Below are 117,197 nucleotides of genomic sequence, written 5' to 3'. Positions count from 1 at the left end.
GCGACGTTCTAAGTATATATTAACCGTACGCTAGTAGGGCTAGTCGATATAAGCTATATAGTATACCTAGACGACATCCTAATCTATAGTAGAATACGCGAGGAATACGTACGAGACGTATACGCTATACTTAAGAGGCTCCGCAAGTTTAGACTCTACGTATAGCGTTCTAAGTATAAGTTCTTCTAGAAAAAGATCGACTTCCTTAGATTCGTAGTAACTACTAGTAGCGTTGCGATAGATCTAAGTAGGGTAGCCGCAATCGCCTTATAGCTAACTCTAACTACGCTAATAGAGGTTTAATCCTTCCTTAGATTCGCGAACTTCTACCGTCGATTTATCTTCGGATATTCGAGGGTTATAGCACTTTTAATAGCGCTATTAAAGGGTATAAAGGATAGAAAGAAGCTAGAGCTAATTAAGTAGGAAGTAGCTAAGGAGCAGGTATTCTATAAGCTAAAGAATCGATTTTAGACTATACTGCTACTAAGATACTTTAACTCTACGCTATACCTACGAGTCGAAACCGACGCTTCTAACTTCGTAGTAGCCGGTATCCTAAGCTAACTATTCGAAGCGGAATAGTATCTAATTGCCTTCTTCTTACGGAAGATAATTAACGCTAAATATAACTATAAGGTTTACGATAAGGAGCTACTCGCGGTAGTTAAAGCATTTAAGGCGTAGCGACTATACCTCGAAGGCGCTACGTATAAGGTTAAGGTACTTATTAATTACGCTAACTTTAAGAGATTTATAGGCGTTAAGTAGTTAACGGGTAGATAAGTAAAGTAGGCGACATTCCTTACCCTCTTTAATTTTACTATTAGCTATCGAGCTAGTAAGCTTAACCTAGCTAATACGCTATCTAGACGTAGCGACTACGTACGAGAGGCGAAGGAGATAAGTAACCTCCTACTATTACTATAGTAGAAACTCTAGGTATAGAGTACTATACCCGTAAGCGGCCTAGTTATTGCCCGTATAAAAGCTACTTACTAGGCTTAGTTAGATACCCTAAAGGTAGTTACGGCGGTAGCTAAGAGCGGTAGGGTAGCGCTACCCGATAGTAGGTATATTATAGAGGCGGCTAACCGTTCGGTTCGTCCGTTTAGCTTTACTCTACCTCTGCGAGTCGCTAGCGCTATTACTACGTAAGAGCAGCCGTATACTAACGTCTCGGATATAATTGTTAGGTATACTACTATATTAGTATAGCTCGATCCGAAAGTAAAAGTACTATACGAGCAGGCCGAATACGAAGGTATAGTAAGCGAGAAATATACTATTAAGGACGGCTATATATACCGGGAAGAGGCCCTATACCTGCCGAACGACCTAGTATTGCGGACGTAGGTAATCCGTATATACTACGACGATATCCTAGCGAGCTATTTTAGTAAGGATAAGACGGTAGAGTTAGTTAAGCGGAAGTACTAGTAGCCGGAGGTTAGTAACGACGTAAGGCAGTACGTCGAGTAGTATAGTAGCTATTAGAAGGCAAAAGCGAGGCGCTATCGCCCCTATAGCGAGATAGCTACGCTCTCGCTACCTAACTATCCTTAGAAGAATTTATCTATAGACTTTATTATAGATCTTCTACCTAGTAAGTAGAACGGCCGTATCTTCGACGCGATCCTCGTAATCGTAGATCGTTACTCGAAGATAGTAACTTTCGTCCGAACGATAAAGCGCTATACTAGCGTAGAGCTTATAGATATCCTAATTAACGAGGTAATACGACTATATAGCGTACTAGCTAGTATTATAAGCGATAGAGGCTTAGTCTTTACTAGCTAGTTCTAGTTAGACTTCTACTACGAGATATATATTAAACGTAGGCTAAGTACTATATTCTACTCGTAGACTAACGGTTAAACCGAGCGCGTAAACTAGACGCTTAAGTAGTACCTACGTATCTATTATAGCGAGCGATAGGACGACTAGGCGTCTATCCTATCGTTAGCGGAATTCGCGTATAATAATAGCACGAATACTACGCTTAAGATATCGCCGTTTCGAGTAGTATACGGGTTTAATCTAGACCTTTCTATAGAAACGCGCAAGAGGGACGTAGGCGAAGCTTAGAACGCGCTTCTTTAGGGAGAGGTACCGGTAGCAAAGGATACTATAGAGAGGCTAAAGTAGAACTACGAAGAGCTAACTAAGCGCTAGTAATAAGTAAGCGAATCTTAGGCTAAGTACTTTAATTAGAAGTACTAGCCGATAGAATTTAAGGTTAGCGACTTAGTTCTATTATTTATAAAGAACCTCCGGTTAAAGGTACTATCGAAGAAGCTAGCGGACAAATTCGCTAGACTATTTAAAGTTATTAACGTAGTCGGAAAGTAGGCGTACCGCCTAGCTCTACTAACCGGCTCGCGGATTTATAATATCTTCTACGTATCCCTCTTAGAACTCTAGCGAGGCGGCGATACGTAGGATACTAGCCTACTACTCGTAGACGAGCAAAGCGAATAGGAGGTCGAGAGGATACTAGAAAGCTACGTAGAGAAAGGCGTAAGGAAGTACCTAGTTCGATAGCGTAGGTAGCTAGAGGAATATAATACCTAGGAGCCGGTAGAATATATCGGGGATTACGAGGCACTTAATATATTCGAGGCGTAACGCGAAACTAAGTAGCCCGTACGTAAGGCGAAACCGCGGAAGAAATAGTAATACTAGTAGTTAGTAGAATAGTAGAAAATTCTAAGAATTCTAAACGCTAAGTATCGCTAAGATACGAGAACCGCTAAGATACGAGAATTTGGAAAACTAAGACGTTACGAGAGGAGAGAAAGTATTTATTTATAGCATCCGTAGGTATAGCGTATACTATACGTAATAGAAGTATATAGCCTAGAGCCGGCGAGACGTAAGAGTACCGTAAGAGCCTAGCAGAAGAAGAGCGCGAAGCCTATAGGCTACTCGCCGCCTACGCCTAAGTCTATATTATTATCCTCCTCCTTACTCTCCTTCTTATTATCTACCTCGAGCTTAGAGAGCTCTCCTTCGTCCTAAATAGACTAGCCGGGGTAGGCGGAGGCGATAGTAAGGTCTAGAGCCTCGCTAGAGGCGCTAAGTAGGCAGAGCTTCTATTATACGAATTAGTACTATACGGTATAAGTAAGCGACTAGTAGGACATAAGATATACCTCGTACTCTAGCTCGAATATACCGCGCTAGATAGCGAGGCCTATACTCGTCGCCGCGAGCTCGTTAGCGGAGGGCATACTAGTAGCTAGCGCCTCGCTAGCTTTCTTCGGCGTAGAGAAGATACCGGCGGACTTGCCCGAGTTGCTCTATAGGCGCTTAAGGGTAGCAGCGATAGCCTCGCCTACGTTATCGAGGCGTTAGCGGAGCTACTAGAGGCGTGCGGCGCGCGTACTCGTACGTAGTAGGCGGCGGTAGTAGCGCGCGCGCTACGCCTACTTTATAAGGTCGGGATAGGTAATATAGATATACTTATAGTTAGACCTACTATAGCGAATATAGTTTAGCTACTAGCCGAGCTTTATGTCGCTATTATAGCGCGGCTCGACGGCTAGGTATAAGAAGTTAGTAGACTCGAAGCATACGATACGTATACGAACCGCGCGACTTACGGTCTACGAGGTATAGGAGGTAGCGCTAGTAGTTATCGTCCTCTGCCTTCGGTAGGTCTTCTACTATACGAGAGAGACGGTTAGCGGCCGGGGCGGTAGGAGCGGCGGCAGCTCTTCTTAGAGGTATATTGCTTATAGGTCGTATACGAGAGTAGTACTAGATAGTTAAGTATATAGTACGAGTCGGATACGGAAAGCTTACTAAATATAGATAGTTAATAGAGAAAACACGCGAAGAGTATACGACGAATTTATAGTACGCCGGCGCCTTATAGCGCGAGCGCCGATAGTACGTACCGTTAATAAGCCTATTACTATAGAGAGTTGCTATATAGTAACTAGCTATAAACTAAGGCTCGACTTAACATTTACGTACGTAAGAAGTAGTACGAACGCACTATATACTATACTAAGACGACGGAATTATATAGTCTCCTCTACGAGCTAAGGCAGCTCTATTAGAGAGAGGAGATAGTTATAAGAGCTAGAGGTATATAGCTCGAGAGGCGTAGCTTATTAGGCGTTAAGGTATAACGGCTAGTACCGCTTATACTTAGCGCAGAATAAGAGTATATAGAACGTATACAAACTAACGAGGTAAGAATTATTCTTAATATCTCTAGATAGGGAGTCTAGAGGCGCTTAATATATTGCTATATTCTACTCCTTATAAATACTCCTACTTAGGCTAGATAGTCTTCTACCTATATTCCTATATTTAAATCTATCCTTAAATTATAATAAGTTATTAGGTACTATAGTTATATAGTTAGAGCTATATACCTAATCTATCTTAGTTTAACTCCTTAGCCTAGTATCGTATGTCCTATAGTAACGTTATTACTAGAGTATATACCTTTTGTTTCTCCTCTAGGCTCTTCTCTTTTAGACTATATATAGATTCCTAGATCCTAATTACTTATTATATATAGCAAGCTACTTCTCCTATAGTATAACTCCTAGGCTTAGTTTTATATGTCCTATAATATCTCTAATACTATAGTATATATCTTTTGTTAATTATCCTAAGGTCTAGAGTTTAATCTATAGTTAGAGTATAAATCTTTTGCCTTTCCCTATATAAGCTAGAGTTGTCTTATAAACTCCTAAAACTATAGCCTATTCTTTAGTTTAGTTAGGCTATTAGTAACTATCTCTTTTATTAGAATATATTCTACTATAACCTTCCTCTACTACTAGAGATATCTAATATAGTTATATATAATATTAATATATTTAGATCTCTTATAGGTATATATATCCTTAATAAGAGTTAAAGCTGCCTAATTGTCTCCTATAATTTATACTAGCCTTAGTTCTCTTACTATATTAGGATATGCTTTTATAGTTAGTTAGAATAGATATTCTTCTACTAACTCTATATAGTCTATTTCCTTTAAGAGTACTACTAGGAACTAAGATTGCTTTATATATATATTTATAGCTATATACTTAGCTTCTATTATTAATATTATAATAGACTTTTGCTTCCTACTTATCTAAGAAACTAGAGCTCTATAAAGGAAGAAGATACTCCTAAGGATTAAGACTCTATCTGCTTTGTCTATTATATAGTTAGAGTCTAAATATTCTATTAGGCTTCCTCTATTTCTCCTAAATATTAGTTCTAAGTCTTAGGATAACTTTAGATATCTTGCTAGTTTCTTTAGAGCTTATATATACCTTAGTTAGATCTAAGATATATAAGCTTAACTTTCTAAGAGAGAAAGCAATATCTAGTCTTATTATAACTATAGGCTATATCTAGGTACTAGTTTAGCTTTAGTACTCTATCTTATTCTCTTTCTTATTATACTAGCTTATTAGTTTTAGGCTATTATAACTATCTATTAGTAAGAGAGTTAGGTTAGCTATCTCCTTAGTTATTCTTAGCTTTATAAGGTTCTCCTAGATAAAGTATTTATAATTAAGCTTTAAAGTTCTAGCTTATCTATCTTTTATTAACCTTATCCTAAGGATTTTCTCTAGTTCTCTAAGATCTTTAATTTTAAATACTTTGTCTAGCTATTCCTTAAACTAAAGTATATCTTCTAGCTTTAGTACTATAATTAGAATATTATCTATATAGGTTAGGATTAGAATATTCCTTTCCTAGTAGATAAGAAGGTATAGGTCTACTTCTAATTATATAAACCTAATCTATTTTAACTTTAAGATATAGAGTTTGTTCTAGTCTCTTACTACTTACTTTAGTCTATATAAGCTTCTTAGGATTTATAGGACTATATTAGGTAGAATCTTAACTCCTAGTAGTAGAATTATAAAGATTTCTTCTTAAAGTTTGCTTTTAGTAAATATATTATTTATATCTACTTAGTAGAGTTCTAGATCCTTCTTATAAACTATAGCTATAAATACTTTTAAGGTATTATACCTAACTATTAGTATAAAGGTCTCTTAGAAATTAACTCTAAACTTCTAAGAGAAACTTCTTATAACTAGTCTTACTTTAAACTTCTTAATAGCTCTACTAATTAATCTCTTTATATTAAATACCTACTTAGATATAATAAGATTTGCTCCTTTAGATAGAATAACTTTTATCTAGGTATTATTACTTCTTAATATAGTTAGTTCCTTTTAGACTATATCCTTCTATATATATCTCTATTTAGGATCCTAAATTGCCTCTTTATAGGACTTTAGAATAGGCACTTCTTGTCTCTATATAGAGACTTAAGGAGTAATTGCTATAAATATAGACTTCTAAACCTCTAATAGAGCTTCCTAAATCTACTTCTATTCTTAGCTTTAGACTTAGCTTAGGAATGCCTTATAATACTTAGTACTAGGCTCCTCCTCCTATCTATATTCTCTCTATCTTTTCTAAAGTACTTATCTTATTACTATACTATAAGCTTTTAGCTCTAGGCCTAGTCCTTTATTTAAAATAGATCTCCTTCTTTTTTAGCTATAGGTTTAGTTTTAGTTCCTTTTCTAATTCCTATTTCCTTATAGGTCCTACTATATAATATTTAATCCTTTTACTTTAGAATATAGTCTCCTACTAGTACTAGGACTAGCTTATCTATTAACTTCCTAGCTTAGCTTAGGTAGTTTAGTAGTTCTACTTTTCTCCTACTAGAGTTATAGTTCCCTAGAGTTTTCTTCTTCTAGATTCTCTATCCTCTAGTACTCCTCCTTATCCTTTAGTAGAAGTAGTAACTATATAAAGAGTATTTAGCTAGGACCTATATATTTAGTTACTATAGCTATAGGTATAGTAGCTATAGAAGATATAACTACTATTAGCTTCTTTAGAGGTCTACTAACTAGGTTTCTAATAGGTATACTACTTACTTAATTAAGCTTAGGAATATTTAGCTCTATATCTCCTCCTTTCTTATACTTAAACTAAGTAGTAGTATTATAGGCTTTAATAGCTTTTATATTAGGCTCCTAGAAGAGCTATATTTTAGTAGTATTAGAAATATACTTAATAAATATAGTATCTTTGCTTTTATTTATTAGTTTATTTAATCTTATCTCTACTAGCTAGGACTTAGGATCTATATAGACTACTACTTTGTAACTCTAAACTCTAAAGTATAATACTAAGAGTTAAATACCTAAAAAGGCTTCCTTAGGTAATACTTTAAATCTATTAATTTCTAGGCTATTAGAAAGGGAATTTCTAATAACTATATAGGCTACTAAGGCTTCTAGCTAGAATTTAATAGGTATATAGGCATCTTCTAGTATTGCTTTTATATAGTCTTTAGAGGTTTAGATTAACTTTTTAACTACTCTATTCTAGATAGAGTTATATACTTTAGTTATATAGAAGGAAATTCTATATTCCTTCTTCTATTACTTTAGTATAGTAAGAAGCTCTCTTGCTCTATTACTCCTTATAATCTAGAGGAGATTTCCTAATTATAGCTTAGCTTTTACTTTCTAGTCTCTAAGGATACTTAGTATATCTTCTCTAGACTTTATTAGGAAAGTCTATTTCTTTCTTAAGAAGTTATTAATAATCTTAAGCTACTATTTATATCCTAATCTTAAAATAGATAAAGGACTATAGATATTAATAGAAACTAGAGACAACTTTTAGAGTTTTCTTTTAGTTTCTTTCTCTCTATATTTCTTTATCTTTACTAAGGAATATACTCTATAAGGTTAGTATTCCTTTAGAATAGGAATCTAAGCTTTTAAGTTAGATACTTTATATAGGTTTCTAAGAAGACTCTCTCTAAAATATATAAGTCTCCTATACTAAAGCTTCTACTATTCTTAGGTCTTTTCTTAGGCTTTAAAGGTATAGGCTTTATTCTCTTATTTTTAATTAAAGTATAATATTATAAGCTCCTATAATATATTATTAATCTCTTTAATAAATAGTACTCCTTCTAATAGTTTTATCTAGATAACTAGTTTCCTAGATAATAAAACAAGTATAAATTTTAGTAGTTAAATACTATACTACTAGCTAAATTAGCTCTAAGAAACAAGATTTACTCCTAGACTAGATATAAAGAGAATATTCTTAAGAATAATCTATTTTCCTCTTTTCCTACTTATTACTATATTCTCTATATATATAGCTATTAGATAGCTACTCCTAACCTTAATCTACTTTTTCCTCTAAAGAGGTTTTAGTTCTCTAAAAAGTAATTCTTAGTTAGTTATATATAATAAAGTATAGGAGTTAAGTAGCTATTTTAATAGTATATACTTGCCTTTTACTTCTATAGTTAAGTATATAACTTTATTAATATTATTATCCTCTAATAGAGATTAAGATACTTTAGATACTATAGAAGGCTCTATATCTTCTTAGATAGTATATACCTTCTTAGAAAACTTCCTTAAGGTTTGTCTCTTCTTAAGAGATTAGACTTTTAAGTTAAGTTTCTTTACTATTTCTTTTAATACTTCTCTATCTAGTAAAGATCTCCTTCTAAATATACTCTCTCTAAGTAGTATTCTTCTTTTCTCTACTCTACTAGTCTATCTTAAGTTAATAGTTCTCTTAGCTTTATTAAAGTATAGATACTTAGTAATACTTCTAAAATACTCCTTTTTATAAAGGTAGTATTTTAGCTTTATACTTTAGATCCCTCTTCTCTTAGTAAATATTACTATTTCTTATAATTAGTACTTATACTATATTAACTCCTCTACTTTAAGAAGTTAGAGGATTTCTTTAGAGTCTAAGTTCTTCTAAGCTTAGATAGTCTACTTTATACTCTTATACTTAGCTAGGAGTATAAAGAGTAGATACTTAATCCTTATATTAGAAGTCTTATAGTATAACTCCTTCTAGTTAATCTCTATAATCCTCCTTCTAAGATTACTAAGGTAGATCTATAATTTTCTAATTATATCCTCTAGTTCTATTTTAAAGGTTATAAATTCTTAGATAATAGCTATTATATATACCTATTAGACTTTGCTATATTTCCTATATAGCTTTATCTAGATATTATATACTCTTATTACCTACGAAGTCCTATTATATACCTCTACGCGGTCGTAGGTAGAAACAGATAGCTTCGGCTATACTAGCAAAGTGCAGGGCGGCTAGACACCTATAGAGGTAGGAAGAAAGCGACAAAAAAGAAGAAAGTCTAGAAATCTATAGAAGCGTATACCGGGCGAACTCTAACGAATACTACAAACTAGAGCTAGCGCGGCTAGAACTAATATAAGACCTAGTACTAAGAGACTAGACTAGAATCTCTAGATAGTAAATTCTATCCTAGGCTTAGGAGCTAGAGTAGTAACCTAGCACTAAAATAAGCTAAAGAGGAGGAAGGAGTATACTATAATCAAAGCTTTAAAGTAAAGTAGAAAGAGCAGAGAGGAGTATAAGACAAAATAGCCAAAACTATAAGGAAAACGTCCTAGTCTAGGTAGAAGGCAGGACAACAAGCTAAATAAGAGGCCTAGAAACCTCTTAGGAAGTACCCTAGAGAGAAAGGAGGATATACCTCTATATACTAGTATATACCTCTAGTACTGCTAGGTTTAACTACTTATTCTAAGGGATTAGGAACCCCGTCTATAGGGCCTATTTGCTTGCTAGGTCCTATAGCAGAATTATATAACAACTAGCAGAACTATAGGAACAGAGATGTTTATCTAAAGTCTAGCCCTCCTAGATACCTTATAACTAACTCTAAAGGCAGAGTATCTAACAAAAGTAACTCTTATTCTACACTTAAGGCTACCTATAACGGAAGGGCTAGTTTAGAGTGCTGCTGCTTAATATAATTTCTATAAATATAGGTTACGTAACTTAGATACTAAGTAAGGCAGAAAGTTTAGGGTAGGATCTTAATATTAGAGAGGGCTCCTACTATAGACTAGTAAGAAAGAGTTAGATATAAGATTAATACAGATACTAGCGTAGGGACTAAGACTATATATATAGGCTTAAGTCCCTAGGCTAGTAGGCAAGAGGATCGGGCTCCTAAGTACTAATAATATAAGAAACAACTAAGGAGAACTATATTATAAAGGAACTAAACTATTAAGATAATACAAATTGTCCTAAGGAGAATAGAGAACTGCGGAAGCGGCAGGCTATATAGAGCTTACTATAAAATATAAGGATATAAGGAGGTTTTTATACCGGAGTGCTAGTACGAGGGCTTTTCTACCTACGAAAAATATAGGGCGTGCTGCTTACTCTAGTTAAAAGAGGTAGACTAGCGTATAAGATTTATCTATCTATCTATCTATATACTCTTATTTTATCTATTATCTTATCTTAGTTATCTATATAAAGACTTTCTATTAGGATATAGATTGCCTTTATATTATCCTTCTACTATTTTAGGCTAAACTCTAAAAATATAGTACCTTTCCTTTTACTTAATAAAGCTTTAGATGCTTTAGATTTAGCTAGAGTAGGTACTAATAATCCTTTTAAGTCTAAGATTATCTAGAAGATTTCTTTTCCTCTAAGTATATTCTCCTATAGCTTAAACTATAGTCTCTAGTTCTCTCTTATTAGGATTAGTATTCTCCTTCTATCTAATTTACTTATTAAATCTATTTCTACAAAATTAAATAAATAAATCTAAACTCTAGAAATATAAGCTCTTTTAATCTAATTAGTAGCTTCTAGATTTCTGCCTTTTCTAGTTACTAAGACTCTTCTCTCTTAGCTAAAGTATCTAAGAACTCTTCTTTTTTATAGGAGTTAGTTAGGTTCTTAGGTAGAGAACTTCTAAAAGATCTACTTTCTTAGAAAAGTACTACTAGCTAGTTCTAAAGTATTAGTAGTACTTAGTACTTAGGCCTAGTCTTATCTACTTAGGTACTATAGTCTAAAGCTAATCCTTTCTTCTTTATACTCCTTTAGTATACCTTTCTTTTAAAGTAGAGTATACCTTACTAGGCTTTTCTCTACTTTACTTACTCTTTAGAGACTTCTAGCTTATAACTAGGATCTTCTAAAGCTTTAAAGTAGTATAGATAGGATATGCCTCTAGTTTCTCTTATACTCTTTTCCTACTTCTCTATTTAGTTAATACTATAAGTCCTATAAGAGGTAATATATATTACTTTAAGGATAAGAAGGCTAACTCTTTCTACTTAGAGCCTCTCTATAAACCTAGGCTTATAACTTGTTAATTTATATCGTCGTAGGCATTCGTCGGATAGGTATAATATAGTAGAAGTAGAGATAATAAGTAGGAACTAACCGAGTTAATTATATTAGTTAGTTATAGGTTATATTTTACTCCTAAGATAGGCATTAGCTAGGTTATATAACCTAGTATTATATAAGCTATATTACCTAACCCTAATCTCTAAAGTGTCTCTTAGAATATCTAACTAGACTATACTTTCTAACAAAAAATAGTAAAACTATAGATTATATAGTCTTTTTAGTAATAAATAAACTAATAGATCGTTAAATCTAGTAGATATACTATATTAGTATATATAGTAATACTAATTAAGATATATTTTTAGTAGGCTATTAATATAAAGAAGTAATAAAACTAATTCTAATTTTTATAAATTTATTATTTCTACGTTTAATAGCTTAGAGTATAATTTACTTATTACTTATTTACTTTCTTTTAGACTACTTAGTACTTTAGAGAAACTAATAATAGTATAATAAATATAACTAATAGAAAAATATAGAAAAGTTTCTAATAATAATAAATTTTATAAAAATATTATAAATATATACTTAGCTCTTTACTATATTATTATATTAGTTTATAGAGATAAAATATAGTAAGTCTAGTTTTATATACGCTTATAAAATATAAATATTTAACTATAAATAGTAGCCTACTAATAATTTTAAGTATTTCTTATTTTCTAATATACTAGTTATATAACTTAGTACTATCTTATAAAATAAGTCTAAATAGGTGTTTTAGTCTTCTAATAATCTATATATAGGAGTATTTACTCTGTAGCTAGTCTAGTACTTAGAGAGCTTAAGTTTTAAAAATAAATAATAGTTATACTTTAGAAATACTATTTATAGAGAATATAAGTTATATTACGGTATATATACTATATAAGTAGAGCAAATAGTCTATAAACCCTCTATATAAGCTATTAAAGTATTAAATATAGCTTGTTTAAGTATACTATTATCTAATTCTTAGAAATTAGCTTAAAAACTTTATTACTAGATATTAATCTATATAGTCGTGTATTTATATATATTAAGACCTAAAGTACGTAGATATAGTATAGAGAGGCTATATATCAAATTTCAGGTTTATAGCTCTTATAGTCGGCGAGATATTATGCCCTCGATTCCGGCTAAAACTGTAGGTTCACGCGGGTCTGTGGGTCACGTGGGGCGCACTTCTACCGCAACCCAATTGTGGAGGCGCTCTAGTCGTACCATAGGTTCTGAGCTGAGCTACCTGCATCTCCGGTGCGGGACCAGTCAGATATGGAAGTTACTGGAGTGGGACACTCGAATTGCAGGTGACCAGTCGCGAATTTCTATACCATTCGATGAGGGCTGCGTGGTGCATGTGTCGAAAGGATCCAGATAGGGAAGTTACTGAAGCAGGACACCTGGCTTACAGGTGACCAGTCCCAAGTCCTGTATCCTTTGTTGAGTGCTTCGCGATATATGCACGCTCGTAGAGCTGGATACATAAACCTGCGTTGCCGGCTTCCGTTGCTCGGCTCGAACAATCTCTAAGAGCTCCGCCAATGTCGTTGCGACTACTTCCGACCCCAAGCACGCTTAGCTACAAGCGGTGTCAGACATCTTACTATGGCCCCGCTACGCAACCGGGCACCGAAAGTGAGAGCACTTCCTACTCACAGTTACCTCGAGCGAGTGAATCTCGGCTACATGAGGGTTCCAATCAGCGGCCACGGCTTCCTAGTCTCAACGACCTCTTCGCATCCAAGCTTCTTATCAATCCCGACAAAGTAGAGACGCTGTCTTCTGTAGGTGGCCTGCACGTTCCGGTCGCCAGTCAACCGACTTGTAAGGTTACCGTCTACGGCTTGCGTCGAGGTTCCTACCACATATACAAGGACGGCTACCCGTTGCCCGCGCACATCTTTCTGGATGCTTTGAACCTCTCTCAAAGAAAATATCCCCGCAAGAGGCTACTTGTGGCGTGTGTCGCCTGTCGGAAGAAGAAGATCAAGTGCGAGCCAGGTCCAAATGCCTGTCTGCAGTGCAAAAAGGGCCGGAGGGAGTGCAAAATGTGAGTGTCGCAAAATTCGATCATGTTTCCTGTGTTGCTGATATTATATCAACGTAGAGAACCCACGAAGCGTCGAACTAATAAGACACTCGACTCCACGTCCCGGGCTGCGGAAAACCCGGTGGAATGTCCTTCTTCTTACGACTCTCTATTTCCCGTCTCTGATGAGCAAGGGAGCAACTTCCGCGATGGACTTCGAGCACATGGCTCTAGTTGCGAGATCGCAACCGACACGACACGATCCAGTTTGCGACTGCTGCTAGATTCTACCTCATGCTCCGACGTGAGGCCGGAAATCTACGAGCCATGGCTCCCGAAAATGGCTTCAATTGCTGCAAACCCATAGCTTGTTCGCAGGATCGACTCAGCACACGGTGGTACCATTCCAGCTAGGAACACTCACCTGCTGCTTCCCAGTGTGCCATGCCGGTGAATTCATCTCCCCTCCGCCAAGTATGCATGTTGCTTCAACCGCTTTAAGGAAGCATGAAAGAGTGCAATGTATGAAGATGCACTCTTTGCAAATCGCCAGTGCAGTCCAGAGTTCGTCAGATTGGGACTCTGTATCACTTTGAAGATACAGGCGAATGCGATCGATGTTATCGGGTGGTACAAAGCCCAGAGAAGTTTCCGAAAGTCACCAATCTCAAAGTCGCACGTCGGCAAGATCGGCAAAGGCTGCTGGAAGGGCTGCAGTGCAATTCGTACAGCCATTTCAGAGCGCGTGTCGGAAGGCCCGGAAGTAAAGAAGCAAGACTGGAGACTGTGATACCCAGATGTGCAACTGATTACGCAAGCGCATCAGAACACCGACCAGCAGCAGATATTCACCAGCCACACCATTGAGGCGAAGATAAAAAAGCGCTTGCAGGCGGGCTTCGCTGCGCTAGCGTTATAATTGTACCGACGTGATCGCATGGGGCTGCAGTGTCTGGTTTGTCGAATTGAAGCAGTCCAGAGATGTCCACACAGAGCAGTCTCATAGCTGAACCATTCGATATCGCCCATAGCTCTCCGCCTGCCTGCGAATATTCATTGAAGTCCGATTGTAGTCGCCGGCGTTTGATACGCTGTCGAAAGTCGCAAATCGCATCGAGGACCAATACATGTTGAGGCGACCGCTCAAACGATGTGGCTTGTGATGTAGAATTCGGTACTGCGAATTCCGCTATCGGAGAAAACCGATGCACTGTGCAAATGGTCGAGCTTTAGGCCATGGTGTCCATTGTTGTGGTCTCGGAAAACTAACTTGCTCGGAGCTGGCCCATTGGTCTTTGATTCACGAGTAATGCATTTCGGTATACTAAGCCAGCTCTGCTATTTCCAACTCCAAGGCGTGGAAGTGGACGGTGTATGCGGAATTGTAGACATCCACATTGAGACATGTTTCAGCCAGATAGCTTGCGTTTTTGATACTAACGATAGTGGCATCGATGACCACAACAAAGGCGAAGAGAAGGTAGCGTGGAGGCATGCCAGAGTCCCAACTGACCAGATTCTTGTACCCAAGCGAGGAAGCATTTGTCGATCTGCCTATGACTCAGCGTTGTATGATCGTTCCCGCAAGCATCTTGGCTCTGTGTCCGACTATCCGAACGAGAACGCTTACGAGTCCTTCGCAACTGCATGTAGACTGCCATTGTCGTACTCGATCTTGCATCATCGATGCTCGGGCTTGCATTGTTAGAGCATTACGCCTGCTTTCTCTCGAAGGGACTTTTCCGCTCGGGAGCGCAGACTTGCCAATTCAGGGGGCAGAGTGCCCAACGAATATCTGGTGATGCTCGGTTTCCACCTTCGATCACAGCACTTGCAGCTCCTCGAATACAGGTCTTGCAGCATATTTCGGACATACCTGCTGCTTCGCTGCAGGCCGCCTTCTCGCTCGATAGTCCAGCCTGCCAACGTCAGTATGTTCTTACCCAGCGTGCGCGCTGCGAATCCAACATTTAAGATGTCTGGGCTGCTCTGTTCTTCTGCTTCCTCAACTCTCCACTTTGCACCTCTTCTCTGAACCACCCTCCAACACCCTTCAACACCCAACCGACCTTGTCTTTGCTGTCTCTCCCGTGACACATGCAACCTTCAATCAACACTGCACCTCGCATCAACGTCCTCCAACTTCCTGCCTTCGCCAATCGCATCGTGGCCTCAGACTTTCGACGAGTGGACGGACCGCACCTGTCGCCAGATACCATCCGCCCTTCGTTCTTTCATCTCATCACAGGCCACGATACGAGCAACTCCGGCAGCGAGCCTTGCCGAGCACCCACAAGCCCCATGCCTGGAGTCACTCTCAGGTAGGCTCCGCTCCCAGTATACCCACAACATTGTTGTTGTCGATGATCCATTTGTTACGATCTGAGGGGGGAGGGGTGAAACCCTTTGATCCCCAGTGATGAAAGTTTCGAATGCTGAGGCGCTTCGAGACCCCCCAATCTTCCGCAAGGTTGACATGGGTAGACTTTAGCAATCCACCCTCTGCCATCTCCGCCCGCCGCCCGCCGCCTACCAGCTTGCAGACGACACCATCGCCGAAAACCACAATCTCCGCCCTTGTTGCGTCCTGCACGCCGACTATCACCCTCGACGCATGTCCGCCTTTCAGGCGCCTCGGTGAAGTGGATGAGACAGCGTTGGAGCGAGCAGAGGAGAGACAGGTTGACTGGTGAATGGTGTCGAATGCGACGTCGGTTTACTTGAATGACAATCGTTGGATAGACCTCAGTCAATGTTACAGTCGTTGCAAAAACCGCTTGCGCTTGATTCTGCTTGCCATTTTCTGTTTGTCTTCAGTGGTGTTTTCAACGTTTGTCTTCCAAAGTGGCTGCTGCACGCGTTGCTCATAGCAAGCTGGTGTACAGTCGAGGGCAGAGATTTTGTGAAAAGTAAGAGGAAAGAGACGGAAAATGCTGCTGCCTTTCTAGTAGTACTTGTGAGATTGGGTATGCCAAGATTTCGACCCATGGTCGCGGGTGCCAAATGTGAGAAAGAAAAAAAGGTAAGACTGAAGCAGCAGACTCTTGATACTTTGGAGCGAGGAAGAATTGGAATAGCAGACCATGCTTGCTCAGGTCCACGGTATCGTGATCGTGATTTGGGCGAAGACGACTCGTTCTGCGTATTTGTGGCGGTGTATCCCATATCCATGCACTTTATAGCTTACGCTGTTGTGTGCACCTTCGGTGTACGTTGTCAATCAAAGAGCATAAGCTTCAGAATTGGGAGGTAGCTTCATCAACGCATCCTTCGTTCCGACGTGGTCCTGACCTCTTTCCAGCCGGATGGCTAATACAAGACGACGTGGCTCCGGCAGGTGGACCATCTCCTCTGGAGCTCTTAGGTCCACTGAAGACACTCGAATGCGGAGCATGCGTCGGTGCGTGACTGCACATGAGGATGGAGAAAGCCAAAGATGGAGCGCGAGTTTACTGCCTGGCAATAGACGAACTTGTATGGCCTCAGGCTGCAACTTCGACCTATCGATCAGAACATCTCAACTCACGCTTACCATCTCCTCGCACACGGCCTACGCCTCAAAAGATCTCTGTCGTCTGCCACACGGCTCAATGGCATCGTGTCCAGTACCAAGACGGAACAATTTGAAGTCGTGCAAATCTGTCGGCCATCAAAAAGTCTTGGCATTTTCATCAATCCGGTCCCGTCTCCGGTCCGTCTCACAAATTGAAGAGGGTTCTTTGCTGACCGCCTTCCGGCCTACCGAAATTTCGTAAGCAGACGATCGCGCAACGGGTCGGTACTTGCTCTCTTTATGTCTTAGACATTTGAGATGGCGTGGATGTGCTAGGTTCTGCTATCAGCGCGGACTAGTACAGAGTGAGTAGTTGCATAGTACGGTAGTGGGGCTAGTGCGAAGGATGTATGGAAGTGCGGTGAGGTGAGATTTCGTGGAGGTATGTGTGGGCGTAGGTAAGATGGGAGAAGTGAGGTCAGGTGTGCGGTTGGCGGGAGAGGGACAAATTCAGAAGTGAGGTCTTCTTGTCTGTCCGAATGGGGAAATGAACGATGTGTTGTTCCTGCATTGGCGCGGAAAGTGACATGCAGCTGTCAGGGCGGATTTGCGGATTGGGTTGGGTGGGTGGCGTGCACGAGCAGACTTCTCAACTGCATGTGCAGCTGTCTGTCGTGTGTGGTGTGAAGAGCATGTACGGACGTATGCATGCCTGCATGATCAATAATCAGCTCCTTCATGCTGGTTTGCACCTCGCGGAGTTGCAGCTGTCATCTCGCGATACTTCCGACAGCGACAACGGCGGCAATGCGCTCACGCGAACAATGTCGCTATCGAGTTGTAAGCATCATCTGCGCAAGACGTCAGAAAGATGAGCACGCCTCGGACGTCTATCCATCTGCTGTTGATCATGCGCACACTTTGTGGGGCAGCGGTTCTCCACATCAAAGATAGCCGATGTCAAGAAGGGTTGGCGAACGTGCAGTCTTGAGTCGGCCATGTGAGGGTGTGCAGCAAGATGCAAGTCTCAGGGGCTCGAGCGCCTGCAAGCCTGCAATACTGCAGTTGTGGCGGAGCCTTGTTCCAACCTTGCTGCCACACTTCCAACACCATGGGCGTCTGCGGGCGATAGTCCAGAGGTCCCAGACCAATGCGAGTGGGTAGAGACCTCAAATAGGTACATCTAAGCTTGCCAAGTTGGGAAGTGGGGTTCGTTACTATCGAAATACAGATAAACGAGGTAAGCGCTGGATGTCGACTAGGTGACGTCGTATATTTCAGACCGAAGGACGGCTCCGTTGTCGACGGATGAAACTCAGCCAGCAATAGAACCGGTTGGTATGACCAATGACTCTGTTTCCGAGGGCAAACACGTGCAGGAGGAAGAGTTTGGGGTGAACCGGCAGTCGAACTAAGTCCATGTCTTTCGGAAGAGCGCAAAGCATATTGGTCCATAACTGCCGTATCATGACAATAACGCAGCAGAGTTCTTCGGGCGTTCTTTGAGTTTGATGGACGACGACCAAACACGAGTTCGCGTGAACGATGTGTCGAAATGCAGCTGAGCCAAGTCTCGTACGCATGGAAGTCGTCCGTCGCCCCCAGAGGCGAACGAACGCCCAACTCCACCACCACGAGCAAAAGCGGCAGGCATAAGGCAGAAAGAAGCAACACGCGCAATCCAGTAGGGCGACGTGCATGATGCCGAGATGTGCCTGAGTCGCAGGATTGATCGGCGGCCAGGGTCAAGCGACGGACGACAAGAAAAGTACGCGGGAGAGGCTTGATGGGCCACGCTCGGACCGCAGCCGGCGATGGGTCGGTCGGGAGAGAGACAGCAGGCAGAGATTGGTTTTGGCGCTCTGGGCCTGTCGCCAGTCGCACAGAAGGCGTCGTTCATCACAGCGTTCGCTTGCGAAGTTGTGACCACTCGCGGCGCCACGTTTGGTGGGAACATCGCAATGCGCTGTCTCAGGTGCCCCGGACGCAGGCCAATTGTGGGAGGCTGTTGCTGTTGCGGTATGGGGGGTGTCAGTATGCAGAGGAGAGGTGAGATTGGATGAGCCAGACTAGTCTCGTACACTACTGCTGTCGACATGCCCATCAGCACGAGAGCCGTGTGGGTTCCGGGTGAGGCGATGGCTGATGAAACGGTGCTCCGTTGCGCGAGGAGCAGCCGGATGATCGTGATGTGAGTAGCAGTGGGATGACGGACGTGTTGCGCAGACACGGTGGGTGGAGAGGGCAGACTGTGCTGTATCAATTTCTCGTTCCGCGGTGATGACGGACGTTTGATGCTTCACACGGCTCCAGCAGTGCTGATTGCAGGGAAGCGGGCGCTGGGGGCCAGCAAGGTCAAGGTTTTGGGTTATGCAGCATCCCCGTCGTGCCCGTGGGCTACTGCTGCACGAGTCTTTGGGCGTGTGGTCTGCTGCTGCGCGGAGAGCAACCAGCGAGGCATCATCTCACTGCCGTCGTCACCATTCACCACCACCACCTCCTCCTCCTCCTCCGCGCCGACTGCTGTAGTCCGCTGACAGCAGCGTCCCAGCACATGCGACCGCGAGACCCGCCACGTCGCTCATGCCACTCGTGGGCGTCCACGTCTTGGAATTAAGCGCTGCGCATGATCTCCAAACGCTAACTGGCTGGTGGCTCGCGCTGCCATCCCGGTCACAACCTCTCCCTCGCAGCGCCAGCGGCCAGCACGGCGGTCGGCGTTGGCCACGCTATGGCCGCATCCTTGCACTCGTCCTCGCCGTCGTCTCTGCCACCAGCAGACTCGTTGCAAGCTTCTCGTCCGACGACCTCTCACCCCTCGCAGCCGCAACCGCCAACGCGACGAGAAGTGGCTGCCGACGGCTCGGCCAGTGTGACTTCTGCCGCTGCATACACCTCAGCACAACCACCACCACCACGCACTCCACGTGCCCCCGACCCAGCCAAAAAGGTGCGTAGGGGAAACGATGCCCTGCACGAGGCCATCACTCGCGAGGCTGTAACCGAAGAGCAACGCGCTGCCGGCCAATTGCACCAGCGCCAGCAGAATCAGCAGCAGCTCCCACGAGAGCGAGGCCAGCGTCAGCAGCACGCGCATGCTCAGCCTTCCTCGCCGACTCTGCCCGCTGCACCTCATTCGTCTCCTCCCAGCTCGCCTACCACCATGGCTACAACCACGCCCGCCGCGCGCATTCTTCCAAACGATCGCATGCCCATCATGGCCCACCGCACGGCCTCAATCGACTCGACAGTGTCGTCCGTGTCTTCCGCTTCGAACAACAGACCTGCCAATGCCGGAGGCACCAATGTCTACAGGGTCTCGCAGGAAACACAAGGGCCACAGGACGCAGCTGCTTTGATTGCCGCCGCGGGATCAACAGAGGCAGCGTTGCAAAAGGTGCTGCAGGAAAAGCAGCAGGCGGCTTCACACAATGCTCAGCTATGGCGGCTAGTGGAGAAGCAACGGGCGATGATTCTGGGGCTGAATAAAGATCTGGAAAAGTCGCTGAAAGAAAAGGAGCGGTACAGGCGCAAACTCAAAGAACATCTCTCGCAGTCCAGCTCGGCACCAGTCTTGATGAATGGCGCGGGGGCTGTACAGTCGTCCTCGAGGGAGGAGAGCGAGTCACCCTCACATATTGCGCCTGTCCATGCCATGGGCCGGGACATCAGCGTAGACACCCTCAAGAGAAGTGACACCTCTACAAGTGTTGGAAGATCTGACACTCCACAGGATGCGATACATCCGCAGCAGGTAGCACAGGCAGCGATTATTGACCAGCGAACAGCTCAGCATGAGGTGAAGCCGATCACGATTGACACGCGAGGGGCTGCACTGGCCAACGTACAGCGAGCAGCTGCAGGATCCCCGCAAATGTCATCGCCTGGACTCGTGGATTCGGCTCGGAGCCCCAGAGACGGCGTCGGTCATACCAAAAGTCCTTCTACCTCCTCGTACCACACCAGTCCTCCGCCTTCGGTAACGGGGAACCTCAGTCCAAAGACCCGAAAGGCACCCCCTGCGCCACTCCAGCTCAACCAGCCCGTGCACCGACGGGAACCCAGCATTGTCGGTGATGTGGTAGACGCTTCCGACTCCGAGTATGAAGATGACCCTGAAAGTGCAAGGTCAGAGTTCGCAGACCGCGGTCGTAGGAAGACGCGTGAAGACGACGACCGCGAGCGGGAGATGCTTGCGCAGAAGGAGGCTGAACAGCGAAGCAGATCGAAGAAGGAGAAGAAGAGCAAGAGCCGGCCAGCAGAGGAACCTAGCGTGACAGTGTCTGCTGCCGCAGAGCCCATTGTGAGCGAGGCTGCCAGACTGAATGGACCGTGGTCAGATCCGAATCCTTATGAGGTTGCCGGAGAACGCGTTGAAATTGGGACAGCGAGCGCTATACCAGCACGCACATTGACAGCACCCAATGCTATGCTCAGTCCAGGCCTCCCCATGAGCCCCCGACCAGGTGACCGACCGCCCAATTCGCCTATGCCACGTGCACCTCTGGGTCAGATTGCCAACTCAATGCCCATGTCGCCACGGGCAGGTGTAGCAGGACTGCCATTGTCACCTCGCGCACCACGTTCCGCGATTCCACTTCCACCTCAAACGCCCATGGCATTGATGTCTCCACACTTGGACCGCGCCAAGGCATACGCTGCTCAGGCACCACAGCCGATGGGCAGCCTCGCAGATCGTCTGAAGTCTTCTAATGACCCCAATGAGGGGCGACCCTCGATGTCAAGTGACCAGTCTTCCTTGCACACTCCGGGCGAGGTGTACAGAGGTCTTCAGACGGAGCAGTATCCTGATCTACTTCTCCCACCGAATGCGCTACCCTCAATCTTCGTCAAGATTGCTTCATCACGCATGGTTCGCTCCCGAGCGAGCATGATGATGCCGAGAAATGCGGATGAGAACCCAGTCTTCACGTTGGCCGTGCACGAGCGGTCTCAGCAAGCGGAGCTCTGGCGCGTGGAGAAGACGTACCAAGCACTCGTCAATCTGGACAACGAGATCAGAAGCCTGTGCCGTGTGAACGATCGCATACCAGAGAAGGCTTTGTTCACTGGACACGCACCTGCACGTATTGATGCTCGACGCATGGCGCTAAACGCATACTTTGAGCGCATGCTAGACTCTATCGTGGAGGAAAAGGCCGCGCGCATTGTGTGCAAATTTCTGTCAACCGATGCATATGGTGGCGATGGCAATGAGCCATTGGCAGTCGAGCCGAGTCGAGCTGATTCTCCAGCAACCGCGCAGCATAGGCTCCGGCCCAATATGGCAGGCTACTTGACGAAGCGTGGCAAGAACTTCGGAGGCTGGAAGGCACGCTATTTCGTGCTGGATGGTCCCCTGTTCAAGTACTACGAAGGTCCTGGCGGCGCTCATCTTGGCTCAATCAAATTGCAAAATGCACAGATTGGCAAGCAGTCGGTGAATCACAACCACAACAACGAGGACGAGGACAACCAGTTCCGACACGCATTCCTTATCCTGGAACCCAAAAAGAAGGACTCGTCAGCACTTGTTCGCCATGTACTGTGCGCCGAAAGCGATGCCGAGCGCGATCAATGGGTCGATGCGCTTCTCCATTATGTCGACTGGAAGGAAGAGGACGAGCGCCTGCCGCTGGGAAGGCAAGCGCAAGTTGCCAAGACTGATGCCCATGCACCTCGCAGTCCACGCGCGCAAAAGTCTTCCACCGATCTGCGCAGTGGCAGCGGCGGCAGTCATGACTCTGCAACACAAGCCAGGCGGGATTTGCAAGCCGTGGGCTACAATGACACCATTGCCGGGAGTGCGCCTGTCATGGGTCCAGATGGCAGCGAAAGCCCATCACCAACCCACGACAAGCTCCCCGGCGGTGGTGAGCAGCAGGCATCCTCGCATCCCACCATTTCTGGTCCGACGAACTTGCACGTCATCCAGGACGCAGGTAATTGGGGAATGAAGGTGCCGCCCACGCCTGGCCGGGACAAGAAGCGCAGCGTTTTCCAACTTCCCTTCACACGTGGCCGCGCCTCGTCTGATCAGGACTCGAAGGACGCCGGACATGGCGGCAATGATCACCCGGCGCCCACGCCACGCGCTGTCTTCGGAGTACCATTGGCGGAAGCTGTCGAGTTTTCCCAGCCCGCCGGCGTTGACACTGAGCTACCGTCGGTGGTCTATCGTTGCATCGAGTATTTGACAGCCAAGCAAGCCATTGCTGAGGAGGGCATATTTCGACTTTCGGGATCGAATACACTAATCAAGGCGCTGAGGGAACGCTTCAATACTGAGGGAGACGTGAATTTGCTGGAAGAAGAGCAGTACTACGATGTGCATGCTGTTGCGAGTTTGCTGAAGCTCTACTTGCGAGAACTGCCGGCCAGTATTCTCACTCGAGACTTGCATCTCGACTTCCTGCACTGCTTGGAGATTGTCGGCGAGGAGAAGATTGTCGCTCTGAATGCGCTCGTCAACAAGCTGCCACGACAGAACCGCGCGCTTCTCGAGGCCCTCTCCGCGTTTATGCTGCTAATTGTGAATAATGTGCTCGTCAACAAGATGAACGTCAGAAATCGTAAGTTGGAGTCTCCACTGCTAAAAAAAGTATTCCTGCTAACATATCACAGTTGGCGTCGTCTTCTCCCCTACGCTGAACCTTCCTGGCCCTCTCATCTCGCTGTTCGTGGAAGAGCAACACCGAATCTTCGGCGCACCGGCTGAGCTCGAGGCGTCTAATGTTCCCGCCACTGCACAGGCTGTCCAGGCTCCTTCGTCTGACGATTTGCGCTCGCCTCGTCGACAGATGTTCCAGGATCTCCCCACACCTGCTTACAACCAGATGCAATTCCAGACCACGGGTAACAGCACACACGATGACACCGGCATGATCCCTATGCAACCGAGCTACGCCACATACCAGTACCAAATGGCGCCACAAGGTGACGGTGACTACGGAAGCCTCAACGACGCGCTTCGCTCTCCTACGGTGTACAGCACTACTGCTACCGGAGCTCCGACACCACGCGATTTGAAGCAAAAACGACGTGAAAGCACCATGCTCGGCGTGAGCAGCAGCAATCGTGAAGGCGGAAATTGGCCGACCAAGAAGCCGAGCCAGTCACGCTTACGAGAGGAGCATGGCACGAGTTTCTAGCAGACGGACATGTTGACGCTCCGACAGATGGCCAGGCGAGCGCCTGGGAGATACAGCTACGAAGGCGTGTTACGTTCGATGAACTGCACTTACGACGACGATTATTACAAGTCCTATAACCCGACGAGGCTTAATCATCACCACAGCACTGCTGCTTCAGACCATAGCGAGGCCGAGAGACCCTTCGCACGGCACGCCCATCAATGGCAGAGACAGGCATCATGATGACGGACGAATATTATACATATTACCCCCACCCACCTCATTCGGAGACGAGGAAGACTGGACGGAGGAACCTAGTGCTTATTGTTTGGTGTTTATTGTTTATGGCTTTTTGCTATGCTTTCTGGCGGACTTGCTTTCTTGAAGCATCATACCCCCTCTCGTTTGAAATTTATGGTCGGCATTTTTATTCATCAGAGTGCTGCGTTTGAGATTACAAGCGTTCGAGCGAGGAATGAACGAGATTGTGGCTGGCATTTTGAGTTGTGGAAAGAAGGAAGACTCTTCTAGCGAAGGGCTGGCGACACAGAAAACCAGACTTATAGGTATATTGGTGGTTAGATAGTTTACATTTGCCTCTGAGGAGGCGAGGCACTCGAGGCAGTGCGAACAAATGAGAAAGTAATTTGTACAGCGGATCATGGAAATCTTTCGAGTTCCCATCGTTTGCTTACTTATGCGTTGATCTGCGACTTGTTGGGGGAGTAATGTCAATGCCAGATGGAACGCAATATCTTCCCTACCGATTGTGTTGTGACTTGGCGAGTATACGCATCGATGCAAACACTGTTTGGAAATATTCTCTCAAATTCTAGCTTCTGTATGCGCGCCTGTAAAAATCCCTATAATAGAAACAAGAAGAAGAGCATTCGTTATTCTGTCCTTGAACCCGATCGCCTCGATCTCCCTCACGCTCCTCCCAGCCATTCCCCACTCCCATCTTCCCCTCTCTTTCCCCTCATCTCACCACTCACCCCTCCAACCCCTTCTCCTCCTTCAACGGCGCCAGTGGCGTTCCCAAACTCCCCATATTCAACACTTCCTCGCCCTCGTCTTCCTGCTTGATTTGCCTGTTCAATTTCAACTTATCCTCCCCACCCGCTCCACCCTTCGAAAACGGCGTGACAGGCTGCTCCAGAACTTCCCCATCGACTTCAATTCTCACTTTCTCATTGTAGAAACAGACCAAGTTTTCGATTTTGGCGCTTTCGAGAAGCGGGGTAGGGTAGTACCATACTATGTCTTCGAAGACAATTTCGTCGTCGGAGGATGAGGAGGGATTTGGCGAGGTTGGTGAGGAGGATGAGGGGATTACGACATCGTAGTATGAGGCTTCGCCTTTGTAGGGGCACTTTGTTGTTGTGGAGGATTTTCGTAAAACGCTAGCGTCGACGCGTGCGAGGGGGATGTAGAAACGGCAGGGGAGACCGGTTTCGTAGAGGTGCATGGAGGAGAAGGTGTCTGCTACTATGCGGTATGCAGATTCTGTTTCTTCGGTTTCGGCGGTGGTTTCTGATTTTGTTGTTGACGTCGAGGTTTCGCTTGGGCCGCTAAGAGGAAGTTTCACAACAATATGTCGTGTCGATTGGAGAATATCGATTCGTTTAAATGGATCCTTGGGATGTACGAAAATTGGAGTCGATTCTTCGAACCATTGGTCTATGCTCGCGAAATCGATTTTGACAAGTCCGGCTAGAGGTTTTGCGGGTTCGGGTAAGGTTTCTTGGTTGGCGAAACAGATTACTTTGTCGATTTTCTTGGAGCGTACTGTGATTGTCCATTGTGTTGCGAGGATTTGTTTGGAGTTTTCGGGATGTGAAATGTTCTCTCCCGGAGTGATTTGTAGGTCTGCGCTTCGGGCTGCGAAGTAGGAGTGTAGGACAGCGGCGGGAATGTAGAGCTGGGGATAGTATGGATGTTCCCAGACGAAGATTGCGGCGGTGGTCTTGAGGATGTAGACGCCGTTGAAGAGGAGTTGGATGAGTCTTGGAGTGGGAAGAGTTTTGTGGGGACCTTGAGTTCCGAGTTTGATGGCGAGGGATTTGAGGTCGCTGTGGATGATGATGGCGAATTAGTTACTCTTCTTGGGCTTCTTTCTAGTACGCTGTGAAGTGTGGAAAACCATCACATTTGCAGCTGCTGTAGCGGCAGCACCTTCAAATCCGGAATGACTTACTCCGAAAGCTTTCCCTCCGCCATTGTCGTCGCTGGTGCTACAGTGGAAGCCTCCTCTGCAGGCAAATCACCCATAGATCCCAAATCCTCCTCGTGTTCTCGATAAGCTTTCCTATACCGAGCAGGAACCAGCGTCCGACTAGCGTACGACAGATATCTTTTGTGTCTGCGGGACTGTTGCTGAAAATGATGATAGTTGTCGTTGTCGTTGTCTTCCCAGGGCATGGCTCCGAGGTTGAGAGGTGTGGTTCAGCTCTCTCCACGAGGGTGGCTGAGAGAAGTGGGGCCAATCGGGGCCATGATGATGTCGAATTGACCACGACGCCAGAAGGAACATAGTCTATTTGACGCTGACTCGCGGAGCACGGCGAGCGGTATGAATCCTCTGACGTGCAGCGTAAGCCGTGCATGAGTCGAAATCAGTGTGTGCGTTCTTGGTGCCATGGCAGCAAGGTCGCATGCGGTTTGCTCGAGATCAATGGCCGACAATGCTATATTGCGTCTATCGTAATTTTTTCACGACATCTATTTTCGCTTTTACATCAATCGCACTTTTTGTGGGCTTCAACACCTTGATTGACAATGCTCAAGCAGCTGTGTGGTACCTTGATCAGCTCACATGCAGCAAGATGTGCATCGCTTGGTAATCCGTCTCAGGCGTAGGCGCCAAAGGAGCCAAACAGATAAGTGCTCACGCCGTACCATATGGCGGCATGTGGAGTCTTCGGTGCCAGGATGCGCCCATCCTACAAGTACTTCTCATCCTTCAACCACTTCTCCACTGCCGCCTTGTCTCTCTGCAGCCAGCCAATCTTCGCCTTGATCGCATCAAACGACTGCGCAAGGTTGCGGTCAAAGCCCTTGGTGCTCTTGCCCTTGAAGAACTTCTCCACGTCACGAAGCTGATCTTCCCTGGTGAACGAGCTCGTCGCCATCGAGACGACAGATCCGAGCAAAGTGAACGACGGTGGCATCTTTTCCTTGAGCAGATCCCAGTTTTCCTTCATCCATGCCCAGAATGCTTCGATACCTTCTTGATGGGCGCGGAGGCCGGCGAGCGGCAGATAGATGTCTTGTTCCTTGACATGCTTGCCGATAGAGTATGCCAGTGTACGTTGGATGAGTTCCGGATCGCGCGCGCGGCCGAGCGAGCGAAGAGCTGCGTTGCGCTCATCGGATGAAGTGGCCGTCTCGTACTCTTTGACGAGGGCGTCGTATTCAGCTTTACCACCGTACTGCAGCACAATCGCGTAGACTGAAGCGCGCAAGTTGGGGTGCAGCGCAGCACGATCACCTGCAACGAACTTGCCGAACATGTCGTATGCCGCTTTCTTCGTCTCCTCATCGCCGGCAGATGCAGCGTTGCCGAACATGAGTGCCTTGAACTGCTGCTCGATGTGTCCTTCGTTTCCAGTGAATGTCCAGCCCAGCTCGTGAGCCTTCTGGCTAGATAGGTTACGCTGGAAGGCCTTGAGTGCCTCCTTGATCTTCTCATCCTCAAAAATCCAGGTCGAGCGGAGGGCGCCAATACGAGCAGTAATTTCGTCCCACACCACCATGTCAGGTTCCTTGTCGAACCCCTTCAAAAGTGAAAGCAAGCCATCTGTCTTTTGGTATCCGGCAGCTGAAAGAGCACCAGCATCTGCAATCATGCCTGCTCGGTCCTCGACTGTCAGCAAACCTGCCTTAGCATTCTGACCAAGCTTCTGTAACCGTTCTGCAGGGTAGGATGTACGGTAGATGCCAGAGTGGTCCGCGTTCAGCTTGTAGAAGTCGAGATCCGGGACCGTGAAGTCTGCCTCGCGCTTGTTCAACGTGAGCTCCTCGTCAACGCCATTCTTTGTCCTCAGACCAAGGAACACTGGGTAAAGAGTCTGGTCTTCCTCAGGCTTCACGTCAGCCGTGCGCAGGAAGCGGTTCTGCTTGACGTGGATCTTGCTGTTCTTGGCATCTTCAGTGACAGTCACCACAGGGAAACCAATGTTCTTGGTCCAGATGTCGGCGATTCGCTCAACGTCCTTTCCGCTGGCATCGCTCAGAGCTGCCCAGAGATCGCCTGTTGTGGTGTTGCCATAAGCGTGCTTCTTCAAGTATCGCCTAATGCCCTCCATGAAGACATCTTCCCCAAGATGCTTCGATACCATGCGAATGACACAAGATCCTTTCGAGTAGGAGATGGCGTCGAAGATCTGATTGATTTCGTCGGCTCGTTTCACCGGTACTTCGATTGGGTGCGAGCTTCGGAGCGAGTCCAGTCCAAGGGCTGATTGGAGGTTATCCGTGACATACCCTTCCCACACTTTCCACTCTGGATAGAAGACATTGCAAGAGTACCAAGACATCCATGTCGCAAAACCCTCGTTGAGCCACAGACCGTCCCAGAAATCCATCGTTACGAGATTGCCGAACCATTGGTGAGCCAGCTCGTGTTGGACGACTTCTGCCACGCGCTGCTTGGTGGACGCGCTGACATGCTTCTCATCGAGGAGAAGATCGACAACACGGTATGTGACCAAACCCCAGTTCTGCAGCAGTGTTAGCTGTAAGTCAATGCAGAATATGTGGACGAAAAGTTGGAACATACCTCCATAGCACCAGCGGCAAAATCGGGAATGGCAACCATGTCCATCTTCGGTAGCGGGAACTTGCTGTCGAATTCCTTCTCGTAGAAAGCAAGAGTCTGGGCGGCCAGCTTCAAGGAGAATTGGCCGTGCTCAATGTTCTTGTCCGGAGTGCAGAACACTCTCACAGGTACACGGAAGTCGTTGGTCTCGACCACCTGCAATTCTCCAACGATGAAGGCGAGCAGATATGTCGACATGAGAGGTGTCTTGTTGAAAGTAACTGCCTTCTTGCCATTGTCCAGCTTTTTCGTGCCCGACTCATCCATGTTGCTCAGACATGTCAATTTCTCGTCTGCAATCAGAGTGACGGTAAAAGTGGCCTTCAATGCAGGCTCGTCGAAGCACGGGAATGCTCGTCTGCAGTCTGTCGGCTCCATTTGTGTTGTGGCAATGTATTTGTCCTCGCCATTTGGTCCCTTGTATGAAGATCGGTAAAAGCCAGCCATGTTGTCGTTCAGCGATCCGGTGAACTTGTGAATGAGCTTCGCCTTCTGTCCCGCAGGAATGGTCTGGTCAAAGTCGATCTTGGTGGTCTGACTGTCCTCATCGTGGGAGAGTGTAGGAGAAGATGTGATGGTCTGACCTCCTGCCTCTATCTTGGTCTCCTTGATGTCCAGCTCCAATGCATTGACAGATATCGACTTGGTATCCTCGACGACGTCCAGCTCGATCTCGACTGTGCCTTCATACTTGAATGTCTCAAAGTTGGGCTCGAGTGTGACGTTGTAGTGCAATGGCTTAACGTTCTTGGGCAGCACCTCACGGCCCTTGGAGATGTCCATGTTGGCGTCGGCCGTGTCAGCTTCCTTGCGACACATGGCGGAGCGTCGACTGGAGCAGTATCGTTGGTAGGCGGGCGTGTGTCGAGGAAAGCGTTGGAAGCGTGAGGGAGAGCGGAGGACCGGGTCAGGCGGTGTGAGGTGGCGGAAGGATAGCTGCGGCTGTATTCGAGATGCAGATGCCGTGGATGCGGTCAGGTACGATCTCGTGGGCAGGAGCGAAGTGGGTAGGTGAGTCGAGTGTGTGGTGGGGGTCCTCAGGCCGACTGCGGCTTTACGTGCCGCCGAGCGGAGGGACATGCTGGAACTGTACAGGAGTAGTAATACAGGCAAGAATCAGGGAAGAATGAAAGGCAAACACTTCAAACACGTCTGCGGCATCGACAATTCATGATACGCGATGTCGATGCGATGAATGCTTGATGCGTGGCGGGATCCGTGCCCGATCTGAGCTTTGCCTCACCTCCGACAACGCCGCTCCCTTCTCCGCGCCCCCCACCTCCGTCCCGCATTCAACCTCCGGACGATACCATCAAAAAACACTCCCTGGCACCGCGTCCTTTGCAATTCGTTGCTACACGAACAATGGAATTGACGCACATGCAGCAGGCAGGCATGGATCAACGGGCAAGCAGACGAGCCCCCATTCAACATGGCTGCTCATCCCAAGTGTTCTCCCTATCGTTGTGAGTACAGGATGGCTGCGTCAACAAATTCGGACGCCAGATAATCGACGTTCGTGCCGCCGTCATCAACACGTCGGGCTGCCTTCAACTACGGTGGCAGTTCTTGCTTGGCGGTTCGCCGCGCCACAATAGCTGCAGGTGGGAGGAACTGCTGACCATCCGACACTGCTCCTTCACAGATAGCTCATCTCGAAATGCCCTCCTCTGCTGCCTGGCTTCTCCGTAAGTCTCTCAATCTGGTTCCGCAATGATGGAGTCCCTACGAGACCCCGACAGACAATTCCGCCTTCTTTGGCTGCACGCAGGGGAAGATGATGACACTCTCAAGCTGGACATGCGCATCTTCGATCAGAGTGACGCACCAGAATACTTTGCCATCTCATATACGTGGGGCTCTCAGGATCCTCTGCGAGAAGTCTTCATCGATGGCGCCTCCCGACTTGTTCGGCCGAACTGCCGCGATGCACTGTGGCAAGCTCGTTTCCATCATGGTGCATCTTGGGTCTGGATCGACTCGCTTTCCATGAATCAGGAGGATCTGACGGAAAAGGGCCATCAAGTCAAGAGAATGGGGACCATCTTCGCATCCGCACAGCGTGTACTTTGTTGCATTGGCATGGGAACGAGCGATATTCAAACCATTGACTCGCTTTGGCCTGAATCTCTTGTACAAGACATTTCATCAGATCGAACACATAGGATGCCCAACAGATGGAAGGAGGGAAGCAAAGCCTCCGAATTCTTATACGAACCCGCTACGGCCGAAGAGTACCACGATCTGCTGATGAGAGGCGCGAAATCGAATGACTACCCTCCCCTGCCCCTGTGGCAATTTCACGCGGCGTGCGATGCCTTCCTCAATCGGCCATACTGGAATCGGCTCTGGATTGTACAAGAGTTCAAGTTGGCTGCAGAGTGTAGTATTCTATGTGGTCCGGTAACATTATCGAGAGTCTTCCTCGAAAATTTGTGGCATAGAGCGGAGTGCTCGTTGACATTTAGCAGCTTTGGGTTCGACATACCATTGCATGCTCATCTGAGTACCATGTCAGCATGTCACAGATTCGCCGAGCTCGCACAATTTCAGTGTACAGACGTTCGGGACCGCATATATGGCACAATCGCCCTCTACAATTGGCGCGAGCACGGGCGCCTCCTGGAGCCTGATTATACGCGATCGAGAGCATCGTTGGCAGGAGCGGTAATACACCGAAGCCAGAACATGACCGAGGCGCGAGAGCTGTGCAGTATGTTGAACGTAGATATGCACGATGAGATGATTCGAGGACTCGTACGCTCAAATCAGAAGTCGCACCCCGAGAGCTCCCGAGCAGGTGCAGCAACTGTATCTTGTCGTCTTTTGGCAAGAATCTGCGTCATCGACAACGACCAGAACGATAGGCTGGAAATATCGCAATGGGATTCTACGCACAACTTGAGGAAGAAGTACTGTCTCAATGTTCACGAGCGTGATTTCAACATTGACCTCTCGACCTTGATCGAAACGATAAAAGACTTCGGTTTTCAAGCCTGTCGAGCCCAACTGCAACCCCCCAACGTGGTTCCCCAAGCACTGTGTCGAGAACAGAAAGTAGTAGGCCTTGTATGCCACGACGCCCTTCCAGGGGATCTACTCATGTTTCTCGAGGAAATCTCACCGTGTACCGGAAGCTTCTGCCTGGTTCTCCGAGCCGGTCTCGATAGCAAGATCTGCAGTATCGTCGGCCAAGGAATCATCTGCGACCCCCTAGAGGCGCCACTGAGCCATAGAGCAGAACTTCGAGTGTCGGGCAACGACCTCCTCATGCTCTTCGCTCAGGATCTGCTCGTTGGTCGAGATACTTATGATCGAGTGGTATTCGAGATTGATCGAATGGCGCGGCTGGGTCGACTGTGGACCAATCTGAGGGGCGAGGTAGAGCTAAATTGGTGTCATTTCGACCGTGAGCTCAAGGTCCGAGTGGGTGAAAACTCCAAGAAACAGGATTCAACCCACGAAAGCCCTCGTGCAGTGAGAACAGCTAGACCATTATTCATTGCTCAGCGAAAATATGACGCAATTTTGCGCTACCTGGAGTCGCTACCACCATGCCGAAAGAATTGCACAGTGCGACATCTTCACAACATCAATCGGAAGCGACAGGTAAAGTGGCGGCACTCGATTCCCATTGAAGCTGCAGTTGCGGCGAGTGGTGATTAGGGTTTTGGTGTATTGCACAACCGCCACTTGGGCGACCGATTGGAGTTTGCATCTCGAATTACGAGCATCAGTATCTATCGTATCGTGGCATCTGGTGGGTGGCCGTCACTTTACTTCATTCGGATGCCAGAGCACAGACGAAGAGTTTCAGCTGTGGCGCACATGTGCCGAGACTTGTGGCTGGGATCTCACCTCCGCACCTCCGCCCGAAGCCGACTTTTCTTCAGCTTCGTCGTTCTGCTTTACACTTCTTTGACTTCATCTCCTACGTATCACGACTTCAACATCACTGTTTATTTCCGCTGTACCGTGTCTTGAATCCCTCCGCACCGCTCGTAGTCTTACGTCCGCTGTGGGCCTGCGAGCTTCTATTCAACCTCCAGCACAGCAGACATCCTGTCTTCATCGGACATGACAGCATTCCATCTCCTTTTCCCGCCTCCATGAGACCTTGAAAGTCGAACGCAAAAGTTGTCGACGTTCCAAATCCGCAATACAGTCCTCTCAGAAAGCTCCTTCTCTTCCATGAGCTTTTCTGGAGTTTTATCTCAAAATTTTCATTGCAAGAACAAACCTATTCACCTTGTTTGAGGTGCCCAGGACTACTTTCATGATTGGGTTGCCATAGTTTGTGTGGAACAGAAACTGCAATAATATGAAGCGTGGAGGCGCAGATCGTCCCGCCACGAAGACATGCTTACTCTCGAGGCGTTCCTATCTGCAGGAAGAAATTCCTCGCCCAGGCCACGCACGGGGATTTTATCCGATGACAAGAGTTGTGTATGGACTAAATCCAGGTCGGAAAGTGCTTGCGCGCTGTTCCATTTTTGATTAATCCTTATAGCACGGAAGGTGATTGCCGAGCACTCACTACTCGTCACAGCAATCTTCGTCACTGGGTGCACAGCAGAACGTCGTTGAGGCTGCGTCCTTGCGTGCCACACAGCATACCGTGTTTGTCGGATCGTTCACTTTAGGTGGCAGCCCAGGCCTGCACTGCATAGCGTTTCCATCAGCATATGCTCTGGCCATGAGACACATATCACCCTACGCTTCGACACTCACGAAATCTCCATTGGGATCCTCGTCTATAGTGCATGAGGAGAATTCGTAATATCTGGTCTCCGAACCACAGCAGTTGTCCCCGAATGTGTCGCAACAAGCTGGCTGCTCAAGGAGAAAGTATGTCGAGAAGAGACAGCAGGAGAGAGGCATGGGTGCAACCAAGCATTCCAGCGTGGTATCAGAACCTTCTGCTACGTTGCACTGACAAAGCTGATCGAAGGTCACTCGCGCGATACGTAGCAACCGAGGCCACCTGCCACGACAGTATTGGGGCCCAAGATTTCTTGCATACTTCGACTGCTGCACTTTGCGTGGAACAGAACCCGACTCGCCTTGGTATTCGCAGGGAACTATGCCATTTTGCAGGAGCAAAGACTTCTTTCACATTGGAAGTGAAAAGTTCAGTAATGACGAAATAAGCCGCTCCCTCGCATGCGGAAAGCTTTGCACAAAGCTGTCCTCCTGTCAACAGCAATCTGGCTCACCTGGTACACAACAATAATATTCTTCATCGACGCGACGCGTCTCAACACAACATTTTGTGTTCTCTGGGGGCAGGTCCGGCTTCGGATCACACTATGTAGCGATTCTGTCAGTTCGAGCACAGACATGAACAATGCTGTGAAGGTCGATTACTCACATAATCCTTATTTGGATCTTCGAAATCAGTGCATGGCGAAATAGTCCAGTGCGTGAGCTCGGAGTTACAGCAGTTGTCCTCCAGCGTATTGCAGCACGCTGGTTGTTCGAAGATGATGAAAGTCGAGTATACACAGCACGATTGCCCCCATGGACACTTCGGAATTTGCGATCAGCCAATGAGCACACCAAGTCTTGTGATGGGTAGGACTCACTTCATTGTCGAGCCACTGTTGATTAGAACAATCGCCGATAGGGGTGGCTGTGGTCGGGTCCAAGAAATCGTCTGCTGGGTCGCTTTGAGCACAGCTCGAAGCGCAGAGCGTAGCGAGAGCAGCGGATAGCATGGGTAAGATGTACATGATCTTTTCACGGAGACTTTCCCCTCGCTTGCTGGGTAATGAATCTTGCGGATTTTGAGAAACTTGGAGCGTCTTCATGTTCATTCTTAAAGCCCTCTCTGGATTCCTGACCAACACAATGTTCACTAATCTTTTACGAGCAACAGTCGATGGTCTTAGTCTCCACGGCCTCAGACCATTTGTGCCCAAGCACCGAGGATCAAAGCTCTTTCCCACTGCTAGATCCGCCTTCATCAACGTCTGGGCCACATCTGATGAGTGATACTGTAGATTTTTCGCGTTGGAAATCGATCGATCCGGCCGAGTAAAAGCAACGAGTCTTCTGTGCATACCGAATGATCTTGGACTCAAGCACCCTATTCATATCGATCGCCTGCCGTCTCCGTTCAAACTGCGGCATTGGTTATTGTATGATTGTGAACATCGTGAGGGCCCAGCGTGGAGATGGCCAACAGTCCATCGTCTCCGTTCGAAAACTGGGTATCGACTGGACACAGGGATGCCCCGTACTAATGACTGAACCATACTATAGAGTTCGAAGCAACGGTGTGCTTCCGCTGTTTGTGGTCAGTACATTGTGGCCGACGCCAAGAGTGTCTACCTTGCTCTGATGGTTCGACTCATTTTGCAAAAGCTTGTTTGACTGAAGATTTTGCTTAATTATGCATATGCTACAAAGAGTCGGCGTCAGGCGACTCGGGTGTTGTTGGTAACCGGAAGGGGTTATTGCTGACCGAACTTCCCCATTAAGATGGTGTTCTAGACCTACAGCCCAACACGATGGCCTTCGTCGCCCGTATTCGGCGAATCACATCCAAGGTGTCTTCACAAGGTCGGGCAATTGGCTGAGATTATTATTGCCGAGGACTTCACCGCACCACGTCAGCACTACCCTGCTTCCGCAGGAACTACTGTGAACCAATGCCAATGTACCACCAAGAATGCTGGAGAGACTACTGTACCAGAACTCCCAGACAGTTATTGCACGACACAATCGACCACAAGACCCCATTCCGGAAAATTCTGTTCCGGTCTCGATCCGACCAGATTTGGTATTCCCCCGAAACAATTACTTGAATCATGCACTGTGGAAGCTTGGTCGTTTCCCCACAAGCGCTATGTCTCTTTGCTTCGTCGCATTTGATCCGAGCATCGAGGATCGTACCATGTTGGTTGACATGGATATAGCCAGACCGCACCAATGAGCTTGGGCTGTTTGGCCTCGGGCCCTACTCCAATGCTCCTCATCGTCCCCATTTGGCAATTCACACTCACGATGGCGCCAAAGCTTTGACCCAGTGAGTGAGTGTGCGTGCTAGAGCTGCATTTGTCTAACATTTGTTGGCTGCATGGCAGAAGCATGTTGCCAGATTGTCCGTATTCCCTTTTGTATCGATGAGTGTCCCGAGTAAGTGCATCTCAAAGCTCAAGATGCGGAGGAAGCGTACGCGCGCGGTGGAGCAGGCTGTACGAATTGAACGCAGATCAGCAGGGCATGATCTGCAATTTGTGGCTCGAGTGTTGGCACTACAACGGTACAAGAGCATCGGAGCGGCCGCAGCCCTTGTCTATCTGATCGCAAGTGGTATGTGCCAAGAAAGCATGATACAACGTACGGCAAAACAGAAGAAGGCAGGGCAGTACATTCTACCGGCCATCTAATCATGCAAGTCTCTCCGTGTGGGCTATGGTAGCCTAGAGTGAAGACACAACAATGACTAAACAAAAGTTGACTGCTTGACATATGCCAATGCTATAGAAACATCAGTTGCCTCGATGCCAGATCTAGCATAGGAAATTCTGCTCTTGTGAACGAAAGATGCAACCATCAAACCTGCTGCTCTCATCTGTCACCTCGGTCAGGGATCGGAGGACCATCGCAGATTGCGTTGGAAAACTTGATAGCACTGGCCATGCCGCGAAGTCACGCCTGTCGCCCCCAACTTTACTCAGCTGAGTCCCAACACCAGCAAGACCGCCAGCTTCCGTCCATCACTTTCGAGGTATTCATGTAGTGTTTGCACTACGTCCAGTCGCTAAATCAGAATGAAGGTCGCTGTCATTGCGCTTGCGTTTGCGACGCTCTTGAACGCATTGCCATTGCCCCCGGAGATAGAGCGGCTGGAGGACAGCGTCGAAGCGCGCGATGTCACCGCGGAGGATGAGACCATCAAGCTCCCAGCTGTGAAGCACAGAAAGCGCCAATACCCATACTACTGGAATTTCGAAGACTACTGAGGCACGCCACCACCAGAACCGGCGGAATGGGGTTCGCTGTATTGGCGTGGCCCTACTGATAACCCGTACGCTGGTTGCTTCAGCGATGGCGCCAAATCGATCGGACTCGTGTGCTCTGGTGGTTCATACGAGGAGACTCACACTTCAGCTAACGGATTCTTGACCGATACCGATAAGGGATTTTTCGTGTCTTTCTATACCGGACCTCCAAATCCCCTTGGTGGCTGGAATCCTTTCGCTCCGCCGGCCACCAATCGTGTGGGTACGGCTGTTGGAGGTGTTAGTCGCACAGGAGCAGTAGCTGGAGGAGGGATTTCCGGCGGTATTTCTGGCGGAGGCACAGTCAGACCCAGTGGAAGGGGAATATCTGACGGCGGAACCACTGGGAGAACGTCCACGACCGGCAGAACAAGCACTTCCAGCAGGACAGGTACTGGTACTCGTACCGATGTCGACAAGAACGTCAAAGGCTGTGTAGATCTGGTAAGTTTATCTGGTCGCAAAGTCCACAGTTACTTTTCAGCTTTACTGACGCTCTCTCGCAGGGCATTGTAGAAGCAGGAGTTGGATGTTAAGAAGACGGCTGCAACAAACCGCGCGCATGTCGGTGGAACGTCAAGCAAAAGCGCCGTCAAGGTGTACCTGGGCTCGCGAACAGAGCAGGAACGGCATCCTAATGGGCCATTACGGATCTCAAAGGTGCAGTCAGGGTCGAAGGCGTTCGGACACTGAACTTTGGACTCTCATGATGGCAGACATGCGGTATTCGCACGAGTGTGGTGGAGGTGACCGGGTATTGAATATCTCCTTTGTGTTTTCGATGACGGAGTTTCGACTTCACCCAGCTCCATTCGGTAGGTAGGCAGTTTCGATATGTCTTGTCAGCTTACAAGGTTCTCCAGCTCGTCTGGACCAAAACCTTCCTGTGTCGTGGATTAATGATCCAACTCGAACGCCCTCGAGACTGACGCCTGGGCGGATGCCAAGGTTAGGTAGGATTCTCCGCTTCTCATGCCGGAAAAATTTGATGAAATTAGCTGCGTTGGGTCCGAAAAAGCGATCGTATTCCTCGTGATGCACGTTGCTTGGAAGGCGCAAAGTTGAGCCTGGAGGTAGATGCTCGATACTCGTCCATCGAGGCACGCATTCGATGTTCTCAACTGCAAACCCTCCTATTGCGATGTCAATGTTGAGGCCTCAGTGCACCAGTTTCTGCGAAAGGGAAGAGCGAGGTCAAAGACCACCGTGAAGCCCTTACAGTCGGTCGAGCTGAATCCAGGAGGTCCACTCAATCTCTGCTGAGTCTGTAATTAATGCACAATCCATACTTTGTGCGATGCCTTGATGGCAAAGAGTAAGTGAAGTCGAAACAGCGCCGGCACCATCAGCCTCGGCCAAAGCTTGGCCGAAGAGCTGGCCGAACCGAGCGCTCCACCAACCACTGCCTTATCATCCTCACAGCAGCGGCAGCGTCAAGATGGCCATCGAAACATCCCTTGTCCCGGTGAAGCGAAGTCGAACTCGCCATGACACGAAACATCGCGATCAGAGAACCTGCAGGCCCCAAGACGCAGCGGGTGGACGCAGATCTTCTTATCCCAGGCAGAGGCGAGCCTGTCAAACATGCTGCATTGATTTACGAAGCGATTGAAAAGGCAAGCGGCAAAGGAAAGATTTTGTTTGCAGGCAACAAAGATGATGTTCCATCCAAGTATGCCAACGTCAAGGCGAGCTTGCATGTTCCCGTTCTGATGCCGGGAATGTGGGATTGCCATGTTCACGTACGTAGAAGTCAGCATCTTTATGTTTGTTCTCCACTGACAGGCGAGCCAGCTCATCGGCCAAAAAGATCTGAATCTTGAGCAGATCGCGCTGATGTCCTCCTCCACAGCCGGCTTTCGAATCGCACGCGATGCAGTAGCGACCCTCAATGCCGGCTTCACCAGCGTTCGCGAAGTCGGCGGCTACGGCATAGACATCAAGAGCTCCATCGAGGAAGGCTGGATTCCAGGTCCTCATATCTACTCCGCAGGCTCAATTCTCAGCCAGACCGCCGGTCATGGAGACTTGCACACCATGCCCTTGGAGCTGATGCATCATCGCATGACGGACGGCTTTCCACTCGCTTTGGCGGATGGCATCGATGAGGCGATAAAGCAGACGAGGAAGCAGATCAGGCGTGGTGCGAGTGTGATCAAAGTCTGTGCTACGGGAGGCGTCTTGAGTAGGATTGATAGTCCCAAAGCGGCGCAATTCACGAATGCGGAGCTGGAAGCTATCGTCGGGGAAGCCACGCGGACGAATATGATTGTGGCAGCGCATGCGCACGGAACGGAAGGGATTGTGAGTATCGATATCGAGTATTGAAGCCTGGGCTAACTCTGCATATTTAGCTGGCAGCTTTGCACGCTGGTGTGAAGACGATCGAGCATGGGAGTTACCTGACAGAAGAGGCAATCGAGCTCATGCTTGAGAAGGTACGTCCACAGTGGTATGAAGGCAGTAGCAGCGACTGACTTTCACCAGGAAGCAATTCTTGTCCCCACTCGCTATGTCCAACAATATGGCATTGAGCATGCGGAACAAATGGCTCCAGAGAGCTATCAGAAGATGGCCGAGACGGTGAATGCGAACAAGGAATCATACCGAAAAGCCGTATGTGTCCGGCCATTTCACGACGAACGAGCGCGCAGCTCACAGAAACTGACATTCTCCTCAGATCAAAGCTGGCGTACGCATAGCTCTTGGTACCGATCTCGGTATCTCCAGTCACGGAGCCAAATTCAACCACGGCACGAATGGCAAGGAGTTCTACTACGCCGTCGAAGCAGGTCTGACGCCTCTGCAAGCGATCGAAGCTGGAACTGCGACTGCTCCTGCGACTCTGGGCCCGCAGGCGCCGAAGTCAGGACAGCTTCGCGAAGGTTACGATGCCGATTTCATCGCCCTGGTGAAGAATCCTTTGGACGATATTGAGGTATTGGCGCGAGCTGAAGAGGTGAAGTTTGTCTGGAAAGGTGGTAGATTGGTCAAGCGCGATGGCGAAAAGATTGGAATCATCTAGGCTGCGAAGCTGAATGTTTTGGCCCGCTCCCCCTCTTTTTGCGACATTCGTGCTTGTGATGCGACAGTCCTGTCGCTGAAGTGAGGCGGATGAAACGGGCTGAAATGCTTGCCTGAAGCCTGGCTGAGCTTGAGCATAATCTAACTCGAAAACTTACAGTGCGATCAGGGCAAATCTTTCGCCCCCGTTGCTATCGAGCAGAAATCCTGTGACGAGTAAAAATGCCATTTTCTGTATGATGGCGAAGCATACCTTTGACACTGTTACGAAAATGGTGTCTTTCCCGGAACTGTCGCCATCTGGACACGCGAATGAGTCACCTCGATCTAGAGGAGACCACGATAGCGACGTGGGCAATGTTCCTGGGGTCGCGAAGCAAGATTTCAGTCTTTAATCCATGCGATGGAGAGAACGACCACGTCACAGTGCTGCTATCGCCCGCCATTTGATTTAGCCGAAGTAGGGCCAGGGCCAGCCCTGCTAGACGCGCATCACGTGGTCTCGCGTAAAAAGGCTTGGCCATGTTTCAGGTAGGCGCTGCGTCACTCGCGCAACGCCAGCCTATCAACAATACCCTCTCACAAAGACTCGCAACCGCGCTACGACATGTCGCTCTTTGTTGGCCTGCTATTCTGGGCTATTGTCGAGGTCGACGAGACAATGAAGTGGGGTCACGCTGGCCTGGCAGCGCCTGCTGTTCGTGGCAGTGGCATGGCGGCGAGGTAGTCTTCACGACCGTTTCCTCTTCCCTGCATTCACCATCTCCGCACCGACACTTCACTATTTCCTGTTTCTTCGCCCGACCGCTTTCCTTATCTTTCCTTCTTGTTCAAATCAGGCGCTGTGCGCTATACCGTTAACTTGCTGGCAAGACTTTTAATCACCACTTGCACGACAGACCACGAAACAGCAGAATCAACCCGCAGCAGAACATATCACGAACAGTCCAGCACAGCAGATATCATGGCCCGCAACTTTCAACCCTTCGCAATACTTCCGGTCCTGGTGATCGCGACAGCTTTTGTGTTGTCCTTCCTCTGCATCTTTGCTGGCAATAATTCTGGATTCCTGGAAGATTACTATGTCTTCAACCTCAACACGACTCGATTTGGCCAGAATGCAGTGGAGAAAATCGATAACAAGATCATGGGGCTGAATGTGACCCGGGTCCTCACCAAGCGCGATCTGGTAGAAGTCCCCATGATGATCGATGTCAACGTTGCGGCCCATGTGACTGCACCACCTGGAGCACACATCACACTCGCACCAAGAAATCCCGACGGCCTCGATGACTTCGTGGACGGCATCTCTGACGGCATCGCTTCGATCAAGAGCGACGCAGGAGAAGCCGTCGGCGATGCAATCACCTCTGCCAAAGACGGCATACAGAGCAAAGCAACAGCCATCGCGTCTGCAGTCGAATCCAAAGCCAGCTCAGTCGAAGGAATAGTCGTCTCGAAAATCTCCTCTGCTGTCGCCTCTGTGCAGACCGCAGTCGTTGAACAAGTTAACGAAACCTACTCCGACTTTCTCGCCACTCTGGACCTCGACGGCTTCTACAGCGTCCACCTTGTCACAACCTGCTCTGGCGAATATAAGACCCCATCAGGCGTCAACATTACTGTCGGCGGCTCACCCTTGCCTCCCAATGGAACCGAAAAGATCATCGAAGAATGCAAGGACCATTCCGCTCTCAACCCGCTTAGCCTTGTCCGTGTCCTCTTTGAGATTGGCATCTTCTTCACTGGTCTCTGTCTGCTCGCGTCAATCTGGGCAGTAATTTCATACTCGCGCAAGAAGGCAATCCTGAACGTCGTTCTCTGCGTTCCAGCACTAGGCTTCTTCGCCCTCGGCGCTGCCGCTACCCACGGGATCGCAACTGCTGCCGCCGCAGTCATCAATGTCCTCGGCGACGACGTCGGCCTCAAAGCCAACGCAGGACACAAACTGATTGCACTCGTTTGGGCAACAACGATTCTGGTCCTCATCTCCGCCTGCCTCTGGACAATCTTGGCCTTCACAGGCGAGCACCTTCCCGATCTCAGACGCTCTCATCGTTCAGGAGACATGATGAGCGAGAAGAATCCGGAAGGCCTGCCCCAACATGAGCTGAAGATTGTGCACCCTGGCGAGCCAGGCTACGAACGTGGTCCAACAGGGCATTCGGATGTTGCGGCTTGGGCGGCTGCGGGAGCGCATCGGGGTTATCAGCAGAATCCGCAGCAAACGAGTCAGCCGCAGAGCGAGCAATCGAGAAAGTTTGCGAAGAAGAATAGTTGGTATGTGAGAGGGTAGTGGGATGATGCGATATTATTTGCGATGAGTTGATGTTTTGACGAGCATTTGAGCGCTCATGGTGTTGCATAGCATAGTCTTCGGTGACAGACCACATACGATACCCCAAACAAGCATGATTCTTTGACCTAATATCATAGTCTTGTCTACAACATTCTTTCTCTCTTTCTAAGCATTTATATTTCAAAGATATCGTGTTCCGTTCTCCCGGATATCATATCTGTCTGTACAGCAATAAACAACAAAAGGGAAAACCTGCCTCCCACTATCACCAAATAAATCCTTAAATCTTACTTCCCCCAGTAGTCCTCTTCGCCAAATTCCTCTCCGCACTGACCACAAAACAAACATGATGACTCAACGCCACAATCTCATCCTCCTCATCCCAAACCACAACCTCCAAATCATACCTCCCATTCTTAATCTGCTTGGCCTGCAACCTCGAAAACAAAAATTTCCTTCCCCCCTCCGGTAAAGCTTTCTTCACATCCAAATTCAAAAGTACAGTAGGATACCAATACGGCGTGAATTTCTTCTTCGAATCACGAAGTTTCAGTCCAGCTTCAGATTCGATGAGTTTGGGATCATATTGATCAAATCCATCGAGGATATAAGTTTCGCAGAGTTGAGGGAACATGTCGACGAGATAGCCGAGTTTTTCGTTCGTCCAGGTTTCGGTGGGGTCGCGGAGACAGACCCATTGGTCGTAGATGTTTTGGGCGGGTTGGCCAGAGCGGGGGAAGAAGGAGCGGATTTGGTTGGTGGCTTTGCGGAAGTTGTGGTTGGGCCAGGTGGTGAGTTCGGACCAAGAGGGGTCTTGGTTGCGTTCGAGGGTGGTGAGGGAGGAGGTTAGCGGCAGGCGCTTGGGATGGGCTTGCCAGTTCGTGTGGAAGGTAAGGCCCATTTCTTTCGAGAGGTTCGTGTTGGTGCAGTAGCTGTGAAGTGTTCACGGGCGATGTCAGAGAGGGAGGTTTTGGCTTTGTTGTTGCTGTCTCGTTCTTTCTCGGCGTAGGCTGCGAGAAGGTGCGAGAGCATGTCGAAGTCGACAGTGGAGTTGCGGCGTGATTCGGCCGGGGTGGTGTAGGTGGAGGTGACGGCCGTGGAGTATGGAGAGGAAGAGTGTTGGGAAGTGCGGGTGGACTTACCCAACAACTTCTTCACGCCCATCTTGAGTGAGTGAGACGTGGACGATAGAGGTTTGGCGGCCGAGCTTGACATCTTTGATGGTGAATGTCGCGGGGCCGACTTGTGTTCTTCGGAGGAAGTCTAAGTGAAGAGCAAGGGTATGTGGTTGGTCTTGCTTGGAAAGTGTGGTATCAAAATGCTTCTTGACTGCTTTCTGCGAGAACAAGAACAACGGAAATTGTCAGTCTTTAAGTATTGTTGAGTGACTTCTGCACGTGTGTGGGTATGAAGTGTAGACTTGCTTGGAGAGTCGAAGTTACGTAGCCGCCATGTGGAACTGTTCCCGTCTATCAGCATATGACTGGGTACGGGCGAAGTAGGCCCGATGAGGCTCCCAAGCGGTTTCCGACTTCAGGCAGGGAGCGTGGAGAGTGGGCGGATTGCAATGGAAGAAGATTGGGCGGATGGTTTGCGGATCTGCAGACTTGCGACATACCAGATCCTATACACCAATCGTCTATGAATTCGGCGCTGTAGGTATGGGAGTCGACCTGTTTCACTGCTGTCGCCCGCTCGAACGCCATCTTTGCGTCGCGTTGGTAGGCCCTTGTTGTCTGTGATCGTCTGACCAAGCGGAAGGTCCCGGTGAGGCAGTGAGGCGGCAGTCAGCGATGAAGAGTGAATGAGTATTCCAATGAGCAATAATGTTGTGTTCTGGGATGTTTTTGTGATCGCCTCGCGCTGTCGTCTGCTCCTGCCGAATGAGAGCCTCGGCAAACTTTCTGCCCTATCAGAGCATGAATTGTCCACGCCACGACTTTGACGAGAGCCTCACGCGCAAGCACAAATTCTCCCCTGTCCCACACATCTTATCATCGACAACGAATGTGTAGGCATCGTGTATCAATAGTGGAGGCCCGATGATCCTCCTCCGCCTCTCCCCGGATCTCCAGATGGGGCAATTCCGTGAACACGGTACACAACACGGGGAAGACGAGTTGTAGCGAGGTGGGACCGAAAGACGTGACGTTGAAACAGAGATTGTTTTGCAAAGACTTAGAATTGCGTCACGAATTTCTCGGCATGCAATGCAAGAATGCCTGCGTACCTGCAGCTAATATAGGATGTGTCCAGTGTTAGGAGCTCTCTGGTAGGTGGACCTCTACCAACTGGTCAAAAAGATGCAATAGGAAGGTATGGAGTAGCTGAGCTACCTCCTAGAGGTAGGGACTGCTGTGGCTGGTCTTGTCCGCCTCATTCTACTCGTTAAGTGGTGATTGCCCTTTCAGATCCCAATTGACGGGGCGCTCTACCTTCGCAGTCCCCTCTCCTCGCGCACGCCATCGACCGTTCACTGGTTCAATTCGACATCGCGGGAGGACCGTGTCTCGCAGTGGTGTTGGTAACCGCAAGTCCCTCGGACGCGATCATTTGCTTGCGCATGACCTGCTTTACGAGCTGCTGCCTCACCTGTCGTCTGACAACCACCGCTCGCTGCCAGTAGCAACGCTCCAAATGCAGGCTCCAAAAGTTTCCTGGCGCACCGCAAGAATCAAAAATCACTTTCTGTTGCCTTCGTACCCTTCAAAAAGCTTCGACTGATCGCGCGTGATTCTGCAAGGGCCAGTGCTCTGCATGCCCCTCTTCGCGTCATCATTGCAAATCTCGAAACCCGCGGGACTCCAGCCCATATAGATGAAGCCTCTGACCGTGCCATGTCTGAGATCATGGTCCTTCAAGGTGCAATGTGCCCATCGAGCGCCCTCCCTCGCAGCGGATCTGAACATGGGCATGCATGCCTGCAAGTATGGCGTGCGGGATTTTCCGCTGTGCTTCTTGCCGTCTTCAAAGACAGAATCTTCGGCTCCAGTACAGTTAAATCTTGAATTGTTGATGCTGTGGTCGTAGTTGTCTACGCCTTGCAGAGGTTTCCAGTCGCCTTTCTTGAACATTGCTTGGCGCTTGTAAGCTAGCTGAACAGCTTCCTGGTACATGTCAAGGCAGTGATTGAGACCCTCTGCTGAAGAGTTGTGACCGCCTTGGGCGAAGCTGAAATGCAGCTTGGCAGAGACAGTTGCTGACCATACCGCGAGCGCCAGCCCGAGGAACTTCGAGATTTGCATCTTGTCGCTTGTGATGCCTGCGATGTGGGTGCTGTGTTAGGTGGTTTGAAGAGGTGCTGTGAAGGAGGGATGCAACGGACGGCAGTGCAAGATATGATTGTGCTTCGTAAAAGGTTGCTGGTGCGCTGGTGCCAAGTGGAATAATACTCTGGTTGAGTCCATTACTGTTACTTTGCGTACATACCGTGGGCAAAGCAGCCGTGTTATGCCGACAGTGGAAAGTTCTTCGGCCCATACACTCCGCGTCGAGAAGCCGATGGACGCGATGGGTCACCGCATACCTACTAGTACGTGAGGATCCAACGACCCGCTTGAGAACTTCATACTTATTGCGAACGAGAAGTCTGATTGTATAGGCCTTGGAATGTTGGGTTTGGCAATTCCGTGGTCGCGGTATGGAGAAAGCGCACAATCCCGGCGGGTGCGTGAAGTGAGCCCGTATCATGCTGTCCGACTCCACGACGTCGTCCGGGACTGTTTTCTTCGCGCAGGTTCGTGCAAGCTGCCATCGGAATGACATCTACTGCACTTCGCTCTGGTATCACTGTCGGAAGGCTTCGTTCTGGATATGGCTCGCGCGTGTGCTCGCGACAAAAGCATGCGTAGGCGCCGACATTGTTCTGGTTACATTCGGCGGGAATCTGGAACACTCCGAGGACGTCTGTATGTGTCAACACCAGCAACTGCGAGGCAATACCTGGACATTGCCTGAAGCACGGGCCGAATTCATCGGGCGATCTGGGCCGAGACACACAAGGCGTGGCCGTGGCGGTCGCGGGACGCAACCTCGAAAATGCGCGTCGCGGTGGATAGCATCACTGCCAGCGCTGGAGCCAGCGTGAAATTGGTCGTGGAAGTGGGTGCAAAGCAGGAGAGAAGCGTGAACAGCGGCGCTCAGCTGTCATTGACTGGGGAGGACGGGGGTGGTCGGCGCCGTGATCAGGCCCCTGGGCGGCGATGAGGACGCGTGCATGCTAATCTAAATCTTATGCACGCCGCTCCTACGCTTGTTTCCGCATCATCTGTTGGCGGTTTGTGCTGCTGTCTTGGTCGAGCATCTCTTATTCGCAGCATCTACCTACGAACGCCTAATCCTCCTCGAATCCTCGCTCCCCTCTGCCTCCTCCTCCGACATCCCGCCGCCCAGCCCCCACGACATAGGGGCCCTGCGATCCACGCGCACCCTCAGTCGCACCCGCGTCCGCGTTGGAGGAGCACGAGGTCACGCCTGAGCTGTCAGCAACATGGCGAGCGCGATCACGAAACGGCAGCAGGCTCGCAACGAGCGCATGCTGCAGGACCTCCTACGGACAGTGCCGGGCAACGACAAGTGCGCAGACTGCGCTGCGAAGAATCCAGGCTGGGCCAGCTGGAACTTGGGCATCTTTCTCTGCATGCGATGTGCTGCTCTGCACCGCAAGCTCGGCACACATGTCTCCAAGGTCAAATCACTGTCGATGGACAGCTGGAGCGTGGAGCAGGTGGAGAATATGAAGAAAGTGGGCAACGTGGCCAGCAACAAGACATACAACCCGCAGAATGTGAGACCGGAAATACCTATTGATGTGGACGAGGTCGACTCGGCGTTAGAGAGACACATACGGCAAAAGTATGTCACCAAGGCCTTGAGTACTGGACGAGCACAACCTGCTGCAAGACAGAACACGGGGAGTACTGCAACAGACCTTGGATCTTGGAGCGAGGAGCCTCCCGAACTGCCTCCTAAGCCCACGAAACGATTTGGCTTCTCTTTACGGTCCTCAAGTGCGGCGGTACCCAAACAGCGCGCGGATCGAATCACACCACCTCTCTCGCCTGCATACAGCGGGGACCGCAATGATCTGCCGAGCCCGAAGAGGGGCAACAAACCAAGCCAGCTATTTGGTATGAAGATCACTACAGTGGACAATAACTTCCAGGCGAAGCTGTCGCACATTCGAGATATGGGGTTCCCAGACAATTCGAAGAACACCGAAATATTGAAAAGCACGGGCGGGAATGTGGAGAAGGCTGTTGAAACATTGATAAGATTAGGCGAAGGCACGAAACCGTTGTCGAGGTCGGTGACACCGGGGCCACGAGCGTTGACACCGGTCTCGATGGGCAGTTCTGGGGCAAACGGCATCAGCATTGAGAAGAAGTCAAGTAACCCGTGGGAGGTACGAGAATCTGCCGCGCCTCCCGCGGTCCCAGCACGCGCATCTTCTGTTCCTCCTCAGCCTACGGCGGCATCGGCGTCATGGAATCCATTCTTGCAACCGCAATCGGCTGTACAGCCTCAGACATCGCTGGAGAACAGCTTTCAGAACATGTCTCTTTCGCAACCGGCAACGCAGGCTAGCTCACCTTGGCACACCGGGACCCAGCAAGCATATCAGCAGAGCCCAGCTGTAATGCAGGCCAACAATCCTTTCTTGCAGCCACAACCAGCACAACCGCAACAGACGGCGTCTCCTTGGGATCAGCCATCTGCTTCATATCCGCCACCTGTACAGCAATCATTTGCGCAGCAACAAACATCACAGTTTGCAAACAACCCGTTCATGCAGCAAAGCGCTCAGCCACAGACTGCGAACGCGAGTGCGAATGACATTTGGGCACAACAGGCTCCACAACAGCAGCAATTCGCGCAGCAGCAAGCCAGCAACCCATGGCAACAACAGGGCTTTACGCAACAAGCTCCAATGGCATCACCGCAGCCCATGTACGGTCAACAAGCAGACTTTTTCTCTCAACCTCAGCCGCAACAGCAATTGCCGCAGCAACAATCTTTCACACAACCTCCTGCTTCGAATCCCTGGGCACAGAAACTCGCTCAACACTCCGCACCCCAGCCTCAACAGCAGCCTCAAACCCAATTTGCTCAACACCCACAACAAGAGCAGCCCTGGCAATACAACTCCCAACCACTTCTCAATGCTCAATATCAGCAACCCGTTCGCCAAGACAAGTCATCAATCCTGGCATTATACAACTATCCCCAGCTCGCGCCTGCACCAAGACAATTACAAACTCTACCTGAAGATGGCTCGGCTCCCCAGCAGACGTACGAGCAGCAACAACAACAGGTCCCTCAACGCAGCGTCACTATGCCGCCGAACCTCATGATGAACAGCGGGAACCCTTTTGGCGCCCAGCCCGCGCAGCAGCAACAGCAGCAGCAGATGGCACCTCGGCACGTGAGTAATGAGAGCAGGGACTTTCAAGGCTTTGCTGGCAATGGGAGACATAGTCCGGACGCGTTTGCGGGCTTGGCTGCGAGGTATAGATGATGAATGTTTAATTCGTTCGTGAGGTGAAGGATAAGAGGAGGAAAGAAATTCGCATCACCTTTTTAGCTTCTCTTTTGTCGCATATTGGCCCATCATGGGCTGGGCTTTCCCTTTCAGTTTCTGTTTAAGCGAGGCGTTCCGGCGGGTATGGATGGGTGAATGGACGTGATGGCACGTTTCTTTCTAGTGTCTGTCGACGAATGTCTGTAGGGAGGAAGAGAAGATAAGATAAGACATACCAGCAGCGTGGAATGAATGGGATGGACGCTGTGCTGTTCACATGACAAATGTAGAAAAAGTATTATTTTCGTCGATATAGATCTCGAGGATTTCTGGCTTTTCATTTATTTAAGGAATGAAGTTCACAGCGTTCACCCTTGTATATACGAGGATTCATTATTTCATGATGTGACGGGATGTGATGTGCATGGGCTTTGGCTTGTTTCGTGGCGTCGTGGCTGGCACGTGTGAGTGACGGGCAGGTGAATGAGCGTGACATTCCGTTAGCGTCCGCTCTGGAGCAACCAATTGACATCAAATTTCACGACTCCAAGTATTCTCGTCAGCCGCGGTTTCCTGGCCCTCGCTCTGCTCGTGTCTTTGGCAAAGCTTCTTCTTCTTCTATACAAGCAGGTTCTTGTGCTTTGGAAAGCTCAGCTTCTGCTTCATATCTGATGAGGACCATGTGTGCACACACTATGCAGCGCAGTCTGCGCCTACCTCCTAGTTCCACAATGGATCGCAATGCCCTGCCCTGTCCCACAGCTCGCAAGCGCTACGTCTGCGGGCTGCGCCACGTCTGTCCTACCTACTCCAACAACAGCTCTCCAGAATGGTATCTTCCGAATTCTAGGCTCTTTCGCTTGTCACTTCTGCAAGACTCTGCCTGAGCTCCATATGACCCAAATCTGGTGTTCCTTTTCATCCCGAATCAGTCTCTCTCGGCGTCTCACAACCATCGTGTCGCGGCAGTACAAAAAGACTAGACAACCATGGCCGAAATCATCGGTACAGCTGCCAGCGTAATTCAAGTCGCCGAAGCAGGCTTCTCTCTTGCGACGACACTGTACAACTACTCCAAGTCCGTTAAAAGCGCAGAAAAAGATATCAAGAAAATCGCCAGAGATGTGAAGCTTACAGCGAAGGTCTTGCAGCGAACGCACGAGCAGCTGAAGGCTGATGTCTTAGGGAAGAGCTGTACTGTAAGTCATGCCACGAGCTCATGAAAGACATCGCGACAAGCAGCGTACATCTGGGTTCAAGTGCTAAGACGGCCACAGCACGAAGCTATCCATGACCTCGAAGAGGTTCTGGATGGATGTAGAGAGGCTTTCCAGGAAGTCGATGATGCGTTGATGAAATCAATGAGACCTGGAGCAAATGGAAAATTTACAATGTCCATGACGGAAAAGCTGAAGTGGCCTCTACGAAGCAGCAAATTGGAGGTACTTCGAGCAAACTTAGAGAAACTGAAGAGTACACTCCTGCTTATGCTGAGTGTGCTCGCATATGGTGCCAAAGCTTCTCAAGCGGCAGTGGCCGCCAGTATGAAAGTTCAAGTGGAGCTCACGCTAGACAAACTGCAAGTCGAGAGTTTGATTGAAGCGAAAAATGGTGCTGAAGAGAGGTACGAGGAGTTGAGAAGGAAGTTTGAGGAGTTGGAAATGAAAGCTGGCGCAAATGCCCGCGAAACTGATGACATTGAAGCGACAGCTGAAGGAGCAAGTGCGAACATTGCAGTAGCTCTGCCTGGCGCCGACGCTCCTCACAACGAGATGGACCCCACAGAAATCACCAACCCCAGCGACAGCCTGGCAACCGCACTACAACGTTGCGCCACAACAGTCAGCTTTTTAGCAATCTGCATCGACTCTTCAGCCGAGAAATGGCGGACCACGCGGTCTTTTCACCCTCAGTCCATCAATTTCAATCTCCACGAAGCCGTCGAAGCGATCCGCGAACTCAACGATGAAGCTGCTTCGCAGACCAACAAGTTACACAAATCTCGAGAGTTGCGATCCAAACCACGTCATCCTGCTCAGAGCCGCGAAACATCGCAGCGAAACAGGGAAACAGACTCTCATCTCTCAGAAACGTGCAGAGCTCAAAGTCATGAGCTACGCCGTATTCCCTTCGATACTCGTCTCGCAAGGCCGGCCCAAGATCCCGCGCTAACCGAATGGCACACACAGCCATTCAATCCAGCAATCTGGACAAGCCCGAAGGAAAATTTGGATTATCCCGATTTTAGTCCTCAGCCGTCGCGAACTCCTCGAGAACCTTTCGATCTGCTAACCACAACATATGAAGCCCATACCAGACCCTTGACCTCTCATATTTCTCCTGTGCGAGAGAGTGAGCTCGTTGATCTTGGGAATCAGTTTTCTGCCCCACTGGTGAAAGAGGAATGGGCCAATGATACTGGAGTTGAGGAAGAACTACTCGCTGACGATGATGGCCTGGATCTGGACCTCGGCGCCGAAGAAGAACTCGAGCCCGTAGAATGCGAGGAAGAGGAAGCCGAAGAGGAACAAGAAGAAGGAGAAGAGGACCTCGAGCCCGAAGACGCAGTGGAACAGCTATTGCAACGGTGGACGGGCTTGGTGGGCGTGTGAAGGACGCCGCCCTTTCAGCAACGACGATAGGCATAACGAAGGAGGAGACTCTGTTGATACTATGAGCGTCTACTTCAGAACGCCACAGGCAGACATAGCCCCACAGCTTCGTTCCGGCCGATTCGTGTAATTGGAAGCGAGAAAAAGGTGGAAGCGAATCCAGTGTTGGGCAAGAGTGCGGGAGAGGAGATTTACTCGACGGGCGAGCAGACGGCCGGCTACATCAATCATCATACCGCAGGAGTCAGGCAACGAAACCCAGATGACGAAACATCAGCTGGAACTACGAGAGGACATGATAAAGATATCTCATTCATTCATGCTACAGTCGAACCTAGAGGCAATGCATGCACCAAATCCATCGTGAAAAGGCACAAGTATTCCGCCTTCGCGCCTTGAGATATCATCTGCAAGTCATAAGGCCAGTCGAAGAGATCCATACGCCATACTTTATGCTCCAAAGATGTTTCTCGCAAAACCTCGTGATCATCGTAGCGTCCAGCGTCTCCGATATCTGCTGTCCGCGGTGGTGCGGCAAGTCGTGTTGACGTTGCACCAAGAATGCCTGAAGAAGGATGCAAGCGCCAGGAAAAGATGCAAGAAGAGAGCCGTTGCTCGTTGATTCGGGTGTCGTTTCGTTTCGATCATTACAAGTCGTTTCCGTTTTGGGGGTAAGGGAAGAGTCAAGATCCCTCAAGTGCCGGGGTCGTAGCAGTGGTGAGAACTCGCAAGATGCTTCGTGATCGTAAGAGTCGGGATTGTGGAGCTTGTCAGTGCTGCAAGCGGGATGATTGGGTGGGAGTCGTTGAAAGCGGAAGACTTCACTCTACCATGTGCACTTCGTCCTCGGAAGCTTCCTGGCCAGTCTGATTGACGAAAGTCCAGTCTCTGTCGGCTGCAGCAGACCCCGAACTCTGTCCGTTCTGGGTGACTTGACGACGATCGGCGGCGTTGAGGTGGTTGTGAAAGATCGAGTTCTGGCGCGCTTGATAGGCCTGGTACTGAACAATCTTGTTATCAGTCTCTGCGACACGTGCGTGTGCCCACTCGAGAACAGACAAACGCTCGCGACGCTCGAGAGCCAACTGAAGGGCCATATCCTGGATCACTGGTTGGTGCGCATGAGTTGGATATGTGGTAGGTGGCAAGCCATTCGATGGCAGTGGTGGTGGTGGCAGGCCGTTTGGCGGTGCCATGGTGGCTGGGTATTGGTTTGGCCAGTTGGAAGGAACGACAGGCGTAGGGGCACGATATGGAGGACCAGGTTGGAAGGCTGGAATGTCGGTCTGCCTACCCCAAGAATCGCGAAGAGTGGTGCGCTGACCACCACCAGCACGCCCTGTACTGCGTGGAGGAAGAAAGGGTGTCTCGCCGGATTCGACCTTGAGAGCGCGATTGCCCATCTCACTCACTGCCATACTACCAGCTCGTGAATACCGATCGAAGTGTCCATGCTCCATGCTGCGCCGTATGTCCTCATCGAAGTCTCTCGGCTCAGTCGGCGACAGAGACTCCTGCTCGCGCTTCACCTGATCTCCATCTCTGTCTCCTGCAGGCTGAGGGAACAGGTTGTCCATGGTCTTCTTGCCGAGGCCCAACTTCTTCGCTGCCTCGAAGTCGCCATTGTGAGCTCTCTCCTTGAGGCGGTTGGTGCGACGCTGGGTGGCGACTCGGGCGTTGTGCTTTCTCTCTTCGATTCGAGCGAGAAGTTCGGGGTCATCGATTGGCTGCATGATGGAGGTGGTGTGAATGCCACGAGCAGCCTTGTTGCGATTGAAGATCTCAGTCAGACGCTCGACGGACCAGCCAAGCTTGAGAGCCGCGTCCAAGTTGTCGTTCTCAGCAAGCATGCGGAGCTGCTTGATGGGCTTCGTGCTGCGTTCGCCAAGAGAGCGGCCCCTAGCCGCTTTCTTGCCCTTGGTGGAAGTGCGGCGGTGCTGAGGCTGGGGAGTGAGCGAATCGACATCGATGGTATCATCTGCCGTGGCTCCTGGGATGACGGAGGTTTCCTTGCGCGCGGCGGTGTGAGTACTCTGACGAACTGGAACTGACGCGACTGGCGCGACTGGCGGGCTCGAGTTCGGTGTGGTGCAGTTCAACTTCGTTGGCGGAGCGTTGACGTGATCTTCGCCAAAAGGAGTCTTGTAGTTGGTGAACAGGCCGCTGTCGCTGTGAGGGAGAGATTGAACCTGAGCAGAACGAGTGTCGATGAAGTGGCGGAAGGGCTGCGAAGGAAGAGTGCCCCAGGAAGCGCCATCAATCTCCGACGGCGTCAACGTCGGCCGGCTCGTGGCCGTCATGGCTCTGGTATGCATCGTGGGGTGGTGGTGAATTGGCGCAGGAGTGAGCGTTGTCATGTGCGTGTGAGCGTGAATGGCGAAGGGGAAGGGGAAGTGGCACAAGATTGAAGAGAAAATGGTCGAAGTGCGAACTCAGCGTGAGATGTCGTGTGAGACGGCATGTGAAGTTCGGCAAGAACCTTCGGCGTGATCAGGCAGCCGATGCAAGCACATGTGCAGCTGCAGCTACCAACGGCGGTGGCGGTGTGCTTGATCCACTTTCCATGGACAAGTGAGGCAGCGGCGCGGCGGGGCGGAAGCGACAATGAGGGTGGTGCCATTTTGGTAGATAGGCAGCGGCGACAATGGACCTAGGCAGGAACACCTTGATGATTGCCGTTGTCAACGCTTGGGGTTTTGAGAGCGTCGGTATTGAGTCTATATTGTTGTCAAGCTTCACTTGTCTTCTCTTCACCAGCCCAGCGCCTCATAGATGCTCCAGCAAATCTCGCGATCCCATCTTTGTTCATCGATCTTTGCGAGCTCCTCCTCAACTCGTACCATCCCCGTATCATCCGCTCCTCCACTCGCTTGTGGATCTTCTTCCAGCACACGCGCATAAGGATCATTCGAGCGCTCACTGATCCCAATGAATATCAGGCGCTCCTTGCGGCGGAAACACATTCTGCGCATACTGTCCTTCGACATTTCCTACAACAATCACATCAGCATATCACTCCAACTCCGTCGACGAAGTCACACTCACCTGGCGTCTTATAATTGCAAACAGTGTAATACCCCTCCACACTCCCCGCATTCGCCAGATACGGACAATACTGCGTCGCACACCCAACATTCGTCGTACTACACCAAACAATCTGCGTCATGTGGGCCCATTGTTCAAAATAAGTGTAGTCAGGCTGCGGCTGGCCGTAGTAGTAAGTGAAGTAAGGATATTCGCCATTGTACCAGAGTTCTGTGATGACGCCGGAGACGTTGTAGGCTGGGATTCCGGCTGCGATGTTCTGTCCTGCTTGGCCGTAGTCGTATGCGCTGTGGAGAGGTTAGTAGGATGTTTGGTGGAAGAGGTGTTGACGAAACGTACAGGTTGTGACCGTATACGCAGCTTTCGGCGACGAGTTGTGCTGTGTAGGCTAGTGCGTCGTCCCAGACTAGGTCGTAGCACTGTTGGGAAAGAGTCAATATGGCGCGTTCCCGTAAAAGATCATGGCTTCAGCTCACCATATGATTGTTCCGGTGGTAGTTGTGGTGCTTCAAGCACTCATTGTTGTATTCCAGATATTCATAACCCGGCTCGATCCAGTTCGTGGACTCCTTTTTGTCTGCAGCTTCCTTATTGCGCGCATAGATTTCCCTCTTCCTCAACTTCTCCTCCTCCGTCCAGTGATCCTCCTCAAGAGGATGTCGCGGGTAGATCTTGTGATGTTTGTGTCCATGGTCGGATGCAAATACTGTGAACGAGTGACACAGCAATGCTGTGGCGAGCACCAATGATCGCAACATGTCGCGATACGAAGTGGCTGAGTGGGAAGCCTGCAGTTGATCGAAAGGAGTGTCTGCTGTAGTCAGCGTCTGGCGAAGGAGAGGAGGCGCTGCCTGGTAGCGAGCACGGAGGCAGTCCCATGTTATTATGCTCAAGTCTTTGACTTCGGGGGCGCGCGAGGATACCTTGGTGTGATGCTGTCTGTGACATGTGCCTTACCATGTCTATCCCTGTCAGACAGCGAACTGAATGGCCAGGGCCACTGAACTTACGGCCCTTAACCTTGAGGGCCTGGTCGGAAAGGGCAGCACAGGCGACAAAGATCGAAATTAGGCGCGCGAACAAAGATGCCGCTCGTTGCTGGTGGGCGCTTGCACATCATTTCTTGAGCAGCGCGGGTTGCTCAGTATCGTGCAGAACACATTTCAGATATTGCAGTTCTTCAGATCGAGAGGGCGTTCGTCTCAAATGGATCGGCACGAGCATGTATGCCGGCTGCGGAGGTCCCATGGGTCAATCCGGGGAAGGCACTTGACCCAGGCCGGAAGCCGGGTGGACAATATCGTTGAGCTCCAGCCTGGACTTTGCCCAAGGGAACGACAGGAGCACATTTGGACCTGGGCAAGCCAAGACTGTCTCGGCCGAACGGATTCCTGAGCACAAATGTCGCGCAACGGTGATGTGTGCTGTGCTCAGCGCAAAAGATGCGAACACTGCGTCACTGAGCATGATCTGAAACTGTCTTCAAGTACTTCCCGGGGTGTGTCCTCGGGGAAGCGCCAGCCTTGAACATGGTGACTGCAGGTGGTATGGTTTTGTGCAATCAAAGGGTTCGGTTGCGCAAGGAAGTCCTTGCCTGTGACGTTCATCAGATGTTGGTTCCTGATGCGCACAGATGCAGGACGCGAGACTGCCGGCATGTCAGCATCGAGTATGCAGGTCTCCCACACTGCAAAAAAGCGGCACGTTGAATGAAGCAGATGCCGCACTGGATACCACAATATCCAGCTACCATCGCGATAACTTCTCGCACAGACGAGGAGATTCTCTGCTTTGTAGACATGCGGAAGACGTTCTGATGTTTCAGATCTTGATGGGTCCCTGGATGGCTGAGGTGAACTTTGACCACGTGGTTGCCATCGAGGTTCTGCCGCAGCTGCGCTTGCATGCTGTCGGCGGTCGACCTCGCAATACGACAGACGGAGTATGCTTGGGCAGCAGCTCGTGGCGAAGACAGCGGAACCGGTTTTGATGTGCCTCGTGCGGCTCTCACGCCTGCGACCGCAATGAAGCGCGAGAGTTTGCTGTATGGTGATCACGCGCCGGAGCGGTGTTGCGACCTTCCATCGGTCGTGGAGACGCCGCTATCTATTCCATCAGAACATTCTGTCATGTGTGTCGGCAATGAACTACTACGGGAAGCACATTGCTTCCACGCAACATCTCTCTTCCACGGGACTTCGCCCCCCTTGGAGCAGTGTCCATTGTTCGATGCATTGCACCGAACAACATTGAAATGCGCTAGGGAACAACGCCTTTCAAGCTATTATATATAGCGCTCCGCTCTATTCAAGAGAGAAATATTCATGCGTGGGCCTCTATCCTGCAAGAAGTGTACAATGCGGCCCTCGATCATGCAGGTCTACGACCTCGAAACACACCTTATAATCCAGCGACATCCTGGTCCCTGCCTTCCGCTACCGCCGGATAGTGCTTATGGACTGACTCGGCGACCAGCTAATAGCTACCGAGTCTCGCACACCTCTCCTATTTTGAATGCACCTGACGTGAAGCTCAGATTCATAGCCATTCCGTACGACCTGATCGTGAAAATAAGGCTACAGGCCGAAGCCAGTAGCCTGAAGCTCAGAGACATGACACGGAGCTTCAGCCAGGCCTCCAGAAGCCGGCTGATCAATGTCACGCCACGCGTATACGCCAGAGACGGACTTGTGGCGAGGAGTACCAGAAGATGAGAAACAGAGGTTACTGACTGAAAGCAGAGGCCCGCTTGCGCTGGCCGTGGTGTTTAGCTTCTATGGTGCCTCCGTCCTCGTTGTCGCTCTACGCATGTACACACGCATATGGATCACGAACCGGACTGGGCTCGACGATTGGCTTATGGTCATAAGCATGGTAGGTTCAGCCTATACCTTTTCGGTTGACTAGGGCTTTACTGACTACAAGTACAGGGTTTCATGACGGCGGTAGTGGTCTTCGTTGCTTTCCGTAGGCAAGCCATGTCTCGCAGTTGGCAGTTGCCTGACATCGATTGTAGAGGTACATTATGGAGACGGCCGACATATTGTGGCGTTGACCACATACAACTTGAACAATATCGCAAGAGTAAGCCTTCCCATTCCTCTAGGTTCCGACCATTGACACTCATAGATGAACTTTCCCGCATGCCTCCTTTGGACCATCGCCAACACAACCGCCAAGATATCAATATTGCTTCAACTGCTTCGCTTCTTAGTTACACGCACCGGGGAGATTTTGATCTGGTCTCTCGGCATCATGGCTACGGCCTCCAATTGTGTCACGTTTGTTATCGTCTTAGTATCATGCATACCTATACGAGCCTTGTGGACCCCAGAGTTGCACGCCACGGCTAAGTGCATCGATGCAGTTCTGTAAGTCCCGAGTCGTGAGGTCCCCATCTCGTGCTAATAAGCTCAGATTTTGGAAAGTGCAGACGATCTGGGAAACTTGCACATGCTTTTGCATGATTGCTCTTCTAATCCCGCCTTTGTGGCAGCTCCGACTATCGCGTGGTCGGCGCATTGGCATCATCTTGCTGTTCAGCCTCAGTACATCGTGAGTTAGCGTCCCTCCCATTCATGTCGCACGCTCAAGTCTGACTAGAGTATGAGATCCTGTATCGCCAGCGTGATGCGAGCTGTAGTTCTGTTCGACTCCCAGTTTGTGACCGCGAATCAAATTCTGGACGCCGCGTGGACGTCAATCCTGGTACGATTATCCGCATTGCCGCGTTTGGTCTGATTCTCAGATTACTGACCAGCGGCGAAGTGCACCATATATGCGCAACTCGAAATCTTGCTAGGCGTCATCTGCGCCTCACTTCCGGCGATACTGCCACTAATCGCCAAATTGCTCTCGATATTCTCGAGGAGTGGTCGTTTTCGCGAACCAAGTGGACCACGGCCAGTTGTCGTGAACGCAGCACCAGAGATACCCGCAGAGCCAAATGAACTACATCTTCCACGATTTGGCGTTCTGTCTTCGCCGAAGACAACAGAGATTACCCAAAATGAACATCCTCTAGAGGAACGCTCTTTTTGGCGACACGATTCTAGGCTCAGATCAGCTATAAAGTACTTGCTGCCTTCTCTGTCTGCTTGGAGCCGACCAGGGACGGTGCCAGACGATGCTCAATTAGAGTCTGGTGGCACGGATGTTACAAGCGTAACGACGACGAGCATCGCGCAAACGAAAGAGCGACAATGAAATTGACTCTTAACGGTAGACTGCTGACAAGCTATGGCAAGTGGGCCGAGGACGCTTGCTTCGATTGACCTCCTTGAAGCAGTTTCCTTTGTTCCCACAAGCCTGAGATGCATTGTACGGAAGAAGAGGAACAACACCGAAAAGCACAAAGGAGCAATGTTTACAAAGCTATTGTCCGTGCCTGTCAACTCCGTTCACAGAAAAAGTATATGTACTGGCACACACAAGCGTATTCACCATTCTCAGCACACTTCGAGTCTCGATCAGCTGAGCAGTCCTGCGACCTCGGAAGACACTGACGATTTTTTCGAACTGACATCTGAGCCGGTCTCGGACAAAGGCTTCGTAATCTACCTCCAGTAGAAATCCCGAGTTCCAGGAACCATGAGACAACCGGACGGATGCAAGCCTGGTAGCTGCGTCAGACTGACCCGCGTCAAGCAAGGCAGAATCCGCACATTCTTGGTAAGGTACCGAGCGAAGCTGACAGAAATCAGACAACCAACTGAGAGCAAGCCTGAGAATTCCACCAAGCTAACCCGTGCCAAAACAGGCCGTATCGCTAGGTCCCAGAGACAGAGCATTCGCAGCACAGACAAGCACAATTTCCCGGCTCGCGAGATCGATCGCAATGCGGAGCAGATGCGTTACATTCGCTTTCGTGAATCCACTTTACGGAACTATGTCTATGGGGACCCCAACGGTGTGTACGAGCTCCTGAGCACATGGCATGAGCATCATTTCAAAGTGCAAGAGATGATCAGAGAACAAGAAAAGCACAGGCAAGAGCAGCAGCTCAAAGAACAAGAGAGACTCTGGGAAGAAGCAAAGCTCAGGCACGAACAGAGACTCAAGCAAGAAAAGAAGCTCAAAGAAGAGGAGAGTCTCAAGGCTGAGAGACCAGTGACCGCGAAGAGGGATGCCAGTGTCCAGCCCAGGAAACTCGAAGACTGGGAGACTGAACTCATAGCACGCTTCAATCGTAACCTCGACAGCATTCCAGAGCAACTTGAGGAAATCTATCGATCCTCTAGGTCCGAGGTGCAGAGCGACGATCTGACTGACAAGCCTTGCACGCCTGCTGTGCCATGCGAGACTCCGACTGACAGATCTGCCAGGACTGATGCGACGGCCGAGGTCTCAGATAATACAGAAGCCAGATGCGATGTCGTCAAGGAAGAAACTCCAGCTGAGGAAACTGCCGATTGCGATATGACGAAAGAGGTCGCAGCTGACACAACTGCCACATGCGATGCCAAACCCGCCAAACTCGATGCTGCGGAAGAGCCTTTGATTGCTACCAATGCCAAATGCCATGAAGAGAAAGACACTTTCGCTGACAAAGCAGCCAAACGCGATGCGGAAGGAAAGACTCTAGAAGATAAAGCCGCCCAACGCGACGATGAGCCTGTTTGCACTGCAGCGACCGAAGCCGGAAATGATGAAAACCCTGCATCCCTCACATACAAATCTGCAATCGAAACTCTAGAGCGCGACCATTCCCTCATGGAAGAACGGATCTTACAGCTAGAACGCAAGAAGCGCGAGCTTCTCAAGGAGCAAAAGTGCCTTCTCCAAGGTAACACGCGCTTGTTCGAGACCATTCGCTCAGAAGCCAAAACGGTCAAGCAAGCGCAAGAAGAATTGGAGAAGCAAGCAGCTTTGAAGAAACAGGAAGCCGAGGCCATGGAGAAGAGAGTCAAAGAGTTCGAGAGCAAAGAGGACGATTTGGTGAACAGGCTAATCGGACTGGATATTAGCGAGCAGTCTAAGGCTCCGAGACGAGAAGCTGTGAAAGGTGATGAGCCTTCTGCTGCTTCTCCTTCGATCCCTGAAGTTTGCGATGTGAAGCCGACTGCTGAGAAGAAAGTGTGGCAACAGCCTACTGCTAAGGATGAGCCTGAAGAGTAGATGTGAGCCATTTTCGACGATGCATTCTGGAGTCTCGATTTGACTCTGGATATGTGATGCCACATTTTTGCTGGATAGAGTGATATCTCGGGAGATTGTGATATTTAGAGAAAGGCTTTGCATTGGCGAAATATGCCATTTTTGCAAAATTTCATCCGTTTTCGTATTTTCCTTTGTAGTCAAAGACCCATAGAGGTCCGGCTCTTTGATCTTCTGCAAGATTCCGAGATGCTTTCAGTGAGAGAGTGAGGTGAGGTGGTGTTGGAAGGGAGGCTAGGCAGGCGGGACGAGGCGCTGTTCCTTGCGGAGATCTGCGGAGAGCTGTGAGCTGTTTCGTGACATCACCTCATCAACGCGTCCATTTACCAACGAACGTTGTACACTTCTTTATCATTAGCCCCGAGACAGACGATGTTCTAGATGTTCACATAACATTCGTAACAGATCTTCGCCTTCTTAGATCCATAACCTGGTCCGATACACGGGTACAGTCGCGTCCCAACGCCAGAACACAGGCAGCACGCTTGTCAGTGGCAAACAAGCCAGAAATCGCGAATTCCCATCAAGATGCCGACCACGAGAAGTCAGTCGAATGGTACAGCGAAAACTGGTAAAGATGCCTCACCAAATGCCATTACTGGTACGAAACGCAAAGCCTCCACGACGAAGTCCACACCAGCGAAGAAGGCAAAGAACGCGCCCACAAAACAAACGAAAATCGAGCCGGAGTCGGGAAATCTGGACACCAAAGTCGAAGATGATGCAGAGGATGAAACTGTCATAATCAACCGCGCTCCCGTGCTAGAACTTTGGGGAGCCTGCATCACACAAACACTTCACCCATCGCTTGCCTGGTCGACATGTCTCAGCGTGGGCTCCGCCATCAGCACTCTCGCCGCCATTTCGAAGGGTCGCTCAATAGGCAAGATTGACAAGCCTGACAGCACCGAACAAGCTGCTAAGCAGCAGAAGCGTAAAAAGGAACAGGTAGAGCTAGAAGAAGTCGACGTCATGAGCTTTCATCTCAAGCTGAAAGATGGGTCGGCTGTGGTTGGTGATCAGCCAAAGAAAGCGAATGAGGACACGTTGAAGAAGAAATATGGAGGGGACGAGAACTACAATAAGGTCAGAAAGGCGATGCTGGAAGCGCTAGAAGGATGGAAGGGCAAAGAGGAAGAGCTGAGTAAGAGAGCGTTTCACATGTATGAGGACTTCCGGCCCAATATTGCTCCCGGGCAAAAAGGCTGGGGTAGGAAGGGCGAATTGAGCTTGAAAAGCATTCGGGACACTGTGGAAGGCTGAGGACTGCTCACCACACTGCCGCTGCCCATCTGCCCACAGGAGCCATTCCAGGAACATCTAGACGTTACCACCTATGCGATGATTGCAACTATTGGCGCGGCGTTAACCATCCTGGACGAGAATCTGCAAGCTCTTATCAGGAATTTTCGAAATCGGAAAGTGAGAAGATGCCTCTTGATTTCAACGAGTGTATTTGCATCTCTCCGGATGTCTGTCAAAGCAACGCTATCGCAAATCAACAACTTTTGGGGGTATCTCATCAAAACAACGCAAACGCCATACAAAGCATTTTCAGTCTCATCGCCACTCATTATTCCGCCATCGTTCGAATGCTGCAGCGTTCTGTGCAACCGATACCATGCAATGCCCCCTCTCAAACCTCAAGGAAATCCGAATCAAAGAAGGTACACACCAATCGACAGCAGTATCTCGCACTTTCCAACATCGTGTCAAGTTCAGGAATTTGCTGCTCGCTACCATGGCTCGTCGTGCGGTGGTGCGGTGGCATGCGGAGGCTGGCTGACCGGAAGGAAAGTCGTCAAGTGAAAGAGGTCCGCCAAAGAGAAAGTCGGAAGGAACCAATGCTGAATTCGCATGTCCCGTTGACAGGTGTTGCCGGACAGCACTCCCGGGGCCACATGGTTCTCAACAGCTTCTTTCGACCAACAGCCGATGCTGTCAGGCGTGCAGAAGTCAACCGGCATGCTAATCGATCGAACACGGGAGTTATCCTTGTGAAACACGACTACCGGCGTCGTGGATCATATCCACCTCTGCCGTATGACTGCTGTTCGTAGGACCTGTGCGACTCAACGTATTCTGAGCCTTGATAGCTGGAGTAGGCCGGCTGATCCCTATCCGAGTAGTTCGTCTGCGCATAGGAGAACTCTCGACGGTGGTAGTTGGTGGACTGCTCACGGTGGTAGTCTCTCGGCTGCGTGTGGTACGAATCCTGACGACGGGAGTCATTCCATTGCCGATAGGATGACGCTTCAAAATCGTCTTCGAAATTACGATCTCTCGACCTAGAACGACGCTCAGACCGGCCTCGGGACTCATTTGCACGAAATGGTCGGCCATTGGCTGTTTGAGGGTGCGCCGTTCGCTGCGTGTCGCGGTCGTCGCGGTCGTCACGAATTGGCGATCGGCCGTTGCTCGTTCGCGTGTAGGCCGCTTGCTGTGCGCGGTTGTTGTCCAAATCGCCATGAGGACCTCGTTGCGCGTCAGGCCTCTGATCGTTGCCGCCGCCGCGGGCTTCATGGAGTCTGGAATCTTGATAGGCTCTTGATGCTGAATGCTTACGCTTGTTCGACTTTGACGGCCTCAGTCCGCGTGCAGAGTTGCGTCTCTCCTCGTTCTCTCTCTTTATTTCGACGCCGAGAGGCAGACGTCCCCCGCACCTTGGGTGCTCGCGATAGCAGTCGCTGCAAAGATGCTCCAAACCATGAGGACACGAGCCAGCAGATTTACATGAGCCTTCGTTGAAGTCTGGACAGACACGAGGAGCAGAAGGCATCTCGTCAGAAGGCCAAGAGTCATTACCAGAATTGGAAACGCCTGTGTTCGTGTGGGCTGCGACCTCGCCGGAATTTTCACCCGATATTGAGTTGGAAGATCCTGGGGCAGGCATGGCACGAATATTGTCCGCCTCAGACTGCGATATTCCAGCTGCCTCGATCAACTTTGTTTTCTGTAGAGGATAACACTTTTTCAGCTTGTCTTCCAAGCGGACAGTGCTCTCCTCGGTAAGCCAACCTGGAGCAAGGCTGACCAACTCTGAGTACAGAAACTTCTTGGACCGCAAGTTGAGAATACCATTCTCGCGCATGTTCCTGTGGCGCACAAATACCGTCTCAGGTGGGTCGTCCGTGTCGAGGGATGTGGACAGGCCCGGATCCGCCAGTGCGTTCGGCATCATATGCTGGCTGCCTTCGGCCATAATGTGCCAATAGTATCGTCGATCCTCCTCAGGGAGACCTTCAAAACCCTTGCCCCCGCGTGTCTCGAGGATATTGACCTCAAAGGATTGGTTGTTGATTCCCGTGACTATTCCCAGATAGCTCTTTTTGATGATACGCCCTGCCGCTGTCGATCCGAAGATATGTTAGCCTTGGATAACAGGACCTTTTCATCCAGTTTCTCTAGCTGCTGTGCTGTTGGCTCGTCGTCTTCCGCACAAATGGGCACAATCTGATCCGCCACCTCATCAACGAGATCAGCATCGTTCGAGAAGGTGCGATCATATGGCAAGCCAGGAATGGGTGGGATGCTTCGTTGGGTTGACATCGCATCGACTGGCGCGCCGGTCGGCGGGGACTCGATGAGTTGTTTTCCAACAGTTGCTCGGGGAGCGCTCGTCAGAGCTACGAGACGTTGTCGATGAGAAGCCTTTGATACGACAGCCTTGCAGATGGTGATCAGTCGAGAGCAAGGACGCGTGCCGGGTTTGGTGCGATTATGTCTGCCGCGCCAAGATGGTCTGCTGCCCGGATGGGTCATCTCAAGAGTGAACAGCTCGGATGCGCTGAGCCGTATTGGCGTTCACTCGCGCCTCAGCCCTCGTTCACCAACTGCATTGGTATCAACTCAATTCGCCCGCTGCAGAAGCTTGGCAAAGGCTCTGGCCGCAGGTTCACGGCTCACGAACATAATCACAATTCCTTTAGTACAGGAATCGGGAATCCGTTCAGATCGCAGACCGCCATCGCGCCCATGTCAGATCCCATCGTGAATGGCTTCGCAAACCATGGATACCTTGTCTCCATGTGGTGTGCGGACTACTGGCAGAAAGCGGCCACAGCATGTCTTTGATTCAGGTTTGACAAAGGCCGCTTTGTAAAACGCAATCTTTGTTGAAAATGCATTCCAGTCTCTCGCGTCTTACATGCTTTCCGTCGACCTCAATTATTCATCTTCACCCACAGATATTGCTAGTTACGAAGATGTTATCTCTCTGCAGATTTATTGCGAATGTGGGCCACTGGCTCTCCGGCGCTGACCGTGACAGCTCTACGCAGCTAGACAACGCACCATGGAAATTTCCTGCATCGAACACAAGCTTTCATCCGGCTAATGATCTGGGCCCCTACTTTCTGGAGCTATTCGATCAACTCTACGGAAAGACAGCTGAGTTGGCTGACTGCAAGCGTCAAAAATGGGACTGCGATGGTCGCTTCCACGACCGTCAAAAAGATTTGGATCTTGCTCAAAGCGATGTAAATTTGGCCAGGAAGAACATGAATTATGATTTCACCGAACTCGTCGAACGTGCTCAAGAAATGATCCAGCGGGAATCGCCTCAGCAGACGGAGGAAGAGGCCACAGCGGCGCAAGTTGAGGCACGAATTTCTGGTCTGGAGAGTGACATATTTAAGCTATGGTGTCTCATCTTCCGACATACTCAAGAGTACGTGCAGAAGTGTCTCGATACCTATTTTGAAGCTCAATGGAGCTTAAGCCATGGTTGGTGCATTGATTTGTGTACCATGATGTATATGCACAACCTTACTCAGGAGCGCAAACACGATTTGCGAGCGCTTAAGGTGGAGAGGGCATTCTCTAGGCATCAAAATGATGGAGCATATTTGGAGACCGATATCAAGCATGCGGAGCGCATTTTGGAAGGTATGGAGGGGAGGCGTAGAAGATTCGATGACCGATTCATGAACATGGCTGTCAAAAAGCTGCTCATTGCTGCTGGACGACTGCAGCTGGCAGAAGATTCTCCTGATCGTCCGCGCAGCATAAACCCTGCAGAGTCATTCCCGCGATCGGAAATTGATGCACCAGATGCGAGAAGCGCGGAGGAACGATACTTAGAGGCTCGAGATGACCTGATCGAATTTCAAGAGGATCTTCAACGGAAGGAGTTTGCTTTGCGGACCGACGAGTCACAGCATATGTTGGTATTCCCTCGTTCGAGTCCCGCCCGTTTCGATGCTCTAGTCAGGAGAAAGGTACAGCATGTCAGAGCTAAAATCGAGGAGGCCCAGGGGAGATTGCAAGAGGCCGCCAGCGAGCTAGCACAACTAGGCCGAGATATTCCATCACTGACTGGGCCGTCAGATACTCATAGCCGCAGAGAATCTAGACCACGCAGTGGCAGTAGAATGAGTCGGGAAAACTCACAGGGACACAGCCCGCGGCGCTCGGCCAGGAAAAGAGCGGCAGATGGGAGAGCAAAACGAGATTATATCAATCGCTGGCAAATATCGTCAAAACCTGATGGTTACGCAATGGCCAGCGGCACGCCGCCCCCAGATCTTGTCATGGACGATATATCCGATAATGCGTCACGTTCCATCACGCCTAGCCCTGAGCAGACGTCAAGCTCAACTAAGAGGAGGAAATTGAAGTAATCTACTGCTTCACAGAAGGATGCAAGCGCAAAATTCTCCTAATGTAGCGCTAGGTCACTGTGCCAGCGTTCAACCGCATGATTACGCACAAGTTTCCGTCAGCGATCAATGCGCGTGCCGAAAGGTTTTCTTAACATACAGAATGAATGAGGAGACCATGAGAGGTAATTGACCATACGGCGGCGCATCACGAGCTTAGGTGATGATTTTCGAGTGTCCGAACGAAGGATACACGACGCAACATTATAAGACATAAGCACGTCTAACAGAGCATTTTATACAAAGTTGAAATCGGAAGACTGCTCACAGTGTATCGGGACGCATCGATCAATCTGAAACTGCAGTAGAATGTTGTTTCCCGAGTCGATCAGGGCATAGTAGAGCTCGAAGAGCATACACTTGCATTAAATGCATGAGCAGCGTGACGTCTTGTATGGGAGTTGATATACGTCCAATGACTCGATCTGGTGAACAAAACAGCAACTCGTTTCACCTACCTAGCATAAGGCAATAAATTTCGACTTCGACCTTCAAGCAGTGATGAATGCCCTGTATGCATGTGCTCCGTAGCACCCAGGAGTCGCTTGGTACTCAATCACAAAGGAACCATTTCTTTGATTCATCAAGGTGCGTCCTAAAGCAGCTTGGATGCTCTCTTTGTCGTCTGGAACGGAGAAAACATTACTTGATTCGAATGTGGAATGGCTACTGCTACACAATCACGATCAACATTCGCCATGTCCTGGTTACGGAAAATTGGCAGGAGTCTCAGTGACTGGCTGTGCTCCACCACGGTCAGACAGGATAATCCGGGTGCAAAGCGCATCTCGATGCTTGCTCAGGGCAGGCGCACGCCTTTTCGTCCCATTAGCGATCTCGGGCCACACTACTTGAGTCTTTGCTCAGATCTATATGAAATCCACCGTGAAGAACAGGAGACGGAAGAGCTTATCAAGTCATATAGAGGAACGGCAAGAACCAATCAATACTGGTTGGACGTAGCCATGTGCGACGAACAACGGATACAACATGACCAGAGAGCTGATTTCACGAGCGAGGTGGAACGGATCCATGATGCGCGAGAATCAGCCGGAAGTACTGCGGCCGAATACCGTGGTTTGCTCGCGGTGAAGATTGCCGCGAAGACAGAATTGGACCGAAAGTCAACGGACACATGGGATGAGTTTTGGAGACATGGTCAAGAGTATCTCAACCGGTGTCTTGAAGTCTTGTTCACAGAGGAATGGTGTCTCAGCCACGGGGATTGCGTCGCCATCCGCACTGCACTAGACACTTACAATCTACTCAAGAGGCGTCGGCAAGAGCTTCGCGAACTAAAGCTTGAACGTGCTTGGACTCGACATCAATCAGGTGGACACGATCTTGACGATCGGATACGGCACTTACAAATTCTCGTTGAGCTCACGGAAGATAAGCAGAGAGAGTTCCACGAGGAGATTGTGAGCGAATACTTCGAGCCCATGTTGAGATCAGCGGGCAAGCTTGATCACTGGACAGTACCTGAGAGATCCGAAAGTCGACGGCAGAGCAGCGAGACTACGAGCCATGTTGATACTTTAAGCCTGCCTCGATCGCCTGATGTTCAACACGATTTCCAGACACTTGATTCACAGTTCTATCCACCAGAAAGTAACAGCCAGCAATCGCCCGATTCATCAGGCGGTCGAGCCGAGCTGCACCTGAATTACGAACGAGCACTCGACCGCCTCTTGGGAGTCCAGAACGCGCTGTACGCATATGCAGAGAAATGGCAAACGGCCGAGCTGAGTCACCTGCAAGCATTTCCCAGGTCTTCGAAGATGCGCTACAGTCAGCTTCGGGATTTCGACACCAAAGGACTCAAGGAGGACATGCAGGCTGCAGAAGAAGAATTGCAGGTTGCGGTGGACTCCCTCACTGAGCACGGTTTTCGTGTCCCTTCCACGCGCTCACTATCGAGCTCTCAGCGGTCGCAACGTTCCTCGGATCGTGAGCACGCTCGAAGTAGTGGATCTTTTAACTCTTCTGTTCGAAGTGGAAAATTGACGTACGCGGAGCGACGCAGACTCGGACGTATAAATCGGTGGCGCTCATTGTCAAGACCCGATGACTTAGCACTTTCGCCGGCAACACCACCGACAGCACAGACAGAGGTCACGAATGGAGCAGATGGCCCTTCTCCACCGCCGAGCACACCAACGACACCAAGCTCAGGGAGGAAAAGGAAGCTGCGTGAATATAGTGAGATGCAAGAAGAGCTAAGGGATAAGGCAGACAAGATTGCCAGAGTCGCAACGACCGTTGCAGGTGGAAGTGATTCGTTGCGAAGTGGCAGGACACGAGAGTCGTAAGATCTGGAAGACTCATATGGTGGCAGAATCACCAGAATTCTCTCGACGTCCAACAAATACCGATCACCAGAATCTGTACTGTACATTAATCATCAAAAGATGCGAATTGCGCAACGCACTTATTCCCACAGCTCATTGACTTTTGGTATATCGGCCTTTTGGTCCTACTCACCGGAGAATGTAGTCAATCTTTACATCATATGCCACACAGTTCAGAGTGGGATGGCATCCAAATCTAAAACTTGACCAGCAAACGTGGCAGAGGCACAGTCGTCGGTCGTGAGAGAAGAGCTATATGTAGCATGATGACAGAAGGACTCCAGCATTGCACTGCCGCCAATGTTTCCATAGCCTGCGTGATTATCGAATACCTCCAAGTAGCCTTGTGTTGTCCCTCTTCGTGCTCGCTCTCGTCACCCTGCCCGTTGACATTATTGTTTCTGCTTCCACAATACTCTCTTGAGCTTGATCCTTTATGGCAGTCTTGGTTCTCTGTCTTTTTCTCCCGTCATTCACGTCATCATCGCTTCTCCCTTGAGCTGCCTTGTACTCTCTTAGCATGCGTTTTCGCCGAGCGCTTTGCTCTGATTGTGGACTCTGTTGCGGCCGATCTGCCCCGAGAGACGAGCGGACCCCTGTCAGATCGACATCTGATGAAGGAGTAGCCGCAGAGTTGGGCGACCGACCCTGTGCTTGTGATGCGTTCAGTCGGTGATCATTCATTATGCGCCGATTAAGTTTTCGAGACTCATGTGAGTCATGCTCTGAGCCGCCGTTGTATTCTTTATCATTTTGCGAGACGTTTTCTACGGATGTAGTGCTGAGGCCACCTCCCGTAGGTTGTTGATGAACGGTCGAGGCTGTCACCACTGGTACAGGTACTCCGCGGTCGTGCAGATGTTTGCGGATCAGGATGAGGCGCTGCTCTATCTTTGCTGCTGCGTCGTTCGCAGTCTTCGAGTCATGTGCGATATATGCCTCCAGCTTCTCGGTCGTAAGATCTGTGAACGCGATGAAATATTCAGGGACACTCGAGCGTACGTCCACTGCACACCGTGCGACTTCCTCCTGTAGATTTTCAAGCTTCTTGAGTAGAGTGTCGTGTTCTTCTAGCAATTCGTCGATATGATCGGGAAGATCGCTGCCATGGTGAGAATTCTCCGTGACTGGATGTCCCGTCAAGGCTGGTGCTAGTTGCTCTAGGGGCACTCTATCATGCTGGGGTCCAGTCGCATCAGAATCACTTTTCAGTAAGCCCTTCTGTTCCAATTCCGGCCGAAATCGCTCACGTATCAAGTTATCTCGTCTTTCTGCAAGGTGAGCTTCTTGTAGACCAACAATATCTTCCAAGACACGGATATGAGATTCCACCTCTTCAATAGCTTCTTCATGTCTTTGGTCACGGATCCGACGAAGGTCCTGGCGGACGGGAGACGGTAAGATATCAGAAGTGCTAGCGTGAGCTCCAATGGCAATTCTTGTCTGGCTTCTCAGTAGGATCCTGTTCACTCGCTGCCTGTTGAGCTCGCGTCTATTCTGAGTCAGGAAGCTTTGAATCTGTGCACATCTAAACATGTCGAGATATGCCACAAGATCAAGCATACACCATTCCCGATCGAAATTTGCTCTAAAGCATGCGTCACTATAGGCTTGTGATCGTGCATGAATAGTCCGCCAGAGCTTTTGGATTCCTTCCTTGAGCTCACCGCAGCGACTCACAAGGAGCTCTTTTGCATCGTCGGCAGCGGATTTGTTGGCCAGCTCGTCTTTCTGCAACTGTTTGCGTCGGTCCAAGTAGTGCAAAACCTCTACACTGTCGCTATCTCGTAACTTATCGAGATCCATTTGACAGAGGTCGTAATCGGAACGTGCCAAATATCGTTCGCGATCCTGCGTGTGAATCTGGCCTGCTATCTCATCCTTTTGCCTTGTCAGGTCACTGAGGTGCTTCAGTAAGGAGAGAAACGAATGTCCATCCACGGTAAAGTCGTTGTCTCGAGCTTGCGCTGTCCGATTGCCTCGAGATACGCTTCTAATGCTGCGACTAGCAATCTGAGCCTGCGAGGAGAGCCGAAATGGGTCCTGCAATGGGCAGTATCGACGACGATCTGGCCACTGAACCAAACGATTGTACAGATTTGAGAACATGTTTTGAAGCGAAGTTGAAGGGTCTGGCGAGTTCCAAGCTCGAAAAGTTCAGATCTATACAATGTCAACTGTCAAAGAAAAAGGCCTGCCGGATGTAGACACCTTTGTTGTTTGTCGCGAGAGAATCCATTGTCATAGCAGACCAGGCACGCTAAGCCACGTGACATACTAATAGTAGTCTTGCAGCCTGTTGAGAGCCTCCAGAGCCAAGGCATGAGATATCATCGAAGGATTCCAGCCCGTCCTTGACCGACCAGAATAATGGCGGCATGGCCCGCGGAACAGAAGTGCCATTCACCTTGCAACTGTTCACTTGGTGGGGCCGCACGCAATGCTTGGTTGTGTTTGCACTGTATGGTCAGGCACCCTTCCGGACATCGGCTTGCATTCGTGTCGACGTTGACTCGATCTGGCACTCTGTGTGGATCGAGACACCAGACATCCACCGAGAGTGCGGCACATCCCACCCAATCCTCAGGACAACACCGTTGGTCAGTGGGGCCTTTCCAACAGCGAATCGCACTTGGGCGCAAGTCAAGATGACGCGATACAAGATTGACGGAATGGACTGCACGCCGTCACGGAGCAGAATACTGGAAGATCTCGAGACCGCGCGACAGGAACTAGTCGGGAATATCAGTGCTCAGCGCCCACTGAGGGAATACAGAAGGAATGCCGATCTCCTCGAGTTGCTGGAGCAAATGCCCTTGGACAATTTGAACGAGCCTGGTTTCCAACATACGTTGTATGTGAAGGGTACGAGGGCTGTCAGGTCTGGATTTATAGATCATCAGCAGTCCGTGAGACTGTTCGCAACTGGGCTCATAATGCTCCTGGACGACGAGGAGCATGAGCGCGAATTGCAGGCCCAGGTTCGAGTCACCAAGCAACATAAAGAGCTGGCCAAGAAGCAGGGCTGCCACAAGATCCCCGCCATGGACATGTACACAGGCCCATCGCACGACATGTACGTCAATCGACGCCGCATCATGCCTGGAAAAATGACGCTTCGTGTCCGAAAGGTTGAGCGCATGAGGTCCCGCAGGATACCGTTCACCAGCCCGGAATATGTGCCAAGTTCGGGTGGCGCGATCCACGATGGGCCTTATACCTGCATCCCAATCTACATCGTCGGAAATTATGTGTGTGTGCTGGTCTTCACATCGAAGCAGAAGACTGGATTCTCGAGCGTTCATGAGGACGAGCAAAGTCGTTACGTTCAAGTTGAGACCGAAGGCAGCGCATTTCAGAAAGATCCGAGATCATCCACTGTGCTCTTCGTACGAGGCATGAATGAGTGCGAGGGCTCGATGCTTTGCTTGACCAAGTACTTCGTGCGCTTGGACGAGGAGATCTTGATCGATTATGTCACCATGACCGAGGAAAGCCTGGTGCAACTGAACGACTTGATCATTGAGGACAAAAGCGGAAACGATGGCATGGCAGGCTTTCTGGAAGGTTGTGACATCTCAGAGGCAACGGCACAGGCACACCGAGGTGTCTTGTCGAACCAGCCGGAGGAGGATTTCGCGTTGAAGGCGATCGAGACGACTGGTGTCAACGTCGATCCTGTGTCGTCGCGCCATATCAATGATGGCCATACGGTCGCTCGCCCTTCGAACCCGCCGCAGACTGTGTCGTCGCGCGATATCGATGATGGTCATACGGTCGCTCGCCCTCCGGGCCCGCCGCAGAGTGTGTTCCAAAACGAGTATCTCCGTGGCAGGCCTCTTGATGGCGGGTCTCGAGCCGGGAAGCGTCCGGCTGAGGCTCCTGTCACGCATGAGGAAGGAGGGCAGAAGAAGCGATGTATGGCCCAAGGGAACAGTGCCATGCGACAGAAACCCGTTACCAACGAGTCGGCAGGTCCACGAGCTCCCGCCCTGACTTATGGCAAAGCCACCGACGGCGCGCCATCTACCGAGAGGTCACGGTCGAGTGCAGTGGAGCTCCAATCTGTGGCATCCGTCAGCACCAAGGCACCCACCATGCGGACCGATATGAAGAACAAGTTCGACGGGTTGGCCGCAGGCCTGGCAGATGTTGGCAAGCGGCGTGCCTAAGGCAAAGACGTGGAGCGATGGGGACGGACTCTTCACCAGTGGGCAGGGCTGGGTATTGACTGACGCGGATGGCTGTGCGCGAGGCATTGACTTGTTGCCTTCCACGTGGAGCTGTTCAAGGTGACGCACTATAGTCGTCCAAAGATTGTGCGACGGGATGGAATCGAACAGGAAGGCACTGAAGGGGGTTGTGGGAACGGTGTTCGCCCAGAAAGTTGATGTACATGATTGTACGACGTTGCGAGAGCTCGTTCAAGATGCAGTGAGTCCAGGAAAAGCTTGCCGCTTGTGGTAGTCAATGTCCGGACTTCAGCCCAGTCGCAAATGCGGACATGCGAGCGATTTTGAGATTTCCATTCGCTTGATCAAGGCACGGCACCAAAGAGGCTGTCCAGCTGTGCCGGCCCAGAAAACTCGATATAATGCGTTTCCAACGATCAAAGAAAGGCATGACAGTTGTGCATCTCTCCTTCTTGTCCCAGTGCGGTCAACACCTTTCCATGGCAGACTCGCACCGCTAGGTCACGTGGCATTAATTCTGTAGACAGCCAGATCGTTGATGTGTTTGGTGAGGTCTCGTGACACAGCGATGTCATTCACCTTGCAGTCATTCACTCAGTAGGGTTCGATGCTTCGCTGTGGTATCACAGAACTTTCTCGTATGCCCGCTTTCACCCGTACCAACATCGAGTCCGTCAGACACTCTGCGGCTGTTTACGTGCCATCGCAGAGCTGAGCTCACACCACGACCACGACGCCTCGAGCCTGCCAGGAGTACATCATCAGTCGGTGGGCTAGTTGCGGCAGCCCAAGCAGAGGGGGAGAACGATGATGATGCAACACGAGTTCGACGAGATCCGTCGCACGGCATCGCAGAACAAGATACCGGACGAGACAGAGGCCGCGCGCGAGGACCAAGCCGAGGAGATCCGTGTCGAAGATGCCGAGAGAACCAAACATCTCGAAACTGGAATTGACAAAATTCTGGATTTGTTCAGACCTGAAGACTCCAAGAACCCACACATTCAGGAGAAGCTTAGAAAGCTTTGTGCCATGTTGCCCTCAACCGGCGAGGGTCAGCAGATTTTGACATTCCCGACAGAGTCGCCCAACAAGACTACCGACGACGCTCTGCGTCACCGCGAGATCGAAGACCGGACTCGAGCCGCGGACAAGAATAAGCAGCCGAGCGAGAAGCGGAAATACCAAAGCGCGCTGGAAAAGATTGAGAATGAACTTCCATCGCGCAAGAAGAAGCGTCAGGGTCGGAATTCCACCAGGAATGGTGACCGAAAGTGGCGCTGGGATCACATGGATCGTGAACTGGGACCGAGTGACTACGAGCCGAGCAGGTTCCCGACGATGGGCGAGCCGATGGATGATGCAGCCCTTGATGAGAATTGGAGTGTAGCCGCCACCACTGGGAGGCGGACGCCCAAGTTACCACGTCCGGAGACGCCAGAACTTCGGTCCAACGCATCCCGTGACATGAATGTTTCCTCTGCGCAGACCTTCGGCAGAGCGGATGTGAAGGAGAGGAGGAAGCAGGCTGAAGAGTGGCGCAAGAGATCTCCCTAGAGAAGCACATTTTGGCCAAACTTGATGGACTTGTGATGGGCTAAAAGTGCTTCGACACGGTTGTCTGAATGAGCGGTCGAGCGCTGCAGCGGCAGCGACCTGTGGAGACTCATTTCATGGACATAGCTGCGACGAAACAGGCGCGCGAGCAAAGATGGTATGATCGAGCTCAGTCGAGAATGGAGGAAGCGGGTAAAGAATTTGCGATTCCGAGAACCCCGAGGCATTATGTTTTTGCTCACACAATTGGCAGTGATGCTTGTATGGTATTTGGGACTTGTAGCACATGGCGGGAGGCTGGAGTGATTCGTTGGTCACAATGAGCAAGGTCCGAATCCCAGAGCAGGCGCAGGTGCGAAAATGCGAGCGATAGTAGGCGATCGTTCAGTTTGAGCAAATGCAACATTGAGGTGCACGTGGTGTCATTCCATTTCTGTTCACGAATCTGCCCGTGGGGACCAGCAATGATGTTACAACTTGGCCTTTCCAGTAACTTCTCCAATCCAGGCATGTTTTCCCTCTTTGAATAGCTCCATAAAAGGCGGTCTCTTTTCCTCATCGAGGTTGCCGACATTCATGGCCGCGAAGCCCTTGATCGCAGAATTGGAGAGCCAAAGTGGCGAACCCTGTGACAGTGAGCATACCATCACAACAACCAACAGGTGACATTGTGAACGCCAGAACTTACACAATTCCCACAAAAATGCCTGAAAATCGTATTCCCGCTCTTTGTCGCCGAATCCTCATACACTTTCAACAGATTCTCTCCCTTCAACACTTTGATATCACTTTTCATTATTCGGTGATTATGCATGAATGCGCTCCCACTGGCTTGACGGCAGTTATCACAGTGGCAGAGCACAGCATTCTTGTCTTCACCAGTAATTTGTACTTGCACCGACTTGCAAAGACAGGTTGACGTCCTTGTGGCGATGATGGGAGGGGCTTTGGTCTTGTTCGACGACATTGTGCGTTTGGAGGGGCGGACAAAGAAAGGTCTCAGAGGTACTTGGAGGACTGTCCTGTGCTTTGTGATCTTCAAGATGGCTCTGGTCATTGGAAGTTGGTCGTGGATGTTCTGAAAGATGTTTGGAGACGGGCAAGAGGTGAGGTCGGATTGCTTGGCGCTTGGCGAGAGCCGAGGTAACCTTGTGCAGTGCCATCTGGTCTGGTCCACTTCAGTTCTTACAAATAGCTTCGTTATCAGGCACTCTGGCCCCATATGGTGATGGAATTGAATATGACACGATACTGAGCGCGAGTGCATGGCACAGCTGATAGAGTTCTGCAGTTTCACTTGAGCGATGAAAGTCGCGGCGACTCCATTTCAGAAGTGGATGCCGATACGCTTCTGTCACATCCCCAGCCCTCATCGTGCCGCCGAGGGCACTTTGTTTGACTGCGTAGAGCTATTGTGAAAGTTCGAATTAGGTACCGGCCTCATTCGACGATTCAAGAAACGAATTATGTTATATCGCATCGCCCACCCTCGAATCTCCGTATCTTTTAGAATCCTTGCTGCGCCAGCTAGTCATGAGCAGCTTTGAACGACTCTTGTGCAGTCTTGTGGTTGTTCATGGCATGACCTGTGTTCGCAGTGATGTGAGAGCCGAAAGCCTTCGCCTTAGGATATCCGTCTTTGACTCTCTCAGCGAAGCCGTTGGAGCAGTCGCCTGGGACTCCAAGCAATGTATCCAATAGTCCCACGCAGAAGATGGCATCCTCATTTCCATTCAACACAAAAACTGAGCCTTGGTACTCTGGTGCGGGGAGCTGTCCAAGAGGTACAGTTGCGATCTCCGAAAGTGGGACTGCTTGTCGTCCTGCGAAGTCTCCGCTGAAGATATTCGCGTCGTAGTCGCCGTAGTAGAACACTTTCTTTGCTCCCGCTTCGTTTGTGGCAAGGAGGTAGCCCAGGTCGTCCGATCCGAAGCGTTCTGGTGCTACGACGGCCGCAGGCAGAAATCCGGGCAGGAGTGCGAACCCAGTGGCGCCTTGGAGGGCGTCCAGAGAGAATCCGGTAAACACGTATGTGTCCACATCCTCTGGGTGCTGTAACGCCAAAGCATTGCCTATGAGGGACCCGTACGAGTGGCCGGTATAGACAATCTTGTCGAAGCTTTGCTGGACGTCGGGAAGAGTTCCGGAGCGAGCGGCCTCGATGATGGCATGCAATGTCTCCGCCTCGAGCGGCGCTTGACATTGCGTCAGACTCAATGGACGAGAAGAGTTCCCTGTGCACAGCCTGTCGATCGAGAGAGTGGCATAGCCTTCGTTGGCAGCATACACAGCCCAAGAGTACTCATCTTGCCCAGCTTTCGTGCCAGGAGCTGCAAGGCCGAACCAGTAGTCCCTGTTGTACTGAATGCCGTGGACCAAGATCTGCAAAGTCTTGTTTCGGGATTCGACTTTGGCAGAGGGTTCGCAGTAACGTGCGGCAATGGAGTAGTTTCCTGACACGAGAGTGGAACCAAGGCCGGCCACAAGATCGTTCAAGACCGAGAGACTCAAGAGGGAAGACAAGTCGAGCGTGTCAGGAAGTTCTCTGTTGTTTGCAGAGACGTCCACCGGGATATTGATCTCTCGGCATGAAAGACTATCGCGGGCGATACGAGGGGCGGCACAAGCGGCCGCCGTAAAGAAAAGACAGAGAAGTTGGTTCAGTCGCATGGTGAAGATTGCGCTTGTTGATGAACGAATGGCCAGACTCAAAAAGAGTGTACGAGCAATGCCTCGAATGGGCACAGAATCGACGCCTTGTAGTAAGTAGAACTGCCCCTGCGGTGAATCCGCCTACTCCGAGCGGCAATCTGATCGTTCGCGCTCCGTGCGAGCCGATGAACGGTCCAATGAACTGCGTCTATTGCTGTATTGGCGAGAAGCACATGAAAGGAGTGGCATGAGTTCCTATGGGAAAGTGGGTATCACGACTACCGAGGCATTTTTCTAGTGCTTAGATTAGTGAAATTGTCTTACCTGTGAGGCATCGTTTTCGCGACGATGCAGGCGGAATGAAATTTGATGTCATTGCCTGTATGATGACCCATCTTGGGCCACGCCGACCTCGTGTCCCAACACGACTCTGAGGACTCGTCTTTACAGACTTAGCTGTGAGGCACTGAAGTTGATCTTATGCTCCTGTTCGCAAAGAGCAGATGCGGATTGCGCCTTGGTCGTCCCGATATTGGCCCGGCAGTTGGGCCTTCTCAATACGGTGTACCTTGGCGATGTGCAGTCATCAGCATCGGAGCAACCTTTTCTCTTTCCTTGAGTTCTGTCAGCGAAGAGTCCGTCTAGCACACCTGATATTCGCCCGGTCGCCAGATGCAAGCCAACAGCTCATGGTCGCGGACTAAGACGGGCGTCACCTTAGTATAGAAGAAGTGGCCAAGTGGTCCCGACCTTATCCGTGCACAAGGATACAGAGCACGAGATCTCATAGCACCAAACTTGAAATGGCAAAAGATCCAGATTCGTAAGAATGCCATGACTTGTCCTTGGCCCAGATTGTCTGGAACCATCATTTGCGATAGTAGGCCCAGTTGATCATCGACATCATCGCAAGTAGCCCGCGAACGGGCGCACAGTATCCTGCCGCGATTCCAGCGGAATCCGCTTGTGGTGGCATAAGTCAGAAGCTGTACAGAGTGCAATAGGATCGGGATCACTTCGTGGGAGATTTCGAATTGGCACGGCACCTAGACAACACTCGATGCACATCGACAACAGTTCCAATTCTGATGCTGCAGGGCCCGAAAAGTCGTCAGTGCAGACCATAACTGGACGCATTCGATGAAGGGTGAATGTTCTGGTCGACGTCGTCCTCACTGTTGGACCTTGACGGTTTCATTGGAATCCAGAGTCTCTTAGGCGATTGTGCGAATATGCGAGCGTGGCAGTGTCGATGCCACTGATTAATTTTTCTTTCCGAGCTCGATGGACTTTTGCATTCGTTGTACCTCCTGCGGTCTCTGGAATTGTGGTGGGATGATTTCCAATGTTGGTTTTGACCTCAACGCGCTGTTTGTGTTCTGTGGCTCCACCACCTCCCGTCTGCCGCTTTCCCCACCCGCAAAACTCTGCCTTGCGATGACAACAACCTCGCGCCAACGACACCTTTTACTTACGGCCTCCTGCGCAGCTGCTCGACGATGGCATGGTCATGAGGATTATGGGTCGTTCATCATTCCGCCTCCGCCACGATATGACCGGACTCCAGCGCACGCACCTCCAGCAACGGGTGTTCGCCCAAATGCCTCACTAACATGACAGCACCACGCCCCAAGCGCTGCCACTCCACATCTTTACGGCGAACACCTTGGAAATGCAAGAACTGGACACGATGGAGCTAGTGGTGATGTGGATGGGAATGGTGAAGAGATGGTCAATCCACGAAGGGCGGGTCCGCAATGGAGCGGCTGATGCTACTGCGACGGCTGCGAAGAAGACACTGCACATGCGCATTTGATAGACTCTGTTGTCTACGACGCCAAAAGATTCGACCACAATCGACTCCGTACGGCAGCCTCCGGAAGTGTTGGCGCGCCAGAACTGCTTTTGTGGATTGCTTGAATCTACTCTGCAAGACTGAGTGAATTATCCCCTCGCAAATCAGCAACCACCACGGCATTGAGGTTCGGAAGTGCTCCTCTCTGCTACGTGGCTGCGGGCAACATGGCCATCTGGCAGCATTCGGAAGTGCTTGCTGTCCAGGCCAGACCATGCTCTTGGCCAGCCCAACCGCTCAAGATTCGGAAGTGCTTCTTGAGCGGAAATGCTGTCACTCTGGCCGTATCAAAGACCAAGGCTTCGAAGACTGTGTCCGGAAGTGTTCACACGTCGAGAAGGCCCAAGTCGACTTCATAACCTGGATGGATATCCACCCCTCTACGATCATGCTGCATACGGCTATCAGCGCCATGCAAACCCGAGAGCTGCAGCCACTACGCGCCTACTTGCATCGATGTCCGGAAGTGTTCATCGAAGCTCGCAGCGCGCGTTTCCGTTTGTTTGCACGCCATGTCAACGGCAGCCAGGTCCTCGATGCACACCTATGGACCGAAGGACACGTTCATGGGTTGAGAACGCTGTTCAACTTTGCGCCTCGGCGCAAACGAGGATTGCCATCTTGGTCACGCAACGACACTGTGCGCTGTACGAGTCACACCATCATCCGGCCGGGCCGGCGACACAACTCGTCAAATTCTGCATGGGTCACGTGACTGCTCTCTGCACCTCTGATCAGCGAAAATGCTCGAGATATGAGTGGGAGATGTCGGCGGGCCTAGGGCACTCGAGAGTGATATGCATTCCCCATGGGCGCCCTCTTATGCATCATCACGCTGTGCTGTTCCAGAAAAGCGCCTCTACTGGCCATCGGAAGCATCCTCGACGTTGACTTTCACGACCATGCCGCCGCTCATCCTCACACATGTCCATGGCATCACCGACTGGTCGTTGCTGCTACGGTAGGTACATGTTGGACATGCTTGATCGTGTTCACTTTCATCCTTATCTACAGGACCCCCGCCTTCGGGTCAGGCGGTCAAACGATGGCATTTCCTTTACGTTCTCGCGATGGAACTGTTCCGGCCAGACCAATGGCAAATCACGAAACTCTTTTTCTGAGATAATGCAAAGGCCGCAAGAATTCCGGCCACACAATACATATTCGCGCGTTCTCCCCAGATTTCACTCTCTTCCTCTCTTTCAACTTTCACATTCGAGCAGATTTGGCCGTTTGCTTTGTTCTGGTCATTCTTCAGAGACCTACTGCCAAGACCTCTGCACCTTAACCATCACTCTTCTCACACTTCACGACAACCATGAGCCCGTACCTCAGCAGCAATGCTGCGCAAGATGAGCCCAGAGTGTCTGACACTCGGGCTGTATTCCCACATATCCATGATGATCCGGCTACACTTTCCTCCTCGCTTGACCCGTTCACCATCACCACACAGAATGGTAGCTATCCACCCCAAGCCACATCGATACCGATGTACTGAACATGAACAGGCTTCCTTCCACTTCAGACACCACTAGTCGAACTTCCACCAGTCTTCGCCCCTCTCCAGAAGCTCTGCGATGACATGCCAATTGAGAAGCTAGACGGCACACCAGGTCTGCTCGCCACTTACCAACTCGGCCCCACCATTGACGAGCAGAAGGCGCTGCCTGATCTCAATCATGAGATTGATAACCTGATTGCTGCCGATGGCAAGCCAGACCTGGTCGCTGTCTCTGCCGCCTTCCGAGACTACTCCTTCTTGGCATCTGCTTATCTGCTTGAGCCATGCTGGGAACAGTGGAATAAGGATGGCACCTATGGCATGGGCCGACCTGTTCTGCCAAAGGAGATTGCTGGTCCACTTGTGAAGTGTGCCAAGATGTGAGTTCAACTCATCCCCATACTCCTACCTCGTCACTAAACGTGCGTACAGGCTTGATGTCCCGGCCTTCCTGGCTTACGCTGCTGGCTACGCTCTGTTCAACTACCGCTTTGTCAATGCCTCCATCGGTGCTTCGGAATACAGCAACCTCCGTTTGATCCGTGCCTTCGAGAAGGGTCTCGATGCCTGTTCATCCGAAGCTGGCTTTATCCTCACTCACGTCGACATGGTCAAGCACACTGGCCCACTTGTACAAGGCGCCGTCCAGCTCCTCGATGCCGTAGCAGCAGACACTGGCGTATCCACAGTGGCCGATGCATTCGACCACCTCCTCAGCACAATGCGTGTGATCGAAGACTCAATGGAAGGAATGTGGAATCAAAGCAAGCCAAAGGACTACATCAGCTACCGCACCTTCATCTTCGGCATCACAGTAAGCCTCTCCTCCCTACTCCCACCCTCTCACCCCACATTCTAACACCACCCCACAGAACCAACCCTTCTTCCCCAACGGCGTAATCTACTCCGGTCACGCCAACAACACCCCGCAATACTTCCGCGGCGAATCCGGCGCCAACGACGCCATAATCCCCCTCTTGGACCACCTCCTCCAAATCCCCATGCCCTCCAACCCACTCACCAACATCCTCAAAGACTTCCGCTCCTACCGCCCCAAACCCCACCGCGAATTCCTCTCCTACGTCCTCTCCCGCTCCTCCGAACTCTCCATCAAATCCTACTGCCTCAAAGACCTCCAAACCCGAATCTTATACCTCCGCCTCCTCGAACATGTCCGATCTTTCCGTTGGAGACATTGGTTGTTTGCGAGAGAGTATATTATGAGACGCACGGCGCATCCTACGGCTACGGGGGGAAGTCCGATTGTTACGTGGTTGCCGAATCAGTTGTTTGCTGTTATGGAGTTGATGAGGGAGGTTTGGGAGGGGATTTCGGTGGAGGAGAGGGAGGCGCAAGGGAAGGTTGTGAATGAGATGATGGAGAATGTTTATGATAGTTATGAGAAGTTGGATAAGGAGGTTGAGAGGTGGTGTCATGAGAGGGGTTGGGATAGGAAGAAGGTGGAGGTGAATGAGAAGAAGTAGATGTGTGATGAGACGTCGTTGGAAATGATGTTGGAATTTGTTGTTTGAGCACTATAGATCATTTGCTTTGTATGGATTCTGTTTCTGAAGATCTCTCTCACTGTCGCCTGGTTTTCGCTAAATGATTTGACTTTTCAATTATCCAATCCTGGACAATTCTCGCTGTACTCGTCTGTGATGCTCGTGTACTTTGGCGGATCTGTCCAGATCAGATCGAATCTGTCACCAGGATACTTTGGCGCATTGTCATCTCCCAGCTTCTCCACAATATCTGTTAGAGCATCATGTTCCCAGCAGATCAAAACATTGCCTGATCCGGAGTAGTTGTTGACTTTGTCTTTGACGCATTTCGGGTCATCGCGATCGCAGGAGTGGTCGATTTTGAGGCCCAGGTCGTCGGCGAGTGGCTTCACGGTGTCATAAGGGCGTTTGCGGGAGCCATCTAAGACAGTCAGGTACTCGCAGAGAGGAGACATGGTGTGAGGTCATGCACCTTTCTTGTAATCTTGTGTCAAGATCAAGTCGATGTCGTAGCTGGAGCTTGCGCCGAAGACGTTGCGGAGACATTGCGCTCGCTGCATTCCTTGTGCATTGAGGCCGTTGCCGCTCAATGGCTTCTCGCCGTGACGGATGAGGTAGACTGTCGGCTTTGCGAGGGCCATTGGCACAAGGGCCAGGAGTGCCAGAAAAGACTTCATCGTTGCTGACTTGAAGCGAAATTCCAGGCAGCGAAAGTTCATGAGCGAGGGCTGGTTGATATATGTAGCTCGGCCGTGATGGAGTGAGGTGCGCAAGATGCCGTTCAGCCTGCCCTACTTTACAAGCCATCTCGGCTGCTTGGGCAGAAGAAGCATTGATCGCCATGCTTGTGTCAAAGAAGCTGCAGGAAAGTAGTGCAAGCTCGCACAAGTGGTTCATGAAGCGGGATGATCGGCAGACACATGGGTGAGTCGCGTTGTCCCATTCGCCAAGCTTTGAAGTCCTTCATTCCGAATGCGGCAGGTCATGCAGGACGACTGTAGCCAATGCAGACGCAGGTCGTCCAGAATACGTGGTCGGCCGCGCGTATGAGCGCGAGCAGCTCTTCCACATATATTCGCTCCAGCTCCTCGCAAGGTCCCACGCTGGCGTTCGTGCTTCACACATCCCGTGACGTCTGGAAAGCTTAAGTCGTCGCTGATACCACAAGAAATCGGATTTCGTACATCCATTGACGTCGACGAGCGGTTTCCATCGTCAATGAGAACATTACCAAGCATCACAAGGTCGGTCACTGCGGGAGCCGAGTCTCAGCGCTCCACGTCGACGTCCGCGACAATCATTTCCAAGAGAACCAGCCAGTCTTGCCAGTGCTAGGCCGTCGGAGAGGATGGGCTTCAGTATTGAACACATACTCATCCAAGCTGATATGAGTAGGCTCGTCGAACAACAGATAGAAATACTTCAACGTCTCCGCGGTCCAGAAGCTCTCCATGTTGTCCATCTTCGGCGCAGTCCTATTCGTAACATCCTCGATCGCAGCATGCGCAAATTTCGTACGAGTGTGCGCGTGAATACTTCGGAACATCTCCCAGCCTTTCTCTTGCCAAGTGCTGTTTCCGGTAATTCGATACATCAGGAATATGCTCTCGATCGCCTCCGGGCGCAAATGATATTTGGCGTCGCGAATCGTGGAGAAGCCGGGAGGTATGTGCATTTCCTTGATCAGTGTTGTGGCATTTTTGCCCATATTATCGAAAATGGCGGAGTCTTTCACGACCGCGTCGTGCCAGGCCTTCTCATCCCATTTGCAGGGCTTGTCGGTAGGGCAAGGGACGAGTTGCGAGTTCTCGGGCATAATGAGACAGGGAAATTGGCGATATGCCCAGATACACCCATCTGTGAGTTGTTCGCCAATCTCAATATGATGTGGGTTGTTGAAAAGTCGGCCACCAAGCGCGAGCATTCCTCCAGTGTAGCAGACGAGGTGCTGGTACTCCGGCTGGAGCTCGATTTCCCCTCCCTCTTTTACACGAGTCGTGCCAGAAGCCAGGATCTCAGTTCTGTTGTCTTTGATCATGGGCCTGAAAATAACATGCTTGATTGCAGTATCCATTGCGGCAAGGTACATATTTGCGTACTGCGAAGATCCGCCAAGCAGTGCGAACATCTTCGGCAGGTATTCGTACATGGAATCAGAGAAGGCGCCAAGTGAGTATGTGTTTCCTGAAGCAAAGTCTGCTGCTCGGCCGTTGACTTTCAAAGGCCACATTCCTGGAAGCGAAGACTTCTGCTGCTGCTCCTCGAAGATGTCTGTGATTCTCGCGACTGCATCGTACCATTTGGAGTCGCCGGTAATTTGAGACAGGCGGGTGAACTCCAGAGACAAAGACCCAATCTCTGCGAGAATGATGTCTTCAGGCGATTCTTGCTCTTTGCCTTCGCGAGCTGCGTGAAAGTCCCAGCGCAAGATGGGAAGACGGTTTGGTGTGTCAAAGGCGGCGTAGATCATATCGGCAAGCTCGAGACTCTTATCGAGTAGCCTCCTGTCTCCAGAAAGGTCGTAGGCAGAGAGGAAGCCGCCCATGTAGCGAATTGTGGTTTCGAAGAGGTTGATGGTCTCCATTGTGGTTGCAGTGAAGTCGATCGCCGCAATAGCATCAACAGCTTCTTTGAATTCTGCCTTCATGCCCATGATCCATAGGGTGTCCAGTGAATCGCAAAGAGTGGCAGCCCAGCCGCCATACGTGGTCTTGTTGCCGCCAGACACAGGCGCCAATTCGTCCATAAGCCAAGCGCGTCGTCTGTACGCGTCCCAGGATCGCTCCATGGCGGATTTGATCTGGGTCAAGCGTTGTCTGGTCGTGGCAACCTCTTCTCTGGAGGGAAATTGCTGTCGAAAATCATACTGTATTCTTGGAATCTGGCTGGACAAGGATCCAGCTGCGGGAAGCACATGCTGATACAGTGCAGGATATCGCTCCTTTCGCTTGCTCCAGCTGAATTTGTTTGGATCTGAGTTCTCTGGGCGTCTGTATCGACCAGCTCCTGACGAAAATGCGGATGGCCTGAGATGTAAGACGAAGATAACAAACAGGATGACAGCCACGGCATACGTGCCGACGCGGCTTCTGGAGAGGAACATGATCCGAGAATGAATGGAAACCACACAGCCGCACTAGGAATGCCTAAGGTGATGGAGCATTAGGTTTTGAGGTTGGAATGCTGTCTTCACGAGCGCGAACTCGTCTCCTGAAGAGAACACGAGATGGATCTACGTCGGGCGGCATTGATTGGTGGGCTGATCGCCACATTCTTGGCGCGCTGAGCTGTTTCATTTTCAATGCCGACTGAACCTGACCTGGAAGTGAGTATTTCTGATTCTGACAGTAGTGAGGTCGATTTTGATGGTGTCGGTGAATTGCAAGACAGAGTTTGGTGTACGCGTGGAACGGGTGAAGTGGTTGAGAGCAGACGTGTCTGTGCGTGCGAGGATCATCCTGGCAAGCACGGTTGGCCGCGTCACTTTCGCGTCGCTCCACTGCCGCTTTCGACCTTCGCTCCTCTTCCTCCTTCGACTTCATCTCAGCAGTCATCACCATCGATCACCATCGCATAACAGAGAGCACGGCGCATGCGCATGCGGTACTCCTTCCGGTAGCACATACGTCTGCAGCCCTAGGAAATTGGCATATCAACATTATGGCCTGGAAACGCCATGGGAGATGCCAGCACGCCGCGATGGCTCTAGCGATGAAGGCCTGCAACGACCAGGCCATAGGCGTCCAGAACAGGTCTTCTTACGAATGACCGGTCTGCAGTCAGACGTTCCACTCGCCGTCTTTCACTTGCACCTTGCTTCTCATTTCTGATTGCTGCCTGTTCGGCAAAGCTTCTGCCCGCATCCCTTGCATGCTTAAGTGCAACTGGGCTTGCCATAAGTATGCCGTGCTGGCACATGGCACAGTCGGATTTCAAGTATTTGCATCACTCTTGCGACCGCGACATTACGGCCAGCCATGGAGCCGGCGACTGACACTGATGCTCCAGCTATGCGTGAGTCTGCCGCGCCAGAGCTACAAGAGGCCGAGTTCGAAGCATTCAAAGTCAGTCGAGTCATGTCTCTTCGTAAAGACATCTGGCAGTTGATTGCACCATGGCGCCATTGTGGGAAGAAGCCACCATTCACTGTTGGCGAAATGGCAGTGTTCGCAATGATCCACAGCAATGAGCACGACGACTCGGATAGAGATGTGCATGTTCTGTCTGTCGCAGAGATACATGCCTCAATACTGCTCACGTTCAGCTACTACGGCAAGCTTGCCATCAACGCTTTTGCATACTTTTCGGCGCTGCAGCGCCTGCAGAAGCGTGTGATCTTGGAAGAAGTCGTAGAGGGATTTCCTGAGAATTTACGGGATTTTGATTTGCCGCTTACCATCACAGCAGTCCGCTGGCCCACTTACCGGACACCCTCCGAGTATGGCATTACTGCGAATGCCGCTCGAGTGTACCTGAGACGCTGGCTCGAACCAGCGCGCGCAGGCAAATTTCGCTTCCTCGATCTTTCTCCGGAATTGCGAAACAAGATATACGAGAAGGTGCTGCGTTTCCCCGACGTGGGCATCAACTTTTCCGAAGACAAACATTTCCAGCTCATTCCAGGAGACCAGAAGTACGACCACACGGTCGATCCCTATTCCGAGGTGAACCGCGAGCAATTCGTATCAAACCAGGTTTGCAGCGAGCTTTTAGCGCTCTTCCGCACTTGCAAGAAAATACACCAAGAATCATCTTCAGTCTTCTACGGAGTCAATAATTTCCGCTTTGATACACTCAAGGACTTGCACATTGCACTGTCGGCGATGCCTATCCGTGCCCAGGAGCAAATACAGTGCCTCCACATATGCCTGGGCGCAGACGCCACAACGTTCTATGACATGGCGCCAGTCGGGAATATGCTGCATCACCTTGCTCCAAAGCGACTGAAGTTCAGTTTCTTCCATTGTCACTGGTTCGAACAGTACAACCAAGTGCGAAGATCTGTTTACAACAGAACAGGTAAAGTTAGCGGCAAGAAGCCCGTGCAGGTCGATACTTGCGAAATGGTCGAAGAGTTGAAGCCTTTTATGGACTTAGCGCGGCGTGCAGAAAAGATCGAAATTTTCGATTGGGGCGGAACAGCCTTTAGAGAATTTGTCATGGGCCAGCTGGGTCTTCAACAAACTTGTTCTGCTGCTGTGAAGCAGGGGAACTGGGTGCACTGCGTTGTTAAGGGGTGAAAGGCTGTACGGCGCAGCATGGCCCCAGAAATGGTGCAGGGGCGGTTGCGAAGAGGCGTCTCTTTCTTGAGGCAGCTGGGGCATCGGCTTGTGCCGAGCTGGACTACAGGCAGGCTGCATATGGCCTTCACTGGAAGACAGCATACCAGCATCTCTTTACCTGAGAAACCGACGACACTCCTGCACATTGGCGTAGCCAGGCATTCCATAGACCTCTTCGGCAAACCTTTCCACTGACAGCTAATACCCGAACACGGAAACAGTTGCGCACCTGCAATATCAGAGACGGTAGCGAAGCGAAGCGGTACGACTTGCATTGGCTCAAGGAAGGGAGGACCAGAGGAAGAATGTGAAGAAGTGAAGCTTGATAAAAAAAATTTCGAGATCGTCAAATGCATTCACAGGAGGATCAGGACACCGAGACGTGATTTGCTCAGTTGTGGTGAAGGTTCTTGTCTGTGCTTTAGAAGTTCAGCGCGTCGCGACTTCCCTCGGGCCTTTGCCGTTTCCTTCACTTTACCTTTACCTTCAGCTTCAACGGGTACTCCCTGCCTCAGCGGCGCGAGCCGAAGGTAGCATCTTTCTGTTATTCACCACACCTCAAGTCTTGCTCATCAACAGTCGACTCTTCGTACTAGCTTCACTTTCTTGGTCGCACACAGTACAGCCGAAAATGGAGCTCAACTCCAGTACCACTGCTTCAGATTCGCAAACACCTGCAGCGCAACTCGAGGTCGAGCCCATGGAAAACACAACCAGCAAGATTATGGAGCTTCGCGACGAAATTTCGGACTTGATCGCACCATGGCGCGACAGCGCAGAGAGGCCGCCATTTACAACTGGTGAGCTGTCTGTCTTCGCGCTGATCTACAGCGACTATCCCCTAAGGGCCGACGACATTCATCTCTGGATCTTGAACACCTTCACTTACTATAAGGATCGCGCGCTCAGGAGCTTTGTACGTTGTACGGGCAAGCAGTTCGGTCATTGCAGTGAGGTTGTGAACGGCTTCCCTCGGGATCTGCGCGAGTTTGATCTGCCTGTTCACATAACGAGTCGTGCAGATCATTACGAGTATGGCATTGCCACAGGCCCCGCAAGAGTGTACCTGGGACGTTGGCTCGAGCCCGCGCGACAAGGCACGTTCCGCTTCCTCGATCTATCCGCTGAGCTGCGCAACAAAATTTACGAGTTGGTCTTGAAAATCTCTGATGACGGACTCCACCAGGACTATCAGTTCGACTGTACGTCCGAGCTGCAGCTTCTTCGAGAGGAGTGGCTCCCATTGCAGCTTGCTCAACATGATTTCGATGAAGAAGAGCCCTCCGAGACGATAATCGACGATCCGTTCTACGGGAAACAGAATGAGTTCATTCTGCACCTTGGGCCTTCGAGTAAGCTTTTGGCATTGCTTTGTACCTGCAAGCAAATTCGTCAAGAGGCTTCTCCAGTGTTCTACGGCGCCAACACCTTCCGCTTCGGCCCAGCAAGCATGGACTCTGCACTGCAGCAATTGTCAGCAGATACCAAGAAGCAGATTCGGTCTGTGAACATCGCTCTAGATACGAGGAGATTCCAGGCCAACCATCTGGGCACCTTAGGCGTACGATTGCAATCTTTGGATCTAACGCATCTGAACTTGACGCTGGACCACAGAAATTGGTTTCACAACTACAACCTCGATCGAAAGAATCGGTCGGTGCTGCTGTTGTCTCCACCTGTTCGCACTTTCTCACTCGTCAATGATTTGAAGCCATTCATCGACTTGGCACGCCGCGCGAAGAAAGTCACGTTCTTTGAGATGAATGGCCAAGGCTTCGAAGACTTTGTGAGGGAGATGCTGCGCGAAACGCCCAGCTCGAAAGGATTGGGTGCGTCTGAGGGCATGCCTATCGTCCTTGATGATTGAGGGACCTCGTCGGCGGAAGGAGAGTTCGAACATGACGGTGGTGATTGTTGCATACAGGCCAAGTACGTGCCAGCATTCGTCTGCCATGGAAGGTCACGCAAGCATAGCATAGTCCAGGTACTCTGGTTTGCTAGGTGGCATGTGCGCTGTTGCCAATGGGTAACTGTACAAGCGATGACGGGGTGCAGAGCTGGAAAGTCCGGTATTAGGAGAAGCGGAGAGAAGGTTTCTTTGATGATATCAAAGCTTCGATGGTTTGGTATTGAAGTACATGCTCATGCATTGAACGATGCTTCCAACATGAAAGAATCCAGTCTCCATACATCATATCCTCAATGTTGCCCCATGTCGCTCAACTCCATGCCCGCTAATCATACACCCATCATGACCAGATTATATCCCCATATTCATCCTCGTACCGTCCTCAACTCCTCATTTCGAAGGCCCATGCTTGAACGTGCTAGATCACACCAAAAATCAATTCAAAAAACTCCTTCACCTTCAACAACACCACTCCATGCCCGGTCGTGCTCAACCTCGCAATCAGTATCTAACATACCTATTCCAAAAGTTTGAGATGAAACCCCCCTTGGGTTGGATATCTTGCAAACTCTCCCTTCGCTTCTGTGAAGCATCCCCGTCTTCGCGTTTGTATTGTTGCAGGCCGGCGAACATGGTGCCGGAGCCTTTGCGGTGGCCGAAGTCCATGGAGCCGGACTTTTCGACTTTGTTTGGTGGAGACATTGTTGTTTGGTGGTGGGTGGAAATGGGTGGCGGGAGGTTTGCGTTGTGGTGGAGTTATTTCAACTTGGCTGACGAAGAGCGGTGCAGGTCAAGAGGATATATGTACACTCCACACCCTCGAGATCGACTAGGATCATCTAGATCACAGACTCCAAGCCATATCTGGGTTTCACGCCGGCGGGAGCGGGCATCGTCATGGAAGACGACGGGAGCATCCATGTGGCTTGCGTGAGCGTACGTGGAGGAGCACGCTTTGTCCAACGAGGACGTCAGATCTGGAACTGTCGATTCAGACAAAGAGTGTGCGACTAAGATCGATCGTCTGAAATGTGAGAGTATGATTGGCTGGGAGGGTAGAGCTAAGCTCCAGGTTAATGAGATCTGGTGAGATCTCAGGCGTGGAACGTCGGCGTCATATGCCGCTGCAGGAGCTTCAAGCTCTCGGCAAGGAAAGGCTTGCAGAGCGCGTTGGAGAACTGCAGAGAAAGGGCCGAAGTGTACGAATTGGAAGATTCTGTTGGTTGTCTTGCTGCGTGGTGTGCTTGTGTGAGTTTGGGAGAGATTGGGTTTGTGCGGTTCGTAGACGTCATTGATGTGGGTTTGGGGATCAACCACTCACGATGATGGCGGAGGTGGCCCCTTCTTCTGCTCTTTCACATGGCGATCTGCAACTCCGTGCGGAGGGCGTCATTGATGAAGCATTCGGTGTGTCTAACGCATTGCACGTTTCGGGTTGCGTGACGCGTACCAGAATGCTTGAAGCTGCGACGATATGTTCAGCTTTAGGGCGTCAAGGCCGTCGTGGTCCGCAACGCCAATTCTCAACAGTAAGTCTGCGACACGTTTGCTGGAGGGCCCCAAATATTGCAGCTTCTCTGCAATTCGGTGGCAGCAGATGGACGGGCGTCTGATGGAGCACAATTCGAAGCTCACGCGGGCCAAGCGCACTCCTCGTGAGACCGGCAAGGATTCAGGCTGAAAGGGAGCACTTCCAGCGATGAGAGCTGCTGGCGAACCTTCGATGGGGTTCTGGATGATCATGCCACCGTGAATGGGACAGCTGATCCATCTGGCGAAGTGCAACCTGTATACTTGGCGGTATGCATTCTGCGCAGCAGCTTTGGGCCCGGCTTGGCATTGAGCCTCGATGGTTTCCAGACTCCTCGCTCCATCGTCTTTCCCACTTCCAATCATGCAAGAGCACCATCACCCATTCTTTTGCGGAGAGCTGGTGTGCCATGTCTCAAGAGAACATGTTTTCAAACGCACAAGCATCGCCCAACAAGCTTGCCGCCCGGAGCAATTCACAGAGCCAGCCACGTTTTGCTCCACACCATGGGGAATTGCGAAAGAAGGATGGATCAACCATGGCCCTGCTGGATCTCTTCAAATACTGGCTCATTTCGCGACGTAGCCAACTATGGCTCCCGGGAAAACGTGGATCGAGGAAAGAAGTCAAGATGCCAAACGCCTGCCGGCTAACATACAATCTGCGCAGGATGATGCTTCAGTGAGCAAAAATCTACACATCTACCATCTCGCCACTCTGCCCATGGTCCAAGCACCCCATGTGACAATTACGAAAATGGCAAGGTCTGCTATCTGGCCGAAGATGATCAAGAGGAAGGCGATAGCTTGCCGCGTTGCAATCGACCAGCTCTCCGCACTCGTGTAAGCCATCGCGATGTCCACAATGAGGAACACGTTCCGCACCGCCCAGATTGGGACTGCATAGAAGACCAGTCGAGCCAGGATGGGCCTTCCGGAGTTCTGGGATGAAGTTAGCACAGTCACTTGGGCGTCTATCTGAACAGCGACTCACAGACGGCGGTCCATTGGCGTTGACTTCTCGATATCTTCCGGCTACTTCCACGCTCACACTCGTAGATGCAGCAATGACTGTACACCTGAAAGCTGCGTACAGTGCTCTCGATGTCGAATCCGCTTGCATGACAGAACTGTAGCCTTGCGCACTCTCTCTCACTGATATGGCTTGGCCCCACGAAGCCAGTCCGGTACCCAGAATCGCAGCCAGGATGAACATGTTCCAGATCCAGTCGCGCAGCGAAGGTGCTCCGATTCCCAGTCCATTCGATGTCACATGGCTCGAATGCAACCATACGGCTGCTGTCAAGAGTGTGGAGTAAAGGATGAGAGCGAAGGCGTTGACGAATGAGAGTCTGCTCGTCACTCTCGATGCTTGTGAGGACTCCGAAGCCGACGAGTAGTAATATGCATATGCTGGAGTGATGTTGATCGGACTGGAAGCATCGTATTGCAGTGCAGTCGTTGCAGCCGCGATGCTGTACGCCAGGCAGAGGAGCGCCAATCCAGGGAGCAGAAATGCGAAAGTTCCCAAAGGCGAGTGGCGTGGAGTATCTCGCGACACTCTGTCGTAGTTCCGGCTTCTCGATCGCAATCCGAAGGCGCGTATGGTGAGGAGGATTCCAATGACCAAGCAGATGAAGGCCAGCGACGCTGTCACTACGTCTAATGCAAAAATGGCTCGCACCGCCGACGGTGCTCCAGACATCGACATGGTGTGAGGTTTTTGCGCAAAAGTTCTTACATGTCAGCGTCGCCCGTTCTACGCTCTTTTGAAAGAGTTGGAAGGGCTTGCTGCCAAGATTGAATCATAGGCATGTCATTTGGGCTATTCGGCAGCTCTCTTGGCAATAGTCCCACTTGTTCACTAATGGCTGGATGACTTGTACTCCAGTTCGGCAGAATAGGCACTACAACCAGCTTGGCGGCACTCACGGTCCTATCAAGGAGCGAATCGAGTAGGCTACGGACCCAATCTGCGATGCACTTCCTATTCTGACACAATCTTACCGCGACCGTTCGGCAACTCCGAGCTTCTCTCAAGATGCTGTGACCCGGCCGTAACATTGTCTCGGGCTTAGGCCATCGAATCCGATATCGATGTCATACTGCGGAATGATCAACGTGCGGCAAAATAATATAACTACCCCGAATGCATTGCATGTCTCTTCAGCTTGTTCTACCTGGCTCTGCTCGGACAATGATACAAGTACTCTTACAATGTCGCTCACCTAGAACATCCGCCCCAGCTACGACTACAGCCTCTGGTAACAACCAGTGGAAGTCCCGCATCATCTTCTGCGAACATCTGCTATCTCGAAGAGCAGACTCTTCAGCCGACCCCGAGCGTCCTTGGCGTCCGATCTCCAGACCGAGATTTTCCTGATATGCTTGGCTCCGAACAAGTCTGCATGCTGAATGAGCATCCACGCAATCTTTCTTCCGAGCGGACTTCCGACCAAGGCTTCGAAACTCTGAGTGTCCGCATTATTGTACCGATCGAATATCGCAGCTTGAGACCTGCTAGCAATTAGCTGCATGTCATTTTGCAAGACTGAATTGCCAATCACCATGGTCTGGCTACGATGTTGCCAAATCCATCAACAGGAGTCGCAGGATAGCCCTTGTTCGTCAAAACGACATTGATAATGCTCAGGGTATCGTCATTGTTGATCTGGTCGCTGAAGTAATAACGAAAGCTCTGCGGTCGTTCTCCATTTCGACGACACTGTTCGGCGTACTCCAGACTTACGACATCACTTGCCAAGTGCAGGTCAGGAATCGCAAGCTCAGGATCAAGTTTCCAATCCGAGGTATACATTTCTTTGCGTTTCTCCGTCGGACTATCCATGTACACTCCGACCATAACGCCGTCTTTGGTGTTATAGATCACCTTGTAGATCGCCTCTGTTGCCTATGGAGCGGAGTCAGACCCAGCGCATAGTGCTTCCAGAAGTACATCTTACCTCGCAGACTTCTTTACCGTTGAAGACAACGCTCGTCTGCTCCCAGCTCACTCCCTCGTTGCTGCCTCCTGGGTTCTGAGCTGTGCGTATGGATGTAGAGATGCCCAGGGATTGGAACGCGTCCTGCACCAAGACTTGTGCGTTGAGAGTGACAGAGTCGGGGTGCCAGTATCCTGGAGGATTCTTCTCCCATCCGTTGGTTGCAAGTTCTTCGTATCTGGTAAAGACACTCTGTGTAGTGCATTGGGCTTTTTGGGCATCGGACAGCACGCCATCTCTCAGCATGTTCTGGCACAGTTTTTGCGGATCGCTTTCTTCCATGTACTCAATGAGTCTGCGTCCACGGGTAGCCCACTCATCAAAGCTCAACTTGCTTTTCGACACTCGCTTTGCGATGTCAGTAGACACGATCCGGGAATTGAATGGCTGGACGGCTGCCTCATCGTCGAACAAAGATAGATCGAGGCCGGTACTGGAGCCCTGGCCCTTGAAATACCAAAGGGTGCCCAGCACCAGCATGGCAAGCCAGATTGCACGCAACATCTGGCGACCTGGTCTTGTCATCTTGGAGTGTGCAGACACCGAGTAAGTCTTATGCTGGTGCACCGTATCGCTGATACAGTTGACCCTGAGCCGTGGTAGCTTGGTTGAAAGCTCAATAATTGGTGGTCTTGCGTGACGACGATGAGGATACCACGAAGAACTATCTCCGCTGGATGATATAAATGTCGCTGATGGCAGCTGGATTGCTCACGCAGCCTGGTCAGTTATACAATCCATGTGACAGCTCCTCCGGTACTTGGATGTTTGCCTACAGAGAAGGTCACAATCTCAGCACAGCACGGAGATACGTGCTACTTTTGCGCGTATGATGTGGAAGGTCACAATACACGCGCTTTGCTGAGGACCACAAGGGATGACGTTGCTATCCCATTCAATTCTTCCGCTCAAGAATGCATGCCATGGACGTGCATAGCCCAAGCCAATCGACGACACCAGCGCCAGCTGAAGCATAATCGATATGACTTCCACAAAGAATCTTCGTTGCCAAATCATCTCCGATCCTCCTCAACTGCTTCTTCCCCAACCACGCCAGGCTGCCCCTCGGTCGCAACATCTCCCACACGATCATTCCTCCATCCAGGCTCGTCTCGTTCAATCGATCCGACGGGCCAGTCCTGCTCATCTCGTGACATCGATCCAACAGCCCAGTCTCGCGGAATATAACCCTCTTCCCCTGCCAGCGGATGTCTCGCTCGAATGTCGCTGTCGTCGCTCGCATATGCCATTTCCTCTTCATAATCTGGGATTTCTTCTTCTTCTTCTAATTCACCCTCTTCTACTTCTTCGTCACCGCTGCGCTGTCGGCCAACATCGTACTGGTCCTCTGCCGGATCAAATGGTCTGGCTTGGAATAACCTTCGGCGGCAATGTGGGCACGTGTTGGTTCGCTGGAAAGCTTGAAGTAGGCAGGCGCTACAGAAATCGTGGTTGCATGGAGTGCGGACTGGGTTTGTGAAGCTGTTCATGCAGATGGGGCATTCGTCGGTCTCTTGTATGACTGGAGGTGTGGCATTGGCCAAGTCCGCCTCGAATTCCTGCTGAGTTGGAAGAGCCATGATGAGTCTTCAAGTGGTGATCGAGTTGGATTCCATCTGTTCATGGAGGTTGTACAAAGTGGCCATCATTGTTTGCTTTCCCTAATTGCCTGCTAAGACATCTGTGAGGTCCTTCTGGACTGGCCGAGAAGTTATTAGAGCAAACTGAGATGCTTCGAATCTGGTCCGCGGTGGAACGACCAAGGTCTTGTGTCTCGCGAGATACTCCGAAGCTTGAACTACAGCTTCTAACATAAATCTCGCTATTAGCAAGCAGTTTGGAGCCGTTGAAGAGGGAAGCCTAAGCGATCATACCGCTCTATTGCACGGAAGATGACAGGGACTCAGCCATCTCATCCATGTGGGAAACAAAAAGATAAATCAAAAAGGTTGGATTCATGGAGTGCATTCAAAGATCAGTAAGCCTTCATTCCTTCATGGCCACACATATGGATCTCTCCAGCTCTCTGCACCACACGGCGCCATGTCTTGTTCAAAATGCTGTACTCTCGACCACAGCCAGTGCGATATCGTTCCATTCGTTGGCTTGCCCAGCCTGGGGTCGATCCGTGTCCTGCACTTCCTAGTCGCTGTTTCGAATGAGTATTGCTTACAATCGGGCTGCACTTCGCATCTGGTCCGGCATTCCTCAACGCTCTTAGCATCAGCTACTTCCGCATCACTCAGGTTATCCCAGTCTGCCTTCCCTTCCATCATCTGAGGCATTACAAAATCTCTGAAGACATCTTTGTTGAGCAGTGTTTCAGTCTGTTCAGGTGTCAGCTGAGCAACCATTGGATACGACACTTTGGAACTAACCTGGTCGTGACTTTTCGCCCACTCTTGTTCAAAATGCCAGAAGTCGCGAATCATATCGGACGACATGTGGTGGTACGATACGGTTGGATAGCACCATTCTCGAAGTTTGTCGTCCATGACTGGCCGTCCATCCGCTCGAGCGTACGGCAGTAACCCAGGATAGTCTCCCTGGAAATGCGGCCAGATGTTATGAAATTGCACTCCAGACCTACGAGTGAATATGCCTAGGACGCAGTCACCAGCCCAGTGTCCTTCGGTGAGCTGCTCAATCTCAGGTTTGTGAGACGCATAGTACGTGGCTACGGAGCTCAATGCCGGTTGTGACAGAATGAAGCCGGATCCTCCGTGTGCGAACAGCTCGTCGGCGATAAAAGACGGGCTACCAGCATAGATGGCCTTGGTGTGATCCAAACGAGACAAGTATTGTTGCAGCATCGTCCAGAGCAGGAATGTATCGGCCTCGATGAAGACATACCACTTCATATCTGGATACTCGTGGAAAGTTCTGTTAACCATGGGCATGAACTTCCACTTGTCGAGCTTCCAGCCAGCGTTTTCTTGGTTGCCGCCAGTGTTGCTGAAAGCCTCGGGAGTGCCGCTTAGCTCTGAAGGATCAAGTACTTGACGGCCGCCTCTCTGTAAACGGCGGTATAACTCGAAATCTTTGTTGTTGTCTCGAATCTCTGGGCTTGCCGAATCAAGCGTATCATATATGTGTTCGCCGTGGTAGGTTTCCTCAAGATCAGAGAAGATCATATAATTGGGAACGCATCGCAACGTTGTTGATAAATGGACAGCGAACCTGTCCTCCAACTCTGTAGAGCCCGTCTTTATAACCAGCAAGGTGTCATTCGCGACTGGAAAGTCCCAGCATCCAGGAGGCCTCGAATCCTCGGATCGAAGAGCAGAATGGTCCAGCCGGTTCTGCAATCGCCCGATCGCCCCAGAGCTCCAGAATATTATGCAAAGTAAAAATAAGGCAAGTGCAACAACCCGCGTGCGAACAGGCCGAGCTGCCACGATTTGTCGTAGGTCATCTGCCAAGTCGAAGGTCTTTTCTGGAAAAGACAAACTTGAGCCTTTGGAATGGTGAGTTTTCATCCTTGCTCGTCCGAAAAGTAAATGTCAATATCGAAAGCAGCCTCGATGGAAACAAAGTTGAGTTGCAGTATTCTGTTGTACTTGCATGGCCGGTTTTCAAGACTTGATCAAGTCTCGACAGGTCGTCAACATGAATGTTCCTAAGACCTCGTAAGCGCCCGCTGCGGCGTAGCTACAAGGGTCGGCCGGCGTCCCCAATCCCATTGCTCCGCATGTCAGACTTGAGAGCTCTCTTGGCGGCTAACAAGACAGGCGGAAGGATCTCCGGTGTGGCGCCCCTCTGCCGTAGAAATACCGGAGGCTGCCAAGGTGGTCCCGACCATGGAAGCGAACTGCTTACATGATGCTTCTGAAATACTGGAATTCGATGAGCGACGTTGGTTCTGCGCGAGGCTTCGAGATTGAGCCCTCACTGGAACAGCGTTGGCCTGCTCGGGTGAACACATCACTGTGCGCCATCAGAAAATGTCGATTCCCAAGGTGGAAAGAGAACGAGCGTCTCATTATGCACGTCCGTGAGAGGCACAGCAGTTCGCGCCATGTGCTGGGTTGCTTGTTTTACGCGCGCGCGCAACAGCAGCAGCAGGGGTCATATGCGTCGGCCAACTTCGCCTGCTGGTTGTTCATGGAGCGCAGATCTTGGCAAGTATCACCTCACAGATAGCTCTCTTCCAAATATGCGAATCAGCGACGCTAAGTGAAGACGCAGATGTCGAGTAGAAGATGAACTTTCTTCACCGTGGTGCCCAATGAAGTACTTTCCGCCAGCAACGATGCAGCAACGACGAGATGATGCCATCCGCGAGGAGGTACATCCGGAGGCAGCAGCGAATAATGGACTGCTTTGTGGAGACCAGCAGACGCCGTTGCTTGTGGCTACTTGACTTGGTTTGCCCCATAGACGCCGATTCGGAAGGACCGGGGCCTACGTATGGGAATGCGGTCTCAACGTGGGACTCAGTATCCTTGCAAGACTCGATTAGCCTGGAGACACAAGCTATTCTCAGAAGTCAGAGAAGATACAACGTCGGCCGAACAACCACTGGAGCCTTGTCCTGAATGCGACTGCCGCGCTTACTGCGTTCGATTATGCTTCTTTGCGGCGTACCACGCTCTGTACAGCATTGGCGGCGCTTTGCGTGCTGGCACCCGCGCGATCAATCCCTCAATATGGACAGTGGTCTGCTGTTGCTGAGTTTACGCTAGAAATCTTCTTCCACCTTCACGTTTGCCCCTACCTCAACAGCTACGATCTATCCACTCAAAAGCAAGATTGTTACATTCTCATGTTCCGCTTCCAATACATCGCCTTCTGGCTCGCTACATGTGCTCGCCTCGCAGTCCAGCAGAGCCCAGGCGGAGCACTCGCTCCCTACGATGACCTCTCTGACACGCCAGTCACGGGTGATGTCCCGACTGGAAACTTCACGTATCCTGCCGGTCCTGTTCAAATCTATACTCTTGGGACACCAATGACTGTTGCGTGGAAGACAACATATGCTGCGGTGAATCTTTATGTCCTTTTCAATGAGTCTGTGAATGGCCAAACACAACTTGCTGGTGTGTGTAAGCTCGAGATCGACATTTGATGGAAGCTGACAAGTGCCAGTGAACCTCAGGGCCGAATCCTACCAGTGGACTGTCAGCTGTGGTAATGGAGATTGCAGCACCCCATACTTCTTCCGCGCTGTCAACTCGGCAGGCACAAATGAAGAGCTAACGATAGGCGGGTTCACTTCTCGTCAGTTCTGGATTCAACCATCGGATGATGAGACCCGAACGTCATCATCATCATCAAGCACAACATCGACTACAACCAGCACAGAGAGATCATCGCCCACAACTTCTGTTACAAGCACAACTATTGCAGTACGAACGACTACTATGCCGACGATACAAGCTGTAGTATCAAACCCAACATCAGCTGTCGAAGCAGAGTCCGCGAACACTGTAGCGATTGGTGCTGGAGTCGGTGTGGGTGGGGGAATTGCGATTCTTGCAGCCGGCGGTCTATTGTTCTGGCTGCTTCGCAAGCGACGCATCAGGAAGCAACAGCGGATATACGATGTTGCTGATGCACAACAACCAAACTCTACCCCGCAGGCACACCGGGAGAAACTCCCAGCATACCAAGTATACCCTCCCCAAGAATTATACTCTCGAACAGCGCCGCAAGAGATGCCGAGTTGACGAACGACGTTGGATCTAGCTTGGGGCACATTGCTGTGGCGGGGCAAATCAACAAGATATCTCATCTCCACCATCTTTTATTATTCTTGATTCTCACTTCAACACCACCACTACCCGCATTATACCAAATGATGTACCCTACTCAAGTGGTCCATCTTTGCCAGCACATTCTGATACTTCGGTATATGGTCGATACTGTGAACACCACGACCATGTTCTCAACGTACAAATGCAACACGCAACTCCATAAGCTCTTCTGGCAACGTTTTTGGTCTTCTCCCAACCGGCTTTCCGCTGTATCTCTGTTGCGCGAAGTAGACTCCGCACCTCAGATCCCTCACAAGAAGTCCACGATGTCTATCGTAAACTTGATCAGCCGGCGGCAAAGTGGACAGAAGTTCGAGCTATCAAGGCATCGATCTATACAGGCGTAGCAAAAGGTGTGCCAACAATCGGTTGTGACGGGATCTTGTGGTGGCCGGAGACAGATTGAACACTCGTCGGGGGTTGATCGTTGCATTTTGAGGAGAGTGAGCAAGTTTCTGGTCGATTGTGTAGCAAGCCGTAGGACGGAAGAAGGAAGCTTGTCGGATTGTAAACCAAATGTCGAAGCTCAGACGGTATGAGCTAGGTGTTCTGGAGAAGGGAGTGCAAGAGAGATTTGGGAAGTGCTGAGCACGGTGTATTTAACTTTCGGATGGAGTTCAGAGCACGATCGTTAATTCGTGTTGCCCCAGCTATCGTATTATATGAGGCCTAGCGATAAGTTCTGGATCATGTCTCTATGGGCCGTTTGGGATCTGAACACAACTTCCTGTCTCAATACAGATTCAAGTCGCAGACAATAGAGTGTTCCATCCAACGACGAGCTGCAGCTACAGTACACGCATTTACGGATGAGAGGAAGAACAACGCCGAGACACAGCTCGACTTGAATGTCTAGTTTCTGCTCCAGATCGATAGTACGACATAATATTGGAATATGTTCAGACCGAATTCTGGCCGATGTACCCCTTTTGCCGTTCTGTATTTGCCAGAAGAGAACCATGACAGAGGTCGAGTACCCGATAATCTAGGCAAACGATCAGGGGACTACCCATGCCCTGCCTATCGATTGGTCAGATGTCACGTCTTGAACTCGCGGTCTTCTCTCAAGGAATCCAGCTCCTCTTCCCATAATCCCCTCGTGATATCGCTGATGCTCTTGTACGACACACATCAAAATCGTCTCCCCCGTACAAAAACCAGTTTCCTCGTCAGCAGTGAAGAGAATGCTTTTCTGCCATCGTTAATCCGCAGCATGAGCTTTCAGACTCCTGTCGATGGACCATCAGCGCTTGGCTCTCCGCAATCACGACCGGTACATGTAGAGGTCAAGACAACTGCCGCATATAATACTGCCGTCAGGAAGTCTGTCGAAGTCCGATGTGACTTCTCCACAGATGGTGCAGACCATTTGGGGTTCATTGTCGGATTGCGCGCTGCTGGAGGAGAAAATCGATGATCGGGATGATTGGCTCATTTTGTGTGGGCGACCCGGTTGCTGTTGGTAGTGTTGACTTGGTTGCTCGATTTGATTCGTTCGGTGATTGTGTCGTCGGTGTGGTCGCAGACAGAGGTAAGACAAAGATGGCAGACCAGCTGCAGAAGAGAACTTTGAGTGATTGGATGTACGGAAAGAAGTGATGGTGGAAACAGATATGGTGCAGACTGTGTTGTCTATATATGGCAGACTGGGGGATCGAATGAGCAGGGAAGTCTCACCTCCAAGATCATGGTCTCAGCCATGATGCAGGTTGGAATTGATTCTGATACGCTCATTGACGGACTGTGCATACGGCGTGAGATACCGAGATTGCTATACTGGGGAGCTTCTTTCCACTTGCTTCGGGTTGCGTTCGACTTGGCTTTCGACCGCGTCCGATGGCCTTAGCACAACGAATTGAGGACTGGCACTGTGCGCGTTTCCCTTCATCAATAACGGCGAAAGCGTACCCGCGACTTCAAGTGCCATGCTGCAAAGCCTTGTGTTGTAGCATGTTCCATTTGTCTCATTACATCTTGTTCCGACAATCTCTCATAAGGATGTGGCCCGTTCATACTTGAGGGATAGAGATAGCTGCCTCGGCGCTTATTCGTAAACCGCTTGAGCAGCCTTTGGGGATTCACGTCGACCTAGATTATTCGCACTCCACAACGACTGACACAGCAGCGAAACACATCATCCAGCCCCGTCCATCATTCAATCAACATCATTCAAACCCCTGGAATCTCAGACTTCGATTCATCACTCATTCAAATCATGCTTCGCAAACCCAACATCATTATCCGTCTCGCATTCCCAAGCTCAGAATCCCAGCCCCGCCAATTCCGTCCGTGGTATAGCCCAAACTGTGAAGTACCGCAGCCTCCTGCGACAAGCAGGACAGGAGTCGCTGTGATCGAACCAATGCCCAAGACATTCCAAGCAGAAAGTGTGGCCGCAGTTTGTGGTGATGGGGATCTGTAACGAGTCCAGACAGATGGGGCAGGTTTCTTCTTCGGCGACGAAAGCCATTCTGAGAAGGTCGAGATCTAGTCGGAAGATAGGCATGAAAGGAGATTTGAAATTGTTTGAAGAGGTGTTGGTTTTGAGAGGTTTGTTTCGTGGTTGTGGAAGAAGTCGTGTGTTCTGATTGTTGAAGAGATTTGATGAGTGAGTGGATGATCGAACCGCAGGCCAGCTGCAGTTGTGCAAGAAGTATGTGTGAGGGATGAGGAATGGAGAATTGACTGGATTGGGATGACTGCTGGCGAACACCACGGCTTTATGCTTGTTTGAAGTGTTATCTGTCTGTCATTGGTCTGAAACCCGATTCAGTCTGAGATCTATTTCGACAGTGAGTCAAGACTACTCTAGCAACGGCAGAAGACACCGCAACATGTCTCTACTTCGAGCAGTGGTAGTCCGGCATGCGGTTCTATGTCTCACTCCGCTCAATGGGAATCGGTTCGACCCAAGCTGAGCACGAAGTTTGAGAATAGTGCCAATCTGTTCAGATCGTGTCGCAGCCAGGATTGCTGATGATTCGCTGAGTATTGCAATCCGGTGAGATGTTTGCACGCGTTCACCGTGCTCTGTACTACTGATCAGACAGAGCATCGGGACGGGCAGAGCTTGCCATTGGCTTGCGAGATGTGGCGGTGCCAGCTGGGGTCCAACGTTTCGAGTCGTGAGGACCAAAATGCTTCCGTGCTTTTGTTCAGCGCGACCCAGCAGCGTTGCCGTAGCTGTTTGCTAGCCCATCGGAGCTGCGCGTACTGGTCAACAATCTTTGCTCAATCTGGGCACATGCGTCGTGCGATCCAGGCCACTCGAGATGCTCATCACAGTTGTGTTGCGTGTGTTAAGAATCAGCCCAACACAAGTCCGTCAGCTTTTCACTCAGAAAATGCTTCAAACTTCACAATTTCGATCTTCAGATCCTCCAAATCCAGTAGAATGACCTGTCCAGTCTCTCTGAAGCTTGGCACAGTCATCAGCGTGACTTCTTGCCCTTGAGGCCCTTCGATGATTGTAGTCTCAAATTTGGGCTGATTGCCTACAAAGTAGACATGCGGGCACTCTTTGATCACGAACCGGTCTCCATCCTGGAAAGGATAGCAAGGCAGCGTATCGGGCGCAGTCGGAGCGGACAACCGCCACCGCAGCATTGCCTCCATCATCTCAAGTCTCTCTTCGCCATCGACGTACTTGAAGACGTCATCCAAGGTTTGACCTCCACCGCCGATGAAGCGCAGGCCATCGAGATCGAACTCTGCAGGATTTGTGAGTGAGTCGAACCAGCTGCCAGCTGGCTCTTGGGGATGTGACATGTACGGTCGACAACGAGGAAACATCGCGGCATGAATGGGCTGCTGTGGCAGACTTGTTGATGTGGGATCTGTCGCGCCTGGGAGAAGGGTGACCGGGATCGACGGAAGCAGTGAAGCGATGTAGGAGTCCAGGCGATCGGTCGGTGCGGCATTGTAGGCAGACGCATCATAGCCATACGTGCGCTTCCCAGACTTCTTTGCTGCGATGACATCCTCTCGAGATGGGATGGGCTGTCCGTGGGCAAGAGCGTTGCCTGCAATGATGAGGCGTGAGATTTGAGATGCTTCGTTCTGGTTTTGGGGAGAAGTTGCTTCGCCGAGGAGAAATTCGGCGAGCAAATCTAAGAGCAGTGTATCCCCGGCATCACCACTGATCGAGAGGCCGGAGACGATGGCGACCTTGCCTGCCTTTCCCCGCTTCTGGCTGACCTTCTTGCCTTTCACCGCAGCATCACCGTCGTCTCTCTCCCACCGTGCCGGCTGTCGTGGCAGATCTGGTACCCGCAAATCGAGCACTTCGAAGTCGCCGTCCACATTTTCTGTTCCCAACACAGCGACGATTGCTCCCGTCACGAGCAGCACGTTCCGCAGAAAACTCCCTGTCAATTTCAGTCGTCCCGACTCATCCTCCAGCATCACTTGTCCTTCACCCCCATTATACTTCTCCCGCGGTGGAGGAGCGGCGATCCAATGCTCTTTCCCGATGTCGTCCAAAACATTGGGCTTCAGAGGCATCTCCATGTAGATTGTGCCAATGACCCAGCACAGGTTTCCTTGCCGAACGTCCAGCACTCGGTCGACTCTTTTTGCCGCTTCCCCGGCGATCTCGTAGTCGGAAAAGGCATCAGTGGCGAGCTGGACTAACCCTGGCTTCAACTGAGCTAGCCTGGCGAAGTACATGTCGGCATACTGCTGCTGATAATGCTTGCCATTGCCGCGGGGTAGTGTGTAGGTCGCGAGAGGGTTGTAGGAGCATGCTACGCGAGTGAGAGGGTTGTGAGGAGTGTCTGATGGCTTTTGTAGCAGCGTTGAGTCGCCAGAGTCTGGCATGGCGGGCATGTCGTCGATTTGTGGGAGACGAGGCGCGTGTCGGGCGCGAAAGACGCGAAGTGAAGTGGGCGGAACGCGTCGTGCACGTGACTCGGGTGATTAATTCCGAAAGCCGATCTGTTAGCCGGATGGCTTCACTCCGCAAGCGCTCCTGCAATTTCTTCTACACATGCAGCATCATCGTAAATTTTTAATGTCACCTTCTCGAGAATCCACGCTGATAGATGCCCAGTGAAAGGTCACAACCCGGAAATGGTGCAATCCGCGATGCCGCCCTACCAATGACAATCTGGATCCAGCTGTCTTACCTAAAGTCCAACAACCTATCTTGCTTGTGAACAGGTTGTTCACACATATTCTCGTCCATCTCATCATGAGCAACTACAACCAATCACAGCTCCATGCCTACTTCGAGCGCATCCATTTTTCGCCAGACCGGTTCCCGCCACACTCACTGTCCTATCTTACCGCCTTGCTTCGACATCAGCTCGTACACGTACCTTTCGAGACACTGGAACTTCATTATTCCGTAGATCGTAAAATCTCACTGGACCCAGAAGTCCTGTTCGACAAGACTGTAACTCGCGGCCGCGGCGGCTATTGCTTGGAGAACAATGCATTCTTCGGCATCATCTTGCGCTCTCTGGGGTTTAATGCATACGGTGTAGTTTGCCGTATCACCACCGCCACAGTCGGGTTGACAGATGGTGGGTGGAGGCCTATGTGAGTCTTGGTGTTTCCATTGCTTCATCGGCACGCAACTGACACCATCTGTGAAGGAGCCACATGGCCAACATCGTATTCGTCGAAGGCAGCAAGTATCTGATAGACGTCGGTTTTGGTGCCGATGGCCCTACAACTCCGCTACTTCTTCAGCATGATAACATTGTGGACGGGCTCCGCGGCCAAGACCTCCGGCTTGAGTTGAAAACACTGCCCCAGCACACTGATCCGAGCCAGAAAGTATGGGTCTACTTCTTCCGTTGTGGTAACGATGATTGGAAGGAAATCTATCATTTCTCGGACAGTGAATTCTTTCTGGCTGATTTTCACGTTCTCAACCATTACAACATGACCATTGGTCGCTTCACCAAACTCGTTGTAGCACAGCGCTTCGAAAGTGCCAAAGATCTGGGAGCAGCACACCGTCTCTCGGGAAGTGTGCTGCTGAGTCAAAATCGTGTGGAACGGCGGGTACCGGGGCGCCCTGCTTCGGTCCTGGAACACTTCTCTTCCGAAGTTGAACGCTGTGCTGCTTTCTCCGAATACTTCGCGTTGGCATTGACACAGGAAGAGGAGCACGCTATTATTGGGACTGACTCTGAGTTGGAGCCTGCAAAGTAAGGTGCCATAGTTGTCAGTAGGAGCTGTTGGTCGGAGAAAGTCTCGCCTATCGTTCCATCACTGGCCAGAAGCGAGGCAAGTTCGGCATCTCAAGACGTGCCCAGCAAGCTGATATTTCGGTAAGATCCACCGCACTTGCAATCCCTTCTCACCACATCGCTTCGACATTTTCTCGCATCCGCGCCCGGTGAGACGCTTGGCTTTGGTACTTTTTAGATCGCGGGCATATCCCGGACCTAGAAGTCCTGTGCGAGAAGTTGTGAAGCGAACCAGTTCCAACTTTTGAGGAAGCAGTGAAGATGTCTTAGGGGGACGTTGAGCATGGCATAACGACAATGAAAACGCTCGCCTTACGACAAGACGTTCCATTCCGATGCCAGAGCTACAAGGCCGTAACCAGCATACTTTATTCCAAGATACTTTGAGTGAGAGCATACGAGGAGGACACTGCATCTTGGTCCAAGAAGAGGCAAGTGTGCGATCACGCAGAGTTGCTGACGGCTTCCAAATGTGTATTTGGAAGCAAGCGATCACGTGTGCAACATGGCTGCAGCCGGACTGCATATACTCGAGTCATAATTAATGCTCGGGTTATTCAGAACGACGAACCAACTCTTCTAGGCTTCGGGGGTTGCGAACTGGCGACACGTCAATGAGTTGCTCCAGGCCATCTGACTTTGGGTGCAATATCACCGAAAACCAAAATAGGTTCAGTTTGCTCGACTGATTCTCGCAGAAATCCTCACAGACGGAACCAACACGAATACTCTCATCTGCAAGAAGGACAATGAACAGCTAGCACATGTGGACCTACCAGAGACAGGAAGCGCAGCAGGCAAGCTCGAAAGCTCGCTGGGATATCGCTTCCATCACTCCAGGCACTGGCACTGTTCGCACGGGTAAAAGGAGGGTATTGCGGTACAGCTAGAAGCTTAATTGTATTGGAGCTCCGCAGAACTCGAAGCGGGCATCAAGGAAAAGGTGAGCATGGTTGGATAAGACTTTGCTGGAACACGAGCTATACGACAACCCTAGGTCGAAGTCAAACCTTTGACGGACCCTCCTCTGCCATTTCATGCCCACAAGTCCCTTTCGATATGGAAGTACACGCCATGTACTGCGGGATGAAGGCAGCTTTCTAGCTTGGTGGAGTTATCATGTCCATGAAAATGCCAGAAGCTCGAGAAGCCCGGACGCAACCTGGGTGTCCGGCCCAGCTCGTCAACATTCATATGGAAAAGAGTAAGTCTGGACTATACATCAAACTTCGAGTTCCAAAATGCTGACAAGAGACATGATCTACCTTTCCGCCCATGACCTTGCTTAGATGGACTTGCGACCACTGATGTTGAACTCGTAACATGAGTACACACGGCTATTGTCAACCAATGATTCGGCTCTGAAATACGAAGCCCAACACATCTTTTTCAAGAAATGATCCATGATTGTTGCAATGCGGTATGCTGCAAGACAGCAGATCCGGTCCATCCATCAGCATCAAAGCCTAGTCGTGCTATAACAGTAGCCTGAGGCCAAGGATGACCTTGATCCGATAGACGACAACACAATGGAATGCGAAGTGCAACATCACCATCTGCTGCGGAGCGTGAGACTCCGTATGCATCGCCAACGTTGGACCTGCACGCAAGAGACCGAGAGGGCCGAAGCACTTGAAGTGAGAAAGACGATCAATATATAAGGCGCCATCTATCACCACTGGCAGCATCCGACAAGCTCACAGCAACATCATCGTCACAACAATCGCCTCCGACCTCAGACAAACCAACACCAAGAAGAGTCCACAATGGCCCGTCTCTCCATCATCGTCGTCCTCCTCATGGGCGCCATCGGCGTCTTCGCCAACGATCCCCCCGCGGGCACGCCACACTGCAAGCCACCATCATGCTACAAATGTAGCAGCAAGGCACGGCTGGTGCAATGCAAGCAACCAGTTTGTCTGCCTGAAACATGTTGTCAGAATTGTGACAATTCCCGCTTGCTCTTGGCCTGTGAAAAGAAGGTAAGTAAATCGAACTTCACAATCATAAATCGAAAATTGCACAGCGAGGCTGACACGAAACTCCCCTCGCTTGTTGTAGATAAAGAAAGGTACTTGTAAGAACTCGGTATTTGTAAGAGCGGCTGATGAAGAATTCGCCGCTGAGAACGCTTTGGATGACATCGAGGTCACCATGTAGAAGAGGGGAGAGGTGGTTTGGATTGGCACGGATTCGCGCGGGGAGCTATCGACGGACATTCTCTACGGGGCGGCGGAGCCTGACTGGGACGGCGAGCAGCAACGGGAGATGGAGGTGGATTGGAATACATGGACTTTCCTTGAGATCTAGATAGGAGCTTCGTGCTCAAACTTTAAGAAGAATGGAAGCTCACGTTTTGAGTGAGAGTGCGGATCCTTTGCAATGCTCTTTATTGATCGTGGCACAAAGGGGCCAATGGTCTCCGTGCAGATGTTCTTCTAGCCTCCGACAAGCATGAACACCAATTTGGACAAGATGCGGTCTTTTTAAATGTCTCTCTGTGAGCATCCTGCGACTTCCGAGCGAATATCGATCTTCCAAATCCGAGGACCAATATCGAACACTGAGACTCAGAGTCGTGATTCTTGCGCTCGAATTACACACAGTCTTTTTGCTTACATAAGCCCCTATTACATTCATCTGAGTCTCTGCTGCTCACCATCGCTCTTCTATTCATGTACTCTGACCTGCAGCTCATGGAGCCAGTGCACCAATGACCATAGCGCCCAACATTCCGACCACTGCAGTTGCGCGAGCGCCAGCTCCTGTATAGGCTAACGGCGTAGCCTCCAGTCCGCGATCACTCGAGGTAGTGGCAGCAGTCGAGGTAGTCCTGATGTTGGTTGAGGCGCTAGTGGTCGAGGTGGTCTCAGAACTCTCGACATCAGTCGCGGTCTCGCTCGTGGAGAACTCCATGGTGGTGGACAAGGAAGTCGCTGGAGCCGATGTAATTGTGTCCGTGTTGACTGCAGTCGACGGACGAGGATCAACTGCGGTAGTAGTGACTCGGCCGGACGCGGTGGCGGCGCAGGTGGCGTCGGTAGGCAGCGTGGTCCCACCGTACGAGTCACACAGGACGTCAACGTAGATGAAAACCTCTGCGCACGGAGTTAGTTACTTTCGGGCCAGCAGAATCGTGGAACACACCATCTTGGCCTGACTGGTCGCAGTTCTCCGATACGCAGCATGAGAGATTGTCGATAAGCTGAGTATTGCTGCAAATACACGCGAGATCGACCTGATTGCAGCCACAAGAGTCGGTAATGCAGCCTTGCGCGCACTCTGGCAGACCGGGCATCTGAGTCTGAGCGAGAGCGAGAGCGACACTCGCGAGGAGAGTGAAAAGTACCAGCGTCGACATGACAGAGCCAGGTATACAAGCTGCTCTGCTATCAGCAAAAGATAGAAAAAGATGCGCGCGACGAGTGCAGCAGTAGGTTTACTTACGCTGAAAGCATAGCTTGTCAATCGGGTCACCTACACGGGTTCGCCGAGCTAGTGTGGACAGTAGACGGAAGTACGAACCGACACTCTACTCAAAGAAGGAGCCATGTGGGGAGCAGCTGAGGATGCGGCCGTGAGGCGGTCGATTGATCAACTCAGCCTTGCCGGTGCCTGCAAAGCAGGTAGAGTTTTATGCGAGACGTCGAACATCGACAAATCTAGATATCAGCCTCCATCAATCTCTTGGCACACTACTCTGAGGATGTGCTAGCGCGAACTGGTAGACTTCCCACATCTCAGCCTGATCGGATCTGCCGGCCGTCAGGCAACCTCATTGTCTCACGATCGATGCGGCAGTGCGGTCGATTCTGCCTCGATTACGGTGCGAAGTTTTCGTGTCGTACGTCAACGTGCGGGAGTCGAATTTGAGTAGCATTGGACAGACTTAGTTCTACTGCCTTAAGTTTCGATTTTCGGGCCGAGAGCTCAAACGCCAAGACGCAGATGGTAGTCTAAGCGCCCTTGGCACTTTAGCGCTCGCATGCTTCGATACCACACCGCGCGTGGATACAATTTTGACTTCATGGTCGCAAGCCACCTCAGCCTTTCATCGAAAATCCACTTGCGCTCATCTGATGGCCGCCGCGGCGGCCTGGAGGACGTGCGAGAACATGGACATCATGTACCATGAAGCGGCTAGCAGTAGCCGCCAACAAGGCGACGAATGAATTCTCTCGTCAATTTCCCAGCTTCGTGGGCGGCACGCACTTGTTCTGTAGCCTTTGCGAAACGGCTGGCTGCCCTCGCACCATACTCAAACGCCATGTCAAATCATTTGCGCTGCACAGAAATTCTGGCGAGTTTTGGCACGCCAACCTGCAAGAACTGGGGCCGGCTTGCGGGATCAACTGGGCATCTCCACCCTGACCGAGAGCTTGCATTCAGGTCATCTGCAGAGTGTTGGCCAATTTTGATAATCATCTAAGAGGGAACTTTAGCTTAGGGCATAGTGCGTTGCAGGGGCGCTGCACTGCCTCTTCCAGTTCCAGTACAGTTCCGGTTCCCCGGCCACATAACTTGCGTGACCTTCGAGAAAAGTTGTCGCGGGGGACTACTCGGAACTCTCAGCCTGCAGCACTGAAACAAGACCTATGAACATACAGACCATGATTATCCACCGCCAGCAGAGGGCACTCCCTATGTGGCTCTGCGTTATGCTCGCAACAGCCGTCGTCGCAACACCCGTCCAAGTTCCACCAGGAAGTCGCAATTATGGCCTCGATGGCCCCTGGACTTCTTTGAGAATACTTGTGAGCCGAGACTACGAACGCGAAGCATACGATCCCAACAAGTACGACGCGTTCGATGTATTTCCTGGAGGTTGGCTCGCGAGCATACTGCCTACGGTTGACATGTGTGATGGCAATCCAAAATGCGGCACCGGAGGCAGATTCAATCCAAACACAAGTATCCCTAACGATCTACGAACTGCTTTCGTCCCCGAGGTGCGCAGAGCCAATGGTGGTGGCAACATGGACATGACAGGGCCGATCAGGCCACACTCACTCGCGACCCCGGGTCCGAATGGGGCAGATATGGCACGAAATACGATACCAAACTCGGGAAAAGTTGCCCTCACATCGGGAAACTATGTCGTCGGAGAAAACGAGTCAAAAGGGCCGCCTATTGAAGTAGGATACCTGACACTGGGTGGGCGTGGGGCTTGGGAAATCACTGGTGTAGATCACTGGCCTCCAGGATCATGGCTAGCCAACCAAAGTGTCACCATGTCGAACAGCTTTGGATTGCACGTCGGCTCGGCAGCTCTCAACTATTCGGCCTCTATGTACTACGGCGGTTACGACCGGGGCAGAACAATCGGCCCTATCGTAGAGTTCGGCAGGAGTGCAGCATATCTTCAAGACATAGTCATCGGTGTCGAAACAGGAGGGTCTCCTTTTTCTTTCAACGACACACAAACAGGCCTCCTCCGGAATGGGCAGGGCGAGCAGAGCTCCATCCCAGTATCTTTCCAGCCCATTGAGTCTTACCTTGCGCTTCCACGGCCGACTTGCGAAAGGGTAGCCTCGCTGCTGCCTGTGACATACGATTCGGCACTCAATCTATACCTGTGGAATACCGACGACGCGCGATACACGACCATCGTGTCATCGCCTGCATATCTTGGCTTTGTATTTTCACCCTCAGTGACTTCTTCGCAACGCGTCACTATCAAAGTGCCTTTTCGTCTTCTCAATCTGACGCTGGACCCACTGTATTCCGGTCGACCGTCCGCGATCCCCTACTTTCCGTGCCAACCTTGGGTCCCATCAGAGCAACTTACATCAGATGATGACTGGCCAACGGAAGGCACGTACATCCTGGGCAAATCATTCCTACAAGCAGCTTTCTTTGGTCGAAATTGGGACAACAGCAAAGGGTGGATCGTACAGGCTCCTGGTCCGGGCGCGATGCGAAACGGTCTCGGAGAAGATATTAAAGACATAAATCGCGATGATACAGCGATTTATACCAACAGTGATCTCGGTCTTTTCGCCTCGTCCTGGACGGATCACTGGACACCCCTCGACGATTCAACGAGCAACAATGGCAGCAACACTGACGATAACGATGCCGGCCTATCGACAGGTGCAAAAGCTGGAATAGGCGCTGCTGTTGGGATAGCTGCTCTAGCTGCCATATCTGTGGCCTTGTTTTTCGTTCGGAGACGGCAGCGAGCATCCAAATCTCAAAGGCTTTCGGAGACTCGGAATGTCCAAGACATACAGATTGTGAACTCAGACCCCAAAGGCATAGAATACTACCCGATAGCCGCAGTTGAAGCTCCATCTTGGACAACTAGTCCTCGAGAATTGGCAGCTCAGGGTGAAAGGCAGGAGTTGGCAGGTCAAGATAAGCGGCAGGAGTTGGCAGGTTAGGATAAAAGGCAGAAGCTCGCTTAGGGCGAGAAAGATCTTCTGTCGCTGGTACATACGATTCACGTCCGTTTTCTCTTGGCCCTTGCACCTCTCTTTGATGCTACAAGGCTTACGGCCACCACTGCTTTGCCGAGATTCAGCGTCGTGACATTACCTCAGGATCAGACTGCCAGGCAAGAGTTCTGGGAGCAGAGTGAGGGAAAACGTCAGGATCCTTGGCTGCCATAGACTGCGACGCATGGGCAGCATCTATAGAACTGTCCGACGACTGCGGGTTCTTTGGCTTATTCTTATTATTCTGCCGCCTCCAGAAGAAAAGCAAGCCCGCCAGCAGGACTGCTACGCCAATGCCTGCACCAACTCCTGCCCCGATCGCAGTCGCATTGGGACTCGATCCTGGCATCGGTGAGGAACTCGCGGTAGCTGTGAGAGCCCAAGTAGATGCAGAGGTCACGATGTTTGGATCTGTGGGCGCGGAGGCACTGGAGGTCGTGACACCTGCACTATCGGCATCGGCGGGGCCTTGTCCTGACGATGTATTGCTTCCGGGGGCCGAATTGGATGTGATACTAGGCTGACTTTCAGAGGTGCTAGGCGACCCCGTTACAACGTAGGTCACGATTCTGGTCGTAGGTGCTAAGGTGACCTCGCTAGCGGTGCAGGTAGTGAAATTGGGGAGATCGGTTTCTCCATACGAGTAACATAGAGAGCGCACGTTGGTGGACACCTCTGCACGCAGAGTTAGAAATTTTCCGAGCTTATGTTCCCGACACTTGACGTAAAGTGACCTACGATCAATGTCTGAGCTTTTGCAGCTCGCCAATACGCAACAGGAGAGCCCTTCGAGAAAGGCCTTGTTGCTGCAGATGCACTTAATGTCGAGCTGGTCGCATCCGCCGTAGCCGCCGAGACAGCCTTCTGCGCAGGATGGAAATCCCAGGCTGTCCCCGAAAGCGACTCTCGCGAGGAGAGCAATGAATGTGAGCGTAAACATGACGGCAAGAAGGATTCTGGTAGCCTTTTTGGCAGCAAGAGGTGAGAAAGGACGTGCGTGACGAGGACAGCAGGAGGTAAATGCGCTCGTTCGGCGCAGTCCTTGCCGATCCGGCCATCTCTGCGGTTTCACGGAGCTAGTGCGGGTTGTGGGAGAAGGTGCAAAGCGTCGCAACCTCTTTCACGCTACTGGAACGAGGGGAGAATGCCGCGAGTTACAGAATATGCGCTGGGAGACTCTCGTTGGCAACGAAAGTATGGTCGCCTTGTTGTTGGGAGCTTCTCGTCTCCTTCTTCCCGATTTCTCGAGCAATCGTTCGAGGGTCGCGTCACCCAGCAGCTGTGCCTGTGACCAAAGCGATCTGCATTACTGATTGTGACTTTGTGGCATGAAGGCGCACAAGGCTGAGAAGTGGAATGTATCACGGCTTGCATCGGTCGTTCCACCGTTCCACGTTCCAGATCCCCCGATGAAGCTGCTCTGCGTCTTCGGAAGCTCATGGTGAATCATCAGCTCACGAAGGATTGGAATGGCCAAAATTTGTTACTGGAAAACGATGCTGTCATTGCAGAACACGTTCTTGTTACTTCTTTCTCGAGGGCCACCGCGGGCGCGGCAATGCAATAACGAGTATCGTAACGCCGCTATTGCTGGCTCGATCCTCCAGCGAAGGCCAACAACAATCCACTACGTCCAGAAATTGTGGGCAATGCTGGACTCCAGAGCCCTGTTCTGGCCACAGCCACCAGGAGAGAAAAGGCTGAGGCCTCGAACTGAGTATTTCGCCACAGTGCCAGCCAAGTCTGTGGTTCGAGCAGCCTGGATGAGGTGTTCAGAATGGCTAAACTTACGAAGACGCTTTCAACGGATCGAGTGAAGTATCACGACTGGTCGATGATAACAAGATGCTCGGTGCAGCGACTTTTGAATGTCCCTTTGGCAGCGAGGAAATTATTGATTGCAGCTGCCCCATGGTCTGCCTCGGTGTTCGCGCCAGTTCGTGCTAAGCCTTATTCCACGAATAAGGCCTTGTTCGTGTTGTTAGCGCTATCAAATAGGCGTTATTTCATGTCGTGCTTAGCGTTTATAAACAAGGCCTTGTTTATGTTTTAAGGCTGTTTTTATGTTCGTATAATTGTCGCTTTCCGGTCGGCATCTGTTTAGCGCTTACGGCTACGTATAGCGACTACGTATACTATTAGAATTATATACGAAGGCTAGTCTCTATACTATTCTATTATATATATATATAATATAAGTAACGATATATATTTCGTATATCTATACTCGTTATAGTACTAGAATAATTATAGTATCTATCGAATAGCTATACCTATCGAATTATGTTCTCGTAGGCACTCGTCGGATAGGTATAATATAGTAGAAGTAGAGATAATAAGTAGGAACTAACCGAGTTAATTATATTAGTTAGTTATAGGTTATATCTTACTCCTAAGATAGGTATTAGCTAGGTTATATAACCTAGTATTATATAACCTATATTACCTAATCCTAATCCCTAAAGAGTCTCTTAGAATATCTAACTAGACTATACTTTCTAATACTCCTACTTAGGCTAGATAGTCTTCTGCCTATATTCCTATATTTAAATCTATCCCTAAATTATAATAAGTTATTAGGTGCTATAGTTATATAGTTAGAGCTATATACCTAATCTATCTTAGTTTAACTCCTTAGCCTAGTATCGTAGGTACTATAGTAACGTTAATACTAGAGTATATACCTTTTGTTTCTCCTCTAGGCTTTTCCCTTTTTAGACTATATATAGATTCCTAGATCCTAATTACTTATTATATATAGCAAGCTACTTCTCCTATAGTATAACTCCTAGGCTTAGTTTTATATTTACCGTAATATCTCTAATATTGCGGTATATATCTTTTGTTAATTATCCTAAGGTCTAGAGTTTAATCTATAGTTAGGGTATGAATCTTTTACCTTTCTCTATATAAGCTAGAGTTGTCTTATAAACTCCTAAAACTATAGCCTATTCTTTAGTTTAGTTAGGCTATTAGTAACTATCTCTTTTATTAGAATATATTCTACTATAACCTTCCTCTACTACTAGAGATATCTAATATAGTTATATATAATATTAATATATTTAGATCTCTTATAGGTATATATATCCTTAATAAGAGTTAAAGCTACCTAATTGTCTTCTATAATTTATACTAGCCTTAGTTCTCTTACTATATTAGGATATACTTTTATAGTTAGTTAGAATAGGTATTCTCCTACTAACTCTATATAGTCTATCTCCCTTAAGAGTACTACTAGGAACTAAGATTGCTTTATATATATATATTTATAGCTATATACTTAGCTTCTATTATTAATATTATAATAGACTTTTGCTTCCTACTTATCTAAGAAACTAGAGCTCTATAAAGGAAGAAGATACTCCTAAGGATTAAGACTCTATCTGCTTTGTCTATTATATAGTTAGAGTCTAAATATCCTATTAGGCTTCCTCTATTTCTTCTAAATATTAGTCCTAAGTCTTAGGATAACCTTAGGTATCTTACTAGTTTCTTTAGAGCTTATATATACTTCTTAGTTAGGTCTAAGATATATAAGCTTAACCTTCTAAGAGAGAAAGCAATATCTAGTCTTATTATAACTATAGGCTATATCTAGGTACTAGTTTAGCTTTAGTACTCTATCTTATTCCCTCTCTTATTATATAAGCCTATTAGTTTTAGGCTATTATAACTATCTATTAGTAAGAGAGTTAGGTTAGCTATCTCCTTAGTTATTCCTAGCTTTATAAGGTTCTCCTAGATAAAGTATTCTTAATTAAGCTTTAAAGTTCTAGCTTATCTATCTCTTATTAACCTTATCCTAAGGATTTTCTCTAGTTCTCTAAGATCTTTAATCTTAAATACCTTGCCTAGCTATTCCTTAAACTAAAGCATATCTTCTAGCTTTAGTACTATAATTAGAATATTATCTATATAGGTTAGGATTAGAATATTCCTTTCCTAGTAGATAAGAAGGTATAGGTCTACTTCTAATTATATAAACCTAATCTGTTTTAACTTTAAGATATAGAGTTTATTCTAGTCTCTTGCTACTTGCTTTAGTCTATATAAGCTTCTTAGGATTTATAGGACTATATTAGGTAGAATCTTAACTCCTAGTAGTAGAATTATAAAGATTTCTTCTTAAAGTTTGCTCTTAGTAAATATATTGTTTATATCTACTTAGTAGAGTTCTAGATCCTTCTTATAAACTATAGCTATAAATACCTTTAAGGTATTATGCCTAACTATTAGTATAAAGGTCTCTTAGAAATTAACTCTAAACTTCTAAGAGAAGCCTCTTATAACTAGTCTTACTTTAAACTTCTTAATAGCTCTACTAATTAATCTCTTTATATTAAATACCTACTTAGATATAACGAGGTTTGCTCCTTTAGGTAGAATAACTTTTATCTAGGTATTATTACTTCTTAATATAGTTAGTTCCTTTTGGACTATATCCTCCTATATATATCTCTATTTAGGATCCTAAATTGCCTCTTTATAGGACTTTAGAATAGGTACCTCTTATCTCTATATAGAGACTTAAGGAGCAATTACTATAAATATAGACTCCTAAACCTCTAATAGAGCTTCCTAAATCTACTCCTATTCTTAGCCTTAGACTTAGCTTAGGAATGCCTTATAATGCTTAGTACTAGGCTCCTCCTCCTATCTATATTCTCTCTATTTCTTCTAAAGTACTTATCTTATTACTATACTATAAGCTTTTAGCTCTAGGCCTAGTCCTTTATCTAAAATAGATCTCCTTCTCTTTTAGCTATAAGTTTAGTCTTAGTTCCTCTTCTAATCTCTATTTCCTTATAGGTCCTACTATATAATATTTAATCCTTTTGCTTTAGAATATAGTTTCCTACTAGTACTAGGACTAGCTTATCTATTAACTTCCTAGCTTAGCTTAGGTAGTTTAGTAGTTCCTCTTTTCTTCTACTAGAGTTATAGTTCCCTAGAGTTTTCTTCTTCTAGATCCTCTATCCTCTAGTACTTCTTCTTATTCTTTAGTAGAGGTAGTAACTATATAAAGAGTATTTAGCTAGGACCTATAGGTTTAGTTACTATAGCTATAAGTATAGTAGCTATAGAAGATATAACTGCTATTAGCTTCTTTAGAGGTCTACTAACTAGGTTTCTAATAGGTATACTACTTACTTAATTAAGCTTAGGAATATTTAGCTCTATATCTTCTCCTTTCTTATACTTAAACTAAGTAGTAGTATTATAGGCTCTAATAGCTCTTATATTAGGCTCCTAGAAGAGCTATATTTTAGTAGTATTAGGAATATACCTAATAAATATAGTATCTTTGCTTCTGTTTATTAGTTTATCTAATTTTATCTCTACTAGCTAGGACTTAGGATCTATATAGACTACTACTTTATAACTCTAAACTCTAAAGTATAATACTAAGAGTTAAATACCTAAAAA

General features: G+C 49.9%; 40 protein-coding genes across 40 annotated transcripts; 21 read left to right on the top strand and 19 right to left on the bottom strand.

The window, feature by feature from the left end:
* Window positions 1-12,779: 12,779 nt before the first annotated feature.
* Window positions 12,780-13,634, top strand: RHO25_012984 (uncharacterized protein; the record flags this gene model as incomplete). The annotated part of the gene is made up of 2 exons (XM_023604261.2): window positions 12,780-13,288; window positions 13,346-13,634. 2 exons carry the CDS (start codon window positions 12,780-12,782, stop codon window positions 13,632-13,634), a joined length of 798 nt encoding a protein of 265 aa, XP_023450184.1.
* A 5,857-nt stretch (window positions 13,635-19,491) lies between these two features.
* RHO25_012983 (uncharacterized protein) lies at window positions 19,492-23,911 on the top strand (the record flags this gene model as incomplete). The annotated part of the gene is made up of 2 exons (XM_023604259.2): window positions 19,492-23,332; window positions 23,385-23,911. 2 exons carry the CDS (start codon window positions 19,492-19,494, stop codon window positions 23,909-23,911), a joined length of 4,368 nt encoding a protein of 1,455 aa, XP_023450464.1.
* Window positions 23,912-24,884: 973 nt separating this feature from the next.
* RHO25_012982 (uncharacterized protein) lies at window positions 24,885-26,314 on the bottom strand (the record flags this gene model as incomplete). Its single annotated transcript, XM_023604258.2, has 2 exons — window positions 24,885-25,965; window positions 26,091-26,314. 2 exons carry the CDS (start codon window positions 26,312-26,314, stop codon window positions 24,885-24,887), a joined length of 1,305 nt encoding a protein of 434 aa, XP_023450313.1.
* Window positions 26,315-26,835: 521 nt separating this feature from the next.
* On the bottom strand, window positions 26,836-29,531 carry RHO25_012981 (uncharacterized protein; the record flags this gene model as incomplete). The annotated part of the gene is made up of 2 exons (XM_023604257.2): window positions 26,836-28,614; window positions 28,674-29,531. 2 exons carry the CDS (start codon window positions 29,529-29,531, stop codon window positions 26,836-26,838), a joined length of 2,637 nt encoding a protein of 878 aa, XP_023450312.2.
* An 894-nt stretch (window positions 29,532-30,425) lies between these two features.
* On the top strand, window positions 30,426-32,378 carry RHO25_012980 (uncharacterized protein; the record flags this gene model as incomplete). Its single annotated transcript, XM_065603621.1, has 1 exon — window positions 30,426-32,378. One exon carries the CDS (start codon window positions 30,426-30,428, stop codon window positions 32,376-32,378), a length of 1,953 nt encoding a protein of 650 aa, XP_065459693.1.
* A 4,112-nt stretch (window positions 32,379-36,490) lies between these two features.
* On the top strand, window positions 36,491-36,682 carry RHO25_012979 (uncharacterized protein; the record flags this gene model as incomplete). Its single annotated transcript, XM_065603620.1, has 1 exon — window positions 36,491-36,682. The coding sequence occupies one exon, from the start codon at window positions 36,491-36,493 to the stop codon at window positions 36,680-36,682; it is 192 nt and encodes a 63-aa protein (XP_065459692.1).
* A 26-nt stretch (window positions 36,683-36,708) lies between these two features.
* Window positions 36,709-37,414, top strand: RHO25_012978 (uncharacterized protein; the record flags this gene model as incomplete). Its single annotated transcript, XM_065603619.1, has 3 exons — window positions 36,709-36,713; window positions 36,766-37,165; window positions 37,238-37,414. 3 exons carry the CDS (start codon window positions 36,709-36,711, stop codon window positions 37,412-37,414), a joined length of 582 nt encoding a protein of 193 aa, XP_065459691.1.
* Window positions 37,415-38,208: 794 nt separating this feature from the next.
* On the top strand, window positions 38,209-39,746 carry RHO25_012977 (uncharacterized protein; the record flags this gene model as incomplete). Its single annotated transcript, XM_023604256.1, has 5 exons — window positions 38,209-38,463; window positions 38,516-39,025; window positions 39,076-39,159; window positions 39,209-39,337; window positions 39,402-39,746. The coding sequence occupies 5 exons, from the start codon at window positions 38,209-38,211 to the stop codon at window positions 39,744-39,746; spliced, it is 1,323 nt and encodes a 440-aa protein (XP_023450311.1).
* Window positions 39,747-40,709: 963 nt separating this feature from the next.
* RHO25_012976 (uncharacterized protein) lies at window positions 40,710-42,041 on the top strand (the record flags this gene model as incomplete). The annotated part of the gene is made up of 1 exon (XM_023604255.1): window positions 40,710-42,041. One exon carries the CDS (start codon window positions 40,710-40,712, stop codon window positions 42,039-42,041), a length of 1,332 nt encoding a protein of 443 aa, XP_023450310.1.
* A 283-nt stretch (window positions 42,042-42,324) lies between these two features.
* RHO25_012975 (uncharacterized protein) lies at window positions 42,325-43,750 on the bottom strand (the record flags this gene model as incomplete). Its single annotated transcript, XM_023604254.2, has 4 exons — window positions 42,325-42,976; window positions 43,187-43,380; window positions 43,469-43,503; window positions 43,663-43,750. The coding sequence occupies 4 exons, from the start codon at window positions 43,748-43,750 to the stop codon at window positions 42,325-42,327; spliced, it is 969 nt and encodes a 322-aa protein (XP_023450309.1).
* A 975-nt stretch (window positions 43,751-44,725) lies between these two features.
* RHO25_012974 (uncharacterized protein) lies at window positions 44,726-45,289 on the bottom strand (the record flags this gene model as incomplete). Its single annotated transcript, XM_065603618.1, has 1 exon — window positions 44,726-45,289. One exon carries the CDS (start codon window positions 45,287-45,289, stop codon window positions 44,726-44,728), a length of 564 nt encoding a protein of 187 aa, XP_065459690.1.
* Window positions 45,290-46,533: 1,244 nt separating this feature from the next.
* On the top strand, window positions 46,534-48,561 carry RHO25_012973 (uncharacterized protein; the record flags this gene model as incomplete). Its single annotated transcript, XM_023604253.2, has 1 exon — window positions 46,534-48,561. The coding sequence occupies one exon, from the start codon at window positions 46,534-46,536 to the stop codon at window positions 48,559-48,561; it is 2,028 nt and encodes a 675-aa protein (XP_023450308.1).
* A 992-nt stretch (window positions 48,562-49,553) lies between these two features.
* On the top strand, window positions 49,554-51,176 carry RHO25_012972 (uncharacterized protein; the record flags this gene model as incomplete). The annotated part of the gene is made up of 2 exons (XM_023604252.2): window positions 49,554-49,763; window positions 49,842-51,176. The coding sequence occupies 2 exons, from the start codon at window positions 49,554-49,556 to the stop codon at window positions 51,174-51,176; spliced, it is 1,545 nt and encodes a 514-aa protein (XP_023450460.1).
* An 821-nt stretch (window positions 51,177-51,997) lies between these two features.
* Window positions 51,998-53,476, bottom strand: RHO25_012971 (uncharacterized protein; the record flags this gene model as incomplete). Its single annotated transcript, XM_023604251.1, has 1 exon — window positions 51,998-53,476. The coding sequence occupies one exon, from the start codon at window positions 53,474-53,476 to the stop codon at window positions 51,998-52,000; it is 1,479 nt and encodes a 492-aa protein (XP_023450564.1).
* A 616-nt stretch (window positions 53,477-54,092) lies between these two features.
* RHO25_012970 (uncharacterized protein) lies at window positions 54,093-54,979 on the bottom strand (the record flags this gene model as incomplete). Its single annotated transcript, XM_023604250.2, has 4 exons — window positions 54,093-54,166; window positions 54,222-54,508; window positions 54,561-54,640; window positions 54,698-54,979. 4 exons carry the CDS (start codon window positions 54,977-54,979, stop codon window positions 54,093-54,095), a joined length of 723 nt encoding a protein of 240 aa, XP_023450215.1.
* Window positions 54,980-58,811: 3,832 nt separating this feature from the next.
* On the top strand, window positions 58,812-60,338 carry RHO25_012969 (uncharacterized protein; the record flags this gene model as incomplete). Its single annotated transcript, XM_023604249.1, has 1 exon — window positions 58,812-60,338. One exon carries the CDS (start codon window positions 58,812-58,814, stop codon window positions 60,336-60,338), a length of 1,527 nt encoding a protein of 508 aa, XP_023450217.1.
* A 567-nt stretch (window positions 60,339-60,905) lies between these two features.
* RHO25_012968 (uncharacterized protein) lies at window positions 60,906-61,640 on the top strand (the record flags this gene model as incomplete). The annotated part of the gene is made up of 1 exon (XM_023604248.2): window positions 60,906-61,640. The coding sequence occupies one exon, from the start codon at window positions 60,906-60,908 to the stop codon at window positions 61,638-61,640; it is 735 nt and encodes a 244-aa protein (XP_023449926.1).
* A 745-nt stretch (window positions 61,641-62,385) lies between these two features.
* Window positions 62,386-63,926, bottom strand: RHO25_012967 (uncharacterized protein; the record flags this gene model as incomplete). The annotated part of the gene is made up of 2 exons (XM_023604247.1): window positions 62,386-63,725; window positions 63,818-63,926. 2 exons carry the CDS (start codon window positions 63,924-63,926, stop codon window positions 62,386-62,388), a joined length of 1,449 nt encoding a protein of 482 aa, XP_023449927.1.
* Window positions 63,927-64,582: 656 nt separating this feature from the next.
* On the top strand, window positions 64,583-65,998 carry RHO25_012966 (uncharacterized protein; the record flags this gene model as incomplete). Its single annotated transcript, XM_065603617.1, has 1 exon — window positions 64,583-65,998. One exon carries the CDS (start codon window positions 64,583-64,585, stop codon window positions 65,996-65,998), a length of 1,416 nt encoding a protein of 471 aa, XP_065459689.1.
* Window positions 65,999-66,735: 737 nt separating this feature from the next.
* On the top strand, window positions 66,736-68,349 carry RHO25_012965 (uncharacterized protein; the record flags this gene model as incomplete). The annotated part of the gene is made up of 1 exon (XM_023604246.1): window positions 66,736-68,349. The coding sequence occupies one exon, from the start codon at window positions 66,736-66,738 to the stop codon at window positions 68,347-68,349; it is 1,614 nt and encodes a 537-aa protein (XP_023449928.1).
* A 360-nt stretch (window positions 68,350-68,709) lies between these two features.
* Window positions 68,710-70,497, bottom strand: RHO25_012964 (uncharacterized protein; the record flags this gene model as incomplete). Its single annotated transcript, XM_065603616.1, has 1 exon — window positions 68,710-70,497. One exon carries the CDS (start codon window positions 70,495-70,497, stop codon window positions 68,710-68,712), a length of 1,788 nt encoding a protein of 595 aa, XP_065459688.1.
* A 539-nt stretch (window positions 70,498-71,036) lies between these two features.
* RHO25_012963 (uncharacterized protein) lies at window positions 71,037-72,560 on the top strand (the record flags this gene model as incomplete). The annotated part of the gene is made up of 1 exon (XM_023604245.2): window positions 71,037-72,560. One exon carries the CDS (start codon window positions 71,037-71,039, stop codon window positions 72,558-72,560), a length of 1,524 nt encoding a protein of 507 aa, XP_023449929.2.
* An 828-nt stretch (window positions 72,561-73,388) lies between these two features.
* RHO25_012962 (uncharacterized protein) lies at window positions 73,389-74,138 on the top strand (the record flags this gene model as incomplete). The annotated part of the gene is made up of 1 exon (XM_023604244.1): window positions 73,389-74,138. The coding sequence occupies one exon, from the start codon at window positions 73,389-73,391 to the stop codon at window positions 74,136-74,138; it is 750 nt and encodes a 249-aa protein (XP_023449924.1).
* Window positions 74,139-74,608: 470 nt separating this feature from the next.
* Window positions 74,609-74,934, bottom strand: RHO25_012961 (uncharacterized protein; the record flags this gene model as incomplete). Its single annotated transcript, XM_023604243.2, has 2 exons — window positions 74,609-74,764; window positions 74,827-74,934. 2 exons carry the CDS (start codon window positions 74,932-74,934, stop codon window positions 74,609-74,611), a joined length of 264 nt encoding a protein of 87 aa, XP_023449925.2.
* Window positions 74,935-75,665: 731 nt separating this feature from the next.
* Window positions 75,666-76,808, bottom strand: RHO25_012960 (uncharacterized protein; the record flags this gene model as incomplete). The annotated part of the gene is made up of 1 exon (XM_023604242.1): window positions 75,666-76,808. The coding sequence occupies one exon, from the start codon at window positions 76,806-76,808 to the stop codon at window positions 75,666-75,668; it is 1,143 nt and encodes a 380-aa protein (XP_023450212.1).
* A 3,155-nt stretch (window positions 76,809-79,963) lies between these two features.
* Window positions 79,964-81,630, top strand: RHO25_012959 (uncharacterized protein; the record flags this gene model as incomplete). Its single annotated transcript, XM_023604240.1, has 4 exons — window positions 79,964-80,102; window positions 80,154-80,526; window positions 80,579-80,960; window positions 81,019-81,630. The coding sequence occupies 4 exons, from the start codon at window positions 79,964-79,966 to the stop codon at window positions 81,628-81,630; spliced, it is 1,506 nt and encodes a 501-aa protein (XP_023450286.1).
* Window positions 81,631-81,764: 134 nt separating this feature from the next.
* RHO25_012958 (uncharacterized protein) lies at window positions 81,765-82,328 on the bottom strand (the record flags this gene model as incomplete). Its single annotated transcript, XM_023604239.2, has 2 exons — window positions 81,765-82,072; window positions 82,124-82,328. The coding sequence occupies 2 exons, from the start codon at window positions 82,326-82,328 to the stop codon at window positions 81,765-81,767; spliced, it is 513 nt and encodes a 170-aa protein (XP_023450465.2).
* A 620-nt stretch (window positions 82,329-82,948) lies between these two features.
* Window positions 82,949-84,439, bottom strand: RHO25_012957 (uncharacterized protein; the record flags this gene model as incomplete). The annotated part of the gene is made up of 1 exon (XM_023604238.2): window positions 82,949-84,439. The coding sequence occupies one exon, from the start codon at window positions 84,437-84,439 to the stop codon at window positions 82,949-82,951; it is 1,491 nt and encodes a 496-aa protein (XP_023450401.2).
* Window positions 84,440-85,628: 1,189 nt separating this feature from the next.
* RHO25_012956 (uncharacterized protein) lies at window positions 85,629-86,891 on the top strand (the record flags this gene model as incomplete). Its single annotated transcript, XM_023604237.1, has 1 exon — window positions 85,629-86,891. One exon carries the CDS (start codon window positions 85,629-85,631, stop codon window positions 86,889-86,891), a length of 1,263 nt encoding a protein of 420 aa, XP_023450400.1.
* Window positions 86,892-87,564: 673 nt separating this feature from the next.
* RHO25_012955 (uncharacterized protein) lies at window positions 87,565-88,800 on the top strand (the record flags this gene model as incomplete). The annotated part of the gene is made up of 1 exon (XM_023604236.1): window positions 87,565-88,800. The coding sequence occupies one exon, from the start codon at window positions 87,565-87,567 to the stop codon at window positions 88,798-88,800; it is 1,236 nt and encodes a 411-aa protein (XP_023450403.1).
* A 432-nt stretch (window positions 88,801-89,232) lies between these two features.
* RHO25_012954 (uncharacterized protein) lies at window positions 89,233-89,544 on the bottom strand (the record flags this gene model as incomplete). The annotated part of the gene is made up of 2 exons (XM_023604235.2): window positions 89,233-89,260; window positions 89,360-89,544. The coding sequence occupies 2 exons, from the start codon at window positions 89,542-89,544 to the stop codon at window positions 89,233-89,235; spliced, it is 213 nt and encodes a 70-aa protein (XP_023450402.1).
* Window positions 89,545-91,074: 1,530 nt separating this feature from the next.
* RHO25_012953 (uncharacterized protein) lies at window positions 91,075-92,083 on the bottom strand (the record flags this gene model as incomplete). The annotated part of the gene is made up of 2 exons (XM_023604234.2): window positions 91,075-91,314; window positions 91,367-92,083. 2 exons carry the CDS (start codon window positions 92,081-92,083, stop codon window positions 91,075-91,077), a joined length of 957 nt encoding a protein of 318 aa, XP_023450188.1.
* Window positions 92,084-92,935: 852 nt separating this feature from the next.
* On the bottom strand, window positions 92,936-93,878 carry RHO25_012952 (uncharacterized protein; the record flags this gene model as incomplete). The annotated part of the gene is made up of 2 exons (XM_023604233.1): window positions 92,936-93,283; window positions 93,336-93,878. The coding sequence occupies 2 exons, from the start codon at window positions 93,876-93,878 to the stop codon at window positions 92,936-92,938; spliced, it is 891 nt and encodes a 296-aa protein (XP_023450404.1).
* Window positions 93,879-94,387: 509 nt separating this feature from the next.
* RHO25_012951 (uncharacterized protein) lies at window positions 94,388-94,954 on the bottom strand (the record flags this gene model as incomplete). Its single annotated transcript, XM_065603615.1, has 1 exon — window positions 94,388-94,954. One exon carries the CDS (start codon window positions 94,952-94,954, stop codon window positions 94,388-94,390), a length of 567 nt encoding a protein of 188 aa, XP_065459687.1.
* Window positions 94,955-95,368: 414 nt separating this feature from the next.
* On the bottom strand, window positions 95,369-96,853 carry RHO25_012950 (uncharacterized protein; the record flags this gene model as incomplete). The annotated part of the gene is made up of 2 exons (XM_023604231.2): window positions 95,369-95,701; window positions 95,753-96,853. 2 exons carry the CDS (start codon window positions 96,851-96,853, stop codon window positions 95,369-95,371), a joined length of 1,434 nt encoding a protein of 477 aa, XP_023450461.2.
* A 1,286-nt stretch (window positions 96,854-98,139) lies between these two features.
* RHO25_012949 (uncharacterized protein) lies at window positions 98,140-99,043 on the top strand (the record flags this gene model as incomplete). Its single annotated transcript, XM_065603614.1, has 2 exons — window positions 98,140-98,413; window positions 98,463-99,043. The coding sequence occupies 2 exons, from the start codon at window positions 98,140-98,142 to the stop codon at window positions 99,041-99,043; spliced, it is 855 nt and encodes a 284-aa protein (XP_065459686.1).
* Window positions 99,044-102,463: 3,420 nt separating this feature from the next.
* RHO25_012948 (uncharacterized protein) lies at window positions 102,464-103,948 on the bottom strand (the record flags this gene model as incomplete). Its single annotated transcript, XM_023604230.2, has 1 exon — window positions 102,464-103,948. The coding sequence occupies one exon, from the start codon at window positions 103,946-103,948 to the stop codon at window positions 102,464-102,466; it is 1,485 nt and encodes a 494-aa protein (XP_023450121.2).
* A 373-nt stretch (window positions 103,949-104,321) lies between these two features.
* Window positions 104,322-105,292, top strand: RHO25_012947 (uncharacterized protein; the record flags this gene model as incomplete). Its single annotated transcript, XM_023604229.2, has 2 exons — window positions 104,322-104,671; window positions 104,728-105,292. The coding sequence occupies 2 exons, from the start codon at window positions 104,322-104,324 to the stop codon at window positions 105,290-105,292; spliced, it is 915 nt and encodes a 304-aa protein (XP_023450553.1).
* A 2,732-nt stretch (window positions 105,293-108,024) lies between these two features.
* On the bottom strand, window positions 108,025-108,691 carry RHO25_012946 (uncharacterized protein; the record flags this gene model as incomplete). The annotated part of the gene is made up of 2 exons (XM_065603613.1): window positions 108,025-108,428; window positions 108,478-108,691. 2 exons carry the CDS (start codon window positions 108,689-108,691, stop codon window positions 108,025-108,027), a joined length of 618 nt encoding a protein of 205 aa, XP_065459685.1.
* A 1,249-nt stretch (window positions 108,692-109,940) lies between these two features.
* On the top strand, window positions 109,941-111,713 carry RHO25_012945 (uncharacterized protein; the record flags this gene model as incomplete). The annotated part of the gene is made up of 1 exon (XM_023604228.2): window positions 109,941-111,713. The coding sequence occupies one exon, from the start codon at window positions 109,941-109,943 to the stop codon at window positions 111,711-111,713; it is 1,773 nt and encodes a 590-aa protein (XP_023450018.2).
* Window positions 111,714-117,197: the final 5,484 nt, after the last annotated feature.

The sequence above is a fragment of the Cercospora beticola genome, chromosome 9 (assembly GCF_033473495.1).
Source record: "Cercospora beticola chromosome 9, complete sequence".
NCBI classification, from domain to species: domain Eukaryota; kingdom Fungi; phylum Ascomycota; class Dothideomycetes; order Mycosphaerellales; family Mycosphaerellaceae; genus Cercospora; species Cercospora beticola.
Note: the sequence above shows the minus strand (reverse complement) of the source record. Positions and strands in the feature narration are given on the sequence as shown.